We start from the raw sequence: 144,179 nt of genomic DNA on the forward strand, positions 1-144,179 counted from the left end.
GTCGCTAACCAAGGCGGAAGCCAGTTATTCTGCAGAAGAAAAGAGGTGCCTTGCCAACATCTGGGCTACGTTGAAGTTTCTTCCTTACCCTTACAGCAGGCCCTTGAATGTTGTGAGCAACCAGCACACCTTGTGTTGTCAATTCAACTTGAAAGACTTTTCGTGTAGCCTTACGCGATAGAGCCTGATACTTTAGGAATATCCGATTTCCATAATTTACATATATGACAGGCAACACTCTGACACCGATTGTCTGCCTCGTGCCCTAGCCAACCCACCACAGCTTGACGAACAGAATGACGACTTCTTCTTTGGAAAGATAAGTGCTGACGACTTCACTGAATGACAGCGAGCCAACCCGGATTTTGAAGTTCTCAATATTATAAGAACTTAGAAAGTGCTTATAGGGTAAATCGCCCTTCACTAGGGGGTGATGTAATGATATTGATATCAAACAAATTTTGCTACAAAGCGAGTCTGGCTTTTCAGTTTATGCCCTCCGACTATGAAATTTTGGCAATTGATATCGACATGCCAGAATGTTGCCCTTTATCTATTATAAATGCACATCTCCCCTCAGGCGTACACAATACACAACCATTGGACTATGTGTTTAGTAGCTGCAAGAATGAATTAATTTTCAATGGTGGCTTCAACTCCCATTACGTTTCATGGGGCTTTAGAACATACTCTGCTGAAACTCTTCTCCGAGACTGGATTACGCTTAAAAATTTTACCTGCCTAAATATGAAGCAGCCTACGTTTGTTCGTGGTCGCGCACAACTCGTGTTAGATCTGATGTTCTGTAGCGCAAGTGTTCTGCAGAGGTCCTGGAGAATAATCAATTTCGCCTCAAACAGTGATCAGGTTCTAGTATACTTTGAAAGAGGTTGTCCCACTAAATCATTTGAAAAAAAACCCTAAAACTCTGGTGAATTAAAAAAAGTGTAAAGTCTGTTTTCGCGCTAACATTAAGATAGCATCCGGTGATATAAATGTAGACCTCGGTAAGAACGCTTTTTTTCTGTTTTATAATTATAAAAAACACTTCGGAATTAGTGATTAAGTCGGCGTCCATTATGGGTGCTTCACCCAGTCGATTTTGAAACACTGAGTGTAAGCGGGACTGCAGAAGGAGAAAAGTGGCACGGAAACGTCGTATATGAAATCAGAGCCTACAAAATTGAAAGAATTCATTGCGGCAGCATTTACGCGTACAGTATGACAGGCGAAAGGAGATTGTAATAAGAATCACTTTCACTACCTATCTAAAAAAAATATATTTGAGCACTGTCCGATTTCCTCCATTGTGCAAAAAAATTCCAATGGCAGGAAATGTGGACTCAGTGATTTATGCCTCGCCCAAAATACAGGAAGCAATAAATTAATTAGCTCAAGCGTTTAAAAAGAGATTCACAACACACCTCCCACCATCAGTTTATACACCAGCCATTTTGGAATACACAGCAGCATGAATTTCCGAAATAGATCAGGCTATGTTGAGGTTGGCAAACTCAGCACCAGGGCCTGATGTAATTATAAACTTAATACTAAATTGTTATATAAAGAATTCCCCAAGGATCTGTTAAGCCAAATAAACTACTCCCTTAAGAAGGCATGAATACCTGATGAGGGGAAAATTTCTGAAATCATACCACTGCTTAAAAACCAGGAGGCTGGATATATTATCGACATTATATGACCACTAGCATTAACATAAAATGTAGTGATGCTTATTAAAGGCTCCGTCATGGTCGTATAGTAACATTTGTAGATGGCCAGCAGCTGCTCAGCTCCAGCCGAATCGGCTTTAGGTCTGGACATTCAATCTGGAATGCGTACGTAGACCTCCAAAGTCGGGTTCACATTGCCCGGCATAAAAAACAGTACGCTGCGTCAGTTACCTTAGACAACAGTAAAGTATACGATAGCGTTGAACAATTTGTGTTAACAAATCGTTTACGGTCTCATGGAATCCCTTCGTATATCAAAGCATGGTTGCCAAAATATTTAAAAGAAAGCTAGTTTTACTGCGTTAAGGATGGCTTTTCTTCCTACAAGCACAAGCAAATGCGAAGCGTGCCCCAGAGATCAGTACGTTAACCAGCATTAATCAACATCGTGATGTGTACTTTTTCTATTCGATTATGTGTGCAGAATTATGTTTATGCGGACGACATTGCTTTTTTTATATGGCTGTTGACATACACAGCTTTACAAAACTTTGCAGTCGTACTTGAGTGAACTGGAGAAGTGGCTATGTGGATTGCAGTTAGGTCCTGATACCAATAAGTATGCTATTTTAGTTTTTCTGGTTAATGATCCAGTGAGAATTTCTCTGCCTTACAAGCTGAAGCATATCCCGCAAGTGGAATCATTGAAATATTTCGGAGCCACATATAACGAACAACTAAACTGGCAAACTCATATTGAGTATATCACAACAAAAGGAACATGGGCAATGGGTGTATTGCGCAGTCTGAGCAGCCGCAGATCGGGTATGAAAAGAAAAGCACTTTTGATGGTGTGAAAATATACGTACGACCAGTGTTGAATATCGGCTGTGTTCTTTTTTCCGGTGCGCCAGCATATCAGCTTAAGCCACTAGTTCCATTAGAGCGAGAGACCTCACGGCGGTGCTTAGGCCTTCCAAAATTTGCGAATGCAGTATTATACCTAAGTTTGAGTTTGAGTTTGAGTTTATTCAACCACGCGACAAATACACGAAGTACACTGCATACATGGTTTGGTGCAAAAGGAAAAAAAGCTGCATTTCACAGCTTGACTGGCCCCTTCAGCCAGAAAAAATCTGAACTACAAATTTACAAAAATTACATAAGTTACAGGCAGCGGAAAGCGACAATACAAAAACAAACACGCATGTGGCCCATACAGCAAATAATACAATGACAACTCTGGAATACATACAAAAATATTCATAACAAAGCAATGTATGAAAGAATAAAAACTGAATAACCATTACAGAAATCACTCAACATTCATTTACAACACAATCAGCACATCCGATTTAACATTTCAGTTTTAGACAATATACGCAGATTATCAGTTGTTAGTTTCCATTTGTTCATCACACTTGGAAGGCGGTAACGTAGTGTTTCAAATTCATAGTTTGTGCGAAGACAAGGTAAGTGCCAAGTCTCCGTACACTGAGTAACGCGACTGGCAGGTTTTGGTTGCAAGGTGGCCAAGGTGCGCAAAAAGATACTTCCTCTGCGTATTTCTGATTTAAAACTGACAGAAGCTGGTATTCGCAATAACAGGTAATTCTCAAAATTCTATATTTTCCAAATATTGAAGCAGTGTGTACGTTATAGGATACACCTTAAATGCACCGCAAAGCATTTTTTGCCTGGTCTGGTCTACAGGCTTTAGAGCCTGTAGACCAGACCAGATGACAGTAGTGTAAATGTGAAGAAAAAGGAGCATTGTACACTATTATTTTTTGCTTCACAGGTAGTATGTTCTGGCATCGACGCAACACACCTAAAGCTTTACAAAGTTTGTGACTAATGTGTTCGGCATGGTAGTTTCATGCCGTATGTTCGTGAAAATGGACACCGAGAGTTTTAACTGTTTGACAAAGTTTAATTTCAACGTAATTAAGTATTAGTTTGTGAGACGTTTCGAATGACCTGGCTTTCGCACGGAACAGTACAGCCTTGCCTTTAGAGCAATTAATGTTCAGAGAATTCCCCACAGTCCAGGCATATATTTTATTTAGTATTTCATTAGCAGAAACAACGAGGTCATTAGCTTGTACCCCAGAAAAAATATACTTGTATCGTCCGCGTAGATTACATATTCTACAGAGCTGTCAATGTGGTACAATATCGTTGATAAAAATATTAAATAATAGAATTTCAAAATGCTACCTTGAGGTACACCATTCTTAACGTTCATAGATGATGATAGCTCTCAATCGATTGATACACATTGTTTCCTATTAGATGAGTAGCTTCTTAATAAAGCTAAAACGGTACCGCCAACTCCAAAAAAGTCAAGTTTTTCTAGCATAATATCATGGTTTATTCAATCGAAAGCTTTCGAGAAATCTAGAAGTAATCTTAGGGTAAGTTTTTTTGCTTCTATATTTCTTAGAATCAATTCCTTTTGGTATAGTAAGGCCCTTTCGGTTAAAAGGCCTGACTGAAAACCACTGTGCCGGCGTAATGAAGTCGTGTTTATTAAGAAAATTAGATAACCGAATGAAAATAAGTTTTTCACACCCCTTAGTCAAAAATGGTAAAATCGAAATTAGCCTGTTGTTTCCTAAATTGCTTTTGTCCCCACCCTTAGATGTAACCGTTACTTTAGCGTTTTTCATTCTCTGAGGAAACAGCCCAGTGGTGAACACGAGATTATAGATATGTACTAAGCAGGCGCATATGAGATCTAAAATGTATAATATAGGTTATAATTTTAAGCCATTTATGTCCTCGCTTTTACTCAATTTGAAATGCTGAAAACGCTGATAACCTCTTTCGCGTCTGTAGGATTAGCAAACACAGAATTATTCAAAGCAGGAGGCAAATAACTAGATGAATCACAATTATGAATACTGTCAACTAGTGAGGTAAAGTACTCGTTAAATTTGTTTGGTAGGACTGCGCCCTTGTATATTTTATTTTCGATCACCAGCTCACTAATATCATTAGACACTTGTTTGGTAGATATAACAACATTAAGTTGTTCCATAATTGCTTAGAATCGGTGACACCGTCAAATATCTTGAAGTGATAATCACGTTTAGCTTGTTTTTGTAGTTTAGTGAGTTTATTTCTGTATACCTTAAAAGCTTTAAGTTTTTCCGGGTCTCGCTTTATCAGAAACGCTTGATACAACCTATTTTTTTCCTTTTATCATATTGAGTATTGTGGAAAAAATACAAGGTTTTCGCGCCCGTTTTGGTCTCTTTAAAGCTTTGTAAGTAAAATGTTTTTATACACAGAACATAAAGTATCAATAAAACAATCATAAGCAAGATCAGCTGAAGAACTAGATAGAACGTTGTTCCAATTTAGAGTTGTAATTTCCTCTCTAAAAGAAAATAGCGTTCGCGGATTAATTTTTTGAAAGTGAACGGCAGGAAGGATTTGACTCCTTACACTAGTTATGTTTTCTATGACTAGATATATGGGCAAATGATCACTTATCGGGGCACGCAGGACGCCTGCCTGTAACGTACTGTTTGTACTACTTGTCAAAAGCAAGTCTAAAAAAGTAGAAGTGGTATCAGTAATACGTGTTGGAATAGTAATTACGTTTGATAAGAAAAAAGAAGCAAGAAGGTCTGAAAGTCTCATCTGTTTATGTGTGTCGCTCAACATATCTATGTTAAGATCACCTCCCAGCACTACTTTGTAATAAATTGGTTTACAACGGAAAATAGGTTTTCTAAATATTGAATAAACGAATCGAAATTGCCACTTGGTGGCCTGTAGATTGCAACGAAAATGTAGTTGTGATACTGTAAAGTTAACGCCTCAAGGTCATCGGTGCACAGAGACAGATCTTCACGATATTCATACGTTATTTCAGCTTTGACATACAAGCATACAGCACCAATTCTCCGTTTTCTATTTTGGTACACAACATTTTATTCGTCAATACAAAACACGTCTGTTTCACTACGGTACCAAGTTTCAGTCATCATAATAACGGAAAAAAAATTGAACTCATTAAGAAACAAAAGAAAGTTTTCTTCTTTCGAACGAGCTCACTGCATATTAATGTATAGGAATGTCATGGGCTGCTTATGATGGCCACTTACATACGAGTTCAATTCAGAAACGCTGGAATACATTGCCATTGTTCACAGCAGAAGTATGAGTCTACTATTAGGCTAGACTACTTTAGCCAGATACGTCTCAGAAGTTACATTTAAAACAGCTGTCCTGTCTGCTTTCCGCATGAAGATCCTGCCCTGTGATACCCATACATATTTCCATTCTCTTTCACGCCTTGCTTGCCGCGCCTTACTGAGCAGAACCTTCAATTCCATGCACAGGTGTTCATTTATATATACAGGGTTACTGTTGTCAAAACCAAGAGTAGTGCTATCTAGTTTAGACCTTTTTGCTGCAGACAACATCTTGTTTCGCGCCGTTCTGGTGAGGAATCTGACGACCACATTTGATTTCTCTTTAGGGGCGAAGCTCCTTATAGCGGCACCCGTTATACCCCGTAGTATGTAACAAGTATAACATTTTGACCTCCAAGGTGGTGCCGGTGCGAGACTTCTTCTGTGCGTTGTTGAACACTGAAATATAGCGCTCAATGTACATGTCAATGGCTGCTAATGGGTAATGAGAAACAGGAGCATTCGGCTTTTAGTTAATGTGCAGGCTGCGATCATCATTAGCAGCCATTGGCATGTACATTGAGCACTATCTGACAAGAAAGGGTTGCTACATTATACTCCCTGGGTGTAACCTCCTTAGTTTCAGAAAGGTTTAGCGAGCGTTGAGCCGCAGGGCCATGAATACAATGAACTTGTATATACTATGAACTGACTAGAGGTGGTTAAAAATGGGAAGTAGATACGAAGCGCAAGACGTAAGAAAGTAAAAGCCGAATTCTCCATCTCTTATTTCCCATTAGCAGCCATTGGCATGTAGAATGAGCACTATCTGACTGAAAAAGTTTGCTACGTCATATTCGCTGAGCGTAACCTCCTTGCTTTTCGAAAGGTTTAGCAACCGTTCGGTCGCAGTGCCATGAATACAGTGAACTAGTATATACCATGAACTCGAGGTGGTTATAGGTGGGAAGTGGACCCGAAGCGCAAGCCGTAAGAAAGTGTGCGTGTGCCACCTCTCGTTTAGTCCTTGGAATGTCCGCTAGATGGCGGTGCTTCTATATGGGGAATATATGATGAAAAGATGCGAGATGGCGGTACTTGGAATGTTGAATAGATGGACGAACGGACACATAGACAGATGCATGGATGGACGCATGAACGGACTTAGGGGCGGCTGCAAGGACGAACGCAGGGACGGACGCACGAACAGACGCACGCGCAGAAGGGCTGATGCACGCATGGACGGTCACACTGACGGACGCATGGACGGATGGAAGCAAGAACGAATGGACGGACGAATTCTTCGCCCCACTCTCCATCATTCACTCCGTGGATATGCTGCCATTTTTTTCATCTTTTTATAGCACATGGTGCGCGACGTCAATTTCGTTATCTGTGACATCAGCTGCTAAGCACTTGACGATGTTTGCGACAGTTTTCTCCAAGTTTTCTTCTTCTATTAGCGGAAGACCTTGGATTTCAATCTTCATATTTCGGCTGTATTGCTTCAGCTCGCCAATTTCTCGTCTAGCTTCTTTCAGGTCCCTCCGCAGTTCTTCATTTTCCTTACGACACTACGCACTATCAGCCTTTACCACGTCAAGCTCCTTGCGAAAAGCCTCCCCGTCAGTCCTAAAGAGGTCAAAGCTCTCATTCATGAAGCCAATAGCATCTCGAACACTTACAAGATCAGTGACTATTTTAGTGTTCGAGGAAGTGACCTTAGCTATTTCACATTTAACCTCACTCGAGAACACTTCAAGTCTTCCCACCAGATCACCTAGAAATTTAAAGATCTCTATAATGCTATTAGGCTGCCTCTCAGCAAGGGTCGCCGCAATAATGCCCATGTCGCCCGAATTTTCACCCCCATGGTTTCAAGCACTCCAAGTAAAAATTGCACGAAAATGCTCTTGTGAACATAAAGCAAAAGGCAAAGTTTGAAGATTAGAAAGAAAACACTGTTGTGACTACAATGCCCAATAAAACTTTAGCAGCAGCAGCAGCGACGAAACTTGGCGCATATAATAGTCATTATGAAAGTTAACTAACCTGCAAAGAGTGCAGACAGTAGGTTAGCGTGCGTCCCTTCCCCGTCGCCGCTGCTGCCTGAGTGAAGGCAGTTGAAAAGAGACAACGCTCCAGCACAATCTTGATTACAGCTTGAAACTGCTGCAGGCTGAGGTAGATGGCGGTTTCGGTAGCATTGTCCACATCACTTTTCTTCATGATATGCCGGTATCTGCAAAGAATGCAGACAGTAGGTTAGCATGCGTCTTTTCGCCGTCGCCGCTGCTGCCTGAGTAGTGGAAGCGATTGATTGATTTGTGGGGTTTAACGTCCCGAAACCACGATATGATTATGAGAGACGCCGTAGTGGAGGGCTCCCGAAATTTTGACCACCTGGGGTTCTATAACGTGAACCCAAATCTAAGCACACGGGCCTACAACATTTCCGCCTCCATCGGAAATGCAGCCGCCGCAGCCGGGATTCAAACCCGCGCCCTGCGGGTCAGCAGCCGAGTACCTTAGCCACTAGACTACCATAACGGGGCTGAGTAGTGGAAGCGAGAACACCACTACTGTTAAGCCGATTTAATATACTGACAGTGCAGACTTTCTTACGGTTGTATGAAACACTAATCATACTCAAATAATTTTCATCTCCAATCCCGATATATTCTTCTCCGAGCACTAGCCTAGATTCCGCAAGCCACAAATCATATTTGTGCAAACATTACTCAATTTCCTGAATGTACAAATTCATGATGTGCGTGCTTTGTCCATGCAACCTAAACTCACAGACATTGTCTACCACGATGTTTTTCTGAACTACGCGAAATTATTACCTCACGGATTTTTAAATGAACTATCACAAGAGCATATAAATAACCTGCCAACAAAGGTCGGTATTGCAACAGATGCATCACAAGCTTACGAAAAAGCTGGCATAGGAACATTTTGCCCTCAACTTGACTGGTAATTTTCTTTGTGGCGAACGAACTTGAAGCGTTCGTTCGCCTCCGCTGCACGTTCGGGGTACTCTAACGCAGCGCCTCCAGAATACCACTCAGCAATTTTCTTGCGCAGAACATCAAATAAATGTCTTGTTCACTCTTTCCACGCGCGACTATCGTCTTTCGATGGCATTTGCAGAAACATGCAGATAGGGGGCCAATTTTCTATCTCATAGCAGCTTTTGCTATAAAATACTTTTTAGGCGCTCACTTTGCACTTGGATATTTAAGAGGCGTTTTAATATGCACTGTAACTTTGGTGCTCAGGGTCAGTTAATGTGTTAGTACAAGATTGCTGCTATTATGTTTTTGTGCCAAACGCTCCCCACGCAGAATTTCCACTCTATCTAATTTATCTGCTTTACCGATGGGTTCAGTGATTAAAACCAATGAATATTATTGTTTTGTAAAAAAAAGTTTTCTGTTGTTCGCAATTACCTAGACACTTTGACAAAGTCTGCTCCACTAGACGAGGCATTAGCGAACATATACAGCAGTTCAAAACCAACAAAAGCCTTCATTCTCCATTTGATATTTTAGATTTTATCGATTTCCACGTGAGTCTTTTTTTCTCGCTACTGCTACTACTACTACTACACACACACACACACACATATATATATATATATATATATATATATATATATATATATATATATATATATATATATATATATATATATATATATATATATATATATATATATGATATATATATATATGATATATATGATGATATATATATATATATATATATATATATATATATATATATATATATATATATGATGTATATATATATATATATATATATATATATATACTGAGAATAATATATCAATGGACCAGTTTGTCTTCGTGCGTACATAGGGTATAACACAACGGGATCATTGTCAACCAGGATAAATATGTTTATATAAATACAGGATTTAAGTGTCCGCGTGTGGAATTTTGACACTCCACCCCTACGGGGTAGTCGTGGTAAGCTAATAATATGCGTGATCTATGGTTGGTAGATGTCCTTCTTCAGGGTATCAGCGGCTTGATCTCTAGAACCCGCTGGATAGCGCAAACTTCGCTTAAAAAAACACAAGTGAGAAAAACTTTTTAATTGGTATGCTCTTTTGCTCTATAGCCAAAGTCACTACAATTGCCACGAGGAAGTGCTTGCTAAGCAAGTAATAAGACGAATGTACGCAAAAATGAAATGATGGTGCTGACGCCACCAGTCATTGTGAAGCAACAGTGTTTCAGGGCGTCTACTTGCCCTAACGTACTTCTAAATTGGATATGTGAATGCATTGCTATACGTCTGGTCCACAAACGCTGCATAAAACTTTTCAAGGAAACTAAAAATAATACGTTGAGTTTATCGTCTCCAAAACCCCGTATTAATATGATAGACGCCAAAGTGGAGGGCTTCGAAATGTTTGACCACCTTGGATTCTTTACCGTGCACCTGAATTGAAGTATTTGAGACTCAAACATTTTCGCCTCCGTTAAAAATGCATCCACGGCAAGTCGATCTCGCGATTTTCGGGTTACCTGTCGAGTGCCACAACCATTGAACCACCGCAGTGCAGCATTGTTTTCTGAAAAATTCGTTAAAAGTGTCTGAGCGGAAGGCAACCGATGGTTTCTCAAATTTGTATGTCACGAATTAAGATTTTGTCTTAAAGTTTAAAGATAAAAGTTTGACCTTCATTGTCTTTTCTGATAAGGAGCTTATGTTCGTTAAACGACAATATTGTGATCAATAAATTATTGTTAACAATTGAAAGTGATTCAATGTTTCCCTACAGTACCCCTTTAAAGAACTGCACCTCTTGAATTGATAGATCACAGTCATGTACCTGTCGGGCTCGCATCGCAATTTTTGCCACGACGCTATAGGCCACTTCAAAGTCGGTTCGATCGTTGCAGCGCCGTGTCTGCTGAAGAAGGAAACCGTTAGCATTTCTTCATAGGTTTTTCTAATTCGTTGCTATCACAATAACTGCTGCACTTTCAGATGGACCTTTATGTCATTGACTTTCCCACGTGTTTATTGGAACCAGCGCAAAACATTATTAGTATGCATATTATCATGAAAGGCATTTTTTCCAACAATAACAGAGGCAGGATGTGTACGTGCAGACACTTCAGTTGAATAGTGTAGTGCTCGTCCTGAATGGTTATTCATGAGCAACACCGCAGTTCTACTCCACAGCTGGCTCATGACTAAATTTATAGCCCACAAGTATTGTTATGACCGGGAAATGTTCTTAAAATCTGGAAAGCAGTACTTCGACTTCCACCAATGCAGCGGATGCGGCTTCTGCGTTTCCTTTGCTAAAATGAATGAGTGGGATATCATATATTTGCATGAGGAAAAAGGGATGTCGGATGCTTAAAAATTTTGATGTCGTCAAACTGCTATATAATGAACTCGCACGCAATGTCACCGCGATCTTTGAGGTAGCGTCAAAATTTTCGCAGAGAACTCTGTAGTGTGGACGAAGCAGTTGGTGAGTCAAAATTAATTATTTTGCCCTTTAGTCTATTTTTTAGGAAGGAAGTGTACAAAGAAAGAAGTGCATATGGGCGTGACTGCCCACGGGCCAATACCTAAGTGCCTAGGGGCTAATACCATTATTATCATGTAGGAACATGTCCACCACAGTGGAGTAGCGGTCAAGGTGTCCGGCTTCTGACCAGTAGGTCGCTGGTTTCCTCTCAGCTGCGGTAGTCGCCTTTCCACATAGACGGAACTGCAAAATATCGTGTATTATGCAATGTCAGGCCTTGTCAAAAACCGCAAGATGGTCAAACTTATTGCTACCTTTATAACAGCGAATCACATGACTGTATATTGATTTTATTGTTGATGACCGTATGTATGATTTTATTGTATGTTGATATCATTATTTGTCACATTTATTTTATTGTTTTTCATTGATGTTATCGCTTAGGAACGCGTATTGTGCGGAAACGGTGCATTTCAATAGGAAAGGACGTGTTCATGAGCTTAATTACCGAGATTAAGGTGAAACAAGAGACTTGTTTCTCGGCACTGCCAAATGATAGTATAGAAGGGGGAACGTGGGGTTGCTGCCGATATCATTTTTGAGGAAAATATCAAACACCTGGTCAGTTTGTACGTCAAGATAAAGTATAAACCAATCAAGAAGACGAGTGCTAAAGCACTACACAAGTTTCATCAATGCAGAATGAATGTGAGTTCCTGAGATCCTCATGGTAGAATCTCTGAATTTATGTAGGCCACACTTGTGTTTTTGTTGGTTTTTTCAAGACGGCACGTGCATTGACTCTTCTGAGATGGTGATAGCTAACAAAGCTCAGATGCTAGCATAATGAATGTGCTTCTCACTTTTGTTCCTTGTCGTCCAACTTCTTGCATGGTTTATGTTTTTATTCATTTATAATTTATTTCTTTAATTATTTACTTGTACTCTCAGGGTGTACAAGAAGCATTGTAGAGGTCAACGTGTGAAGTAAAAGAATAGAATAGAAGCAATTCACATACAAACAAAAGTAGTGGAAAAACAATGCTCCTTCGAAAGAAAAGATATAGCACCATAAAATAGAGTATAAATGGCTACATACAAGATATGCGTATACATCAGCTAGTAATATAGAACGCAAAATACACCATTATACAGCATTTACAGCAACAGGCAATGTGTACTTGACCAACAAATTTGAATGATGCATTTTCATGCATAAATGGAGATGCGAAAAAAGTATACAGGGAATTGCATAAAAAAGTAAATCTATCGAAGTACAAAAACACATATACGCGTGCTAACAAAGCTAACGTTTATATGTTCACAAAAAGAGACCTGCATAAAAGTAGGTGGTAGACAAACCATAACTTGTAAATGCCATTTCGAGTGTGATGCAGCATTATAGTATGCTTGTTGGTTCGTTGCGGAAACGGTCGGTATCTTTTCTAGTGGTTAGTGACGCAGGCAACTTAATCCACTCATGACATATTCCTGGCAAGAATGAGTATGACTGGGTGACTGTCTGCTCTGAATGTACGTCAACTTTGCAAGGGTGGTCGACTCGTGGGGAGGTTCAAGATGCCGGTGCGATATATCGGGATTTCACGTGTTCGTTTTAATAATACGTTTCACGAAGAAGACAAGGACGAGATAACCTTGTTCGAGAAAAAAACAAGGGCAATGCCAAGTGTTTGTATCACAATAGTGACGCAAGCAGTTCGGTGGTAGTTGTGAAGGGTGAAATGGGCTGTTTCATTTTGTGCGTTTTCTATTGCGTGTATCATACTAGCAGTGCCAGGTTCCCACATCTAGCATGAGTAATCAAGGTTTAGTCTCACACAAGTAATGTCAAGCTGTTCTTTTAGCATCGGGGAAGCTGAAGAGAAGTTTGGTTTCAAATAACCAAGCATGCCGTTAGCTTTCGCTGTAATGTATTTAATCAATTTTTTCAATGAGGGATTGTTACGAATGCGTACACCAAAATATTTATGAGACATCAATCAATAAAGCAAAGTATAATTAGGTAAATAAGTAGGGCATGCAGACTTATTATAGAATATTCTCATTGTGTTGCATTAGACCTGTTAAGGTTTATTAAGCAGAGCTAACACCATGTTTAGATATTCTTATTATCACCATAGTATGTTAAAGTGTGATTAGGGCTTTCAAAACTTTGATATAAAACACAATCCTTGACAAATCTATATAAGCTTTAGAAACACTGTTGAATGCGGTCATTGTTGAGAGGGAACTCGGAAACAAGGACAAAGGGGAAGCTCTCCTTAACGCGAATTTTATTTTGCGGCAAAACGAACGAAAATCTACATCATACTAACCTTGGTCATACAACGAATATATTGCTACGTGCCATTGGCATGGAGCTGAAGAGGGCATAAAGTGTGACTGCTGCTCACTTAACCGGCTGTAAGTGTATCTGTGTCTACTCTTCTGAGTCGGTCCCTTCTCATAATCGGGGAGTTGTGGGGTCTTTTTCTCGTAACAATATCGTGCTTAAACCACTAACATTACGCGGATGATGCAAAGGCCAAAAAATATCTTGATTGAAGATGGTAAACGACAAAACCAGAAAATGACAAGAGTTAAATAAAAAAAATTGAGAGAACCGTCGTACTATAGGAGTCCATGATATGCGAAACACGAATGAGGAAGGTTGATTTGTCTCTTCGTAATAAGCACAGCATTACGAGAGGAAAAGAAATTATGGCTTGTGAGAATTCCATGCCATTATTATTATGTTTGAATGTGCCATTTACCTTCGTCGTCCATTCATGTCACGTGATACAAAATTTCGTGAATATGGAGCAAGCGAAACGTCTGCGACCGCACAATAAACGTAGCATGTAGTCGTGTTTTACATGACACGCATGTCATGATTATCGCGTTCGGACGTGTCAATCACCTTCGCCGTCCAGTCACGTCACGTAATATCCTAATTTAATTTTATGTCAAGCTAGCGAAACGGCTGCGACTGCATCATGAGCGTAGTATGTTGTCCTGTCATTACTTTACAGCTATGTCATGATCATCATGTTTATACCAGTGATATACTTTCGTCATTTATTGCTGTCACGTCACGCCAAATTTGGTATAGCGGAGCTAGCGAAACGGCCGCGAGTGCATCTTGAGCGTGGCATGTAGTCTTTCTCTTACATGACGCTCACTTCATGATTATCATGTTTCCACCAGTCACGTACCTTCGTCATCTATTGACCTCACGTAACACCAAGTATGACATATGTGAAGCTAGTGAAAGGGGAGAAACTTCCCTCGCGCTTTACTCCTGCGTTTAAACCATCGATACTACCTTGGTGTTTTGTTCGACCCACAGTGCATCTTAGTGCATCTGAGCTTTCATCACCAGTGCTGAAACAACTGTCTCGTCTTCTTTTGCACGAGAAATATAAAGACAGTGTACATACATATACCGATGGCTCTACGAACCACCAGTGTTCGTCAGGTGCAGTAGTTGTCACAGCAAGTAGTGTTACCATCAGCTTTAAGACTGACCACTCCATCATCTACAGCACCAGAACTAGCTGCTTTGCGCGCTGCACTTTGTGTGATCAATCGAGAACCACCGTAACAATGGTCAATTTTCAGCGACTCAAGGGCTGCCCTGCACTTTGTGCTCTCAGCACTGTGTCACGGGCCACACGAACAGCTTGTTTTCGAAATTTGATGCCTTCTCCACTTAGAAGTGTGGCAGCTTGGGCTAGTTGGTATGGCATGACGATAGTTATAGCGCGAGAACAAAACGACGACACAGAGTCTTTCGTCTCCTTCTTGTCTCTGTGTCGTCGTTTTGTTCTCGTGCTATAACTATCGTCATGCCTTCTCCACATTTCACACGAGAAAGGGCATCGTGTAACGTTTAAGTGGCTGGCACGTCACTGCGGTGTCATAGGAAACGAACATGCCGATAATGCCGCGCGGACGGCTCTTGAAGGAACACGAGAAGAAGCCATACCACTTTCGCGGATCGATGCTGCCAGTAATCTTCGACGACTTGCGCGTGAAATCACGTTTTCACTATGGCGCCTACCAAGCAACGAGACGAATTGTCAACACCACCTGTCCACTTTGGTGGCTCTCCGCATGCCCACTGGGCTCGACCGAAGAGAAGCCAACCTTCTTCATCGCTTATGGCTAGGAGTGGCAGTTACAAAATCTTATTCATTTGTCATAGGAATAGCTGACAACGCTCTCTGCGATGCCTGGCGTTGCGAAGAGACGCTAAACCACATTCTGTGCGACTACCCGTTGTATGACATCCAGAGACAGTCATTGGCGTCCGTTCTTTCTCGCATCCACAACAGCCAAACGTCTGCAAACACCATTCTTTCGAATGCCACAGAGAAGACATTGCAACAGAAGGCGACAAAAGCTCTGTTAAAATTCCTACGCGACATGGACTTGAACAAGCGCCTGTAACAGCAATGTCATACACGGTGAAAAACACGACAGGACTATGGCACAATTTGCGCCCGTGGGCTGCCGAGAGTGCTGTGTTTATCTCTTTTCCCGCTCTCCTCTCTTTCACCTCCTCCATGCACAGGGTAGCAAACCGGCTGCCTATGGGCTGGTTAACCTCCCTGCCAAACTTTTCCTCCTATTTTCCTTCCCTAGTGAGACAGCCGCGAGCACATAATGAGCGTGGCATGCAGTCATGTTGTTAAGTGACACGCATCTTATGATTATCATGTTTGCACCAGGTACATACCTTCGACATTCATTGACGTCACGTTACACTAAATTTGGCATATACAAAGCTAGCGAAATGGCTGCGACCACATTATGAGCGTGGCGTGTAATCAAGACTAGTCATAACGTTAAAAACATGACATGAATGTCATGATTGGTCATATCATGACAGAATTTGTTAGGGTCTCTCACTTATGTTTGCCAAGCAGCCATGTCATACCAAAACCAGTTTTGCGAATTGTCCTGCGAATAGAACCACCACAACAGCAGCAACACCATCAAATGTAAACATGACATTCACGTCATACTTCTCATAATCATAATGTTATGACTAGTAAGTTATGCTCGTTCACAGTAGACCCACAGTTGGAAGCAACCATCCGCACCACTGCCTCGCGCCGAAAGACACACTCAACTCTCTCGCCTGCCACCAAGGCTTGCCTCCACCAGGGGTCACCACCAGCGCTACCGCTCTACCAACCATGATGATGATAGTGGTGGTCACACAATGGATGGATGGATGGAGGTATCCGGCTGTGCCCCTCAGATCACGTGGTGGCTCACGCCACCTAGCCATAAAATTAAGTACTATCACTGTGTGTTTGAGGATTAAATTTCACTCGCGCCTCAATTGTAGCCACCAATCAGTTGACCTCCTCCTGGTTATTTCTACCTGTTTAAAGCCCATTTTGCCTTAACTGTCTCTAAACACCAATGCTTCAATTAATTTGGCACAACGTTTTTCAACTATAGTGCGAACACCTTTACAGAACATTATCACATGTGGAGCCGTTTCCTCCTCCTCTCCACATGCACTACATACCCTGTCTGTGCCTTCATATTTCGCTCGGTACGTCTTTGTCCGCAATAATCGCATTCTAGCCTCGAAGAGCAGAGAACTACTTTGAGAATTATTGTAGATCTTTTCCCTCGCAATTTCATGCTTAAAAGTTCGGTAAGTCTTCAGTGATGACTTCGTAAGCATTCCCATCTTCCACATGTCCCTTTCTGTTTCATTTTCCTTCTTCTTAACCGGTGCTTCCTTTTGGTTTGGTAGTCTGCTGTTGTCTCATTACTTGTTTGACAGTTTTAAAGTTCGCTTCCTGAATTTAGTATGAACACTCTTCATGTACAAGTAGCTGAAACTTTTCCTAGCCGAATGCTCCTCTACCGTTTTTCTCAAACGCTCTTCAAATTCGATATTGATGCTAGCTTCCCTGCACTCAGACGACGTTCATCCTACAATACTCAGTAGTCTATGATTTGAGGTATTCCCGAGCGCTCTCAAAGCAAGTCTACCTACCCCGCCAGGGTGGTCTAGTGGCTAAGGTACTCGCCTGCTGACTCGCAGGTCATGGGATCAAACCCCGGCTGTGACAGGGGCATTTCTGATTGAGGCGAAGATGTTGCTTGGAGATTTACTCAGATTTGGGTGCACGTGAAATAACCTCAGGTTACAGAAATTTCCGGAGACATCCACTAAGGCGTCTCTAATAAACAAATGGCGGTTTCGGGACATAAAATAGAAAAATCAATAAAAAAATTCTACTTATGCCACGTTGTTTAATGTGCAATCTTGCTTGAACTTCTCGTTTCATTCACAAGACCACGTTGCCGAGCGTCACACCCGGGACCATGACTTTTTTCGAATTCCTCTTACAACGTCCATACACATCAAACACCTATGAAAGGAAGCCTGTGACCTCTATCATCGCATTGTTCTGCAGTGAATACCTGCCCACTGCAGAATAGAAGACAACGTCCGGGCTGATGATGCTACCAAAGCTGGACACGACATTTTAGCAGAAATTGTCAAGATACCTTTCTCGAGGCAAGACGCAGCAAGGCTATTGTCGGCACACGCCTGGCGCTTTCAGCGATCCCTCTGGACACACCCTAGAAAACAGTATGAACCTCTGTACAAGATCAATCTATCATGTGACTTCAAGATGCAACGGATTCTCAACAGGCAAGACGAAACGTGTTTACACCGTATCAAAATAAACGTTGCATATACGAACTACTTCATCAACAACATTGGACTGTTCGACTAAGAATTTTGTGCCCGATGAACGTCGTTGAAGACATCAATCATGTCCTCTGTGAGTGCATGAAATACACATCAGAAAGACAGTCTCTGAAAATGGTCTCATAAATACAACAGGAAACCATAGTGCAGTTGAAAAATATTCTAGGACCATGGAAGAACACATCCAGTATGTTACACTCTACAATAGCGCTAATTGCATTCTTACGGGCACAGGCTTGAACGAAACGTTGTAAATAGTGCAGTGCGTGTAAGTGACTTTATGTGTTAGGAGACTGTTATGCGTGTATGCTAATCATTGTATATATCATTATCATCACCCAGCAACTGGAGTAGCCTGTCAGGCGAAAAACCAGGCAAACTTCTTTAGCTTCCCATTAAAATAATTTCTCTCTCTCTATCACAACGCTATACTTATTGTAGTTCCACAGTGTCTTATTTTTAGTTACATCTGAAATCCTGGTGCCCTTAATCACTACGTATGCTTCGTGCTCCCTTAGATACTCAGCCCCTTTGTTCATCTATACGACCTAATATTTGTATTTGTTCACTATTTTCAGCGTGACTTCCTGTATCTGATGCCCACTGCCTTTGTTATAATTAAAAATTGTGATTGCCGATTTTCGCCGCTGAACTTCATATTTAATGAGGGTGGCGACTTGGGCTTGTTGGTATGGTTGCATGATGATAGATGGTAGCGCAGACAACGAACACGGACAAGAGAAGGCACATAGACACAACACAGCGCTAACTTTCAACAACAGTTTATTACACGCAGATCTCCGTGGTGTATGCGATCCACCACGCCAACGTCGCACGTGCGTAGCTCTAAAAACCATCAAATATAACCAACGCGCGTGTTCCAATACTTTACAATTTTATATTTTTCAATCTTTTTTTTGCTTTTTCTTTCTTCCTTTTATCCCATGTTACCACAAACCCTATCGCGAATACATGTAATCAAGTTCCTTATCTGTCAACACCACTGATGGGCTGCTCACACACGTGTCACCTAGCTCTGCAATTTTGCCGGCCTCCAATACCGTATCAATTGTACTCGTATCAATTGTACGTCAAGTGTCGAAGCGGGTTCCCGAGGATCAAGCCACCAGGATCATCAACGAAGGTGTGGACGCTTTAAAATTGTGTAGGCCTCCATGCCGCAGTTTGCCTCTCAAACGCGTGGAAACTTATTTGACACAGCATGCTCTGAGTGTACTTCCAGTCGATAAAGAAGGAGGGTTTGCGGTTTTCTCGCATGATGAATTTAAAGAAAAGGCTAAAAGTGCTATTACGGCAGTGTTCAGCGAAAAGAAAAGTATTTCGATTGAAAAAGTGAGGGGAAAAGCAATAGAACTTTGTAAGAGGATGAATCTAGAAGGTGTGCTTAGCGGTATCAGAAAAAGTAAAAATGACAGTCTGGATGTGTTCTTTAGTGCTAAAACGCATAAGGAAGGAGTACCGTTCAGAGTGATAGTGTCGGAGAAGGACACGTGGCAAAAAGCTGTAGCTGTGTATCTGCAAAGAACATTAAACTTGCTTGACATAAATGACCCCTTCCTGACAAAAAATTCGGAACAGGTGATAAGTTTCGTCAGGGAACGAAAAAACATAGGGTTAAAAGCGTTTTCGGCTGACATAAAAGATCTGTACTATTCTCTGCCACAATCAGCAGTATTAACATGTGTTGGCGAATGCATCGATGAGTACGGTGCCGTTAGATTTAGCGCACAAGCAGGTACGTCCGTCGACAATTTCTTAGAATTACTTAGGTTTTACTTGTCGTCAACGTTTATTGAAAACAATGGTACCCTGTATCTGCAAAAACAAGGAGTATGCATTGGCTCGTGCTTAGCACCAGTTTTAAGTAATTTGTTTTTGGCTGAAATGGACAGGAGGCTATCAGGACGCCTAAATGAATACAATGTTGTGCACGTATTTAGGTACGTCGATGACTTTTTAGTGTTTATCAATGACAGAACTGCAGATTTTACTACTCAATGTAGTAGCGTGTGTAGCGTTTTTCGTGAGGGTCTTAACCCACTTGAAGTGACTTTTGAAATGCCATGTGACGGAAGGCTCAGATTTCTTGACATTAACTTTCAATTCTCAGATGAAAAGACATGCTGGTGTTACGAGCCCAGAGCAAGTAAGCCTTTACTACAGTTTCACTCAGCGCATACTAAACTGGTAAAACGAGGCATTGCGAAGATGTGCTTGAGTGAGGCACTAAAGAAGTCCTGCCGGTGCCTCATGAATGAAAGCTTCAGACAACAGGTCTCGAGGCTAAGCAATGCCGGGTACCCCAAGAGCCTCGTCGTGTCCGTTGCTGAAGGATTGCACAGAAAAGTGCTGGAGAAAAGATGTGAAGCGATGGATAGGGTGAGCTCAAGAAAGGAAAGTTTTGCCGTAATTCCATACATGCATAAGGTTTCTCACAGGATAAAAAAGATTGCGGAAAAATGTGGCACTAACGTAGTTTTCTCGGCACCCAATAAGTTGGTGAGTCTTTGCAGAAGCACAAGACCAGACAAGGGAAAATCAAATGTATGCCAAAAGAAACATAGAAACCTATTTGTGGAGTGCATCATGTGTGTTGTATACCTCATTCCACTTACTTGTGGAAAGTGTTATATCGGTCAGACCAGTAGATGCATAAACGATCGCTTGCGCGAGCACAATAACAAAGTAAATAGTGTTGTTCCTGATGGTTTTCTTTCCCTGCATTGCCAGAGATGTAATTGCACACCGAAATTCAAGGAAACGGTTATAATCAATAGAAGTAGGCACGAGATGACGCGATTGGTATTGGAGGCCGGCAAAATTGCAGAGCTAGGTGACACGTGTGTGAGCAGCCCATCAGTGGTGTTGACAGATAAGGAACTTGATTACATGTATTCGCGATAGGGTTTGTGGTAACATGGGATAAAAGGAAGAAAGAAAAAGCAAAAAAAGATTGAAAAATATAAAATTGTAAAGTATTGGAACACGCGCGTTGGTTATATTTGATGGTTTTTAGAGCTACGCACGTGCGACGTTGGCGTGGTGGATCGCATACACCACGGAGATCTGCGTGTAATAAACTGTTGTTGAAAGTTAGCGCTGTGTTGTGTCTATGTGCCTTCTCTTGTCCGTGTTCGTTGTCTGCGCTACCATCTATCATCATTCATATTTAAGCTATCTGGCTCATTACCACAGACGCCTATCAATCCCTGCAAACTTACCTTGTTGTCGGCTATTAATGCTATATCAACTGCATGCATCAATGCTGGTAATGACTGTTCATTCTGTTTTTCTTGCTTGGTAGAAGAGAGGCTAAAGTCAAGTTGACTTCTTTCTAATTTGGCTTCTAGTTCCTGGAGATACAGCATAAGCAACAAAGGAGCCAAGGGACATTTCTGTCGAAGCCCACGTTGTATCTTTATTTGTTCAGATACCTCGTCTTCACATTTCATAAAAACCTTGTTACTTTTATAGGTGTCCTTTAGAAGATTAGTTATCCCATCTTTCACATCTAGTGTGTTCAGTAATACCCAAAAGTCTTCCTAAATCACACCATCGCAAGCTTCCTTGATATCTAGAAATGCCAGCCACAGGAGCCTGTGTTCTTTTTCTGCTATTTCAATACACCGCATCAATGAAAACAGACTGTCCTCCAACCTATTTTGTTTACGGAACCCATTTTGTAGTTCTTTCAGAACTCCCTCATTCTTCACCCATGTCTGTAGTCTTTCCTTTACTATCTGCATCACCAGCCTGTAAACTACTCATGTCAATGTTTTAGGGCGGTAGTTGTTTATCGGCTTTGTCCCCCTTTCTTTTATAGATCATGTTCATCCTGCTTAGTTTCTACCCATAGGGAGCTTCAGCATCTATTATTGCTTTGCTCGCTGTCTCTCTTAATGTTTGTTTAGAGTTTGATCCTTGTTTATTTATTAGAATGATTAGGATACCATTAGGGCTTGTTGATGGGCTACTAGGAAGCTTTTTTTCTCTCTTCCCGCTCTCGTTGTCCCAGTGGAGCCACTGAGCTGACGAGTCTCTTTATCTGGTACGGTGCATGCAGCGTTTTCATGGTGTTTGAATTTTTTTGTCATCATTGTTTTTATATATTTCATTGCCTCATCCCCTTCTTGTCTGGCCCCTTGAACTGTAGTTATAAATCTCTGTTTCACGCTCTTCTTAATACTCAGAAAATTGAGATGGTTCCGAAATTTGCAGCAGCCTTTCTATCCTTTCTGATTACTTCCGCCATCAATTGGGCCTCCTTCTAGTCTTGTCACTGAGAAAATTGGACACTTTCCTTCTACCACTCAAAAAAGTTATAACATTTTTTAACATCACCTTCTGGTTTACCCCTATTTTTAGCATACTTGTGTTCCCTGGAGGCTTCCTGACATCTTACTATGGCTCTCTAAGCTTTCTAATCCCACCAGCTCTTGGGTTTGCGTCTGCTTTTCGCGGTTGATTCGACTAGTACCTTAGCAAGCTCTAACTCAAACAATTGAGTTAGAGTTGTGTACTTACACTGTAGAGTAGTATCGTCGGTGATTATTTTCTAAATTTCTTTAGTTTTTCCATTTGTATCTGCCTTTCTGAATAAATATTACATGTTTTTGGTCGTAAGTCTACCTTTTCAATTTCATTTCTCTTACGATCTGAGCTTGAAACGTTTGTGATCATTACCCAAGCTTCTGGACCCATATTCATCTTTGTTCTTTACCCTTAGCCGATCATACATTGTGTGTGACATTATTGCGTAATCTATCATCGACTGAAGCCTTCCCACCACCCATCTTGGCTGCCCTTCGAATTTCTCAGTGTTGTTGCAAATAATTGAACCTTACCTTTCACGCATAGCCAATAGCATACTGCCTGTTGGGTCAGTATATCCATTCATATCTTCTATGTGCGCATTCATATCTCCAAGTATAGTTACCTCACTGTCTTCTCCTTGTTCTTGATGCCATTTTCTATGCACTGCACCATTTGTTGGCTTTCCTCTCTCGCTTTTGCCCCTCTCTACAAGTTTACAAAACCCAGGAGCGTCATTTGCCCTGCCGTTTTCTCTTTTAGCCATACAATTTCCTTGCACTCCTGCTTGACCCTTCGCCAGTCTGTACTTATATGAATGAATGCCCCTATACCACTCCCATTCCATCTGCCTTCTGTTCTATTGCAATATTTCCACGCGTACTCCGAATTGTTAGGTGGTTGTTCCATGTTCCGAAGAACCTCAGGTGGTCTAAATTTCCGGAGGCCTCCACTACGGCGTCTCTCATGGTCATATAGTCGTTTTGGGACATTAAAACCCACACATCAATCGTATCGAACCTTGAAGTACGACTTTGCTGCGAGACAAAAACGCCACGTGGTGCAAACAACTTCTCAAAGAGGGTCAGCGCCCTCACTTTTTTTTTTCAACACAGCTGTCGCATTACTACGTTACAGAACTTTATAAAAGTTCACCTGCTCGTGATCGCGCGCAGGCAGGTTTATCTATGGCTGTGTGAATGAATGCGCTCCGCAACAAAAGAAAAAAAAAAATGTCCCAAACTTTCCGAAGAAAGTCGTGAGAAAAAGGGAATGCATTGCGTAGCGTCTATGACGGCGTTTCACACGGGCGAACCCAGCGTTAGAAGAAAAATGCTTTCCTTCTTACATTGTGCAGAGCCATGAGAACCCAGCGTTAGAAGAATATGGCCTTTCATACCATACATCCAATTGCGTCATTCGCCGCAGGTGGCGTTTTTTTGTCGTGGTAAACGCGGTACGTGTTTCGAGCTCTAGTAGATAGCGCGCGCGGTTAAATATGGCAGCATATCGTCGGAGTGAAAGATGGAGAGTGGGGCGAAGCATCCGTCCGCCCATTCGTTCTTGCTTCCGTCCGTCCAAGCGTGCCTCTGTGTGGTCGCCCATGCGTCCATCCGCCCGTCCGTGCATGCATCTGTTCGTGCGTCTGCACGTCCATCTGTGCGTCCGTTTTTGCGTTTGTTCATGCATGCGCTCCTGCGTCCGTCCATGCGTCCATCCGTCCATGCAGCCATCCGTGCGTCCGTCTATGCATACGTCTGTGTGTCCGTTCATCCACCTATTCAACACTCCAAGTACTATCGTCTCACATCTTTTCATCATATATTCCTCACATACAAGCACCGTCATCCAGTGGACATTCCAAGGACTGAATGGGAGGAGGCACACGCACACTTTCTTACGGCTTGCGCTTCGTGTCTACTTGCCACCTTTAACACTTGTGGGCACTTGTGGCGTTGCAAGAAGACCTTTCATACGTGTTAACCTAATACGGCCTATGTAGGTTCTGCCGCAATGACATTCTGTAAAATATAGAAACGTGTTAACTACGTTTGTAAATACAAGCTGGAGACAAGTCTGCTGAAGAAAAAACATTAGTCGTTGTTTATTCTGTATATCATGGTCAATTTTTATTGAATGGAAACAACTTTATTGTAATTGGGTGAACGTTTGCTTTGCCTCAAAAGCCATTCCGTGTGACACGGCCCCATCCGCCTGAAAAGGTTTCCGAAGTTGGAATAATTCAATTATTTGCGTACTTTATTGAGCTAGGCGAAAACTATATATATATATATATATATATATATATATATATATATATATATATATATATATATATATATATATATATATCATCAGCCTGACTACATCCGCTACAGGACAAAAAAGGCGTCTCCACTGTACCGCACCTGGTCCTGTGATTGCTGCTGCCAATTTGCACCCGCAAACTTCTTAATCTCGCCTGGTGATCTAACATTATGTCTCCCCCTAACCAGCTTGCCTTCTCTGGGAATACAGTTATATTCCTTAATGGCCAGCGGTTATCCGTCTACGCCCTACATGCCCTGCTCATGTCCATTTCCTCTTCTTGATTTCAGCTATGATATCCTTAACCCCCAATCATTCCCTAATCCACTCTGCTCTCTTGTTGTCTTTTAAGGTTGCACCTACCTTTTTTTTTCCATTGCTCACTGCGTTGTCGTCAATCTAAGCTCAAACACTTGTGGTAAGTCTCCAGCTTTCTGTTCCATAGCTAGGGTACCGGCAAGTTGAAGCTGTTATATACCTTCCACTTGAAAGATAGTGACAATCTACCTGTCATGACTTGCAAGATGTGCTCCACCCCATTCATATTCTTCTCGTTATTTCAATCTCGTGGTTCGGTTCCACGGTTATTACCTGCCCTAAGAAGACATACTCTTTTACAACTCGAAGTGCGCGACTACCTATCTCGAAGCGCTGCTCTCTTCCGAGGTTGTTGTATATTACTTTCGTTTTCGGCAGAATAATTTTAACACCCACCTTTCTGTTCACCTTATCTAACTCCGTAATGATGAGTTGCAATTCGTCCCCTGAGTTACTCAGCAATTCCATGTCATCGGCAAAGCACAAGTTACTAAGGTATACTTGAATAACCCTTATCCCTAACTGTTCCCATTATAGGCATTGGAAATCTCCTGTAAGCACGCGGTAAATAGCATTGGGCAGATTGTGTCCCCCTGCCTTACACCCTACTTGATTGGTATTCCGTTGCTTTTTGATTAAGCACTATGGTAGCACTCGATCCTTTGTAGATTTCTTCCAGGATGTTTATATATATGTTTATATATACTTCATTGACGCCCTGATTACGCAGTGTCTGCATGACGGCTGGTATTTCTACTGAATCAAACGCCTTCTTGTAATCTTTGAAGGCTATGTATAGTGGTTGGTTATATTCTGAGCATTTCTCTATTACCTGCTTGATTGTATAAATGTGGTCGATTGCTGAGTAGCCTGTTCGAAATCCTGCTTGTTCCTTTGGTTGATTGAATTCTTATGTTTTTTTCACTCTGTTAGCAATTACCTTTGTCAATAGTTTGTATACTACAGAGAGGAAGCTGATAAGCCTGTATTTCTGAGAGTGCTTGTTATCTCCTTTCTAACGTATTAAGATGATGTTAGCATTCTTCCAAAACTCTCGTACTCTTCCTGTTAGAGACGCCTCGTAAACAGGGTGGCTAGTTTTTCTAGCACAATCTGTACTCCATCTTTCAGCAGATCTGATGTTACCTGATTCTACCAGCAGTTTTGCTTCTGCATGCTTTCCAAAGATATTATTACGATGCAGTGGGCATGACTCCGCCCCGTCGTAGACGCATCAATGAAGAAGTAAATTTGGCGCGCGAGATCCTAGCAACCCTGAGGTGTCACACTTATCTGTAACTAATGCAAATACATTCCTTTCTATCTCCCGTGCATTTGTAATCCCCGTAACAAATTGGTGGACGTGCTGGGTAACGAAGCGCACTACAACGGAGCTCCGCAGTGGTCATCAAATCGGAGTTTCCGTGATGGAACACGGAACTGATCTCACGGCCACCTCTCCATCGGCCTCGGCAACGCCTGCATCATCTACGACAACGCCTCCATCGGCCCCACCCCCACCCACGTGTGTGCTGACGTATCCGAAATATCGAGGAACGTTCTGCGGCACGGACGAAGTTGATGCTGACGACTGGATAGCCGACTACCAACGTACCAGTGCGTTCAACCGGTATGACCCGACTCTCAAGCTGGCCAACGTGCTGTTTTATCTGAAAGGCACGGCCAAAGTCTGGTACGAGAACCATGAGGAGGAGATCGGCAATTGAGAAAAGTTCAAGGAAAAGCTTCGCGATTTATTTGGGAAGCACATCGGTCGAAAGGCGGCTGCAAAAAAGGAGTTGTCTATATGTGCTGAGACGTCCACAGAGCCGTATATCTCATTTATACAGGGCGTGCTGGCTCTATGTCATAAAGTTGACGACGACATGTTGGAGTCGGATAAGGTTGGCCGCGTCCTTAAGGGAATAGCGGATGATGCGTTCAACCTGTTAATGTACCGGAACTGCGCGACCGTCGAGGACATTATTCAGGAATGCCGGCGTTTTGAACAGGCCAAATGCAGGCGTATTTCAAGATCTTTCACTCCACTGCCGAACACCGCTGCGACGTCCTCCTGCTGTAGCGAAACGTCGGGGTTGTTCAAGTTAGGCACATCGGACGACCAGGGAGACGAATAAGTGTGGTTGAAACTCCGCGGAGGCAATCGATGAGAAGACAACACGATGAATTCGGGGAGCACTCATTGGGGGTTTATTTAGCTAACACAACTTCAAGTTACAAAATGCACTGGGTTACAAAGACAAAACATAGAAAATGGTGGCATACCCCTCGGCCCGCATAGCTGGTCTCCGGTGGTGAGATCCGCCGTTGACCCCGACTCCGCTCCGCTCACTTTTCGAGTTCAAACATCCTCTTTTTAACCCTTGGTCGAACAAAGAGTCTTCACAAAGACCAATCACATGTTCGGACTCGCAGCATCTCAACCAATCACAGAAACACTTTCATAAAAGGCACTACATTTGTAAAAACCTCCTTACCAAAATGAAACACGCAAAAGGGAAAGGTCCTCCGCACGTGACACTCTCTCCCATACCAGGCCGTGCTGCTTCCTTCGGCCTACTACCGTCGGCGGCCGTTCCCACGCTCGGGCCCCGTAAGTTCTTTCATTAACTGTTGCTTTCTAGAAGCGTCCTTAAGAGCGATGGGTACACCATTGCTTACCAGGTGTACACGCGACAGCGAGGCGCCCCGACATCCTAACAACAGCGCGAGAGAATATGGTCGTTTACCTGCCGCCACTATGTCTCGGTCAGGCTAAGTGGTCGCGTCCCCATGTCATTCTCAATGACACGCATGCCTGTTAACAATGGCTTAGACTCGGACGGTGGCGCCGGACCTGCCTCTTGCTAGACGCTTTTCCTAGTAAGCTTTCCCCTTCTAATCCTGAACGGGGGCGACCTTGACTGCTCCGTTTTTAAGCCGTAAATGCAGCGTGTAGGCGCCTGTCCCAGGCTGGAAAACACGATTTATCCCACATTCCATTAAAGTCAAAAGCCGAAGCTCTGTAATGGCCAGAGAAACAAACCCAAAGGTAGAAGAGTACAAAGAAAGACTTAAAAAAGAAGCAGGAGTTGGTTTTGCACAAATTTCCTGAGAAGATACTGGAGCTGGAAACCTTGCTCTCGCGACACCTCCCCCCTACGAAAAAGAGTGCCCCACTCGTTTTATCTGCAAAACACGACAATAAATAGACTAATTATACAAAAAGGTTTTGCATTCAACAAGTGTGTGAGATGTTTTAAAAAATTACATAAAACAACAGATGAAAAACAAAACAAAATCATTGGACACAGAAATATATGGGTTCACTCATCGGTACTGCAATACAATTCAGTGTCCGTTTCGTAAGCACTGACATTCTGTTGTGTGTTGTTGTTACTTGAAAATGTCTTCCAGTCCGAGTAAAGTTCAGTGTCCGTGTCGTAGCTTTCGCACTGCTGTACTGGAACACTGGTCTGTGTCCCGCGCACACAATGTTGCAAACGGAGTTCCTGACCCACTCGCGAACCGCACTCGCGCACATCACCATTGGAGCCGCACTCGCGCACAACACTTTGATGCAATCCGTGGTCATCTCTCCTTGCACTGCACTCGCGCACAACACTTCGATGCAATCCGTGGTCATCTCTCCTGGCACTTCCCTCGCGCACATCACCACCGAGATCGCGCACCTCATGATTATCATCAGACTCATCGTCCGCGTCGTCGGCATCGGAGCCCAATCGAACGTGGCAGGGCTTTAAACGCGCCACATTCACAACGTCACGTTTTTTTCCAGTTTGGTCTACCACCTCCCAGTTGTTCTCGGCTACCTGGCGCACAAGACGGAAAGGTCCGTGATATTTGTGAAGAAGCTTTGTCGTCTTCCCTTTCGCCCGGGAAGGAGTCCACAAGTACACCAAGTCGCCCTGATGATAAACAACACTTCGTCGCCTAGCATCATAGCTGCGCTTGTTCTTCTCCTGCTGACGCTTCTCCCGTTCATTTACTATTTTTCGAGCCTGCCGCAGCCTGCGGGCCACTTTCATTGCATCCAGGGTGTAGTCGAATCCGCGTTGCGCGCCCGACCCTACATCCACCGGTAGTGTCGGTTCATGTCCGTGAAGAAGAAAGAAGGGAGTGAATCCAGTCGTCTCGTGGGTGGAAGAATTGTATGCAAATAGAACGTACGGTAGGAATTCATCCCAGTCGCGGTGGTGTGAGGAAACGTACATGCTGAGCATGTCAGCCAACGTGCGGTTAAAACGCTCGCACAAGCCGTTGGCCTGTGGGTGGTATGCTGTTGTGGTGGCATGCTCGCTACCCACGAGCCGGAATACTTCTTCGGTCAAGTTGGCGACAAAGTGCTGCCCACGATCACTTATTACTTTCTCCGGGGCACCATGACGTAGGACGATTTGTTCGACGAAAGCTCTGGCTGCTTCTGCGGCAGTGGCCGCTGGACACGCGACAGCCTCGACCCATTTCGTATGGTAGTCGGTAATCACGACGATGTAGCGGTTCCCTGCTTTGGATTTAGTGAAAGGCCCAATGAAGTCCATGCCCACCTGCTGAAAAGGTCGACCTGCAGGTGGGATCGGTTGGAGGAAACCGACCGGCCTCCCCGGTGGTTGCTTTCGTGTCTGGCAGTCGGGGCAGGAGAGAACGTACTTGCTTACGTACGAGAACATCTTCGGCCAGAAATATCGGCAACGAACTTTCTCCCATGTGCGCTTGACACCTAAGTGGCCTGCCGTGGTGGCGTCATGGCAGTACCTTAAAATCTCAGATCTCAAGCACTTGGGGACAACGAGCGCAGCACGATCCTCCTGAAACCCTTTCGCCCTTCGATACAGTACACCGTCGATCAACCGAAAGCTCCGTGCCGTTCTTTTAGTTTTCCTGACAACGGGCGCATCCGGGTGCTCGAGGTGCTGCATAATTTCTTTCATCCATGGGTCTGCCCTCTGCTTTTTTCCAACATCCACCTGATCCAGAACCAGCAACGGTAAGGGGTTTTCTTCGCTTACAGGCGCGGGATCATGAGGAAGGCGGGAAAGCGTGTCGGCATTTCCATTCTTGAGGCCAGGGCGGTGTCGCAACGTTATGTCGAATTCCTGAAGCAACAGGGACCATCGCATAAGACGACCGTTCGGATTCCTTACTTTCATTAGCCAAGCCAGGCTGGCTTGGTCAGTCACGACCGTGAACTTAGAACCAAAGACGTATGGCCGAAACTGTCCGCAGGCGTACACAACGGCGAGGCATTCTTTCTCAGTGGTGCTGTAGTTCATCTCAGCCTTGTTAAGGTGGCGGCTGGCATAGGCGACGACTCTCTCTTGAGTTCCAATTTTCTGTACAAGCACGGCGCCAATGCCGTAATCACAGGCATCAGTGTGCACCTCTATCGGCTTTCCCGGCTCAAACTGACGCAGAATTGGGGCTGTGATCAGCTTCTCTTTGAGGGTTTGCATGGCCACTTCGCATGCCGCATCCCAGACGAAAGGAACATCCTTTTTGGTTAAGTTGGTCAGAGGTCGAGAAATGCGAGAGAAATCTTTGATGAATCGCCGATAGTAGTTACAGATTCCGAGAAAGCTCTGTACACCTTTCTTGTTTCGTGGCTTTGAGAATTTTTTGATCGCTGCTACTTTGTCTGGGTCCGGCCGGATGCTTTCACCTGTGAGAATGTGTCCAAGATATTTGATCTCCTGGCGAGCGAAGCTGCATTTCTCGGACTTCAGTCGTAAGTTTGCCATGTCCAAAGCCGAAAACACACTTTCCAAATCTTGCAAATGAGTTGCCATAGTCTCCGAAAAAATAACGATGTCGTCCAAGTAGGCCAAACAAACTCTCCAGAGAAGACCACTGAGGACTTTGTTAATCATTCTCTGGAATGTGGCAGGGGCGTTGCACAGGCCGAAAGGGACAACATTGAATTCGTACAGGCCGGGTCCACAGGCAAATGCGGTCTTTTGCTTATCTTCCTCCTTGATGCCTACTTGCCAGTAGCCTGATGTTAGATCAAGTGTGGTGAAGTATTTTGACCCCTGTAGCACGTCGAGAATGTCATCAATTCGTGGCAGTGGGTGCACATCTTTTTTAGTGACCTCATTGACTCTGCGGAAATCGACGCAGAAACGCCAAGTCCCATTTGGCTTCTTCACGAGGACGACAGGTGATGACCAAGGACTGTGAGACTCTCTAATTATCCCATCGCGCAGCATTTCTTCTACTTGTTGCTCAATCTGTTGTCTTTCAAAAGGGGAATGACGATATGGGTGCTGATGAATTGGTCGAGAGTCACCTGTGTCGATCACATGTTCAGCGACATGAGTCTGCCGGATGGGGTTGTCACTGCTCGTAAATAGATGGCGGTATTTCTCAATGAGCGACAGCAGTTCATCCCGCTCAGATGGCTGTAGGTGATCCCCAGTCTCTATGTCAAACTCTTGAGGCACTTGATCGTTCTCGGGGACCGTGATTGCCAGCTGTGCGTCATGAATAGATGAAGCCCATCCAAGCTTTGTTCCGCTGAGCAGGTTTACTGGCGACATGGTAGGATTAGCTATGCGAATGAGGCCTCTCCCATGCACGATCCTCGTTATTGTGCGTGCAACCTGAAGTCCGTTTTTGAGCGTGCTGTTCGGTTCGACGAGGTGAATTCCGTCCCTTGCGACCTTTACTTCAATAGCGACTTCTGTGCGAGGTTCAATGCGAATTTGCTCGTGGCACCGCACTGCAAGTACATCATTATGTTCGGGGGCACTTGAGTCTATACGTAGCCGGAAAATTTCATCGTTTAGTTGCAGCTCTTTTTTGGAGAAGTCAATGAGAAGCCGGGCTGCTCGACAAAAAGGAAGACCACCGAGTAGCTCGTACGGGCAATCCTTGACCACTAAAAACGTCTCGTGAACTTTGGTGGTGCCAAATTCAAGTTTTATTTCAGCTTCGCCAATGGGGGTGAGCAAGCCTCCGCCAATTCCTCGGATGAATAGGTCTTTTCTCGATTTGAATGAAGCACCTATTTTGTTAGCTAATTCTTCTGAGATGACATTTGCGGCCGAGCCGGTGTCAATTACAAGTTTTGTTTCTGTACCGTTGGCTCGTGTGGGGACTGTGAGAAGCTGACCTTCCGACAATGTGCCGATGGGGCGGCCGGGCTGGCCCCCTAGGCCCGGCCGTTCTCGTTTCCCGAAGGATTAGGCTGTACATTCTGATTGCCTTGGAGCTCCGCCTGATCGTTCCTGCCATCTCGGAATCGCTGCCAGCACTGTTGTGCTATGTGACCTATGCGGCGGCAAATCTGGCATCGGGGACGCCCGTCGTTGGCACGGGAAGTTCTCTGAGGCCAAGGCATTGGGGGGCGACGCACCTCGTCTTCGATGCTTTTTAGCCGGTCAGACAGCAGGGCAACCGAGTCCGCAATCGTTTTCAGGTGTCTCTCGCGGTCGGCAGCCTCCCGCGGGCAGCGCGATTCAGCCGCGGCGCAGGTGGCGACACACGTAGGAGGAGGGTGCCCTGTCGCTGCGGCGGGTGCGAACCCTACGGGATGTGCGATGTTTTGCATCCACGACTGCGATTCGGTGGAATACTGGATGCCAATCGGTTGTAGCCCCGACACACGGCTCATCAAAGCTGCCAGATTTATTCGTTGCAAAATTTGGAGGAATGCAGTGCAGCTCTCCGGGTTTGCGATTATCATCTTCTCCAGAATATCCGGACGTAACCCGCGTATAAGGTGCCGCAACCGATCATCTTCCGTCATAGACGGGTTCACTCTTGCACACAGCTGTACGACGTCATAGTAGTACTGCTCGGGGGTTTCGGACGGCAATTGAGTGCGGTTTTGTAGCCGCAAATAGGCAATCTCGACTGAGTGGCGACTCGTAAAGGACGTTTTTAGTAGCGTCGCCCATTCTTCCCATGTATTAGGGGCACCGGTTAGAATTTGAGTATTGTGCCACTTTTTCGCATCTCCGTCTAAGGCCAGATATAGAAATTTCACCTTCGTGGCTTGATCCCAATTATTAAGCGATGCTACATGTTCGTAGCAAAGTAGCCACTCGGAAATAGATTCCTCCGGCGCACCTCTAAAGACTGGTGGTCCGATGAATGGTTTAGCTTGGGGGGTAGACATAGCAGAGAAGAAGGTATGGGGTTCCGTCATAGTGGAGCTGTCAGAGGTAGGTTCCTTATATTTGTTGTTGACTCGGGGCATAATTTCAGAGCGGGACTATCGTTACCCCGCACCTCCACCACTTTGTAGCGAAACGTCGGGGTTGTTCAAGTTAGGCACATCGGACGACCAGGGAGACGAATAAGTGTGGTTGAAACTCCGCGGAGGCAATCGATGAGAAGACAACACGATGAATTCGGGGAGCACTCATTGGGGGTTTATTTAGCTAACACAACTTCAAGTTACAAAATGCACTGGGTTACAAAGACAAAACATAGAAAATGGTGGCATACCCCTCGGCCCGCATAGCTGGTCTCCGGTGGTGAGATCCGCCGTTGACCCCGACTCCGCTCCGCTCACTTTTCGAGTTCAAACATCCTCTTTTTAACCCTTGGTCGAACAAAGAGTCTTCACAAAGACCAATCACATGTTCGGACTCGCAGCATCTCAACCAATCACAGAAACACTTTCATAAAAGGCACTACATTTGTAAAAACCTCCTTACCAAAATGAAACACGCAAAAGGGAAAGGTCCTCCGCACGTGACACTCTCTCCCATACCAGGCCGTGCTGCTTCCTTCGGCCTACTACCGTCGGCGGCCGTTCCCACGCTCGGGCCCCGTAAGTTCTTTCATTAACTGTTGCTTTCTAGAAGCGTCCTTAAGAGCGATGGGTACACCATTGCTTACCAGGTGTACACGCGACAGCGAGGCGCCCCGACATCCTAACAACAGCGCGAGAGAATATGGTCGTTTACCTGCCGCCACTATGTCTCGGTCAGGCTAAGTGGTCGCGTCCCCATGTCATTCTCAATGACACGCATGCCTGTTAACAATGGCTTAGACTCGGACGGTGGCGCCGGACCTGCCTCTTGCTAGACGCTTTTCCTAGTAAGCTTTCCCCTTCTAATCCCGAACGGGGGCGACCTTGACTGCTCCGTTTTTAAGCCGTAAATGCAGCGTGTAGGCGCCTGTCCCAGGCTGGAAAACACGATTTATCCCACATTCCATTAAAGTCAAAAGCCGAAGCTCTGTAATGGCCAGAGAAACAAACCCAAAGGTAGAAGAGTACAAAGAAAGACTTAAAAAAGAAGCAGGAGTTGGTTTTGCACAAATTTCCTGAGAAGATACTGGAGCTGGAAACCTTGCTCTCGCGACACTGCGAAGATGGACTGACCTCTCATCGGCAGTATTCACCGGCGTCTGAAATTACGCGAATCGTCCAGCGTAAAATCGAAGCAATTACACCTGCTCTCTCCTGCAACGGCCACGTCGATTCGCAAGTACCTCAGGTTTGCTTGGTACAGTCGATTGTGCGGGAAGATCTCAGCAATTTGGGCTTCGATGTCTGCGCCGTTGCTCAGTCTCGACCATTTGGCTTCCGTTCAAGGTCGCCACCTCGCCCCAGGTCACCGCCCCAGGAACGGTCTTTTCCACGCTCTCGCAATCCGGCCGAATGGCGAACGGCGGATGATCGGCCGATCTGCTTTAACTGCCGTCGCATAGGGTACGTCGCACAGTACTGCCGCAACTCTTGGTCTTCGTCCCCAACACAGTATAACACTGCTGGCTGGGCCGACAGCTACCACCTTTTCCAGACTCCTGCGCCAATCCCCGACAGCTATCACCGCCTTCCACCCTTCGATGCCCCTAATACGCAGCACAGCCGCTCACCGTCGCCTCGACGTCATCAGTCTCGTTCGCCGCCTGCATATCGCCCGTCGTCCCCTTCTCCTCTACGATCACGCCCGACCTCCCCGCTCAATTCTCATCAGAGAAACTAAGCGGTGCAGCTCTTAGAGGTGAAGCTGCATCCTCGGTAGTGACCCCAAATCCTCTCCGTGTACTGCCGACACGATGAAATTTGATCGACGTAGACGTTGACGGCCTGCCAGTTTCTGCACTTATTGACACCGGGGTGCATATTTCTGTGATGAGTGCCCGATTTCGTCGCCGCCTGAAGAAAGTTTTCACACCGGCTGCTTCTGGCATTATTCGTGTCGCCGACGGAAGAAGTCGAGCCATTTTAGGAATGTGCACAGCGCACATCACAATCGCCGATCACCCCGCATCTGTTCTCTGTGCAGTTATTGAGCAGTGCCCCAATGACCTTCGACCACATTCGACCGCATTCGGTCGAATGCGGTCGAACCTACGACGGCATTCGAAGCCGCTTTTATTGGCCTGGGATTTCCACCAGCGTAGCAAAGTAGGTGGGTCCCTGCTCTCCGTGGTAACTTCGCAAACTTCCGGCATCTCCCCCGGCTGGTCAGTTACAGCCAATGACGTGCCCTACAACACCTTTCGAGGTCGTCGGTGTCGATCTTTATGGGCCCCGTCTTGTTACTGGTGCTGGAAATGGATGGATAGTCACCGCCGTAGACCATATGACACGCTACGCCGAGACAACTTCAGTAGCTACTGGTTCAGCATTGGAAGTTGCTGATTTCGTCCGTCAGGCCATAATACTACGTCATGGTGCTCCTCGTGTACTTCTAAGTGACCGTGGAAAAGTATTCTTATCACAGCTTTTAGGTGAAGTTCTTCGTGTTTCTGGTACTACACACAAGATGGCGTCTACCTACCATGCTCAAACAAACGGCCTGACCAAGAGATTTCATCGAACTCTTGCCGACATGATAGCCGTATACATTCAACCGAATCACAGAAACTGGGATAAACTTCTACCGTTCCTCACTTTCGCCTACAACACCGCTGTTCAGCGCACAACTGGCTACTCACCGTTTTATCTCGTTGACGGACGTTCACCTACTTTCTTTATCGATGTTTCCTTCTTCACCAGCAATGGCCCTCCATCACCATCTTCTTGCGAAGAATATATTTCTCGCCTTGCCCAGTGCCGCCAGTGCGCTCGTATGAACACGGAAGCTACGCAACAAGCAAGGAAGGCCGTCTACGACATCTCTCATCGTGATGTATCATTCCGACCGGGTGACGAGGTGCTGCTATTGACACCAATTCGCACACCTGGTCTCTGCGACAAATTCCAGCCTCGATTCATCGGCCCATATGTAGTTTTCGAGCTGACTTCACCTGTCAACTATTGTGTGACGCCTCTTGTCGTGCCAACTGACCGCCGTTACCACAGCACCGAAATTGTACACGTTTCCCGCATGAAGCTTTTCACACGACGTTCCTCGTCACCTTGACTACACGCCCGCAGCGGCCAGGCTGGCCGCTTCCACGGGGGGGGGGGAGGGGGGGGATCAGTGTAGGCATCTATTATGCGCTTCATACTCATCTGAACAGCAGTCAATCATCATCATATGTTCTGGCTGACAATCATCATCTTCTTTGAACGTGCGCTTCATTATCGGGTCCGTTGCGCTTGTTCGTTCCCGAGTTCACGGCCAATAAACCTCTTCACAACCAAGTCGCCATACGATATATATATATATATATATATATATATATATATATATATATATATATATATATATATATATATATATATATATATATATATATATATATATATATATATATATATATATATATATATATATATATATATATATATATATATATATATATATATATATATATATACGACATTTAGTCAGCTGCCAGCTCGTAATACTTTCATGTGCTACGTGACGCCAAACAGGTGCATAAAGAGTGTACCACGCTCGCCTCCATGGCTTCAGGGGTAGCGCTGACTGACACTTCCACGTTTTAATTCACAGATAAACCCAATAAAGAGGCTGGGTGGATAGCCGTCGTGGTATCTCAGTGGTAGAGCATCGAACGCGTTATTCCAAGGTCGCAGGTTCGGTTACTGCTCACGGTAAGTTAGCTTTTCACCCACCTTTCTTTCTTCACATATACATTACAATTGGCCTTATAACTACCCCTATACATTCCTTGCCATTATTGTCTGTTAAATCGCATTATAATGTGTCTAACACGGAAAACTAGCCTTTAGGTGCACACGTCTCTCATTCATTAACGAGGGTCTCGTACTGGCAGACTTGGTGCCGTTAGGTTGTATACGAGGGACGATTGGTCAGTGGCCATCTCGTAATAAGTTCACGTGCTACGTGACGTCAAACAGGCTCATGAAGAGTGTGCCACACTCGCCTCCGTGTTTGCCAGTTGCAATTATTGGCTCTTCTACGTTTAAATTCACATATTAATACAATAAAGTGGCTGAGGTATTGCAACCGTGGTAGCTCTCGCGTAAAGCATAGGACGCGTTATTCGAAGGTCGCAGGTTTGAGTCCTGCTACCGGCAAAATATCCGTTCACCCACGTTGCTTCTTTTTTACATTACAATGGGTCTAATAACTTCCCATCTACATTCCTTCGCAACATTGTCTGTTAGATCTGAACAATGTGTCTGAACACGAAAAAACGAGCCCTTAAGTATACAGTCTTTTCCCATATATATATATATATATATATATATATATATATATATATATATATATATTCGTCATGTGCGTTACTATGACACTTGTAAATACAAATTTCTCGCAAAAGTTTGTTATCAATACCGTTTCATTTCCAGAGAGCTTTGGACATGCGGGCACGCGTAGAGGAAGGCATCGTGTATTCACCATATACCTTCACTCCACGAGCGGGAAATCAAACCTTCGGAGGCTTTCTCTCGGAAACGCTGAAAGCATGCGAGTCGAAGACAGCTTTGGTAACACACCTTCGTTATTTGTAAAACTAAACTATCATGCCATTACAAGTGCCCTGAAGTCGTCAAGTAGTATTACAGAATAACACAATCTGAGGCTAATATTATATGGCTTAGAAGCATTATATTCAAAAAGCCTAATGAACTACGGAGTAGTGTGCTGAGAACACAATGAAGCTTGCGTTATCTTTTACTGTGGTCGCAACAACGTGCTGTTTTTCCTACTTCCAATGAAAGTGCTTGGGATTGCAGCGATCACACCCTTGCATATGCCTCCTACCCCCTCCCGCAATACTACGCCCCTGAATGTTTACACGCGATGGGAACACATGGTGTTTCTTTTTGTTTTGAGTATGTCGCAATACCGAATATACCTGGGGCAGTAAAAAGTGTAGGAAAATGATTAGAAGCAAGTAAGAGGCCAAATCGCCTCGTGGCCTGTATAAGTATTATTCTGCAGTGGTAGGTATTTTGACTTGATTGAATCTATCAATTTATAATTTCGATAAATGTACAAGTTAGTAGTAAAAAGGAGGAGGGCGAGCTGGAAGAAATCGCAGCATATCCACAGAGTGCATGATAATGAGTGGGGTAAAGCGTCCGTCTGTCCGGTCGTTCTTGCTTCCGTTCATTCGTGCTTCGGTCTGCGCAACCATCTGTGCGTCCATTCGTGCATCCATCCCTCCATGCATTCATCAGTGCGCCATCCGTTTGTGCGTCGATCCGTGCGTCCCTTTCTGTGTTCGGCCGTCTATCCATCCATTCATCCGTGTGTGCGTCCGTCCATTCGTCCGTCCATTTAGTGAACACTCCAAATACCACCATCTCATATTTTTTCATCCTATAATCAGAATATAGAAGGACCACCATCGAGTGGGTATTCCAAGAACTAAGCAAGCGGTGGCCCTCGAGCACCTTCTTTGGGCCTGCGCTTTGTGTATACTTCCCACCTGTTAACTCCTCTAGTTCATGACACTGTGGCCCAAACCTCGCTAAACGTTGCTAAAATCAAAGATATTATAACCGGCGAGTTTAATCTGGCAACCCTTTCTGGTCAGATATTGCTCGAGGTGTGTTCTTCTAATACTAATTATCTGAGGGCGAACCTCTCTATAGCGTTGATCGTGCGTCCACGATGTATGTAGCAGTCGTCGTAGTGGTAGGTAGCCACCTCCACGCCCGGACTAAAGAAGCGGCACGCGCGAATCATTTTTGAAATGAGGAGGAAACCCACTCAAGCTAATCATGATTAAAGTGATAGTTGTTTCTTATCAAATAAACTAAAGCGACAAGGATTGCTAACATAGTATTCAATAAAATGTGCCTTGAACTTGATGCTTACTCTAAAAAACTAATAACAGAAGGCCGCAGTTGCATGAATAAAGAGAAGTAGTATATAGCCTTGAAATAGAAGCAGTGAAAGGCAGGAAGTAGACACGGCGCTCAGGCCGTAAAAAAGTGTGCGAGTGCCACCTTTCGTTAGTCTTTTGAATGTCACTGGAAGGCGGTACTTCTATATGCTGAATATACGATGAAAAAATGTTCGAACATTAACTAGATGGATGGACGGATGGACGGATGGACAGGCAGACAGAGGGATAGACAGATGCATGAATAGTTAGAGGGGCGAACACCGGGGTGGACGGACAGACGGACGAATGCACAGACGGATGAACGCACAGACGGACGGATGCCTGAGCAGACGCACAGACGGACGAACGGATGGGCGCACAGATAGTCGCACATACGGATGTACGAACGAACGGACGAAGCAAACGCTTCGCCCCACTCATCATGATGCACTCCGTAGATATGATGTAATATTTTAGTAAGCATCAATTTCAATGCAAGTTTAATTTGAGAATAAGTCACCAATACTAAACTCTGTAAAATATTTTATCAGAAACGATCATCTTTTATATATACCTAACGTGCGCTGATTTCCTCCTCAATTGAAAAAGCTACTCGCGTGCCGCTTCTCTACTCCGTCCGTGGAGGTGGCTACCTACTAATACTACTACTACTACGATGACGACTCCTACTACTACATACATCGCAGACGCATGACCCACGGCTTTTGAAGCTTCGCCTTAAAAACTGCCTAAACGCGGCTTGCGGGAAAACTCGCTCCAGTAATTTTAGTACCGCTACATAAGGCAAAATACTATATATAGGTTGTTCATTACAATAATAAAACTACCACAAAATGGTACAGTTTTTCAAATAACAAAACAGCGTTGCACAAGAAATTACAATACTCAGATAAAGAAAGAACATAATAGATGTGTACGTCATAACATGCTCTTAGAAAACAAAACACTCGTCCTAATAATAACCTTGAAGTCTAGCAATGTGAAGTGTTATAAATGCTCTAATGCACGAGTAAGAATATTGGATGACGGCTGATAAAGAGATAAATATATGACACCTAGAATCTTGTATGGGCAAAAGTTATAATATTTAAGTGAAACGCTTGAGTTGGACAATATTTTAGCGCAATGCTTGAAGTGCAAATTTTCCGGACGGAAGATCCAGGCATCAATCACGGTGGTACCGAGCAGTTGATTGGCTGTTATCCGGGGTCTCACTCTCAAATGCACGCATGTTACCTCGTAATTTCAAACAAACATTTCTGTCCCGTATTGTCATAGATGAACGATGCGTGGCAGGTTCGCACTGAAAGTGGTAGCGTCAGCACATTTTTTCTCACGTGAAGCGGCAATGCGTTCACCGCCAGCAAAGCTCGAATTCTGCAATTTTCATTGTCCGCTCATCTCTCCTGAAAAAAAAAGAAGGAAAAGACAATTATGCTTTGTTTTGTTTATTACCAGAGTAAGTAACGTCGAATGATGTGAAGATTCCTTTGTATATGTAGGAAATATAATAAATATACTTTAATTTTGAGGACTTTTTCTTCACTGTTTCTGAAAAACCTTGCATATATAGCGCTGATATTTACTTAAACTACTGAAAAGAGTTTCACCATCAACCAAAACCCGAGCTTGTGGAGCCACCGATACTTTTCCGGCTAGTCCCGGATGCTGCTGTCTGTTCAGGCGCTCGATGCCTGCTATTTCCTAGCTGTCATTTATTGTCCTTTTTTTGTTTTTTAAATATTAGTCACTCGTCATTGCTAGAGCAAAACGAAAGAAAACAAATCAGTAACGGATGTTGACCCATTTAAGATTACTACACCTTAAAGACGAAAAATCACACACACACATTATTTCGTGTGTTTTCGTTTTCACAAGGCTACATTCAAACCTATCCTCTCTTCTTATCGTTTCCTTTCTGGAGGTATATTTCACATCATCGCCGTCAAATCAGTGTATACTTGTTACTAACGAGTGTAAATAGGACGTATGGCACATTAATGCAGAAAATAAGGATCATTTTTTTGCAATTTTGTGCAGTATCGACAATTAGCCGAATTGTCTCTTCCACGTAACCTGCCTGACTGCTATTTCCAAGTAAATTGATCGAAACAAATATAAATAATGCAGAGTACTCTCACCGACTCCACTGCCTTTTCTGTCAGGCTCGTGTAGTTATAGGTTAAACAGGTGGGCCGCATACCTGCGCGCTGCTTCACTGTAAATTTTCTCGGAAAACAAAAGTATTCAGTGTGAGATACGGACGCTATCTGGCAATTATGTCAGGACGCACGAACTTGCAGAATGCAGAGCCACTGGCAGGTCACTGATTGATAACATAAGCTGACCACATTTTCGTGCATCGCGTGGCTTTATCAGCACAGCTTACGGAAAACTGGGGTTTTTATACGACATATCTATGCATTCTTATTAGAGCAACACAACATATAATACTTAAGTATGAATATGGCGTTTTCAATATGCGTGTATTTATATCTTTCATTCACAGTGTTCACAAGTATGAATGCAGCCACCAGATCAATAAGACTGGGGATTGAGAAAATACCTAAACTTTTAGGGCAACTGAAGATTTCGCAGACGCCTTTTTAAAAGCTGAGCTTGTTTGTCCACGCTTCCAACACAGCGGAGTTTCTAAATCTGTTGTTAAAGGGAAAGCTCTCAAAAGAAAAAACTTGTGAGATTCCACGTACAGTGGGAATTGATGATATGCGAAGCACGAATGAGAAAGGATGATATGTCACTTTAAAATTAGCACAACTTTACGAGATGGAGGCAAGTGATGCCGTACATGACTTCCGTGAACTGATTATCATGTTTGGATGTGTTGTTTACGTTTGTCATCAGTTTACGTCACGTGATACCGAATTATGTACAAGTGGAGCTAGCGAGACAACTGCGAGCACGCTATGAGCGTGGTACGTTTTCATGTTCTTACAAGACACGCATGCCGGATTATCCTGTTTGCACCACTCATACCCTTTCGTCATCTGTTCACGTCACGTAACATAAAATTGGCATATGTGGAGCTAGCAAAACGGCCACGAGCGCTTAAGGAAGAGGCCCATTTATTCCTATGTAGTGTTGATGCGCGTACGCTGAACACAGAGGCGCTATGTTAAAAAAACGCGAGCACTCTTTAGTCTGACGCCAGGTGCGACCAGCGTCCTTCGGTGCGGCCCAACGGAAACCGGCGGGAAATGCGACATGCTGCATTTCGGCATTTTGCACCGATGCGTTATTCAGATAGCACTGAGTCTCCCTCTTTTCGGGAGCGAGAGACGCTGGACGTGTTAAAACGCACATGCGTCAAAGCAGCGCAGCGCGGCGTGCACCTGCGAGTATATTTCATTTCATTTCATTTCATTTCATTTTATTATACCCCTCAGGGCCAGAGGCATTACAGAGGGGGAGTGGTAAAAGCACAAAAAGGTAACAAAATAAAAGGAACAAAATATGGAAGTACAATAGAGACGCACTATAAGTTAGAAAGAGCCTGAGTATACAATATTAGCTACAGAATTGCGAAAATGTTTACAGTTATTAATGTTTACAATGTCAGCGGGAAGGCCATTCCAATCGCGAGAGGTTCGTGGTAGAAATGATTGATAAAAGTACTCAGTATTACATGAAGCGAATCCAACTTTGTGACGATGATCAGTGCGATGGGATACATAAAATGGTTGAGGGATGAGTCGATCGCGCAGATCAGGATGATGATACATTTTATGAAACAAGGCAATGCGTGACACTTTTCTGCGCAGTGATAATGATGGGAGGGAAAGGTCTGATTTCATAGAAGTTATGCTGGCTTGACTAGCGTCTGGCTTGGCGACGCCAGCATGACGCGACGCAACGAACACTGGTGAGCACGCACACCACGAACGGTCGAAATGTAATGTCGCATTGACAGTGGCATATATTCATGTTCACACATGACACGCATCTCATGATTATCAAGGTTGCACTAGTCACATACCTTCGTCATCCAATCGCGTCACGTAATATCGAATGTAGTACATGTGAAGCAAGCGAAATGGCTGCTAGGGCATTATGAACGTAGCTTGTAGCGTCGTTGTTACATGACACGCATCTCATGTTTATCATGTTTTTTCCTGTCGCATACCATCATCATTCATTCTCGTACCTTGATACCGAATTTTTCATAGGGATGCTAGCGAAACAGCCGCCAGTGCATCATGAGCGTGACATGTAATCTTGTTGTTATATGACATGCACCTCATGATTATCATGATTGCACCAGTCACATATTTTCGTCATTCATTCACGTACATTCATTCCAAATTCGGTATGTTTGACGCTAGCAAAACGGCCGCCAGCGCATCATGAGCGTGGCATGTTATCATGTTGTTGCATGGCACGCATGTTTTGATTTTTATGCTATGGTCTGTCGCTTGTGTTCACCATGCAATCATGTCATACCGTACCAGTTTTGCAACATACTGTGCCAATAGAACCACCGTAAGAGCTGCAGTACCATGAAATGTAAATCATGACATTCATGACATACATGTCATGATTCTCATGTTATGACTAGTTAAATATGTTCTTCATACAGTCATGGTATGCTCTACCCAGTTTGGTGTTAATACCAAAGTCCAAACGGCCAGGAGAGCTAAAAGCAGTAGGCAGCTAATTAGATAGATAGATAGATAGATAGATAGATAGATAGATAGATAGATAGATAGATAGATAGATAGATAGATAGATAGATGCAAAGTCGCCGAAGTTCTTTGAGAAATTCTTAGCATTGAACACTAAGCCGCTGGCAGCAACTCTGCTGCATCTGGATGGAACTAGCTTCCAGCGCAAGGCTGCTGTCTTCCGGTGGCTTAACGCCTGCACGCTCAAAGCGGCATCTACCATCTTTTTGTTAGAGTGAGAGCTGTATGATGCATTATATGTGTCTCGCATTTCCACAGATGTGCGGAGAAGACAGAGTAAGTTACAGCAACCTGCGAGAAAAAGTGCGGCATTGCACAGCAGGATTTCGCCGCCAGGGCGTTGGCAAAGATGATCGGGTCTATGTTCACTTCACCAACTCCATAGAAACCTTCGTCGCTGTGTGCAGCCTCCCACTCACGGGGGCTTCACTTGTATCATCGGACATCATGTGGCGAGAAGGTGAGTGAATGCACGCGCTTTTAAGCTGCCAGACTGCGAATTTCAACAGAATGTATAGATCCAAGAATCACGCACCTACTACTCGAACAAAATGAGACTGCTGCCAGTTGCGGTGACTTTTCTGAAGGCATACGTGTAGCTTGTGTGATGTTATAAGGGCAGGACCACTTCGGGAAAGAGTTGACAGCACACCAGTGCATAAATACACGTTCACACTTATAATAACTTTTCATACCACACATAGACAGAAATAAATTATTTGGTACACGAGCTATCAAAACAAATGTCTTTAAATGAAATGTTTTCACGCTGGATAGCAGTACACGCAGACACTGGTTGTTTGAAGACAGTGCGCAACATCGCTCGCTCACTGTGTTTAAGGTTTTGAAGGTCGTCTTTGTTTTTGACGGCCCTCTGCCACAGCAGCAGCAGCACTCAGCCACCTCGTATCGTCCCGGAAGCAACCTGAAGTTGTGCCAGCCCCTCACCGGTTCTCTGGGCTAGTCGCCCAGCCAAAACATTGGTTCATCGGTTGGCCAAGTTCATGGCTCATAGCAAAGACCCATTTCACCGCTGTCGATGACGGCGTGAACAGCAAACCTAGCCGACTTCCTAGGCCAGTTACCCAGCCGGACTGCTGCTCTACCACGAATGCTGGTTGACCTCGAACACGACCGTCGGGCACCTCTGAATGCACGGGTCTCCCGCTTGCGAGGCAACGCTTCATGAACTGTCGATGTCTTCCTCCTCACCATCTCACGGAACATACGAGCGCTCAGAAATCTACTGTGCCACCGCACCACACTTTCGGTTTCAATGTCTCTACTGCGAACCACACATCACAATCTTATCGTTCTTTTTTTGAACTTCTTCATTTTTAATTCGTTTCATTATGCCATAGACCTAAATATTGAAATACAACGGTGCAGCTGACGCTTTATTGAAGCAACAGCAAGATGGCGTCGATCATGAAGAGGAACGGGCCGAAGACTGATGATGGTTATTGATAGATGAGGAAGATGACGTACAATGAATTCTCACACTAATTTCCCCCGTCGACGGAAGCGGCCAGCCTGGCCGCGAATTACGCTGTGGAACGCATACAATAGGGCTTGAGACGCGAAACGTGCACAATCTCTGTCCCGCGGCAGCGTTGGTCAGTGGGGACATGAACAGGTGTGACACGGTAGTTCACCGGTGAGGTCTGTTAGATAACTTTGTAAGGGCCAAGATAGCGTGACTCAAACTTTTCGCATAAGCCAGGCGTTCGCGCAGGAGTCCACAGAAGTACATTGTCGCCAGGGCGGTAGAGAACGACGCGGTGAGTGGCATCGTAACGATGTTTGCGATCTTCTTGGCTAGCTTCGGTGTTTACGCGGGCAAGACGACGGCATCGAGCAACGCGGGACAGAAACTGGTCGCAAACGAATGGTGAAGAATTGACGGGGCCAGAAAAGAATGAAACGTCGAGTGGTGATGTCGGTTGGCGTCCGTATACTAGGAAAAATGGAGAATAGCCTGTGGTTCGTTGAACTGACGTATTATATGCATACGTGACAAAGGGTAGTATGGCATCCCAATTGCGATGGTCCGGTCGAATATACATGGACAGCATGTCACAAAGCGTGCGATGAAATCTTTCCGTTAAGCCATTGGTTTGCGGGTGATAGCTAGATGTTGTTTTATGAACTGTTTTTGATGCTTGAAGAACTTCACTGAGCGTGCTTGAAAGAAATGCCTTTCCCCGGTCGCTCAAAAGGACACGAGGGGCTCCATGACGTAGATAAATAGCATTCAAGAAGAAAGTTGCTACTTCCGAAGCACTTCCTGAAGCGATTAAGGCCGTCTCAGCGTACCGGGTCAAGTGATCAACCGCGGTGACGATCCACCTCTTGCCGTCTGATGTAGTTGGGAGGGGCCCGAAGAGGTCAATTCCGACGACAGAGAACGGCTCTGATGGACAAGGAAGTGGTTGTAGGGTCCCGACTGGAGCAGTAGTGGGCCGCTTGTGGTGTTGGCAAAGTACGCACGAGGCAATATATTTAGCTACTGTCGTGGAAAGACCTGGCCAGAAAAATCGACTGCGGATGCGCTCGTATGTTTTGTAGTAACCCAAGTGTCCTGACGTCGGGTCGTCGTGGGAAGCGCGCAGAACTTCAGTGCGTAGTGCGCGTGGTACGACGGGAACCCATCGGTGGCCTTCCGGGTGCAAAATGTATCGATATAGCACATCGTCCTCCAACTTGAATAGTCGGAGTTGTTTCCGGAGCCTGGCATTAGGGGAAGACGAAGCACCGGTAAGCCGACCAATGATGTCAGTGCAATAAGAATCGGCTCGCTGGTGAGTAGCAAGTGCTGACGAACGGGTGGATGAAGGTAGGGAAGAAATGGATGATATCGACGAGGCGTCCTTCGTATAGCCAATTTGACAAGGGGATGTGACGTGCACCGAAAACTGCGGCAAAGGGCATCGTGACAAAGCGTCGGAATCTTGATGTTGTCTTCCAGTCTTGTAGATGACGTCAAAGTCATAAGATTGTAATCGGAGAATTCAGCGGCCAAGTCGTCCCGACAAGTTTTTGATTGTGAACAACCAGCAAAGAGCATGGTGGTCTGTCACAACAGTAAAATGTCGACCATGTAGGTACGGACGAAATTTTTGGATGGACCAGACAACAGCCAAGCACTCTTGTTCGGTTATCGAGTACCTCTTCTCTGCAGTGGTCAGAGTGCGGCTTGCATACGCGACAACTTTCTCGCGAAAGGCATGGTCGCGCTGGAGCAGTACGGCGCCGATTCCTTGTCCACTCGCGTCAGTGTGTAATATCGTAGGTGCCTTGTCATCAAAATAACAAAGCACCGGTGGGGATGTCAGTGCCTGCTTGAGTTCTTGAAATGAGGCTTCGCATTGATCATTCCAATCGAAGGAACCGGTACTAGCAAGGAGCTTGTGAGAGGAGCGGCAATAGTGGCAAAGTTGCGAATGAAGCGGCGAAAGTACGATGCGAGTCCAAGGAAACTGCGTAGTTCTTTGGAACGAAAGGGTCGCGGAAAGTTGAGGACTGCGGAAATTTTGTCCGGATCGGGCTGGATGCCATCTTTAGTAACGAGATGTCCTAGAACTTTTATAGCTGTGTTGCCAAAATGGCACTTCCTTGTGTTTAGTTGAAGTCCAGCGTTGGAGAGACATGTGAGCACTTGATCTAGGCGTTGCACATGATCATCAAAAGTGGAAGAAAACACGACGATATCATCGAGGTAGCATAGACAAGTTTTCCACTTGAGGCCACGAAGAACAGTGTCGATCATCCTTTCAAATGTGGCGGGGGCATTACATAGACCGAATGGCATTACGTTAAACTCGTAAAGACCGTCCGGCGTAGAAAAGGCGGTCTTTTCTTTGTCTGCTTGGTCCATTGGTATTTGCCAATACCCGGACCGAAGGTCAAGGGTGGAGAAGTATTGGGCGCCTTGCAATGAGTCAAGTGCATCATCTATACGGGGCATCGGATATATATCCTTTCGGGTAATCTTGTTGAGCGCGCGGTAATCAACACAAAATCGTACCGATCCATCCTTCTTTTGTACCAACACAACGGGTGATGACCAAGAACTGGTAGAGGGTCGTATGATGTTTCTGTTTAGCATATCGGTCACGTTCTCCTCGATGATTTTGCGCTCGGCCAAGGAGACTCGGTAGGGACGACGGCGTACAACAGTCTGACCTTCAGTGTCGATGCGATGATGCGCAACTGTGGTCTGTCCTAGTGCCGAAGCAATGGCGTCGAAGGAGGCCTGGTGTTTCCTGAGCAAATTCAGCAACGCCTCACGCTGAGAAGGAGAAAGGTCAGGATTTATCCCGGGAGCAAAGGAGGGGGAAGTAACAGACTGAGCCTGTTGTGGCTGAGCTGTCAAGGCGTCAAGAGAGACCAAAGAAACCGGTTGGGTATCCACATAACATGACACTGCAGAACCTTGGGGTAGGCTGGAGGGGACTACAACGCCGCGTACTAGACAGCTGCTGGAAGGGGTGATAAGGACGTCACCATTGGCAATATTCGGAGAAGTAATGGTGATGAGTTGCTCTTGACCCGGGAGCAGTATGGATTCGGAAGCTGTGAAGAAACGCAATGGTTTTTCGTCGACGCGTTCGCTGCAGTGATCGGTCTCAGTCATTTCGACTACACGTTGACGGCAAGAAATTAATGCAGATGCTGATGAGAGAAAGTCCCAACCTAAAATTAGTTCATGAGCACATGAAATTAAGACAGCGAAGGTGATGTGATGAAGAATACCATCAATGAAGACACGCGCTGTACATTGGGCCGATGGTCTAATTATTGCTCCATTGGCCCCAATCAAAGATGATCCAAGGTAGGGTGTCTTCACTTTCCGCAATCGAGAACACAAGTCGGCACGCATAACTGAAATAGTTGCTCCCGTGTCCACCAAAGCCAACACCCGCACACCTTCCACAGTTACCAATAACATGTTTGACGGTCGTTCAGGAGGACTTGGGTCATTTCGCCGCGATGCAGTTTTCCCTCCAAAAACTGCACTGTTTAGTTTTCCGATCGCTGGGCAGCCAGTTGAGAGACAGGCCGAAGTGGTGAAACAGAGCGTCGGAGTGGCGAAGGGGAGTGTGGTCGGGATGCACGTGTATTGTTGTTCGTGTTGGAAATGTGCACAGGAGACGGTGATCGGTGGTTGGAAGGACTGTCGGCATAACGGTAGTAGCCTCGAGCACATGTGTCGTCTCGTTCAAAAGCGGCATAACCACGACGTTCATCTTGCTGCCGACGTCGACAGACCCGGGAAATGTGTCCTCGAATTCCACAGTAGTAGCGAATAGGACGTGGGGCCCGCCAGGAAGAATGGTAGGTAGGGTTCGGTGGACGGGCGACTAGAGGTGCGAGATGTTCGTGATCAGGTGCAGGTGGTGGTACTTGAGACGGCGAGGGTTGCATTGCAGCAATCTGTGCATACGAAGGGGGTTGGGCGCATGGTGGAGCACGGTGAATGCTTTGGAACGCTGACATTTCTTCCCTAATAATTCCGCGCAGATCACTAGAGGCGGATTGAGCGGGAACGTTGTTAGATGGAGGTAAAGTGTAGGCTTGCAATTCCTCACGAATTATGGCTCGAATTATGAATCGGAGCTCCATACTGTTTGCCAGGGGGTTCTCAGAGAAGTCGGGTCGTAGGCGGATTGACTGTAAGGTATCAAGCCGCTGGCATACCGAGACGACGTCGGAAACCGTCGAAGGGTTGTGTGCGACGAGGGCGTTGAAAGCGGTAGGTCCGATACCCTTCAGAAGGTGCCGGACACGATCACCTTCTGGCATGGTGTCGATACGGCGGCAAAGTGCAAGCACATCCTCAATATAGGAAGTGTAGGACTCACCACAATGTTGAACGCGTTCTGCCAGTTTCTTGCGAGCAACTTCTGAACGGACGGTCGGTGTACCGAAAATGCGTCGGAGCTGGTCTTTGAAGGAAGACCAATCGCGGAAGTCGCTCTCATGGTTCAGAAACCACGTCTTGGCAACCTGAGAGACGTAAAACTGGACGCGTACTAATTTCGATGCCTCGTTCCAGTTGTTGTAGACACCTACGCGGTCATAGTTGTCGAGCCAGTCTTCGACATCTTCGCCAGGCAGACCGGAGAAGATTGGAGGCTCCCGAGGGGGGTTGTTGACCGGGCTAGGGTTGGCGGCTGGTGGTTGCGCCGGCGGGTGGTTCGGTTGGGCTTGCTCTTGGGCCATGGTGCTCTGCTGGCGCAAGCGACGTCCCGAACGGAGCTCCAGGAGCTGGTTTTGGATGGAGAGAGGTCGAAGAGATCGGGAAGCACCTACACCACTTGAAATACAACGGTGCAGCTGACGCTTTATTGAAGCAACAGCAAGATGGCGTCGATCATGAAGAGGAACGGGCCGAAGACTGATCATGGTTATTGATAGATGAGGAAGATGACGTACAATGAATTCTCACAATATTTTAGTTGCCAGTAATTTCTTTCCTGACAACTTTATTGATGTGCCTACTGGCCGCAGTAGTTATTGCAAGCAATCATAAGTACAGTCTTCATGGTGTAAAACGAAGTGCTTTGCAATGTGCAAGCAATATCATTTTTCTTCATGAGACATGACCTGAAATAGCCGAGTATCTAGAAGCAGCAAACAAGGAGGCTTAACACGGTTAATAAATTATGATTTCTGTTACGGCTAAGTTTTTGTGAGGACATATCACTACCACCTGAGGTAGGCCAGGTTTCCGTGGCTGCGGTTGACTTGGCTCAAGTATTTAAGATATGCAAGACGTGTGGTCCATTTCACAGGGCTTTGCAGTGAACATCTCTACTTTCCACTAGCTGGGTGAAATAGAGACCGGGTTCGCACTTCGCTACGACAATATGACGTAAAATGGTTTGAGCATAGGCTAATGTTCTTATTTGTCACAAGTTGACTTATAAAAGCTAAATCTAGTATAGCGCATTATGCTAAAGAAGAATCGGCCAATGATTCTGGCTGTGACGAGAATCTTTAGGATAAATAAGAGACACAAAAGCAAGGTGCGTGGGTCACAACAACGCTTCTATTGAAAATGGTGATGATGTTTTTTTCCCTCATTTTATCGAAACAACACACGAACAAGAGACACACGACACGTACTTATGTTAAAATAACACCTCACAGTTGATGTAACGAGCTCTGAGCAGACACAAAAACAAGCATAGTCCAAACAAAACTGAAACAGTCTCACCGGTGAGTGCTACTATATTGAGGGATTCGGGATATCTACGGCGATTGGAAACGAGCACGGAGAAGCCATTGTCAAAGAGACACGTTGAAGAGCAACGCGACACTCAAATGTAAACAAAACAGAGCAAGTAGGTGCCGAAGACAGGTTCGACGAACGCAGGCAGTCTTCTTTTCGATTTCATCATACCAGAGACCACAGCCAATCACTCGAGCCAAACCACAACCATGACCTGGTGGCTGCGGTTATCTTCCTGCTGGCTCGCTGCGCAGTCAAAGCTTGAGGTCAAGCGAAGCAGGCCGCTCCGTCTCTTGACCTCTGCCAGAAACTCGGAGCAAACCACGAACGTACCACTGGCGAACTATCTTCACCCTGCTTCTCTACGAACGAAAACGCTGTTCTGAACTCCGCGACACTTTTCTGGTAGATTAGTGGACTTCTTAATGGGATGTTTGGGTTGCCGCGTATATGAGTTATTAGTCCCTGAAATCTTCATGTTAAGTGCTGATTGGGCAACTCCCCTCTCTTGTTGTTGACGTAGCACCCTCGTACCGATGTTACTCGTCGTCGTCTTCCCCGGCTTCTGTTTGGGCATGCACTGCTTGTCTTCTGACTTTTAATGTCACGCACCATTCCAGAGCACTCACCTAACGCACGCACTGCACTCATCACACCAACCCATGAGGACACAGTGCTCCGTTTTCTTGTGGCTGTCTGCTCGGCCGTTTCTTATATCTTTAATGCGCTATACTTTTCAAGTACGACGAGCTAAGTCAACCATGGTGATCTTTTAAGAAGTAATATACTTAGATTTAAAAAACCCATCCGGTAATAAATATATAAATCCAAAACATCTCACAAGAAAAAATATAGTGGTTTGGGTTTTATTTTAGATGACATTGTGGACAAGATAGAGAGGGCTGGCGCCACTGCCGTGCTCACCGATGGGGATCACGTCGAAATGTTTGCTCGAATTCTTAGGCGCTGCAACGTCAAGGTAAGTGTGACAATCTTTTTGGCAGAATCATTTCCTTTTACGCAACTGAGGCACCGCCTTCACAATCGATGGAGAATGGAGAGGAACAAGGGTTAATACCCTTTTTTCAATTTCAACTGGTAAAACTGCCGGACTTTATATAACGTTCATTCATTCATTCATTCATTCATTGGCTCAATAATTCAATCAATCATTCATTCATGCATTCTCTCATTTATTCATTCAACTATTTTTTGTTTGTTAGACGTGTTTTATGGTTTGAAATTCATAGACATTCGTTAGAACTTCCACCTTTATAACGTTCTTTTCGTACCTCTATCTGGTCACCTATAATAAGTGCATACAATTTGAGGATTTACATGCTTCTAATAAGCTGGTTTTCCATTATCAGACTGCGCTGTTTTGGTTAGGGTAATGTTCAAAGTCAACGACGAGTATTTATTGGTGGACTCAACATGGACACTCAGAGGGTGTACCGTTTGGCGAAGGTGTATATGTGATAGTATTCTGACGTTTTATAGACATGCGACAACATTCTCAAGCGATAGCGTTAAAGAGCCTATTTAGCAGAAATGGGTTTGAGCGAAAAATCAAAATCCACGCCATAATCGAGATATCAAGAGAGATGTGAAAAGAATAAATAGAATACAAACTTCAATCTTAGTGAAAATTGAACTTGCTCACTCTGTGTGGAAAGTAGTTGCTATAAGAAAGAGCCACACTATTGCTTTAAAGATATTTGAAAAAGAAAAAAATGAGAATTCTATGTACTGAATAGAGTCTTCTCAACACTTGTATTACTATGTGACGGAAGTGCAGAATCTCTCGAGGCGTCAAAACAGGTGAAGCGCACAACAAGCAGGTATTTTAGAAGTTCACTCATTCTAAAGCTACCCACACACGTTGACGTTTTGCCTCATGAACGTGTAACGGCCCTTCCCACATTCCAAAAATGAACAATTTTAGAATGGTCTGCACCTAACATTCATACTAACTGTAGATACTCCAGCATAGTTTAAAACACCCAATGTTACTCACACAGATAATCTTTTTTTTGCGGCACGGTTGAGCCATGCACTGATAACTAAACCCAGCGATCAGTTCAATGGACAATGCTCATGGTGCCCCTTACACAATGGCGTTCTACTCTTGAAGGCGAAGATCAAGTGGCCTCCTAGTTTTTGCATAAATTAAGAAGTTTCAAGCTTTAAAGGGACACTACAGAGTAAAGTAATTTTCTCGTAATGAAGTACAATTTCGCAATCATTAAAACACCACTTAAATCATGAGTAGACCCTAGGTAAACGAGCAAACACGCTAAAAGAAAACATGCGAGAGACACCATGCACCTAGAGATCCCTGCACAAAAAACCATGACGTTATGAATTTTGAACACACATAGAAGCTCCTACGTGATTTGTAATCATCTAATTTCATTTAAATTGTGACCTCTGGAGTCATGAGGTGAGCATGCGAAGATTTGAAAAATATAACTGAGTTTATTCGCCAAATTGCGAAACAGCTGTTTTGAAATTTTTGACGTCCTGTGTAGAGATTTTATTACAAAATATAAAAACTAAGCTTCAACATAGAGTTTTTTCGCGAATAGTGAACCTATGATAGTGAAACTTCTGCCACTTGAGTTCTCAGACAGCAGTTCATCAAGCTAAACTAAGTCTTTGTTTTTATTTAGCGTCAATGTGACGTCACACGCCTTCTGTAAAAATCTTACAGATCATCAAAAAGTTCATATGAGAAATTCATACGTTGTTTGTTCGTAACATATTTGTGGAGCGCTTTATTTTATTTCGTAGCATAAAATATATATTGAGCGCACGAAATGGACAGAATGACTAAAGTTTTTTCTACTTTCTGTTAAACATGTATATGAGTATGTATATCATAAACGTATGAAAGTGTAAGCGTTAACGATTTTCTAATGCATAGTTGTTACTAGAAGTACAATGAATTGGACAGAATAAGTGAGGCAAACCGGAGAGGTGAAGATTTGCTAAGCGGACCCTTTTCAAATTTTTGTGGTTTTGTACAAACACCACGTGCCGGTAGACAAAGCCATAAGCGTTCTAAGATAGCTATTTGAGCTTTTTGTGTAAACAGTGCTGTTTATTACACTGCTTTAAATCTGCGAATCATTGCAGATGGGTGCAGATTGAAGCGACTCCACCAATTAACGGAGCAACATGCTCTGGCCACTTGGCGTCATAGTGGCAGCTGATCTGATTGGCTGGCATGGGCTGTAGTATGCTCGCAAGCAACATCGGCTGGCAGGGTGGCATAGCTGTATGAGCAGATATGAATGTCTCTACGATCTTCTTTTGTGTTGCCAGACAGTGTGCGTGCTGCAGGGCGCGTTGTGAGATGTCCCTTGAAAGTGCGCGCAACATGTCAGCGTGCCATCTCGGTGGTTTAAACTAGTAAAAGCTCAAATAGCCGATCACGCTCCTGAGAACTCTTTAATTGCCATTAACACCAGCATGTCTCATCAGCTGGGGAAACAACGCAGAGGTCATAAGGGAGGCATGTCATAATTTTCTCTAGCGGCCTAGTTACATGGTGTCTAACTAAAATCATGGCGCGCATGTTTTGATGATACTCTAGCCTAAACGATTACAAAACTGCGAAAAACAGTTTCAGAGCACCTTTCAAGCAGTCGTAATCTTTGTATTCTACTTCACCACGGAGCACATAACGGAGGCTAAGAAGGTACCCCTTTCTCCATGTACTTCAAAATTCTGATTGGTGCGCGGCTAATGCATCTTCTTTCAAGTTTGGCCTTGTAGCTTGAAGTGTTGGTTTCTTGTTTTCGGCAGCAAATGCCAGAAGTTTTTTTATCAGTCAACAAGTGATTTGCTCTCGGTATTTCCATTCCTTCTGGTTACGAGGAGTATTCGAGAGGCTCAGAATTTATCCTGGCATCTACGTTAAACAAGACTGTAATCAACTCTTCAAGCGTGAGTTTTTCTTGACCAAAAACTTTCCATGTGTTGGGCTTCACTGTTATTATAATTCTTCCCTAAAAGCACGCCGATGCAAAATATTCTGGTCTAAACTTTCATTGAAGCTTTCATTAGGAAAATTTTCATGCAATTGGCCACTAAGTAACGCAAAACTTGAAGAAGCGAATTCTTTTGAAGTCGTCATGAAGGTTTGTGCATTGTACGTATAAATAACACCAGATAGTTCAAGACCTGTTTGCGATTCTCCGAAAAGCTATAGCATGACGCTGTTGGCTGATACACGGGATATCAGTTCTATTTTATGTCTCTCGTGACAGCGCAAGTGCACAGAGGTTGGTACTCCGACGAAAATGAATTTGTCATTTTCACATGCAGAGAATCGGCGGAATGTACTCCCGCAATTTAAAAAAATTCGAGCCACACGCTCTTTCTTTTGTAAGCTAAAATGGTTGCTTGGGCACATTGCTAAGGCATATTGGAGGAAACAGTAATGTTTATTCAATAAACTTTTGTTGCTAGTCAGCGCTGCTGTATGCGTCCTTCTTTGCCTGGACTCTGGTCTTTCGTGCTGTGTCCCTCCAATATTCTCTTGTAGGGGGCCACATGGGCGCTCGCTGGTTTAGTTTTGTACATCGCACATGTTCTGCATTCAGCAACAACTTTCTTCACGGCCTCTCTGCGGTGAGGTACCCAAAAGTTCTTACTTCTATGAGAGGGTTTTGCACATCTCAATAAAGAACTCGCCAATGACAGAGACGTACATTATTCATAGTAAAGTCATGTATTGAGGTAAGAGAGCACAATGGTTCACGACGTACGCTTCTTGGGTTAACTGTAAACGGCCTCTAACTCACATGCGCTATTCCGCATTCTGGAAAAAAAGTTGCATCTTGGCACTGGACAACAGATTTCACAATTTCTTTTTCTTGAGTTCGTAAATCTTCTCCTAGTATACTTCTTGCACTACTTGAATACAATAGCATTCAGCTTTGTTTATATGCTTCTCTGTTATTCTGAATGCTTTTTCACGCGGGCATGTTTTTCTTTAACAATTCTGAATAAATACTGAGACCTATGCTGTCATTCGCTGCCCTCTTGTATGATTCGAGTATTTTGTCAAGTCTTAAATTGGTCCAAATCATTGCACATGTAAGACTACCCGAACTCTGGGCTCGCTCAAATCTGTGTCACCACTTAGTCCATTCAGCATGTTCGTCGGCTATCATGCCACCTCCTCTCATTACTAGGTTAAACCTTGCCAACGTAGTTTGCCGCAGCCCAGGTATTTCAACAACGTGCTCTGTGTAAGGTATTCTGCGAGATTATTAGTGCCCGGATAACGTCGTCGTCGCTGCATTTAATTTCTAATACTATTGCTCAAAAGCTATTGCCGTCGGACGCTCCTCGCATCAATCGTACCATGTTGGTGGAGTAAGTTCTGAATATCACAGCCATACCTTGTTCAAGTGTATTGACGAACCTAAGACGGAACACTGCCAACCTAGTTGCAAGTACCATTCCCAAAAGCTTAAGTAATAGGAACGTCACCTCCTGCTAAATGATACTTTGGATTTAGTGATTACGATGGTCCCAGAGACCACCATCTCCTTCGCTCCAGCATTTCTCAAGAACGCGCCGGCTCCAAAACCATTCTGACTGACGTCGCAAAACAGCTGCATTCCCGTCTCCTGGTAAAGCATCCACCTTTGAATTTCTTGCAGTATCTCAAATTAGGTGATATTCTCAGCAACGTTTACTACATAGCACACAAAGATGTCCTAGTAGCTCATCGTATCAGTTCAATCTTCATTTTCTACAGCACTTGAAACAGCAACCCGACTTGTGTGATGAAAGGTTTCATCCACTTCACTGATTCAAAGTTTTTGACGCCATCTGCTGCACAAGCCTGACGTAAAAAATAAAAAAAAATGAAAAAAGTCTCCGGCATACAGAATTGTGCATGGGACCTTTGCGTCGTAAATGCGAGGCGTTAGCCACTGAGCCATAGAGGAGTGCATCCTTCAACAATCCACTAGCTAGCTGTTTATATCTACCACATAAGTTTGCTGACGGGAATCGGAGGGACTGATCGTGTAAAGAATTACCAGCAAGATGGCGCAATGAGCACGTGTCCACACATCGCGTGGCTGCACGCACTCTAATTTCCCACGCGTATTTTGCTCCACATAGAGAGTGGTATGACGCTCTCTCGCACGCCCTGATCTCTCGGAGAGAGTCGCACACCCTGGCTGGCCTCAAACTTTACCTGGAACGATTCTGTTGTAGTTAGCAGGCGCACAAAGGTCACTGCAGTCATAGCAGTTTCCGTTTGCGAAAAGCGCGTGCTTTTCAGACACAGTGAAGGAGCACCTTAGACGCCTATTTGTGTGCATGTGTACCTGAGTACGTTTTAGGCGTGATTTGCGTATGAGAAACGCGGGGCACGTCGCAATATGCTTTCTATTCTGCGCGTCACCTTCAAACTTGTGTCCCAATTATTGCTTTGCCTTTGCGGCAAAGTTTTGACTTTTTGTGCGCTATCACAGAAATATACATTACCTGCACTGACATTGTATATACAGTCCCTGCAGTATTGTCACTGCAGCGTTTCCGGAACTATTTAAATAAAATAAATTGTTGGCACGAGTCTCGTCACAAAGCTGAACAATGGGCGTTACTGCCACTGGTGGAGTGACGAACAGAGGCTTGTGAATCACCTGTCTAGTCTTTTCTTTTCCGAGCTTTCCTCTAGTAGCATTCTTGGTATTTTATGACCGCTCTAAATTCCACAGTGAACTTTTCGTCGGCAATATGCTCCTCTGTCATTTCGTTCAGCTTGTGTAAATTCGTATTGTTGGCTTTGAGTTTTTCGGTAAGTCACGCTATAGTGCCGAACTTGACACTTGTTAAAATGCGATTATCTTCAACAAGGGGAAAAGTGCTCGTTTGTTGACGTGACGTGCACCTTTGTTTAGAACGGTTCAGCGTCTCTCTGAAGGAATGCTTAGTGAACATTAGTGAAGTGGCGCTGGCTGTCACTTTTTTTACACGCCTATTTAAATCACACTCCTAGCCTGGTTTTTTGTTGCACTGTTCTAATCTCTATCACCGGGAGAGGTTGGCAGTGTTCTCGGATGGCTTTCTAGGAGGCTGTCTTCCGGTAGGGAGGTTCCTGGATTGTAGAACTCCTGATGGGTATTCGATACCACTTGTACATTAAACCATTATAGTTTAGAGAGGTTATTACTATAGTTACCTCAGAGAAGACAGTTACAGTGGCATAGTGTTTATTCCTAACGCTCGTTCATTTATCTGTTTGGGGCTTGTCGATTCTGCCACATACTTACTCGGGTGGATTAGCCAAGAAAACTTGGTGTAGTCTACTTAGTGTAGACTACTTGGTGTACACTACTTGGTGTAGTCTATGGACTATAACTACAATAACGATTGTGTGCTTGCTTGAATCAACGATTTGACAGGTACCCCCTATGAAGCATTGCCTGTTAAACCGGTGGGTAATATGATGTCGAAAAGGAAACTTCAAATATATTGAAGCAAAAAGACCTATTCAATCACTTGGGAAATATACAATTGGACAGTCCTAGGGTTACGTAATAATAAATTCAGTACAAAACAAAAGTTTGAAAAGAATGAAGAAATGAAACTTTCAAAAAACTGTAATTTAATTAAGAATACACTAGCAAGTAAACCTTCTTTTTTCTCTAAGAAATTTTCAAAGTGCTATGCAGACGCTTGTGCTCCTGTTGCATATTAAACAAGCCTCAAGGGAAACAATATTTTCCCGGGGTTATAACGTGAAAGAAGGGGACAGTTGCAAGCCGACTACTAAGATGTTTATTTAGGCCGAAATTGTGGCCACTTAAAAGGGAAATCCGATTATAGTAAGACACTAGCACTGATAGCAGCGAGCAGAGCATCGGCCGCCGAACAATTAGCAAGCGGTGAAGCGAGTCACCCTTTGTCATCGAATATCTGAGTGTTATTGCTAGCGGTGACGTAGGTTCCCAAGTAATCTGTGATGTTCCCGAATTGGTAGTAATTTTAACAAAACGATCTACTAAAGCCTGGAAGCGTCTTGAACCTCATAGGCACGGTTTTCGCTGAAGGTAGTGTAACGGGGTGATAACAGAACTTGAGGAAAAGAACATGGTATTGTCCTCTTCTGAAAAAAACATTGTCCTGACGCTTCACCAAAAGGCGAAGGTACAGTAATAAAGTTAATAAACAATAGGTACAAGGTATATAGCACATCAACAAAGTACAGGCTTCAGGTTCGCGCACGGAATGGCTTGAGGCGCACGACATGGACGACTTCAGGTCGAACACGGCACGTTGAAAGTTCATAACTCCGTCGGAAACAACCTTGTAGTCAGTCGTGTGGGCTGAGACGTCAAGCTACTTGTACGGTCCGAAGTACCGTGGCAGAGGTTCTTCACTGAGCCCGCGCCGCCGTACTAAGACATGGTTCCCGGGCTGGTACTCAACGAAGCTTCGTTGAAGATCTGTAACGGCGGCTGTAAGTCGCCAGCTGATTCTTGAAGCGCCGGCGGGCGAGTTGACGAGCTTCTTTCGCGCGCTGAAGGTAGGCGGTGACGTCGATGTTTTGTCAGAAACGATTGGAAGTATAGCGTCGAGCGTCGTTGCAAGGCTTTTTCTGTAGACCAACTTGTACGGCATCGTCTGTGTCGTTTCTTGGACTGCCATATTGTACGCGAAGGTCACGTACGCATCGATTTCATCCCACGTCTTGTGCTCGACGTTGACGTATATAGCCATCATATCAGCGACAATCCTTATACGAAGTTCGGTACGGCCGTTGGTCTGTGGATGGTAGGCGGTGGTGTGGTGGTGACTTGTATGGCTGTACCTAAGGATCGCATGAGTTAGGTCCACCATTGAGGCTGTGCCCCTATCAGTAATGAGAACCTGTAGAGCTCCGTGACGCAGAACAATGTTCTCGACGAAGAACCTTTCTACTTCAGAGGCACTGCCTCTGGGAAGGGCCTTTGTTTCGGTGTAGCGTGTGAGGTGGTCACTAGCTACGAGAATACATATGTTGCTAGAATTCAACGCCGGAAACGACCCCAGTAAGTTCATTTTATTTTGCTGGAATGGCCAGCGAGGTGGCTCGACGGCTCGGAAAAGTCCGGCTGGCCTAGTCGGTGGTGTTTTTTGTCGCTGGCAGTCGCGGCAGGTCTTGACGTAGCGAGTCACCTCGGCACAAAATCATGGCAACTAGTAATTTTATTGTATTCATGCGAGCATACTGGGAACACCGAGGTGTCAAGCCTGGGTGGTCATGTAGCGCTTCGAGTACTTCTGGTCTCACTGCTGAAGGGACCATCAGAAGATGGTCGGCTCGAAGAGACAAGAAGTTCTTTAAAAGAATTTTGTTTCGCAAGAAGAATGACTCCAGTCTTCTCTTGCAAACATTTGAAAGAGTCATTCTGCTACACTCGAGGTATTCCAGAAGGCTTCTGAGTTCAGGGTCAGCTCACTGTTGCTCGGCAAAGTCGTCGGCAGGTATTGTTCCTAAAAAGCTGTCCTCATCCAGGCTGTCGGGAAGTGCTGGTTTGACAGGGGCACTAGACAAGCAGTCGGCGTCAGAGTGTGTTGTTCCAGACCTGTAAACGACGGTCACGTCAAATTCTTGAAGTCTGAGGCTCCGTCGTGTGAGGCAACCCGAAGGGTCTTTCAAGTAAGCTAGCGAACAATAGGCGTGGTGGTCGCTTACTACTTTGAAAGGCCTGCCGTTGAGGTAAAGGCAAACTTTGACGCTGACCGAATGACGGCAAGACACTCCTTTTTTGTTGTGGAATAGTTGGCCTTGGCCTTGGATAGCCACCAGCTAGCATAACTGCTGACCCTGCCCACGCTGCCAGTCCTTTCCACAAGGACGGCGCAAAGCCTTACGCTGCTTGCGTCGGTGTGTTTTTCTGTTTCGACGTATTTGTAAAAATGTGCAAAGATCGGCGGTGTTTAGAGGTGTCCTGTAAGTACCTTGAATGCTTCCTCTTGTGCTTCTTCGGACCTGAACTTGACGTCGTTTTTTGTGAGTTGAATTAGCGGCTCGGCGTTCTGTTAAAAACGTTTGAAAAAACACCTGTAATAGGCGCACAATTTGAGGAACAAGCGTACAACCTTCTTGTCAGTGGGCTGCGAGAAATCGGCGATGGCGGCTGTCTTTCGCGGGACGGGACGGACTTCAGACTTGCTAATGACGTGTTCCAGGAATAACAGCTCTTGGTACGCGAAGCGGCACTTTTCTGGCTTCAGGATTAGTTTAGAGGCGTTGACAGCTTGAAGTGCCGATTCAAGGAGCCGGAAATGCTCGTACAAGCTACAAGAAAACACGACGACGTCTTCCAAGTACACAAGACAAGTTTGCCATTTAAATCAAGCCACCACAGTGCCCCTAGTGTCCCTAATAGTCGTGAACTTTGCAGGCGCCGAGCAAAGACCAAATTGCATGACCTTAAACTCGAAGAGGCTGTCTTCTCTCAATCTCTCTCGTCAACCTCTATTTGCGAATAGCCCATTTCGAGGTTCATCGAGGAAAAGTACTTCGCGTTGTGAAGTCAATCCAGGGAGTCGCATATATGTGGAAGAGAGTACACGTCCTTTTTGAAATTTGTTCAGCTGGTGGTAATTGATGCAAAAACGCAGGGTCCCGTCCTTCTTCTTCACTAATATTACGGGTGATGTCCACGGACTTTTGAATGGCTAAACGATGTCACGATGCATTTCGTTGACTTGTTTCCTCAAGGCGTGGCAGTCATGCGTCGAGACTCGGTACAGGCTCTGTTGAATTGGAGGGCACTTTCTTCTGTTATGATGCAATGTTTCGCGACTTGAGTTTGTCGAATTCATGGTGATGACGAGAAGCAGTCTTTGAATTGCAAGAGCAGGGACTTGAGCTGGGCTTGCTAGCATTTCGAATGGCTGGGGTTGACAATAAAATATGGTTCAGCACCTCGATTCGTTGAAGCATCATCGGCAGCATGGAAGAAGGCGAGTTAATTGCTGGCCCCCACAAACTTGTGGATGTGGGCGACCGCTTTACCATGGTTGACGTGCCTATAATCACGATGGAAGCTTGTCAGCACTACCTTTGCTTCACCGTCACGCAGTTCAGCTATGCCCCTAGCGACGCAAATCTGACAGTTCAGAAGAAGGTGCTGATCGCTATTGACGACGCCTTCAAGGTTTTCGGTTGTTTCGGTGCCAATGAAATTGACGACGCTTAAGAAAAACGGCTCAGTGACCTGCTCTTCAGCACATGCAATGTGTGATTCCTTGGCATTGTAGGGGTAGGTAGCGCGTTTTTTGAGGTTAGTGTGATTAACCCAGACCTTATGTCGATGACAGCGCCATGTTGACTTAGAAAGTCAATTCCAAGTATCCCATCCCCGGAGCAATTTTGTAAGATTACAAAGATCGCAGGATAAGCCCGGTTTTTTACGGTGATTATTGCTGTGTGAACTCCAGCTGGCGTTCTTCAGGAGGACTGGAGTTGGAGACCTCCAGCGGTTATAATTTAGGGGCCTCGCCATGCAGTCACTCTTTTCAACCTCGTCACGCAAAACCCACTGACGATGGAATGATCGGCTCCGGTATCGATGAGAGCAGTGACGACGTGGCCATCGACTATTACGTCGAGGTCGCTGGTTCACCGTCTTGCGTACCAATTGGATCGTGGCGTCAGGTCATGGCGACGTCTATTTGCTCCGCTGTTTCTACGTTGCGTCTCGACGTCTTCTGCAGGCTGCGAACTTTCGACGTCAGGACCCTTTTTGTCTTGCGGCGGGTGCTTTCGATTTTGGGGGGGCGTCGTCGTCGGTGGTGACAGAGGATCTTCGGTAGGTCGTCGTACAGAACCGCATATCCATTGGTTGCTGCCCTTAGTTTTCCGAGTAAGGGCTCAATGGTCACCCCCGAACAGGGTTGGTGTACTGCCCTTGCTGCGGTCAGGCGTAGTGGCTTGGGGACGGCGAACGGTAAGGTTGTAAGGGTACCGACTGCGCTCCCGCGAGGTAGTCGGCAATGTCATGCAGTTGTTCACCCCGTTGTGGGCACGGCACGTTGGTGTCGAAGCCTCGTAGACCCATCTGTCGGTACTGGTGACGGTGGTAGGTGTTCTCGGCCTCGCTGCGATGGTAGCAGAGCGGGCGGCTGTCAGGTGCTCACCAAACGTCGGTTTTGCTCAGATCGCTGCGCTGGCCTTCTGGTAGGACGTTGATGGAGGTGGTGACAGCAGTAACGCCTGGCGACGAAAGTGCGACGGGGCGGCGTTTCGGCGTCCGTAAGGAGGAGGGGCACGATGGCGGGCTGCTGTGCCATAGCTCATGACTTGCAGCGGCGGCTCTGGAGGCTGAGCAACGCACAGTGATTGCTGGATCTCCTGGCTTACGACGTCCGCGATGAAGTCCACGTCCGCCTGCGCTGAAGGAAGCAATTTTAGCTGCTCTCCTTTCGTGATCACCCAGATAGTCTCACGCAAGTCGGTGGTTCCTAGCGCTTGTATCTCGGCGTGGCTTGTAGACGAGAAGTTACGGTTATAATGCCGCGTCCGCATTCTAATTCTCGAACCACTTCCGAGCAGCATCTTCTAATGCGAAATACACATGCTGAAGCTTGTCACCGTCGGTCCATCGATTTAAGATAGCGGCGCGGTGAAACCCTTCAATTCAGCTTTTTGGGTCTTCCAGAGGCGAACCACGGAAAGTTGGCGGCTCTTTGGCTTGCCGGAGAACGGCTAGGGTAGGCTGCATTAGGGTGGTCATTGTTGCTGCTGTCGATATCACAATCCGGGTCTGCCTGGTTCTTTCGAGTAGGAGCCCGTATTCTGGCTGCAGTCCCCTCTGCCTGCGGCTTGCTCGCTCTTTGGCATTGACGTTGGCATCTTCCTCGCGATGGGGGCTGGGTTCAAGGCTCGATGGGGGAGTCCGGTACATGGAAGAAGCAGCACTTCCACCAGAAGTCACGGGGTCGTGACGTGAAGATTGTAGCAGTTGCAGGTCGAATAATAAATTGTTTAGTTGAGCCAAACTTGTGGCAATGTAAAAAAAAACTCATATTACAGCAAAACGCTGGCACTGCCCCTCCGCAGTGGTCTAGTGGCAAAGGCCCTCGGCTGCTGACCCGCTCGTCGTGGGATCGAATCCCGGCTGCGGCGGCTACAATTCTGATGGAGGCGGAAATGTTGTAGGCTCATGTGCTCAGATTTGGATGAATGTTGTAGAACCCCAGGTGGTAGACATTTTCGGAGCACTCCCCTACGGCATCTCTCATCATCTTAGGGTAGTTTGAGGACGCCAATCTCCACATATCAATCAATCAATCAATCAATCAATCAATCAAAACACTGGCACTGAAAGCAGCAAGCAGAGCGTTGGTCGTCAATCAACTGACAAGCGGCAAAGCATGTCGGCATTCATACCCTTTGCTATCAAATATTCTAGCGTTATCGCTAACGGCGACGTAGGTTCCCGAATTATCTCTGATGTTTCTGAAGTGTGCGTCATCTTAACCAAATGATCTGCTTAAGCACTAAAGCTTTTCGAATCTCGTAGCTGCGGTTTTCGCTGAATGTAGTGCAACGGGGTGATAACAGAACTTGGATAAAGAAACGTGGTAATATTTTCAGAATTTAAAGTGCTCCTTAATTTCTTCATATATCCTCTAGAAGGATTTTTTTACCAGTGACATGTCAAACGTCGGCAAGTAAGTTACGATTAATGTTTTCCGGCTGTTCGCAGTGAAAGTAAAGCGGAGAAGGTTCCTTGTCACTTTCGTATCAATAAAAATTAAGAGGTGGTGTCCAATATCGAAATTTTGTCAAACCTTCCAGTCCGGAGGGGCAGGCACCATTGAGTATCCAAAACACTAGTAACATAGCCGTATTCTTGAAATAGTAGCCTAATTTTTATGCAATTCAGAGGTAAAGAATATTTATCAAATCAATATTCAATAACAAAAAATGTATCAGGGACAATGAACATTACAGGAAGTTCTAGAGAACCCCGGCGTGAGAGCATCGGACACCTGGTTTGTAAATATGCTTTGGTAACCTGGCGCCGATATCAACCACACTGTACTGAAGCTTTTAGGAGTTAAAGAATAGAAAGCATTCAAAACAAAAAAAACTCGGGAGAAGCACCTGAATTTTTTTGAATCCACATATGAAAAGCGTATCAGTAACTATAACAACTGCTGAATTATCTATGGAAAGTTTCCTCAGGGGTAAAATAATTGCTAAAATTTGTGCTAAAATACAGGAGTGTATTCGAGGAGACGTAACGACAATGGCCAAGACAATATCTCTGAAGAGGTGCATTTTATATTTTTTCTTCATACAAAGATCCATCTGTCGCAATTACAAAAACAATACCCAACGTTTTCAGAAAACGTTGACGATTCCTGACTGAAGTAAATAGCCTTCAAATAGGACTTTTATATGTCTTTTTGGTAGGAGTCTGGCATTAGGAGAAAACATAATATAAAATTCATTTTTTGTTTTCACCAATGACTCAATTTAAACGATGCTGCATATTTTTACGTTTCAAGGTACTTGTGGCTCTTCAACAAAACTTGAGGCCTATGTACTCTAGAGCGCAGCTCATAACAGGATGTTCTGGGTTTAGAAATGAATATGAACTGTAAAAGTCTATGTGCAGAAGCGTAACTTTTTAATTATGGTAAATGGTAAGCATTCAGTATTCATAAGCTAGGGCGGGAGTTCCAAATTCTAGATATGCCACAATGTTTGCAGTATATTTCGAAACACCTAAAAAACCTAGTCGAGCTTTTCATTCTAATATAACGAGAAGATTAGTAGAGTAGGCTGCCATTGAGATTTTAAAACGCAACACACTTCGAGAATCGCTTGAAGATAAAAGGGAAAAATCAAAACTAGATTGTTTCTAGGTAGGTCAGTAAGGAGTCGAACAACTTTGCGAATAGTTTCAATGGCGCGATCTGCTTGAGATTTATTATGTATGATTTTGTTTCCACAACTCGGTTTTTTTTCATAATAAAGCACCCCTAAATATTTAACACAGTCTTTAAGTTAAATCGCATCTTGGCGATACTGAAGGGAAATAAAAATTCTAGAATGCGAAGGAAAAACCGTCACTGAGGTTTTGCTATGATTCAGTGTGATTTGAATAGGTTGAAACTATAATTCTTATATTCCTGAAGATGCTTGTAATATAGTGTGCAAAAATGAATGTCTCATGCACCAGTGAATAACGCAACGTCATCTGCATATATGTGAAGTTTAACGTTATTGCGAAGCAGAACTGAGCCTAATAACAAAAAGAATAAAACAAGATAAGGACGAAACCTTGGTATTCCCGTCTGTATTGACTATATTTTGGAGAATATAACTGTCGCTGGTAATAATAAAACGTTCTATCCTTTAGAAACAAACACATACACACATTAATAAATAAGACAGAACATTGACCCTTTCTATGAATTGAGCAAGGTTGCATATTTTACAGTGTCACATGCCTTAGCCAAATCTGAAGGTTCTAAGCCTGAAAGGGACGTCTGTGAAGAGCAAGCTTAGAGTGTTACTTTATATCTGTGGGCGCATCATATATTGAAGATGCACGTCTAGATCTGCTCTGACAAGAGTTATATCTGAGAAATATGCTATAAGTTCATTGATTTGAAGCTGTAATAACCCTTCAGTTATTTTTATTACAACAAAACTCAAGGTGATAGGTCCTATGGTATGAAGATGTGCACCTGTACCTTTCTTTTTAAGGCACGAGAGTTCTCAGAATTTTTCATTCTGGAGGAATCAAGCCAATCATTCTGGAGGATCCTATCAAAGTGAATGGCTGAATAGATTCAAAACTAACTGAGAAGGCGCTTCAATTAGCTTATTTACCATATATGTTTACATATATTTTGCAATGCCGTCTGGATCTGGAGCTGAATGAGGCAGAGACTGGACAGCGTGTTCAAATTCTCGTATAGATGGGCTCAAAAAATTGCCCACAAAAAGAGGTTTCGAAAATATTAATTCTAATTGCGTTGTGAAACAATTTTCCAAAACCAATGCTATACTGTCGTAAAATTAGCCATTTATTTATGAGTCAGCACAACAGACTCTGCTTTTTTAATTTAAGGAATAACTTTGAGACCTAAGAAATATAAAGAGAGATTCTTTGTTGCTAGATTTAGAAACACATAACAGTTTGTTGAGAATTCACTGCGAAAACAGTTCTTTCAAGCATAGGTTTGGTGTCTTTATTATGAATTTTTTAATATGGCACTTGTTAGTAAGACGATGTTCAATGAGGTCTTTGTGCGCCTGTACATTTGTTCACAATTTAAATTATATCGGACACTTACCGGTTTGCTTTCCGGTGAGGCTACAGTGAATGACCGGTTTTTCTTGTCACGTTTTGCCACCGAACTCATACTCATGGCTTCTACGCTAATTTCAGAAGCATTAAAAGAGACCAACGCTGACGGCACACTTTTTCAAATAGTTTTCCAATGGTCCCAGGGAGTATTTAAAGTCATTCAGTGATAGGCTGTTGATTGATATGTGGGGTTTAACGTCCCAAAACCACTATATGATTATGAGAGACGCCGTAGTGGAGGGCTCCGGAAATTTAGAGCATCTGGGGTTCTTTAACGTGCACCCAAATCTGAGTACACGGGCCTACAACATTTTCGCCTCCATCGGAAATGCAGCCGCCGCAGCCGGGATTTGAACCCGCGCCCTGCGGGTCAGCAGCCGAGTACCTTAGCCACTAGACCACCGCGGCGGGGCCAGTGATAGGCTGTCATCACTTATAGTCGAAGTATCAATCACCACTCAAGAAAAGATTAGAAGACATGAGATAGAGAATGACAAGTCTAACATAGATCTCGCATTACCTCGAATGAATGTAGCTACTTCCGAACTTATAAATATATGGCCATTCTTAATACTACAGTTCTATAAAAGTTTGCCTGATGCGACTGTACGGAATACGCTCGTTCTATGATGTGGACTCAAATCACAGATGTAGCAGGTTTGCACAAACTATGAAAGAAGTCCAAATATTATACTTTTTTTTCGCCAGTCGGAAAGCCGCTGTTCACAAAAATAAAGGTCGCACAGCCTCAAAGTACAAGTTGCACTACTAAAACTACGTAATCACATGGTATTGTACAGAAAACAATGTTCGATGTATGAAAAAAATTGGGTGACATGCAAAATGCTAGTCCAGCCTCTCAAGTATCACTACAAAAATATTTTTAATTTTGTAAATGTATTATTGCATTTGATGATAATCAAGCTTAATCTAATGCAGTGGCGTCCGGAAACTGTCACGTAATAACGTGTAACACTTTTGCGATAGCAAAAAGCATGAAACGGCAATTCCATTGAAGAACTCTAGGGTACTCTAATTAGGTTATACGCAAACAGCAGCAGCTGCTTTGTCTAAATTGGAAGAAATTCTGCGTATGTGAAGGTACCGCACTGGTTTAGTAAATTTCCGAGAAGGAACTGCGGAGGTTATCGCAGGTGCAAAGTTGATGGGGATCAAATGTTTAGACGTGCCAAGACATCGTGATGAGGTACAACCTGGTTGTTCCGTTTGTAAGGAACCCAGCGGGTGCTGTGGTTGGCACTGATAAAACGTTACCTTGGTGTGACCAGGAAGAGGAGGAAAGAAGGAGGAAGTAAAGAGAGGTTAGAAAGTTCTCAGACCGGCTGGATGCCCTGTACATGCCTGCATCTTTAGTCGGACTGACCAATAATGCATGGGATCTATGAGGCCCACCAGGTGCCCTTAAAATGAATTTTCGGTGATCTCGCCCATTTTGAGCGAATACATGTTTTCAATAGTTTTAACAATCCTGCTAATGCTACAGTGGCTTGTTTTACTGTGAGTCTCATCAATTATGTTAAATGAGGGATAAAACATGAGGCAAAACAGAAACCAAGACAACGATTGCCCCACCACCGTGGTCTAGTGGCTAAGGTTTTCGGCTGCTGACCAGGGCGTCGCGAGACCGAATCTCGTCCTCGGAAGCAGCAGTTTTGATAAAGGCGGAAATGTTGTAGGCCCATGTGCTCAGGTTTGGGTGCATGTTAAAGAACCCAAGGTGGTCGAAATTTTCGAAGCTCTTCACTACGACGTCTCTGATACTCATACGGTGCTTTTGTGAGGTTGAACCATACACATATGTCATCAAATTACACAGGAAGGTACACCGTTCTGGTTAGGCGCTCAACTCTCTGAATACGCTACGCGCCACCATGATTGGCCAATGTGTAAACGTAGCACACGTGCTTCTTTTATTGCGCGAAAAGCCCCGCCGCGGTGGTCTAGTGGCTAAGGTACTCGGCTGCTGACCCGCAGGGCGCGGGTTCGAATCCCGGCTGCGGCGGCTGCATTTCCGATGGAGGCGGAAATGTTGTAGGCCCGTGTGCTCAGATTTGGGTGCACATTAAAGAACCCCAGGTGGTCTAAATTTCCGGAGCCCTCCACTACGGCGTCTCTCATAATCATATAGTGGTTTTGGGACGTTAAACCCCACATATCAATCAATATTGCGCGAAAAGAAAACAGGCGACGTATTTTGACTTGAAATCAAGCTGTGCGAACATATTTGAACTTGTGACTAAGACCTTCAGCGATGATTGCAGCCTTTATCTGAGGGCAAGATTACCTTTTGATAGCAACCTACCAGTGCGTAAAGTGCGCCGCATCGATATCCTTTTTGCGAAATAATATGTGTGCTTTCTGCATGACCTAATGTCAACGAAGACTAACGTGGAGTGCTGTGTCTAAGTTAGACTAGCTTCGTATATTTTTGACATATGAAGAAATTATCACACGGTATGAAACTGACTGACAAAGCTGTGCTACGTTGCGTCATTGTTACCTCGTACAAGAAACCACGTGCTGCACCCGTATGCAGAGTGACGCTGCGTCACATTGATAGGGGGACCTCTATTCACAGGTATGATAAGAGAATTGGCTAATAATTGATTGTGGTTGCATGATTTCAATTTGATAAGTACGGTACCGAACGCAACACATGTTTAAAATTTATTGAATTCAATGACGTTCGAAGAATTGTTGAAGGTTGCCATTTGCCACATTTTACTTGTTCTAATATTACCAACCACTATACATAGCCTTCACAGATTACAAGAAGGCGTTTGATTCAGTAGAAATATCAGCCGTCGTGCAGACACTGCGGAATCAGGGCGTCGATAAAGTATATATAAACATCCTGGAAGAAATCTACAGGGTATCAACTGCTACCATAGTGCTTCATAAAGAAAGCAACAAACTACCAATCAAGAAGGGTGTAAGGCAGGGGGACACTCCCCAATGCTATTTACCGCGTGCTTACAGGAAGTTTTCAGAAGCCTAGAATGGGAACAGTTAAAGATGAAAGTTAATGAAGAGTACCTTAGTATTTTGCGCTTCGCCGATGACATTGCAATGCTGAGTAACTCAGGGGACGAATTGCAACTCATTATTACGGAGTTAGACAAGGAGAGCAGAAGAGTGGGTCTTAATATAATCTGCAGAAAACGAAAGTATTGTACAACAACCTCGTAAAAGAGCAGCGCTTCGAGATAGCTGACAGTGCACTTCAAGTTGTAAAAGACTGTCTACTTGGGGCATGTAATAAACGCGGAGCCAAACCACGAGATTGAAGTAACTAGAAAAATAGGAATGGGGTGGAGCACATTTGGCAAGCACTCTCAAATTATGACAGGTAGATTGCCACTATCCCCCAAAGAGAACGTATATAACAACTGTCTCTTGCCGGTACTTAGCTACGGAGCAGAAATCTGGAGACTTACAAAGAGGGTTCAGCTTAAACTGAGGACAACGCAGCAAACAATGGAAAGAAAAATGGTAGGTTTAACCTTAAGAGACAACAAGAGAGCAGAGTGGATTGGGAAAGACACAGGATTTTAAGATATCATAGCTGAAATCAAGAAGAGGAAATTGACATGGGCTGGGCATGTAGTGAGTAGACAGGATAACCACTGGTCATTAAGCGTAACTGACTGGATTCCCAGAGAAGGCAAGTGGGTTAAGGAAAGACAGAAGGTTAGGTGGGCAGATGAGATTAGGAAGTTTGCGGGTATAAATTGGCAGCAGCAAGCACAGGACCAGGTTAACTGGCGAAACATGGGAGAGGACTTTGTCCTGCAGTGGACGTAGTCAGGCTGTTGATGATGATGATGACTTGTTCCAAAGCAAAGGTGTTTATATATACTTTCTGTTACTTTCCTCTTCACCCAGATTTACGTCCTGTAATATTAATTTCCTGCCAGAAGGCATTTGTTGTAGGTGAGAAAAGATCTGACTTCAAGGACGTTCCTGAATTCAGCCAAAAGAATGAGTTACTGGATGATGACGAAACGTTTGACTCGGGAAACTGCACATTCGTGAAGTGGACTACGGGCACAACGGGTGCCCCTAAAGGTGTCGAATATAGTGAAGAACGCTTCGTCAGGATGATTTCTTGTGTTGCGTGAGTAGGAACGTGTTTCTCACAATATTATTATTATTATTATTATTAATAATATTATTATAGTTTACAAAACCAGTTCTCGTAATGTACATATTCTTCTCTTTTGTCTCTGTGAAGCCTCCCACACAATTTTGTATATTGCCATATATTTTTCACTGGTGGTCTATCTTTCTCTGTTTGTCTTTTATTCTTCCCATTTTCCGCTAATTTTTTCTAGTCTATGCGTTTTCACACCATGCATAATTTTTTGCAGACTGAATTGTATTGTTTCTTTTTATTGGTTTACATCTGTGTGCCCTAGCATAAAGACATTACGCTTGTTGTGGGCACGTTAAATAAATAAATTATGGAAAATAATTTTAAAATTATTTATATCATCATCATTATTACTATAATGGAAGTAAGCTGTTTAAGCCAGCCGCAAGATTTTTGTTTATCGTCCAAGAAATAGAAGAAGAAGAAGAAATTTATAACAAGAAAAAAATGGCAGCATATCCACGGATTGAATGATGGAGAGTGGGGCGAAGCATTCGCCCGTCCATTTGTCTTTGCTTCCATCCGTCCATGAGTCCGTCTGAGTGATTGTCTATGCGTCCATCCGCCCGTCCGTACATGCGTCTGTTCGCGCGTCCGTCCCTTCGTTCATTCATTCATCCACCCCTGCGTCTGTTCATGCATCCATCAATGCATGTGTCTGTTTGTCCATTTGTCCATCTATTCAACACTCTAAGTACCACCATCTTGCATCTTTTCATTATATATATATTCGATGGATGGATGGATGAATATGGCTGTACCCTTTAGATCGGGTGGTGGCTAGCGCCACCAAGCCGTAATACTTAATGAACCAAAAACTAATTTATTTTTTTCTTTAAAAAGTGAGTTTGAGGATTCGTACTTTGCAGTGAAGGGTTTAATTTTCACTCGTGCCCTGACTTTAGCCACCAATCAGATAACCTCCTTTAAATTAAGTCTACCCACTTAAAGTCTATTTTACCCTCCCGGTCCCTGAACCACAGTGCTTTGAAAAACTCTGCGCCATCATCCTGAACTATAGGGTGAAGCCTTTTACAGGACATTGTGAAGCGTTCGGCAGTTTTTTGTTCCTCTCAACACGCACTGCATACTGTGTCTACCCCTTCGTATTTGACCTGATATGACTTGGTTCGCAGTACTCCGTCCTGGCCTCAATCAATAGAGAACTACCCCGAGTATTATCATAGATTCTTTCCTTGGCAATTTCCTGCTTAAAAGTTTGATAGATCTCTAGTGCGGACTTTTTAATCATGCCCATTCTCCACATGTCAGTCTCCGTTTCCTTCACTTTTTTCTTAACCGATAGTTCTTTTTGGTTTGGCCACCTGTTGTTTCCTAAGTATTTACCAGTCAATTTTCTGGTTTGCTTCCTCCATTTTGTATCGACATTCTTCATGTACAAGTAGCCTAAAACCTTCCTAGCCCATTGCTCCTCCCCCATTTCTCTCAAACGCTTTTAAAATTTTATCTTGCTGCTAGCTTCCCTGCCCTCAAATGATTTCCATTCCATATCACCTCATACAGAAGCCCTGCCTATATAGAAGCATTGCCATCCAATGGACATTCCAAAAACTAAACGAGAGGTGGCACACGCACACTTTCTTACGGCTTGCGCTTCGTATCCACTTCCCACCTTTAACCACCTCGAGTTTATGGTATATACTAGTTCATTGTGTTCATGGCACTGCGGCTCAACGCTCGCTAAACCTTTCTAAAACTAAGGAGGTTACAGTATAACGTAGCAAACCCAGCGAGTATAACGTAGCAAACCTTTCTTGTCAGATTGCCAATGTAGATGCCAATGGCTGCTAATGGGGAATGAGAGACAGGAGCATTCGTCTTTTATTTAACGCGCACGCCGTGAACTTTTTATTTTTCAACAAAGGACAGGATGAATCACCCACCGGCACCACTTTGCAGGTCAAAAAGTAACACTGGTTACACACTACGACTGCGACTACTACTACGAGGGACGAACGGGTGCCACTTTAAGAAGCTCCGCCCCTAGAAAGAGAAGTAGGCCTAGAAAGTGGATTTCTAGACTGCTACTCCTCACGGGGGTAAAGAGAAAAGAAAGAAAAATGGGAGAGCATGATGAGGGGTGGTTGTGATATAGCGCAATGAACCACGCACACACTGTTCCGTTCGGTGTTGGACACGCACAAAACTCTCTACATTAGCTACATTATCAGGTTCACTAAAGACGGGAATCTAAACGTGTCTTGCCTTGAAAAGCGAGCAAATCCTTTAGAGGGCCCTGCGACAAATTTACAACATGTATTTTTGTTCAGTTCTTCTGGTGCTGTAGAACGCGCTAATACCGTTGCGCACATGGCAAAGCCGAAACTGATGGCGTTATATATTTAATTATATGTACAAACTACTTCGATTTCAGAAAATGACGACACACATCAGCTATTTTTGTTATAGGAAGTGCTTCATGTCAAGTGACGTGACAACAAACATCGTTCGCTTTTGAATGGCTGGACGCGAGAAATGGCATGCAATATTCATTGGTGGTAGCTGAGCCATACGAGCGGATGCTGAAAACAGCATAACGTTTTTATACTATCTCAGAAAGAAATCATTTTTGTTAGCAAGGAATGCAAGCCGAGAAGTGACGCCGCCCAAAGCGTATGCGCGTATCTAACCCAGTGTCACCGTGCGAGCGTCTGCTACCCGACGAACGTGGTTCGTAGTAACCTTGCTAAACAAGCCGTGAAAAAGAGCAGTAGGGAGATTCGTGTGAGGGCCACAATGAGGGGACATTTCTGTAATGCATTTATGAAGCGCACTTTGTGATCGGAAATGGTTTTTGACGTCAGCATGCAAGCGATCAAAATGCGAACGAGAACGTTTCTTGTCATCGTCTGCTCGAGTTTTGAACTTTGACGACTGACAACTTCACTTTCCGTTAACCAATTTTCATGATTCTTGTTGCATTCGTCTTAGTAATCATTGCTGCACGCGTTCCTGTGCCCCGCCGCGGTGGTCTAGTGGCTGAAGTACTCGGCTGCTGACCCGCAGGTCACGGGTTCGATTCCCGGCTGCGGCGGCTGCATTTCCGATGGAGGCGGAAATGTTGTAGGCCCGTGTACTCAGATTTGGGTGCACGTTAAGAAACCCCAGTTGGTCAAAATTTCCGGAGCCGTCCACTACGGCGTCTCTCATAATCAAATGGTGGTTTTGGGACGTTACACCCCACAAATCAATCAATGCACGCGTTCCTGTGAAAAATAAAGCTGCCCAAAAAGTGTCGCAGGTTCTTTCAAGCTACGTTGGGCGTGATCTAGACGTTATCTAACACCTAAAAGCTTCTCTACCAAAGTGGGTGGGCAGTCTAGGTCATCTGTGAGGCACTTCAGAGATTGTCTTTCGACTGCGTGCTCAGGATGTCTTACACGAGTCAGGGTGTCTTACGCGATGAAAACGCTGTAAACATTTTCATTGAATACTTTTACAATGTAGCCAACTTTTAGGGGCAAAGCTCCTTAGGCTGTGAGTCGCGCGTCTGCGATGTAGTGCGTCGTAGTAGGTAGCCACCTTCACAGCCGGAGTAGAGGAGCGGCACGTGCGCACTCATTTATATGGAGGAAAAAAACCCAAGCGCATTATATATGAAGAAAAAGATAGTTCTTTCTGATGAAATAACTTACACAAACGAGTATCTATGACTTGTTCTCCAATAAAACTTGGTCTATATTGGTTGCCAACTAAACACAACTTTTATCAGAAAGACGAACTTTGAGCACAATCTGACCAGAAAGGGTTGCCACATTAGACTCGCTTGGCGTAACTTCCTTGGTTTTAGCAAGGCTTAGCGAGTGTTGGACCGCAGTTCCATGAACTAGAGGCGGCACAAGGTAGGAACTAGACACGAAGCGCAAGCCATAGGAAAGCGCAAATGACGCTCTTCTAGCCCGAACGTGCCACTTCTCGTTTAGTCCTTGGAATGGCTGCTGGATAGCTGTACTTCTATATGATAAATATATGATGAAAAGATACAAGCTGGCGGTACTTGGAGTGTTCACTAGAAGGACGGACGGAATGACAGATGCATGGACAGAGAGACACACAGGTGCATAAATGAATAGACGGACAGACGCGTAAACGGTTGGATGGACGGAAGGACGAGCATACGGACGGATGCACAGATGGACGAACGGATGGATGGACGCATGGATGGACGCACGAACACGTGAACGCAGGGACGGACGAACAGAACGACGGATGGACGGATGGAAGCAAAGATGAACGGACGCACGAATGGTCGCATAGACGGAGCACGAACCAACGGAAGCGTGCACGAACTGAAGAATGGTTCGTCAAATGTATCACATACCTTCGGTGAATATGGTATGATTTTTTTTCGGACATTTCCCAGTCCACTTTCCTACAGGACTTCGTATCTAACTCAATATAGGTGGCACATATTTCTCCTGGCGGTTGCCCGCGTTGCGTGAGCACCTGTTTGATCTCTCTTTTTGTTGTAAAGACGATGAACAGATAACAGGGCAAAACTTTTATCTGGTACAATACTTGCCGATTGTATGTAAAAATACTTCGATTCATTCGCAAATTGGTATCGACACCCATGATGTAGGAGCGAATGACTATGCACAAGCTCCCCCACCCCTATCCCCTCTGTAGGTTAGCATACCAGTCTTCCTGGTTGACATCCCAGCCTTTCGTTTCCTTGATTTTTCTTCTTTCCTTACTTTTTATGACCAAAATGGTCTGCTTGAAAGTTCCTTAGATAAGGCAAATTCATTTTACTGAAATGTTTCTTTGTATCTTGTATGTATTGTCCTTCCCAGCGAATTAAATAAGCGTACTTCCAGAAAGCTTATTATGGTTTGTTTTAGCCACTTAGTAATGCTCTGTAGACATTTCACCGGTAGTGGTTCCTGCTTGTCCTTCCTGTCAATGCTGAAAGCCGCAGCTGAGCTTGCGGGTCGCCATCTTTCAACGAGCTTCGATACACACCTTTACTACACGCCTCCGCGCGATAGCGTAGACGCCGTTGTGAAGTTTTACCTTGTATAATACGAACTCATATCCACAATATCGATCAAATTGCTGATGTGCTAAAAACACGAGATACAAAGTGACCCCATGCTTCAGGTTTTGTGACGAAGTACCTCGCAGAACAGCAGGTTCAGATCCTGCGCGATCATATCCGTACTCATTGTGGTACACGTGGCTGGTAAGGAGCTTAGGATTAGGGCCTTGATACTGAGAAGGGCAGAAATGAACAAATATACAAAGAGTTAACACCACTTCCCAAAATGAACCCTGACGAGATGCTAAGGAGCAGCTTTGCTCAAGGGTGGCGTCAGGGTTGAACGGCGCTAACGCGGGTGCTGCGGTGAGTGTTTGAAGATTCGTTTGAAGCAACGGCTGACATAGGTTTTGAAGGTGACACGTCTTGGCATGTTTCAATGCATGCGTTAAGCATGCGTCTGGTTTATTGCGCGTAAACTGACGAGTCGTGTGGTGTAGCGAGGTGCGGTCGCGGCAGGTGTGGCGGGTGCCACAGCGGGCGTGGGGTAGGCTAAGGAGAGGTTGACGTCAGCGCCCACTACTAGGGCAGCGTGACCTCAACGTGCAGCTGCGGCGTGACCCAGTTGGCACCGTGCAAACAACTGCGGCGCATTTATACGGAGTAACAGCGTTACCCAGGTGTGATGGTTACGGACGTTCGTCACTATGTTTGTTGACAGCGGACGAAAAAGGATTCACATCAACAATGGATGCGAACAAAAGAAGCGTTATATTATACACTAGAGAACGAAGTGGCAGGTGAAAATAAAACTATATGTCCAACCCTACACGCCAAGCGTCACGCAACATGTATGAGAGTCAGACCTCTAGCATGCGGAGAGCTCGCGGCTACGCTTACTCCGAGTCCAGCGCGTAGAGTTCTCAGTTCGCAAAAGGAAAACGCTGCCTCACAGTTTGGGTCCCCGTCGTCCCGACATGATGCGATTGTCGACGTGCGCGAGGGCAAAGGTGGCACGGCTGGAGCGGCTGGAACGGCTTACGGCACACGGATGCGCTACCGTGTGCAGCGCCGTTTAGTCAGACGTCGCGGCCAGCAGTCAGGGTCGCAACTCCTGAGGTTCAGGGTCAGGCCCCGGCTCACGAGGACCACGCCAGGTAGGCCTCGTCCACGAACCTGCTCCCGGCCACTGCACCCAGGCAGGAGCCGTTCAGCAGGCCCCGTCCTTGCACCCTGTACCGGCCGGCGGACTCGACCCCGAGCGAACACGCCGGAGCTCGACCTAGCCGACACGTACGGGTCCGACGTCCGGCTCAGGAACGCTCCCAGGAACTCGTCCTCTCGAGCGGCGCACTGCTTCGTCTGCCTTCGTGGCCTCCACCCTCGAGCTCTCTTTTCCGCACGTGCCTTCTTGGCCAGGGCACCGCCAGGTACCCTCGGGTGCACCCTGCAGCTCATGAGCTCGTGGCCCACGTCCGAGTCTGGCCCGTTGCTCGGCACCGCTCGGCGATCCTAGATTCAGCCAGTCTCTCCCCTGGCATCTGAATCCTCGGCCACCCTTAACCTCGCCCGGCTCCGTGGTTCTCCGAACACACGCCCGCGTCTCGCCCGGCAGAACGTCTCGCTCGTCCCTTGCCGAAGTGCGACGCTCTGGTGACACTGGCGCTTGATGGCGTAGGTGCGACTACGGAGCAGTCAACCCGCATAGGAGACGCGATGCTCCATGCGGGGCATGGCCAGCCCGTCCAGCGAAGAGCGTGCGCCGAGACGCGATGCTCGACGCAACCGTGACCATTAGCCAGGCCACGTTCATCGCTGTGTTGAACGGCTGACCGTGGAGACGCCTCGCCGAGATCCGCGATGCCCTCGGCAAGGAAGAGAACAGCAGGCCAGGCCGCGCCCCGAGATGCAGTACTCGTGCCGGCAACGCCGCCCCAGCTGGTAGTTGGACGGCAGTAGCGTGGACGGCCGCGTTCCCTGGCCGGAACCTGGATCGCCTGCGTCCGACGCTTCGGCCCGCTGTCTCCCGTCTGCCGCTGCTTCGGCTCGTCCCCAGCCACAAAGCCCACTGCCACGTGATGGTCCCCCGTGGCCCAATCGTGGCACGCCACCTCTATGGGCCACCACAGGTCATCAGCTGATTCGCTGACACTCACGCGCACATTACACGCGCCTTGCCCCGCACTTCCGTCGTTGTCGTTTTCTTCGCTCATCACAATAACCCCCTGCACAAGAAAGTTGTTTCAGTCAAACAACTTTTCTCACAATACGCAGTGATGAGGAAGAACAGTCCCGTGGACTCGCGACTCTCGAGCAGTGGTGGCGGAGAAGCCTGGACCAGCGCGACCTCGGACCTCGTTTCCAAGCTCTTGATCACCGCCCGGGCGTAGCGGTTACAAGTGCGGGTTCTGCCAGCACATAACCGTCTGTGCCGTGCTGATATGCTGCTCGCCACAGCTGCGGTGCGGCAGCTCACTCACCGGCGTTCCTCGCCTTTCTGCCGTGCGGTGGCGCCGGAAAAGAATGTCGCGTACCAGCACAAACTCAGTGACTGCTGGCTTCTTAGATATGACCTTCCCCAATGCGGCGAAGCAGGTTTCCAGCGTGGGATCTGCGTGCTGTAAATTCTTTAGCGCTTCCCGGCTGATATCCAGGGGTTGGATCCGAGGAACAATCAGTTCACTGGGCTTTTTCCTTTCTTTTCCTGCAGCCGCCGACATGTCATCTTGTCGTCTTCTATCTGCTGAGGTTGCATCTTCAGGTTCTTCTTCAGTGCATACTGGATCATGGTGAATCTGTGCTAGTTTTGGACGTCTTGCTGGCTGCTTCGGGGCTGGTCGGGCAGCTGATAGTACACCCGCAATGTTGCCAAGCACGACTTCATACAATGGATTCTCCATACAAACAGCAAGCACCTGACCTCTGAAAAACGGAGAATCTATGTACACCTCTGCTTCTGGTAAGACTTTTGCAGATCGGTCCAATAAGCGAACGGTACGGGTGTTGCCAGTCAAGTTGCAGTCAGGAACTAGCGATCGTTTCACCACTACTGTATTGCAACCGGTATCCCGCAATACGGTAACCCGTTTCCCTTCGAGATAGCCCTTTACAGTTGGCATTTGTTTTGACCCGTTGTCGCAAGTTGCGTTGCTTTGGGTCCCATCACACGTGTCATGACAATGTTTCTCATCCTGATTGTCAGGCGCATCTTCCATTGATTTCTCCTGCTGCGCTTTCTGGTATCCCAAGACGGAACATGATGCCTCTCTACGTTTTCCCGAGTTTAAGGGACAACTATCGGATCTGTGCCCCGACTTCTTACAGATCCAGCACGACGTCGACTTGGGCGCTCGAGATTTTGTCCAGCAATCGGAAGCTCGATGACCCGGCTTGTTGCACAGAAAACAAAGCGGTTTTCCTTTGCTTTCGCTGACAGTGTCAACTTTAGCTGTAGCCATCGGTTTCCCTTTTTCGTCTTTTCCTCTAGCGAGATTCACAATTCCCTGAGCTTCCAAATATTGATCAGCCGTCGTTGCCAACGTGTCCAGGTTTTGACATCCTCGCTCCTTCAAGAAGACAGCCAACTTCTCGTCGCACCGCCTGAGGAATTGCTCGGACACCATCTTGTCTCGCAGTGCATCATATGTTTTGGGAGTCTTCGCCAGCTCCTGCCAATGGTCGAAGTATCCACAGAGACGTCCCGCGAACTGTCGACCTGTCTCAGTATTCTCGGGCCGGGCATCCCTAAACTTCGTGCGGTATCCCTCCTCTGTATAACGGAACCGCTGGAGGAGCGTCTGCTTGAGCTTTGCGTAGTCCGTAGAGTCTTCTGCAGACATCCGTCCTACCACGGTCAAGGCTTCTCCCGTTAGACACAAGCTCAGTGACAGGGCCCACTTGTCCGTTGGCCAGCCTTGGCTCATGGCAACCCTCTCAAATCTCTGGATGTACGCATCCAGTTCGTCCCTACTCTCATTGTAGGGCGGAATCATTTTGTGTGGGCTGCGAAAACTCTGACCACCACCCATGCTATCATCCGCAGAACTCGTGCTCGGCCGCTGCGCTTCTGCGACACGACGTCGCTCCTCGAGCAGGAGCCTTTCAGCCTCCATGCGAGCCATTTCACGCTCATGCTCCACCTGTGCTGCTAGCCGTGCCTCCTCTCGATCTTTCGCTCTCTGGTCCCTCATTTCTTTTTCCTCAGCGCTCACCCATGCCAGCAAAGCCTCACCACTCAGCCCCATCTCCTTCCCTAGCTCAACTAGCTTCCTCTTGTCGTCCATTCTCGTCCGCCACACACAAACAACGTGAGGCTCTCAGATGTAAGGCGAGAGCTTAGTCCTGTCTCGCGGACGCCAGAAATTGTGATGGTTACGGACGTTCGTCACTATGTTTGTTGACAGCGGACGAAAAAGGATTCACATCAACAATGGATGCGAACAAAAGAAGCGTTATATTATACACTAGAGAACGAAGTGGCAGGTGAAAATAAAACTATATGTCCAACCCTACACGCCAAGCGTCACGCAACATGTATGAGAGTCAGACCTCTAGCATGCGGAGAGCTCGCGGCTACGCTTACTCCGAGTCCAGCGCGTAGAGTTCTCAGTTCGCAAAAGGAAAACGCTGCCTCACAGTTTGGGTCCCCGTCGTCCCGACATGATGCGATTGTCGACGTGCGCGAGGGCAAAGGTGGCACGGCTGGAGCGGCTGGAACGGCTTACGGCACACGGATGCGCTACCGTGTGCAGCGCCGTTTAGTCAGACGTCGCGGCCAGCAGTCAGGGTCGCAACTCCTGAGGTTCAGGGTCAGGCCCCGGCTCACGAGGACCACGCCAGGTAGGCCTCGTCCACGAACCTGCTCCCGGCCACTGCACCCAGGCAGGAGCCGTTCAGCAGGCCCCGTCCTTGCACCCTGTACCGGCCGGCGGACTCGACCCCGAGCGAACACGCCGGAGCTCGACCTAGCCGACACGTACGGGTCCGACGTCCGGCTCAGGAACGCTCCCAGGAACTCGTCCTCTCGAGCGGCGCACTGCTTCGTCTGCCTTCGTGGCCTCCACCCTCGAGCTCTCTTTTCCGCACGTGCCTTCTTGGCCAGGGCACCGCCAGGTACCCTCGGGTGCACCCTGCAGCTCATGAGCTCGTGGCCCACGTCCGAGTCTGGCCCGTTGCTCGGCACCGCTCGGCGATCCTAGATTCAGCCAGTCTCTCCCCTGGCATCTGAATCCTCGGCCACCCTTAACCTCGCCCGGCTCCGTGGTTCTCCGAACACACGCCCGCGTCTCGCCCGGCAGAACGTCTCGCTCGTCCCTTGCCGAAGTGCGACGCTCTGGTGACACTGGCGCTTGATGGCGTAGGTGCGACTACGGAGCAGTCAACCCGCATAGGAGACGCGATGCTCCATGCGGGGCATGGCCAGCCCGTCCAGCGAAGAGCGTGCGCCGAGACGCGATGCTCGACGCAACCGTGACCATTAGCCAGGCCACGTTCATCGCTGTGTTGAACGGCTGACCGTGGAGACGCCTCGCCGAGATCCGCGATGCCCTCGGCAAGGAAGAGAACAGCAGGCCAGGCCGCGCCCCGAGATGCAGTACTCGTGCCGGCAACGCCGCCCCAGCTGGTAGTTGGACGGCAGTAGCGTGGACGGCCGCGTTCCCTGGCCGGAACCTGGATCGCCTGCGTCCGACGCTTCGGCCCGCTGTCTCCCGTCTGCCGCTGCTTCGGCTCGTCCCCAGCCACAAAGCCCACTGCCACGTGATGGTCCCCCGTGGCCCAATCGTGGCACGCCACCTCTATGGGCCACCACAGGTCATCAGCTGATTCGCTGACACTCACGCGCACATTACACGCGCCTTGCCCCGCACTTCCGTCGTTGTCGTTTTCTTCGCTCATCACACCAGGCTTGTCAAACAGTTGCTTGGTCTAAGAAGCACGTAAAAAAGCGACGGTTTCTTTCGAGACTGCGTGAGCTCTGTCATGCTATACTCCGCTGCACCTAAAAGGACGCGGGCACCTTACCACCTGCCCTCACTGGTGAAGCATGGCGGGGAGAATAGCAATTGGCGGCTCTTGGTTTCATTCAGTTGGCTTACTGACATTATTACTAGCTTCAAATTTGGACTTGAGTCATCAAATGATGTTTGAAATGCAAGCGTGGCGATCGTAGTACCGCGTATCTTCAGCTACATGATATATTATTGATTGTGACGAAAATACGGATACTCGTCTTGCGCGATGTATTGCGATACTGAAAGAAGATACCCAAAGAGTATCTAAGAAAGTATCTAAGATATGTATCTTCGATACTGCTCAGCTCAATTCTTTCTCCGTGGCCTACAGCAGCGTGTACCCTTACAACGATCGACAACATCACACCGCTAGAAAATCACACCGCTAGAAAACTGTGCCAAGTTTTGTGAGGGCTGGCACTGGCAGGACGCGAAAATCATGAGAACACTAACGCAAAGGAAATGGAGGAAGCTGTTTGGCACTTGCTCCATCCAAAGGAAATAAATATATAAATAAACACGCGCACAGATTCCGTTTGTATATTCAACGTTTCTATCAACTTTCATTCTTCTATTAAGTAACGTATAGCACGAATAAACATGCCACCTGGAGAAATTCTCTAATTTCCGGTACTACTGCGGCGTACGCAGAATGATTTATTAGAGAGTTTTATTTCTGCGCGTGCAACAGCCTAGCGTAAGCAACGCGCGAGAGCGAGCAAGAGTGCGCATGCGCTGAACCTAAGAGAGTTGCGTGTGTTCGCGAACGCAAGGAATGCGCACGCTAGATCTAGGCACTTACGTTGCAGCCGCTACGGCCGTTACGTACCTTACCAGCGGCTCTCATGAGATCTGGAGCTTCCGAGGCCAAAACAGACAATATGTATGTGACCAACAAACCACGGTGATCGTGCCAGTGACCAAAGTCCATGTGAATTTTTGTGGAGCTGCACCTCAGTTAAGTAACCGAAAGCCAATCGTTGAACATATTCAGGGGATTGGGATCACTGCTAAGCAAGAGCACAATGTTGGGTGACCGGAGAACGTCGTTTACGAAGCAAAACCACATAGTTTTATAACGTCGCTGATTGCGCGAATTCATGCCGTAGATTCTTGACGGGGTGTCGTGTGTGTGATCCCTTTTAACTGTTGTGTTTGCTACGTGTGTCTAAGGGAAAGATGTCAGAATGATTGCCTTCAAAAGCATTCCGATTTTTAGAAAGTGAAGGTTAGTTCTAGTTGTGCAGTTAGCCTGCATGTGGGTACACGTCCGTTTTCTGCGAAACTCGAGCGTCTGGTCTCGCACAAGGTGCCCTCAGCAGTGTGAAAGCAGCATTCACAGCACGTAAACAATGACACGTGAAAGCGCCACCACCAACAGGGCATTTTTGTATTTAGCAGTTAGGAACCCTCCTTTGTTTTTTTGTTGTTTCATGATCTTAGAAAATATCTGTAGCAAATTATAAATGTTAAATTTGAAGTAAGCCATCGTTTTCGCCGTCTCTGTCCCTAATGCTGCTAGTTAACCTATTCTCAACCCCCCAAACCACTACTCGTTCATGGCGAAGATCGGCTTGCCTCTCGTTTTGACTTGTGTATATTGTCGCAAAATATCGGTTATTACAGCTTCTTGTTTTTCCACGAGATGACGTGAAGCAACGCTCAAAGGCAAGCCTGTTGACGCTGAGGTGAAGTACACGTTTCAGTTGTTGCGCACGGTGAGCTAATGCTGTAGAAGGCAGCCTTAAATATAGCGTATGCTGCGCGCAGCACGTTGCCGACGTAGAGCCTTTAGTACAAGCAACTAAAGTTTTCTAATATTGTACGTCACCTCCTCTGTGTTAAGGCATGCACTCGTGAAAGACAAGCGTAGTGCACCTCGGTAGACGGGATCGTAGGCGCGAAGTGAATGGATGACACATGTCAACTCGATATGCTCTAATCAGTTAAGGGGCCCTCTAGGATGTTGACAAACAAGGAGCAAATAAACATGTGCTAATATGCCCAGTAAAAACAAAGCGTAAATTTCCTTCTTGCATCTTAGTGGTTTGCCTATTCGCTCCTTTGCTGCCCTTCTCAGTTATGACGCAAATAATCAGATCCATTGGTCTTTTCTTGTTCCACGATGGACACTCAACTCACGAGGCTGAACAGTAGATGGAGAGACCATGTTCCGCCAACCCGACCACAAAAGAGACCATTGCCTGGCTGTGAACACTATTGGCGCCTTTGCATCGTCTTAAACTGAATTTTGTCTGCTTTTCGTTCATCCACATTGGTTGCGCACGTTCTTATTCAAGGTGGCTTGTTTCAAGAGTTTAGAAGGTCTAACAATACGATTTGGAGGGCCTAATCTTTGTTGTGCCCGCACTTTATTGGCGCCTAAAACCTGGTTTTCTAGTAGCTAAACATGTGACCTTTATATTGTCACGTGCGTCCCGCGAAAAAGACGAAGGCGACAGCGCATACACGCATCTGCACGCTTTTATGCAGAACGCAACAACGAGAAAGATGAGGAACTCTCTCTCACGCGGTTAACAAAAAGACCGACCCGCTGCTGTTTTCTCAGCGTCTTCGAGTACGACCTCTCTCTTGACGTTGCGAAACTGGTGGAAGTGCTGGGGCCTTCAACCTGATGCAAGAAAGCGTTGTTCGGGACCGTACACCCAGTCCGGAGCCTCAACGTCTTGTTGCGACTCCAGTGCACCGATTCAGCCGGCGCCTATTAGGCCTAAGCCTAGAACTCTTGACGGCATCTCCTGTTACCAACACGGCGGCCCCTTCAGCGTCTGCGAATCTTCCTTCGGCCCAGACGACTCACCCTTACCAGGTAACTTTTGAGACTCCTCGTGTTCCCGAAGTCTTCCGTGGAGAATCGTATGAAGACGGCGAGGACTGGCTCGACCAGTTCGAGCGGTCCGCTGTGGTGAATCGTTGGAGCGTGCAAGAAAAACTTGGCCGTGCCTACTTCACAATGGAAAATAGCGCTCGCACATGGTACGACAACAGGGAGCCTACTTTCCAAACCTGGGACAATTTCCGCCAAAAGCTTCTCGAGACGTTCCTGAGTGCGGACCGACGGGATCTCGCACAACAGATGATCGAAGCCCGCATGCAAAAGCCGAACGAAAGCGTGGCCATGTTCGCTGAGGATATGGCCCGCCTATTTCGCCGCGCTGACCCTGACATGCCCGAAGCAAGGAAAGTTCGTCATCAGATGCGGGGAGTTAAGGAACCGCTTTTTGCCGGCCTTGTACGAAATCCACCAACAACAGTGGATGAATTCATCAAAGAGGCGACTGTCATTGAGCGGGCGCTCCGGCAACGATGCCGCCACTTTGACCGCCTGCCCGACCAAACGCCTGCTGGTGCCGCCGCTCAAAACGCTACCGTTTCCGAAAACTTTTTACGGCAAATGATTCGACAAATTCTGGGGGAAGAGCTGCGGGCCCTCGGCCTTCCGTCTACCGATCCCCCAGTTGCTTCTGTTGCAGAAATCGTGCGCCAGGAACTACGGCAAGCCTTTCCATCACCGGCGCCACCACCCGAACCACGTCCACTGACCTATGCTGATGCCATCCACCGTCATCCGCCTGCCCCAGAAGAAGCACCCTTTCAGCCGCGGCCCATTACCTTGCCGTGGTGGCAGCGTGAACCTGTGCGGCGACCACCAGTACGTCGGACCGACTTGTGGCGCACTGCCGACCGTCGACCCCTTTGTTTCCACTGCGGCGAACCAGGCCACATCTCGCGCTACTGCCGTCATCCAGAAACGCGGTTTGGAAACTTTTCTCGGCCCGCTTCTTTTTATTCTGAAGGCCCTCGTGACCATGGTGCTGATCACCTACCGACCAACCAAGCGTCTTCACCAAGTCGTCGCTGGCGGTCTCCCTCACCTGCACGAGGTCAGAATTCCCCGAATCGCCAAAGATACGCGGACGCCATCAGAAACCGCTCCCCAAGCCCGTGCCAGGGAAACTAACTGCCGCGACCTCCGGGGGCAAGGTTGCCAATTGCCGAGACGCCAAAAAGACCCCCTTGCCTCTACACAAAGACGACGTGACGACGGTGATGACGAAGACGACAACAACCACGAGTACTACTGCCAATGAATTTGCGTGTGCCGACCTCAGCGTTATTATAGACGGGCACCACGTAACAGCACTGGTTGACACTGGTGCTGACTTCTCTATTATGCGACAAGAGCTCGCCGACTGCCTTAAGAAGGTTAAGACGCCGTGGAGTGGGCCGAGCATAAGGAGTGCTGGTGGGCAGCTAATGACGCCAACCGGTAAATGCACCGCTCGGCTCGTAATCGATGATTCGAACTTCGTCGTCACTTTTGTCATTTTACCGGACTGTTGTAAAGAGTTGATTTTGGGTATGGATTTTCTGCGAGAGTACGGTGCTATCATCAACATCCCAGAACGTATCGTCACCTTTTCGCCCATCCTTACGTCGACGCCACCACTGAAGAACAACTGCAACGTTTACGTGTAGCCGATGATGTGATGCTCCTGCCGAGATCTTGCTGCCTTGTGTCGGTGTTGTGTGAACGGCCGTGCCGTAATGAGGTGATAGCGGAGCGAATAGACACGCTATTGCTTACGCAAGGTGTTTCAATAGCGAGAGGCATTCTGGCACTAATTGAAGGGCAGGCAGAAGTCCTCATCACCAACTTCAGCAACGAGCGTCGTCACATCCAGAAGTGCACCGCGATTGCCTACTACGACGACGTGGACCAAGCCAGAGATTGCTTCGCTTTGCAACCGGACGAGGCGACCATCCCAGCTTCGACAGCTTTGTCTGTCAACATTTGCTCAACCCTGTCAGCCTCGGAAAAACAGCGCCTACTAGAGCTGATACACCAGTTCAAAAATTGTTTTTCGTGCACGTCAAAAGTCAAGCAAACACCACTGACCCGGCACCGAATCATCATTGAAGAAAATGCGAGACCGATCCGTCAAAACTTATACCGTGTGGCTCCGAAAGAACGTGAGGAGATCCAAAAGCAAGTTCAGAAGATGCTCCAAGATGACGTAATACAGCCTTCCAAGAGTCCCTGGGCATCCCCCGTGGTATTGGTTAAAAAGAAAGACGGCAGCTTGCGTTTCTGTATGGATTACCCCAAGTTAAATCAAGTAACGAAGAAAGACGTCTACCCACTGCCACGTATAGATGACTCTCTTGATCGGCTGCGGCATGCACGCTATTTCTCATCGATGGACCTGCGAAGTGGCTATTGGCAAATAGAGGTCGACGAGAGAGACCGTGAGAAAACTGCCTTCGTGACGCCCGACGGTCTTTATGAATTTAAAGTGCTTCCATTCAGGTTATGCTCAGCGCCAGCCACTTTTCAGCGTTTAATGGACACTGTGCGATCAGGACTTAAGTGGCAGACATGCTTGGTTTATCTAGACGACGTTGTCGTCTTCTCAGCTACATTCGAGGAACACCTAAGTCGATTATTCGCAGTTCTACAAGCTATACGTTCGGCTGGCCTGACTTTAAAGCCAGAGAAGTGCCATTTCGGTTTCAACGAACTTTGCTTCTTAGGCCACGTGGTCAGCCACGAAGGTGTTCGACCTGACCCGGGCAAAATTGACGCTGTCGCAAAGTTTCCCGCACCGCATGACAAAAGAGCAGTGAGACGCTTCTTAGGCCTCTGCGCTTATTACCGACGATTCATCGCCAACTTTTCGTCTATTGCGGTGCCTCTGACGCGGCTCACACGAGAGGATGTCCCCTTTCTTTGGAGCGAAAAGGAACAAACAGCGTTCAACGAATTACGCCAACGCCTCCAAACACCTCCGGTTCTGGCGCACTTTGACCAGGAAGCGCCAACAACACTTCACACCGACGCAAGCAATGTAGGCCTGGGCGCCGTAGTGATACAATGGCAAGATAACTCCGAGAAAGTTATAGCCTATGCCAGCAGAGCTCTCTCTCGCACGGAAGAAAACTACTCGACTACCGAGAAAGAGTGCCTCGCCGTGGTTTGAGCGGTTCTCAAATTTCGACCGTATTTGTACGGCCGCTCATTCAAGGTCGTCAGTGATCACCACTCGCTTTGCTGGCTCACTAACTTGAAAGACCCATCCGGCCGTTTAGCACGCTGGAGCTTTCGGCTTCAGAAGTTTGATATGACCATTATTTATAAATCAGGGAAGAAGCACACCGACGCAGACTGTCTCTCGCGGTCACCCGTTGAGCCTACCGCTATTGATGACGAGTCTATGGATGCCGCATTCTTGGAAGTCATCAACGCGGCCACTATCTCACAACAGCAGTGCAGTGACCCTGACCTGCTTTCGCTTATCGATTTCTTAGAAGGACGACGGGAAGACGTTCCGCGAACTTTTGCAAGAGGAGTGCCATCTTTTTGTTTAAGGAACGACGTCTTATACAAGAAAAACTTTTCTCCCCCCGGCAGCCCATACTTGCTCGTCGTCCCTGCATCACTGCGAAAAGAAATTCTGGAAGCCTGCCATGATGAAGTCACCTCTGGTAATCTCGGTTACACTCGAACATTGTCCCGTCTGCAAAACAGTTACTACTGGCCTAACCTACCTGCTGCTGTGAAACATCACGTTCAAACATGTGCCGACTGTCAAAGACGCAAAGCACCACCCGGCAGGCCGGCAGGCTTATTACATTCCGTTCAAGTACCAGCAAAGCCATTCGCCCAAATCGGAATGGATTTCCTGGGCCCATTCCCAACTTCTACCACAGGGAACAGATGGATCATTGTCGCCACTGATTACTTGACTCGCTACGCAGAAACTAAAACCATGCCGAGGGCCACAGCAGCAGAAGCAGCTCATTTCTTCATAGAAAACGTCGTCCTTCGGCATGGTCCTCCAACAGTTCTCATCACGGATAGAGGAACTGCGTTCGTGGCAGAACTTTTGGAGTCGGTTCTCAGGCTCAGTGGTACAGCTCACCGGAGAACAACGGCGTACCACCCACAAACAAACGGACTAACAGAGCGGCTTAGTAAGACCCTCGCAGACATGCTCTGCATGTATGTCGACACAGAACACAAGAACTGGGACGAAATCTTGCCTTATGTGACCTTCGCCTATAATACTGCCCGGCAGGAAACTACCGGAATGACGCCATTTAGCTTAATACACGGGCGCGAGGTCACTACAACGTTGGACGCTATGCTGCCGCACGAGTGTGACGACACTCATGCTGACGCCGAAGAATTTGGTCAGCGTGCCGAAGAAGCCCGACAGCTAGCCCGCGTGCGTATTTGTCACCAGCAACACAAAGATGCAAAACGGTACGACCTACGACATAAATTAGTAACCTACAAACCAGGCGACAAGGTATGGGTCTGGATCCCAATACGTCGACGCGGACTTTCAAAAAAGCTATTACGGCGATACTTTGGCCCATATCGAGTCACCCGACGATTGAACGACATCAACTACGAAGTTATTCCCGACGGCAATTGCAGTTATAGTCACCGAAACTGCTCACCCGAAATCGTGCATGTCATCCAGATGAAACCCTACTTGTCCAGCTAACTCTCGTTTGTCCTGTGCGTGCCGGTGCATATGTGCGTTTTTATAAGTAGAGTGCCTTGGCTGCGCATCGGGACGATGCCACTTTTGGAGGGAGGCGAATGTCACGTGCGTCCCGCGAAAAAGACGAAGGCGACAGCGCATACGCGCATCTGCACGCTTTTATGCAGAACGCGACAACGAGAAAGATGAGGAACTCTCTCTCGCGCGGTTAACAAAAAGACCGACCCGCTGCTGTTTTCTCATCGTCTTCGAGTACGACCTCTCTCTTGAGGTCGCGACAATATATACCTGTTTGTTCTCATAACCAACGCCTACAAGCACAACGTTTTACAGGTTTCCACAGCAGAGTTACCAGTTTTACTTTTTTGGATCTATAAATACGTAACAGTGTGTGATTTTCTGTGCTTGTCTTATGTGCGTTCTCAGCCGTGCTCGCACTGATTTTTCAGGTATGCATCGCGTCTTCTTGCATTGTTTTAAGTATGTTTTATGTTCACAGAAGTGCCACCCTTCGTGGTTTCTTTTTCAGCCTTCATAATTAGGGGTTGAGAGTTATTCATGTCATCTGCCTTAAATGTGTGGTTACGGCGAATCAGTTACTTTTGTTCCTGTCATTTTCACTTCAAGGTTGCAACATCTGACTACGTATTCTGTATATTTATTTATTCATTTAAAATACTGTGAGCCCTCCCAGGTTGTTACAGGGGTGGAAAAGCGCACTATACAGCAATAAAATACAATACATAGCACAACTCTGTACCAAATGACGCTGAAAAACTTCAGCAGACTCACACTGGCATCGAGCTTGTTTCAGTCAATCATTCTACGACACAGAAACGAGGACTTGAGACATCAGTTCTCGTGGCTTAGAGAAAATAGAAGGAGGAATAAATGAGGAAGGACAGGGAGGTTAGCCTAAGAGAAAATAGCACATCATGATTCATACGCGCTGACACTCGGGCTAGGGTGTGCAATCACAAAGTTTGATCTACGTATTTGTTATAGTCTTTATATCGAAGTTTTTGGCATGCGATTCACCTGCGTGTAGACAGCCTTTGGAAGTAAGGCCTGTGAGCTAGCATGGTTAATAATTGCGTCGTCAGGTAGCGCGAATAATTAAATCTGGCTGCCATTCGCTGATCCTTTCTAGCTCATCAACAAGCTTTGACGGTGTGTGACCAATAGGATACCGACATACTATAGAAATGGGCGTGTCACTGTTTTGTGAGTCATTATCATTATCTGAGGGAAAGTACTCTTAGATTTTGCTTTATGAGATCAGGCTTATGTACAGACGAACTACAAATATGTTGAATATGCTTCGAAGATTTCTTGTGATTGTGACGGCGAGATAATTTACTGGATTTGATCGCTTTACTTTTTATTTTATGTGTAACAGTCAAGGGTGCTTCTTCATTTGATGTCGTTATACAAGTAGTCTTGTCGAAATAAATTTGTACCCCATATTTTACACCACTCGTTCACAGCACACAAAGAATCGTTGAGACAAACCTGGTCAGCAATGTTTTGTACACAGGTATACAACACTAAGTCATCCGTGAGAAGTCTCACGTCAACAAAAAAGTGAACAGCTTTCGCAATAGTATTAAAGTACACAAAAAAATTGGACCCCACACTGATGTCTGTGGTATCCTGGACGAAACAGGCAATATATGAGACTTGAGCTTGGTTTGGTAACTTCTTGCTAATTTGCTAAGCAAATAAGCAGTGAGACGTTTCATACTCTCAAAAGCAACACCAAGCTCATGAAAGTTTTCGATTATTTTGGCATGAAAACATTATCAAACGATTTTGACTAAAGTATTAAGGTCTTATGTATTTCCTCTCTAGGATTACGTGACGATGCAAATTTGCGTGTTGTTTAGAAAATCTGGGTGACCGTTGATGGGTGTTTTTGGAAACCACGTAAAAGAATATATTGCAGTGAAAGCTGTTATGAGATCACAACTCGGGTCACATGCAGCGCCGTAGTTGTCTGCTGCTGCCACCGCTGGTTTCCATAAACACTATACACGAAATACCAAAAAAAAACCTCAGTACGAAGGACACAGTGGAACTCGTGACCAGATCCACTGTGTGCCAGCCAAGCATTCGAACACTCAGCTAACCCTGTTCCTGAGAAGCAAACTTGTTTTAGGCAGGCTTGATGTCGGCAAATAATCACGTTAATAAGAGTAAAACTTGACAAATTCCACTTTCAGCGGGAATCGATTTTATGCGAAGCCCATATGGGAAAGGTTGTGTGTCACTTTAAAATTGGAAAAACATTACGAGGCGGAAGTAAATTATGTCGTACATGACTTGCATGTGATGACTATCGTGTTTGGACGTGTTATTCACCGTCGTCATGTATTCACGTTGCCTGATACTAAACTTGGTTTATGTGAAGCTACCGAAACGGCCGCCGTGCTATGAACGTAGCGTGCACTTCAGTATAACCTGACACCCATGCCATAATTATCATGTTTCAATGTGTCAGTTATCTTGCTGATAACTATGTTGTGCTTGCAAAACGGCTGCGAGTGCGCTATGAACATAGCAGGTAGTCACGTTTTACATAACACGCATATCGTGATTACCATGCTTGGACGTGTAACTTACATTCGTCGTCCATTGGTATTTGGAATATGTGGAGCTAGCGAAACGGCCACAAGCGCATCATTAGCATGGCGTAGTCATTCTGTTACACGACACGCATCCCATGATTATCATGTTTGCACCAGTTACATACCTTCGTCGTCTTCACGTCCCGTAACACCAAATTTACTATGTGTGAAGCTAGTGAAACGGCAGCGGTCGCATCATGAAGGGCCCGAATACTCTGACATAACGCTGACGCGCGCGCATGCTGGGCACAGCGACGCTACGCTAGCAACACACGAGCACTCTGTAGTCTGACGCCAAGCGCGACCGGTGAGACTAGCGTCCTGAGACTAGCGCCGGACGCTAGTCTCATTATTCAGAGAGCACCGCGTCTGTCTCACTTCGAGACCAAGGAACGCCAGGTGCGATCAAACGCGCATGCGTCAAAGGAACGCAGCGCGGCGCGAGCCTGCAGGCAGATCGGCGCCTGCAGCGTGGCATCGCTGGCGTGACGCGACAAAACAAACGCGGGCGTGCACGCGCCGGGTAACGTCAAAGCGTATTGGCGCCTTGAGTGTAGCGGGAAATCAGTTTCTTGCAGGACAGGCCTCTCATGATTATCATGTTTGCTCTAGTCACATACCTTCACCATTCAATCACGTGACGTAATATCTAATATGGCAAGGTGAAGCTCGTGAAACGCCAGTGAGCGCATCATGAGCGTGGCCTGTATTCATGTTGTTACATGACACACATATCATGATTATCATGTTTGCACCTGTCGCAAAGCTTTGTCGACCATTCACGTCCCGTAATACAAAATTTAGTATATTTAAAGCTTGCGAAACGGCCGCCAGCGCATCACGAGTGTATCATGTAGTCATGTTGTTACATCACAAGCATGTCATGATTTTCAAGTTGGGGTCTGTAGCTTGTTTTCACCACGAAGTCATGTCATACCATACCAGTTTTGCTACATGTCATGTTAATGAAACCACCACAAGAGCAGCAAGACCATGGGATATAAATTATGACTTTCATGGCATACATGTCATAAATTTTATGTTATGACTATAGTCAATTTGGCTCATCATACAGTCACGTTATGCATGCCAACTTTATTATTGATACCATTACTGAAACGGCCTACAGAGCTAAAAGTTTTAAGCGGCTACATAGATAGATGTATATATAGATAGATAGATAGATAGATAGATAGATAGATAGATACCCTAAGTCACTAAAATTCACTAAAAAATGCTTCGCACTTAAAAACCTCTTAAAACAGCAAAAGAACAACCAGGCGTCCCGCAATGCGAATAACGTAAGGAGTGGTTCGTCTAATGCTCCAACACTGCAAAAGTTTGTTCTTGATCACCTATTAACTTTGGCGCATACCCACTTCATGCACAATTTGTGATCGTCGTCAGCCACTGAAAGAACAGTTGGCACAAAATTCCTTGCAAGTGTTTACTGGATACGACGCTTCTCAGAAGAATGATGAAAAATTGCAAAGAGAATGTCAGCCTGCTACCCAGAAAAAATATTTTTATTACCATAGTGAGTACCCAGAAAGTGTGCTTGCAGCAGTTACCCAATAAGTGTTAAGGAAAGGCTCTGTAAGGTGGGTCTTGTAGCTTTCATTGCGACTCTGCGGCACCTTTCGCTCAAGTGTTTAGTTTTTATCTTCAATATTTATACTTCAGTGGTTGCTTAAAAACATTAAAGCATATCATTTTTAGCAATCATGGTCTAGCTGTTGATGATGATGATGACTGCTTTGAAGTTTTATGCTGTAATTTTTGCACGAGCTGCATGTAATAGAGATCGCGCGGTAATTACGTACAATGAGTTCGTCTACATATACTCTCTGCCCTTCCTCCATCCCTTTTTCTCCGTATTTCAATACAAGCGCTGCTCTTACCAACAGCCACTTTCTTTATTCACACCTTTCCGTAGTGGAGCGATACACTAAATTTTTCGAATAAAATTCGCGAAACACAGTCTTAGGAACTCATTCGGCTAAGAAGTAATCCGGACCTGCTGACTTCCTAGTGTCGAACTTTACAAACAAAGGCGATTACTCTTTGGCGAAATATTTGCACAGTCGTCATATAATTTAATGTTTGAGTCCTAATAACGTTTTTATATACTTTACAAGATTCTCGACCTTACACCAATATATACGACCAAAGTAGTTCCTAGAGTATGTGTTTGCCTGCTGCGTGTATAAAACTTTAGGAAAAGAATGACGCGTTAAACAACTCAATATTTTAAGCATTATCTCAGGGTATGGTGTGAAGTAAATGAGTGGAGTTGCGGTAGTCAGCGAACCAAATATGTGAGGCAGCTTCTATTATCTACAAATTTTCTACCCACTCTGATCTCTACTTTCACGTTCTGTCTCAAATGTTTCTGTATTGCCGTCCTTAATATTTTGCACTGTTCTAGCCTTTTTCTTATGGCTTCCGGCTATTCGCAGGCTTCCTTATGATGAAGCCTCTGATAATTATTGTCGGCAAGGCCAGGCTCCGATGAGTGCGGCGTTAAGTATTCCGTGGGTATTCCTTGTAGAACAGAAAAGAATCATTACAATGCGAGTCTAATGAGAGGTATATGAACGCGATAGTGGTTAAAAGCTTGTTTCGCAAAAATTGCGGTGTCAGCGTAGTTGGTAAGTAAAACCAACCAACCAAAAGATTATTCTCTTGTGCGTGACAAATCATCGACAAAGACACAAAGAAAAAAAATAAAAAAAACTTACTAATTCGAGTGAACAACGAACCGACGCTGTTTGCGTGGCGAGGAAGGGTTCCATCACAAAGCCACGCGACTGCTTGGAAATAGAGTTAACAGAACTTCTTCTGATTTTAGGTGCAGCGAAAATGGCATTCATGCTTTGCAAACACATGTACAAAACAATACAACATTATATCTCAGTAATGTTGCATAGTGCTATCGTGGATTATCATCGCGCATGACAACATGTAATGGTCATAACGACTTCCTAGTTCAAACCAAGGCACCCATTACAAAAGGCACACACATTACAGCATGGCTTCTCTTTGAACCACTAGGGCGTGTATAGAGAGCTCAAAAGAATTTCATGCATATACGTGCTCGTTGTTCGAAGTATGCTACCTAATAAACAGAATGCATTCATATGCGAAAGCTAACCTTTTCCGGCAGAAGGCCCTTTCAACCTATTCAATAACATTGTAGTAATACACAATTTAAACATCTCGAGTAATGTCATACAATAAAACGTATGGACAAAATGGTTAAAGTACGGACTAGGGAAAGGATATCGCTACCACGTTCAACTCCTAAATGTGAAGCTTAATAATTCCACAATTTTGGCTTGGATATCACGACCATTCACCAAACGTCTTGTACTCATCTTTTTACTGACAATACTCTCCAAGAAGAGACCTCGCATTCAAACGACGTACTAATATTCTCGAAACCGTTTCTCTCACAGCGCTAGCGGAGTGCTCTCTCCAGCTGATGTCTTGCTCGGTGACATGGCTATTTGCTGTCTCCCGGTGTTCAGCATGTGGCTTCTTGCCCTCCATATTGGATGTACCGTTGCGATCAGCAAGACGTGTCACGCCGTACCTCTAGACGTTTTTGGCATAATAATGGACTGCAAGGTAATGATTATATATAAATTCGGGAGGGGGTAACTCTAACCAATTATTTCTTCACATCATTATTTTTAACTATGCAATGAAAACGTTGATTGAGAAATTGAGTATCTTGGTAACGAAGAAGCTCTAGCGTAGTTTGCAGGAAACACACTTAAGGGGTTAAACACCTTATGGTCGAGGTTCCCCAGCCCCCGTCCATGTTCATCACTAGGAGATGCGTGGATCTGATACACAATAAAGATGAAACAATAAAATAATATTGATCTAAATTGTGACAAAATTGTATATAATATATACAAGGACAAGCCCTTCATAAGATTCAGCGACTTGAACGCACACATCGTGGACATGAGGACCTAGCATTGCCGTCGACCCTCAATGTCCTCTGTGTTGGTGGTTAGATAAGCGTTGCTATATTCGAAACAGATGTGTGTATGCGAATAAAAAGGTTTTCTAAAGACTAAAAACAGTCATAGTAGTAGGGAAACAATAAGAAACACCTACAAGGACAACGCTTTTACACAAATCGGTACTTTCAACGCATATTCTACTTTAAAACTAAGCTTTGTCATCAACTCTTTATGCCGCCTTTTGTCATTCAGTTTACACATAATGGGTCAACACGGGGGAATCATATGTAAGAGGCAAAGATACCTTTACAATTATAGTATTATCAATCATACCTTTGATGGAACTTTCTAAACCACCAACGAGCACAAACTCTTCCTAATTTTTTGCAACCTAAACGTAGACAATATGAATTTTAAGAACTATCTTCCCCGAATCGTCATTCTTCGTTCATTGAAATGCGTCGAATGTTTCGTTTGAATTTTTTCAGACTGTGGCAATGCTTGAAGTTCCTTCGAGACTAAAACGAATACTAGAATTTATGAAAACATCTCAAGACTGGGACGCTCTCCTTAGAAAGAAAGTCAAAAGGATTACCATGATTGCCTCCCTGCCACCACCATGCTTGGCAGAAGAGCTGACAACCACCTTCCAGTTGGAGGAGCTTCGCAACAGCTACGGAATGAGTGAAGCAGGAGGATGTATGACCTTGCCCCCGAGAGGAGAAATCTCTTGCAATAGCGTTGGTTTTCCAATAGCTGGCGCCAGAATGAAGGTATTGTGGCTAGTCAACAATGACGTCTCGTCATGTTCTGTTTTTTTTGTATTACATTCAAGTTTCTGGCTTAATAATACTGAGTACTAACAGACAATCATTCCAAGAATTAAATAGGGGATTATACGAGTAATTTAATCGTAAATGTGAAGAATGAAATGTGGGCGAAAAGATAAATTGCCGTGGGCAGGGACCGAACCTGCGACCTTTGAACAACTGGCCATGGCATGTTACTTTTTGTCCACTCTTTATTTGTCGCGTTTACATTACAATTACTTGTAACGACATCCACTACACTTCTATTGGCATGATACCTGATTGATAAAGCGTCTTGCAAAAAAAAAACAAGCCCCTAAATGTATATTTATTTCTACTTTCAGGAAGGTACTACATAACAACTTTATAATTCCTGTTGTGAATTTCAAACAAAGAAAGACTATGTTTTTGTGTGGCTTCGTGAATGCGGCTCGTGAATCGACTCAATGAACAGGAAAGTTTCTCAAGCCAAGTAGCCATGTGCAACCGCTCGTCGCACAATAAAGCTAAATGATGAAGTTGTTGACTCAGTTTACGATAATAATAATAATAATAATAATAATAATAATAATAATAATAATAATAATAATAATAATAATAATAATAATAATAATAATAATAATAATAATAATATTAATAATAATAATAATAATAATAATAATAATAATAATAATAATAATAATAATAATAATAATAATAATAATAATAATATGTTATTATTATTATTATTATTATTATTATTATTATTATTATTATTATTATTATTATTATTATTATTATTATTATTATTATTATTATTATTATTATTATTATTATTATTATTGAAATAATAGTTGTACACGGAATTTTAGATCTGAAAAAAAAACAAGCATATGATTATGAGAGATGCTGCAGTCTAGGGAACCGAAGTGAACGGGCCACAAACATTTCCTCCGTCATGGAAAATTGCTTTTACATACAAGCACGTCACACTTCTGATGTAACTACGCATCCACGACAAGCGTCGAAGGTCAATGTGTAAAAGTGCACACCCCGCAATGGAAGGGATGTTCAAACCATATTTGTCAACATTACACCAAACACACATTGCTCCTCAGATATTACGTTATAAAGATATTGCTTCAAAATATTAACACAAAAGTTACAGGAAAGATACAGTCGTATAGGTTACAAGAAACGCTATGAATGCAAATGCCGCATCGCACTCCGAGGGAAGAATCGGGAATAGGTTGAATTAAAACAGATAACGTGAACATCGGTAAGTAGTAAGAACAGAAAACGCAGTGTCTCTACTACACCACGTCGTATAGAAAAGGTACGACACAAACGATTGCTATGAAGTGTTTTATTCTTTCATTTGTCATTGCATACAGAGTTCCAAGGAAGTCATTACCGCGCAGGCGCACACAACAAGTTTATCACAGAGAGGGATGACATGGGCGTACCAGATAGGCGAACACAGCGAATTGTAATCAAATAATGGCTGTACGTCAACTGGAATAACAGTTACTTCATGTGTGCCGCAAGGGTCTGTTTTGAAACCCTCGTTATTATTGGTTTATATCAATGATATTGTGCAGGGTCTTCCTTGCTATGTCAGATTATAAGCAGATGACTGCGTCAGTTATAGGAACATAATAAACGTACACGATGTCATTACCCGACAAACCAATATAAACAAAACTCAAACTTGGTGTTCCACGTGGTGTATGCGTTGAATAGTACTAAATGTCATTTTTTATCTTTTACGCGCAAACATTTGCCTCTGAGATCGGATTATCATTTGGACGATACATCACTTGAACGGGTACAGCATTACAAATATTTTGGCGTTTATTTTTCAGAAAATCTGTCATGGACTAGGTATATTGAACATGTTACTTTAAAATCTTCCCGAATGCTTAACCTCATTGGACGCAATTTTCACAAAGCCGCCAGGAGCGTTAAAGAATACCTTTATAATACGAGCGTTCATCCATTACACGAATACGCTTGCGCAGCATGGGACCCAGACCCCATCTGTCTGGTAAATAATTTTGAGCGTATCCAGAACAGCGCAGCCAGATTTGTCTCTGGTAATCAGAACTATAAAATCAGCATCTCATTAATTAAAGACAATCTTTGCAGGAAAACCCTAGCCCAACGCCGCTTAGCAACAAAATTGGAACATTTTTTTGTAGTTACTCAGATCTCACAGGTATTGACAAAAACTTGTACATTCCCCCCCCCCTCACTTGACCTCCATGTGTTGTGATCATGTCTGTAAGGTAATTGAAACGCGATGCCGCACAATTGTGTTTCATTATTCATCCTTTCCTCACACCTCACCTCCACGCTTTGGAACAGACTTCCTAAAGGTATAGCAGATTGTAAAACATTTTCCCAGTTCCAGCTGTTTTTACATTCAAATTTTCCATATGTCGCCTCTTTATTGCCCACACCCCTTTCTTATCATCTCATTCTTTCATCTTTGTCTTTGTGTAAACATATGTTCTTTTACGTGATTAATCGTGTTACCCCAATGCAATAATGCCCTCGTTGTGCTACAGGTAATTCTATAAATAAATAAATAAATAAATGAATAAATAAATAAATATAAATAAATAAATAAATAAAAAGCACTTGAGGGACGAGCCAGTGCAGCTGATTCATGATCTCTTTTCACAATGTGAGCATAGCCTGAAGCCCGCCCCACATGCTCATTTTGGTTTCTGCCTGAGATCAATGTCGATTCGATTCGCATTACACAACTGCTAAAAGAGCCATTATGAGCCCTAAAATGGGCTCATTTATCAGCAGTCTTGTTAAACTTTTCTACGGGTTACCTGAGTGAGTTTCTTGCAATTTATGTCATACAATTATTTTTCAGGAAACCGTGCTCTCACACGACAGAAGGAAACTTTGATAATCAGATAATATAGTATGCAGGCTCCTTAATTCATTGCTGACTTAAGCGGCTTGGCCAAAGAAAATTCACTAAGAGTGTGGAGGTCGCAAGCGACATGGTCAGATCACTGGCGATTTCTTATCAACACAGCAAGAAACGTGCCGACAGGCAAGGTGTTCCGTGACGTTTTCTGCGCCGAACAAGCTGCCACACCTAAGGTGTGAGCTAAGCAGGTTTCCATATCCGACACGGAACGCAGTCTCCTATATCCCGTGTGTCATCCACGAGTTTTATGTCACATCACTTTCGTTTGTTAAGACCCACGTTGGTCAAACGGGGAGAAGCGTCAATGAGTGACTCAGGCAACACGAACAAATATAAACGAGAATGCCGATAAGTGACCCTACTTCGTGGCTCATTTTAACGTTTGCAGCAGTTTGGGGCAGCCTCACTGCGGTGGCCCAGTGATTACGGCCTCGACTGCTAACAGGAAAGTCGCGAGAAGGTATCGAAGCTTGGGTGGCTAACTTTTTGATGGAGATGAAAATGTTTGAGGCCCTTGTACTTGATTTTAGGTTTAGGGTAAACAAACCCAAGTGCTTGAAATTTCTGGAGCCCTCCAGTACGATGCCTCTCGTTATCATATCGCCTTCTTGGGACAATAAACCCTGGCTTATATTACTATATTTTTATTATTACATGCTTCTTTGATCTGAAATGACAGCCCTACTACGGTGGTCTGGTGGCTAAGGTACTCGGCTGTTGACCCGCAGGAGGTTGCGGGATCGAATCCCGGCTGCGGTGGCTGCATTCTCGATGGAGGCGGTAATGTTGTAGGCCAATGTGCTCCGATTCGGGTGCACGTTAAAGAATTCCAGGTGGTCGAAATTTTCGGAGTTCTCCACCATGACGTCTCTCATAATCATATGGTGGTCCTCGCACGTTAAACCCCACAAATCAACCTGGAAGGACATCGCTAAATCTGGCAGTGACGCCATTGAGCCCGTCCAGAATAATATATAAGCGTTTACAACCGTAGTTTTGCTATAAATTACTCGGGGTCTCGTTCTAACACTACCAGATTATTATCATCGCCATCCCTTCACTGAAATCGACATCCTTCTAAACCCTTATTTATTTACGAACAAGTTCACGGCATGATATCCTGCCCTTCGCTTCTGGGATTTGTATATTTTCGCGTTCCGCATAAGTAAACCAGTGTGAATAGATCTTTCATGTACCTGCCAACTTCTTTCGGCGCTCTACCATGGACAAAATGCAAATGCTATACAATGTTAACTTTTATGATCTTGATGTTTTTCCACAGTCCGCTACGATTGTTTTATCTTAGCTTTGCACTTATGTTAGCTCCCAGATGCTGGACGCTTTCGTAGCCATTCACTACGACATCTCTCCTGATCATACCCTGCTTTTGGAAAGTTAAAAGTGATATGTTTTAATTATTTTTCGCACAATGTACAGATTTTTCCCTTTCCGTTTGTCAGGAAGTCTTCCCATACTTGCGTATATTCCCCTTATTTTTCACTATCCTTTTATGATTCACGTCCTGTTTTTTATTCTTCCCATTTAGAGCTGACTTCTTTTTGTCATTGCGTTTTGAATGTTTTTGTTTGATTTATTTCAATTTTGTTGGTTTTTGTAGTTGTTTATTGTATTGTGTATTTTCATTTTTCATTTCAAGTGCGCCTCCACTAACACCGCATGGTTGTTCCAGAGCACGTTAAATAAATGATTGGTTATTATAATATTAATATTATTATTATTATTATTATTATTATTATTATTATTATTATTATTATTATTATATTATTATTATTATTATTATTATTATTATTATTATTATTATTATTATTATTATTATTATTATTATTATTATTATTATTATTATTATTATTATTATTAATATATTATTAGTAATGGTATTATTACTATATTTCTTGTGAAGCGCGATTTGAACAGACGTTCATCTTAGGAAAAAACCAGATTGAGCATGCGCTGCTGTCTTCGGAAGCTTTCAACATTGCGAAAAAAGATCTCTGTATCAGTGATGCTTCCACGACCCTGTTTTGGACTGATCACCACTTTTTGTCTTTGCGAATAATCATCATCATATTCATCATCAGCCTGAGTACGTTCACTGAAACATTTAGCTCTCTCCTATGTTCCGCCAATCAACTCGGTTTTGTGCTTGTTGCTGCCGCTTTACGCCCACCAACTTCCTAATCTCATTTGCCCACCTAAATTCGCGTCACCCTCTAACCCACTTGCCTTTTCTGGGAATAAAGTCCGTTACCGTTAATGACCAGCATATACCGTGTCTACGCGCTACATATCCAGTGAATGTACATTTATTTCTTCTTGATTTTCATCTACGATACCTTTTATCGCGGTTTCTTTCCTGGTCTACTCTGCTGCCTTTTGTCTCCCAAGGTTATACCTATAATTTTCCTTTGTATCACTCACAGTATCGTCCTCTGTTTAAACTGAGCCCTGCCCCACCGCGGTGGTCTAGTGGCTAAGGTACTCGGCTGCAGACCCGCAGGTCGCGGGATCGAATTCCGGCTGCGGCGGCTGCATTTTAGATGGAGGCGGAAATGTTGTAGGCCCGTGTGCTCAGATTTGGGTGCACGTTAAAGATCCCCAGGAGGTCGAAATTTCCGGAGCCCTCCACTACGGCGTCTCTCATAATCATATGGTGGTTTTGGGACGTTCAACCCCACAAATCAATCAATTAAACTTAGCCCTTATTGTAAGCCTCCATGTTTCTGCTCTGTAGGTAAGAACCGGCAACATGGAGCTGGTACATACGTTTCTATTGACGGATAGTGGCAATCTACAAGTCAAGATTTGAGAGTGCTAGCCGGATGTGCACTTTCGAGTTCTTATTCTTCTAGTTACTTCAATCTCGTGGTTTGGCTTCGCGGTTATTGCCTGTCACTATCTCTATCTCGAAGCGCTGTTCTTTTCTTAAATTGTTGTACGTCACTTTACTTTCTACAGAATAATTTGAAGACCAAACTTTCTGCCCTGCTTGTCTAATTCAGTAAACATGAGTGAATATTTGTCCCCTGAGTTACACAGCAATGCAGTGTCATCGGCGAAGCGCAAGCTACGAAGATGCGCTCCATTTATTCTTATCCTTAACTTCTCCCATTCTAAGCCTCTGAAAACCTCTGTAAGCTCGCGGTTATTAGTATAGGAAAGATGGTATCTTCTTGGCCTACACCCTTCTGTATTTGTATACCCTCACTTTTTTTATGAAACACTCTTTTGTCAGTTAATGCTAAGAATATTTCATCCAGGATGCTTACTTATGCTTTGTCGACGCCCTGATCACGCAATGTTCTGGCCTGCTGATATTTCAACTGAACCAAATGCTTTGTAGAAATCTATGAAGGCTATGTATAGTGGGTGGCTGTATTCTGAGCATTTCTATATTACCTGACTGATAGTATAATTGTGATCGATTGTTGAGTAGCCTGTTCGAAATCCCGCTTATTTATTTGGTTGATAAAAATCTAAAGTTGTCCTAGTTCTGTTGCTATTACCTTTGTAAATTGCTTGTATACGACGTAGAGCAAGGTGAACGGCCTGTAATTCTGCGAGCCCTTGTCGTCTTCTTTCTTATGTATTAAGATGATGTTAGCATTCTTCCGAGATTCTGGTAACCTTTTCTTCAGCAGACACTTTGTAAACAGGGTTGCTATATTTTCTCACACAATATGTCCTCCGTCTTTCAGCAGATATGAACCTCACCAACAGTTTTGCCTCTTTGTAACCCATCCAAGGCTTTTCTGACTTGCCACAACCACCATGTGTTTTTTGACTTCGTCTGCCATTACTGGTGGAATGTCATCTGCGTTACTTCTAGTTCTTAACTTAAGGTCATAGTTGTCCCGGCTACAGTACAGATCTCCGCAGAACTCTTCCACTATTTTGGTAGTCACTTTGTCTTCCTTATCCCTAAGTGCGCACGTATGGTTTTTGCCTATACCAAGTTTCCTCTTCGCTACTTTGACGCTTCCTCCGTTCTTTAGAGCTTTTTAGTTCTCTTCGTGTTAGACATTCTTACATAAGGTAAGTTACGCTTAATAACCAACTTTGAAAGTTCTGCTGGTTCTATTTTTTGTTGTTTTTGAGGTTCTCTTGCTTTGACATTTTTTAGTTGGGTTCTTTGTCTCCTGAAACAGCGTGCTAGTGTCCTGTCTGTATACCGTACCTCCAACCTCCACTGCACACTCCGTAATAATAGGTGTCAGATTATCGTTCATTGCGTCAACACGAAGGCTGTTTTTTTCGATAAGAGCCATGTATCTGTTCTGAAGTGAGACTCTCAATTTCTGTACTTCCCCTTTTAGCGCTAGCTCATTGATTGGCTTCTTGATTATCAGTTTCTGTCACTCCTTCTTCAAGTCTAGGTGATTTTGAGACCACTTCTTTCTGTGGTCACTGCATCGTACCCTGACTGACACTTCTACATCCTGCACAATGCCTGCGAGTGAACTCAAGAGAAAGTCTATTTCGTTCTTACTTTCGCTGTTTAGGCTCTTCATATCTAGTTACACGTATCAGGTACATCCGTATCCTCCCTGCCTCACTCTTTTTAATATTTTTTGTGCACAGGTAAGAGAAGGCTGCCCTAAATCTAAATATTCATTGCCATTTGAAAGAACAATTATAGCGCTCGTGTGTCGTGTCTTTTCCATGTGGGGTACCTCGAGTGTTTTCACTGCTATTTTTTGTTCGGCTACCATATCTCAATTTCTAAGCGTTGAACATATTGGTTATGCAGAATCAAGCCTTATTCATTAGCTTCCGGAACACTATGAAAATTTGTGCAGGCGCCCTTGCTTTGTGTTAACACTATCCATTTCATTACGCAACAGATAATCGACCCAGACAAGAACAAGCTACTCGGACCCATGCAGTGCGGAGAATTGCTCTTTGATACACCATGCGCTGCACTTGGGTACTGTGGGCATCTTGACCCTACGGCTGCCATCACCGATGAAGAAGGGTGGATACACACGGGTAAATGCGAGCGAGACTTTTCTTTTGTGTGCAGGCGCTAGCAATATAATTGTTATGTTTTGCTTCCCAACCGATCGACACTGTCAGCTTGTCAGTGTCTTGCATTCTATGGCTTTTGTGAGGATCGAAGCTTACGAACTAGTTAAGCAATAATATTATAACAATAAATTATTATTCAAACTTGCCCTAAACACATAAGGTCACAATGCAGACACACACAAACACCAAGCAATAAAAATAAACAATACAATACAGAGAGCCTTAAGAATAAAAAATTGAAAATGAAAGATCGAAAACGCACAGGCAAATGGGAATCAGCACAAAATAGAAATAATAAGAAACAAGACGAAAATTTTTGAATGGAAGACAAAAGTCATGTGAATTTTACACTACTATGCTGAAAGGCTTCCTGAAAGACAAAGAGCGAGGAACCTGTACATCATGAAAATCTATGCTGAGACACTGCAAAGCTGCAATAAAAACAATACACATGAATAATGAAAAAGATCAAGCAAAAGAAAGTTCATGTTGTAGGCATTTCGTATTTTGTGAGTGGTAGTGTGTTGGAATGAGGTGACAGGTACAATGAAGGGTCCTTTCGATCTGGTTAACTTATGCTAAAAAATCGAAACTTGCACGACCGAGGAGTTAACGGCCAGGTATTACACCACTAACTAGCTTGTAAATTTCTAGCTAAACCCCAAACGTAAATGTTTACGAACTTTCGCTGTACTCGCTCAATAGCGTTACTGCCAATTTATAAATGTCATCTCAATTTACAGATGCATACTTAAGTTGAGGAAGGATTATGGTGGTGCACAATTTGTGGAAGGCTGTTGCAGAACTGAATTCTTGAGACATTCTGGAAACACAGCCGAGAGAAGGAAGGCCTCGCATGCATTTTGTCATTATCTGAGCTTAGTAGCCCACAGGACTCCCCACGTTTGCCAGACTGTGTCTGTACAGATACCAGCATTGAGCGTGCTTATCGAAGGTTTTTGTTAAAGACTAAAGTCCTTCTTGGGGACCTTCGACGCAAAAACTTCGGTCTGTCTGTCTGTACATTTCTCTGTTTGTCCACCATTACCGCGAACCGGGTATACTAAACAGCACCAGCCAATACTCTGAATGGGCAACCCCATACACAGCGCCCACCAATGCTGCTCAAGGATCAGCGTTCATACATGTGCGATTGTCAAACCAAAAGCAATTATTGCGCATATCTGAGGCACCATAACAACACATTTATATTCTGCATGTTCGCCTTTTACTAGAAAAGGCATAGATAAGAAATTCTTAAGACAGTAGCGCTCATCACGCTGCGCTTACCATGCGAAGCTTCCACAGAAAGGCGAGTGTTTCCAACGCTTTGTTAAGACGACATGGTGGGGACACCTACCCGTCGCCTTGTGTTCTACACCTTATCTCCTCTAAGACGGGTGCGCACAACCGTCTCAGGGCCAGGCGCTTTGTTTTCAAAAAAAAAAAAAACTGCCAGATCGTGCTCAAGCCTCACGTGTGACGTAACGTGATGCACTTGTTCGCCCCCACTGCACGCTCGAGGCAATCTAACGCAGCGCCTCCAGAATACCATTCACCGACTTTCTTGCGCAGAACATCAAATAAATATTTTGTTCACTCTCTCCAAACGCAACACTATCGTCTTTCGACGACATTTGCAGATTACATGCAGATATTGGGCCATTTTTATAATAAATATATCACAACTATGGTCCCATTTACATAGGCGTTTAGAAAGAGTTCAGACAATGCTGAACGCTTTCTTTTATTTTTAAATTGAGAACCCGTAACCTTCTTGTCCGAGTGATTTTTACGCTTCGGTGCACTTCAAGCCTCAGGGGAGGATCATTGGGTATACTTACAATGTTTAGGTTATGTTGCCAGATAAACTTGCTCAAGACGCTTCACATAAGCTCTGTAAATTGCCATTTTTTACTCACCTGCTTTACACGAGCAGAATTCACTCTATCAGAACAGGCACTACCCTCTAGCATTCAGGTTGAGAAGGGCATGTATACGGCTTTCATTGCATGTCGTACATTTCACGACAACATAGATAATTTAGTTCTCTCGTGCGGCAGGAGCACGGTTTTTGTAAAGAAATACTGAGCGCTGTGTCAGCTGTTTCGTGAATACGAGAAAAAAATTATTGAGTCCGCGTCATCTTCAAGTGATGACCTTTTGAATACAGATATATATTTTGTGTCCGGAAGCGAAGATAGTGACGACGGTGAGGTGAGCAGCACCTCCGCTGAGGATGAAGACAGTTCGGAAGTGAACATTGCGAGTGCCCGCCTGTGAAGACGCTTCACGTTATTCCGCATTATGAAACTTTTTCCTCGCAGTTCTGAAGCTTAACGAGTGAGATATCTCAAATGTGCTTTGTCTACAAAACAGATGTGGCACCTGCAACTGTTCTTTTATATGCAGTAGGCAACCTATTCCCATACATATTGTTCATACTTATTGTTCATAAATGAACTTCATTGTGGTAATGTAAATATGTATGTGGTACAAATATTTTTCAATATTGACTTGCTATCTGTTGTACTGTCGAAGTCAAAATAAGCAATAAATTAGGCATTTTTGGTCGAAAACTCACAAAAATCAGCAGTTAAAGGCTTAGGTGCTTGAAAAATTTGTCAGGATTAACTAGGGAGATGATGAGGCGTGAAAAAATCAATGCGTTGATTGTTTGACAGACGAAGGTCTAAGACGCTTCTGCAACACATGACCGCATTTTTTTGCAGTATAGAACTAAAAGCCAAAATGTATAAGAACAGGTTGCACTTTTCCTCAGTGAAATAATTAGACGAGAAAAGTTAAGCCAGCTGACGTCAGTTCCTTCAACACTGCAATTACAAGGAACACTAATTCTGTGTCCTCTATGATACGATATCACAAGTTCAATACAAGACACGGAATCGTGTAAGAGAACAGGCACGATGCTGGGCGCCAAGTAGAAACAAAAATCAACAACTTTTTTGGCACTCAAAGCTGATTTCTAATCAAATTGAGTCAGCAAAAGAATCCAGATCTTTCCATCTAACAGATTTCAGTGAACTGTCAATGGCCATCGGTATGCCACCACTTTTCTGTTTGGTTGCACTGAAGTCTAGGTTTAGGCGAGAGGTGGTGAAAATTAGGGGAAAAAGTTAGTCGAGCGAATTTCATGGCTGAGATAAGCTTCAGAATTAGCAACAATTGAAAAAGAAGAAAAAAATGGCTGGTGACAAACACGCTTCTATCTTTAGGTAGACCATGGTCGCTCTTGTAGAATACGTCTTTATTACACGGCAGTTTCGACACTAGGCGATAGCTCAAACGGATAAAGCATGTCAGCGCACAATACCCAACGAATGGTCTTGAAGAGGCATCGGAGAGGCCACGTCAAAATATTCCGGGGCTGCAGTGCTTCCTATTCAACCTCAATGTAGAAGGAACAATGTGTTTCATATTTAGATTTAAGCTCCGCAGGTCGTGGGATCAAATCCCGGCTGCAAAGTCTGCATTTTTGATGGAGGTGAAAATGCTGTATATGTTCAGATTTGGATGTACGTAAAAAACCCTATTTGATCAAAATTTCCGGAGCCTTCCACTATGGCGTTTTGCATAATCATATGGTGGTTTGGGGACGTTAAATCCAGATATCAATGAAATTTATCTTCAGTGCCCCAGCAAAAGATGGGAGACAAATTCATCGAATTAATACGTTAATGATGAAGTAATATTGCCCCACAGACTTTTAATGAGGTTTATAACAAGAAAATGAGCGAGCCACTTTGTAAGCGTCTACATTATCGCGCACTCCGAAGCATTTCTTAATATCGTCGATTAACTTCTGTCAAGTTGTCAAACTTTAGTAGTTTTTATACCATAACGACGCGGTTACTTCATGTAAGAGGCTGATATTGGTGAGCTGACCGGTGGCATTCCTACAATTGAAATGACTTCCGCGTTGATAGAAGCTCAGCCATGCGTCCACATTCTCACCAACTTTTCTTTTATAGGCTAACGCTTCCATATGGGGTTGCCATGGGTGACCAAAAACACCCGGTGTCGGAAAAATAGAATCAGGTGTCAGAAGCTTGTTGCCCGTTTCAGAATCGCTCTCTAGCGGCAGACCAGCATTTCGTGTACTTCGAAGAATCGCCATAAATTGCGTCTCTGCAGTCGGTTCGTCTCCGTTTGTAGGGAGCGCCGTTATCGTACCCAATACCACCACCAAACATGTACGATGAAGAATGTTTATTTAAAGATGGGCTGATGAAAAAAGTGATTGACTGGCGGGGTCCTGGCACTGATACACTCGCAAGACAAGCGCTCTCCGTCCCCGTCTTCTTTTCATCTTGCCTCTCGCGTCAGCGTAGCAATATTTAACCTGAAGCATAGCTATCCACCGGAACCAGTTGCGTTCACCGAATGTACGACTATGAGGGCTTTTAGAAGCACTTTCAAGCTAAACATTTCACATGGACTAAACCTTATGTACGTGTGTGGTGCCGAGAGTCACCAGGGTCTATCATTTCAGCTGACGCTTCGGTGAGCGATGCAAACGCGTCATTACTTCCGTGCGAAGCCTTTCACCACTTTCTAGGACTATAAATAGTTCGCTCCTTTCCTTATATTCCACTATTATACGTTATTAAGGGAGCTGTATACGGAAAGACTAGTACGTATATCTGACTCCCGACTGTGGACGAACACTATATTAAAGACGATGTGTTTCTTGGGGACCTTCAACGGAAAAATTTCGGTCTGTCTGTCTGTCTCTCTGTACATTTGTCTGTCCGCCCTGACGATACCTCAAACGGCATCGAACGGCCAATCCCATCCGCGGCCCCCACCATGATTGCTCAAGGTTTAGCGTTCATAGTTGTGCGATTGTCAACTAAAAAAGCAAATATTGTGCATATCTGAAACGCCATAACAACACGTCTGTGTTTTGTATGTCTGCCTTTATACTAGAAGAGACACACAAGAGTGACTCTAAGGACTGTAGTGTTTATCGCGCTGCGCTAACAGTGCAACGCGATGCTCAGGAAGGTGTTTCCAACACTTTGCTACGATGGCATGGTGGTGGCACCTGCCCGTCGCTTTGCATTCTACACCTTATCACCTCCGAGACTGGCGCGCATCTTTCTCCGCGGTTGCGCACGCCTTCGTTTTCGAAGATAACTGCCAGATGACGCTCGTGTCTAACGTGCCTAGATGCGCTTGTTCGCCTTTGCTACACGCTCGAGGCACTCTAACGCAGCGCCTTCAAAATACCATTCACCAATTTTCTTGCACAGAACATCAAACAAAAATTTTTTTCGCTTTCTTCAGGCGCAAGATTTTCATCTCTCGATGACATTTACAGTGTGACATGTAAATTAGGGCAATTTTTTATTTACCGGAGTTTTATTTACAACTCAAGAACGTCAAGAAAGTAGGATATAGCCTTGAAGGCAGCGCAAGTATATTCTTCAGCAGTTAGAAACTTTTCGCGTTAACTTTTCATGCACTCCAACCACCCACGATGTGTACGCTAAAAGGAACAATCGCTTAGGAGTTTAGCTTGAAAACAGGAGCTTGAAAAACAGGAGCAGACAAATCTTGAGGTCGAGAAGTGTTTGATGGCACGCTAATTTGTGAGACATTTAGAAGAATTATAACTGCACTGAAAACGACGCACTAAAAAGAAGTGGGCAGGACGATCGCAGCGTGTTAAAAAATGAGACACGAAAACAAAGTGGACAGGACTGCGATAGTCGGTCCATTTCGTTCTCGTGTATTGTTTTTAGCGAAGTTTTATTTTCCTTAATGGTTAGCTGATAGTAAACGTCAAAGTAGGAGTGCGATCTCTTGAAATCAGCGACACTCTGACATAGCGGACACTTCTAAGCCGACGATGTCAAAATTGAGCTAGACAGGTTGAACTTAGGAATAAATAAACACGTTAGAAGACGGGTCATCCAGGGCACCAAACCAGCCTACCTCACAACGTCAGAAATTTGAAACTACGCCAGTTTTTTTTTAAAATGAAAATCTAGGCTTTCAAAAAGTCAACTAAAGCCAGGCGACCTACGATTCATGTGAAGTGTAGAGCTGCCAGGCTGTCAGATGGTATTCTATGGTGCTGAGAAAGTGAAACATAACTCCCTACATAAAGATAGCGCAGCAGCCTAGCATAAATGACAAAATTCGGTTCGAATGCAGATACAGGTAAATACAAACTTTATGTTTGCTTAAAAGACGTGATAAAGGAATCATTTAAAAGAAGAGATCTGGGATGCGGTCTCACTGGCGACCACCTGTCAGTAGTTAACTTCTCACACCAGGGCAGGACTGGCTACTCTGGTGAACTACGTGGCCACTACTTCCCTTAACGAAGTACCAATCAACGTTTGGCCATTAGTCCCCAGCGGCTTCGAAGCAACGATCCAAGGCAGCGATCAGACTTGCGACGTAGCAAAAAGTCATAAGAATCTCTGGTTCTGGACAAGCTGGCCTTTGAGACTGAATGTAGCTACGTTCACCCAAGAGCGTCTCTAGTGAAGCTAGTGTAGCTGTGATAATCGAAGAATTAGAGAGTTATATATTGGGTCTAATGGGGCTCAGGGAAGTTAGTAGTACAATGGATACTTTTACAAAGCAAAAGAATGGACATGTTCTATGCTACCGTGGAGTAGATACAGAAAAAATCATGTTTGGGGTTCGTTATACACAAGAACATTGCTGGCCACATACAGGAATACTATAGCGTCAGTGAAAGGGTGGCATTATCATAATTTAGCTTAACTAGGGGTACTAGATGAAGGTGGTAGAGGCCTACGCGCCTACATCCTGTCATAATGACCATTTGTTTTCATGCTTTTATGAAGTCTTCAAGTCAGCTATGAATGAAGTAAAGCCGCATTATACTATTTTCTTAAGCGAATTTAATGCCCAAGTAGACAAGAAACAGACGGAAACCAGGCATTGGAGAAATACGGCATCAGCTCTAGAAATGCCACCGGGCAGTAATCAGAAGATTTTGCAGAATATAATTTTTACGGATCTAGAATACCTTCTTTAAAAAACAGCCGAACCATAACTGGACGTGAGGAAGTACAAATAGCGATTTGAAAATGAAACCAGCTTCATTATTTGTGCGCACCCAAGCATTTGCACGATTGAGAAGTAGCAGACAAATTACGATGCACTGGCCACATATTGATAAGAGCTCGTATTCCCCTAGATTTTTTAAAAAGGGCAAAAACTGACACGTAGGAAGTAAATAATGGGCCAGTGGTGAGAGGCAAAGTACACGAATTCACAATTTCGCTTCAGAACAGGTTTGAGGCTCTAAAGAAAATAACCGAGAATAGCGTTTAGGCAGTGAACGATAACCCTAATGTTATTACCTAAGAGTGCGCACTGGCAGTCAGAGGTACAGTCACTAGAGTGAACACTGGAAAACCATCTCAAGGGACAAAAAATCTTCTTAAGAGGCGAAAAACCACGGAAGTCTCAAATGCAACGGGCAATATAAAGCTAGTGTAACTTTCGGAGATATTTAATAGGCGCAATATAGCAGACATTGAAGACATAGAATGGAAAGAATTAAGCTGGCTGCAAAATGTGGCAGAAACCTAAAAGCTGCGAAGGCAAACCTTTAAATAGGCGAAAATCTCATTCACGCACTGAGGGACAAAGAACGCCACGTCAAAACCAATTGGGATAGCATAGTTGAAGTGGCGGTGGAGTTTTACAGAAAGCTGTTCAGAAGCCAAAACAACCAGGATGATATCATAGGGAGCAATAATTGTCCACACATATTCGCCATCCTACTAGTATATATAGGAAACTAGGAAAAGCCCAAGAAGGAATGTGAAAATGGAAAGCTGCTGCTGAGGATAAGGTAACAACAGAGCTGCTAACGGGAATGAAGTGTCTCTTGACAAGAGAGGTACCAGATTCTTGGAAGAAAGCGCACGTTATTTAGGCTAGTAAGAAAGAAGACATCATGAACTAGAGCCTATAAACTGTTTACAAAACGAGTAGCTAATACAATCAGGGTAATAATAGAGTTCATTGAACCAAAGAACCAAGCAGGATTGCGTACAGGCTACTCCACAACAGACCATATACATATTATCAATCAGGTAACAGAATAATACGCGCGATACAATCACTCCTATAGATAGCATTCATAGATTACAAGAAGGCGTTTGGCTCAGTCGAGACAGGAGCAGTAATGCAGGCACTGTGAAATCAGGGCATGGCGAACCCTATGTAAACTTACTGAAAAAAATAGAGTGAGGATACACAGTCACCCTAGTTCTTCAGGAAGAAAGTGATAGAATTCCAACAAAGAAGGATATAAGGCAAGGAAAGCAGATGTTTCCAATGCTATTCACGGCGTGTTTAGAGATGGTTACCAGGGCCAACGATAAACATATATAGGAATAACAGTTATTGAAGAGTGTCATAGGCCCATATTCACAAACCAACCTTGGCCTTTCCTCCCGTTTTCCTCAAGTTCCTGTGCTCTCTACGTGCGTTATAAGGACACAGAAAGAGCAACAGGGTAAAATATAATAATGAGATTGGTTCATGTATACTAGCCTACTTGGTTCAGCAAGCGCAATGACAGCTTGACACCGATAAGGAAAACTCGAGGTAAGGTGGAGTGTGGCAGCTGGGGCTAGTTGGCATGGCATGACGATAGTTAAAGCGCGAGAACAAAACGACGACACAGAGTCAAGAAGGACACGAGCGACACGAGCGCTCGTGTCGCTCGTGCGCTCGTGTCGCTCGTGTCCTTCTTGTCTCTGTGTCATCGTTTTGTTCTCGCGCTATAACTATCGTAAGGTGGAGGTTGGTTTGTGAATATGGGCCTTATTGGTTTGTCATGCGCTGTTAATATTGCCTTGATGATTAAATCAGGCGACGATTGACTTCTCATGATTTCTGAACTGGTTGCTGAAAGCAGAACAGTAGGTCTGAAAAATAAAGTTTTTTCACAAAACTAAGTAACGTGCGATCTTCTCGGTGTAAAACAACACTTTGCGGTAGGTGGAGAAACGACGGTAGTTGTAAAGGAATATGTCTACTTAGGACAGGTAGTAACCAGAGGGCTGACAATAAGAGTGAACTAACTACAACAATAAAGATGGGATGAATACCATTCGGCAAGCATTCTGAAATCATGATTGGCAATCAGTCACTAAGCCCCAAGAGGAAGGTATACAATAGCTGAATCTTGCCGGTACTTAATTACGGAGCAGAAATCAGGAGGTTTACTGAAAAGGCACAGCTTGAATTGAGGACGACGCAGTGAGGGATGGAAATTTAGAGGTGTAGCAGAATGTGTAATAGAGCAGATTCTGTCAGGGAAGAAGCTGGTATAGTGATATCATAGTTGAAATCAAGAAGAACAAATGGACATGGGCTGGTAACATAGCGCGTAGGCAGGATAACCGGGGTCATTAGGGTAATGAACTGGACTCCAAAATTTAGGTTTCTCGTGAAATTAACAAGTTTGAAGGTATAACAAGTCAGCAGAAAGCACGAAACCGAGTTGATCTTTTGCCCTGCAGTGCGCGTAGTCAGGCTGTTGATGATGAAGAGGATGATGAGTGGCTGTCACTTAATTATCCAACTTTCATCGCAGGAGATATGGCTTACTACGACCACAATGGCAGACTGTTTTTATGTGGCCGCCTCAAGACAATGATGGTGTGCCAGAGAAGAAAAGTATTTCCATGTAACATAGAACACTGCCTAATGGAACATGCTGCCGTGAAAGAGGTAGTCGTAATCGGCGTCCCCACTCCGCATGGCGACGAGTTGCCGGCGGCTGTGATTGTCACAAGGCCGGGATGTTTGCAAGGCCGTCACCTCGCCGACGACCTGAAGCGTCATGTGGCTGGTAAGAATAAATATAATTACATATTTTCTCAGCTCATGCTCAATGGACACTTGTGCCTCACTGAATATGGGGCCTGTTTAACGTTGCAGGATTATTCCTACTTTTCTTGTGTTTGCTTATCCCGTGCTGCGGCTATACTACTCATTAGTAATTCTGGCGTCACACTTTCTCCCTTACTCAGAAAGAAAGCCCTCCTGTATGCACCTCCATGGTGGAGTGTACTTCGTCGACGCCCTACCGAAGAACTCCCTCGGAAAAGACAAATCAGCCTCACTTCAACAGCTTCTTGGAACGCTGCTCAGAATGGACTATGCTGACGAGCATGCTTCTGGCAATTTAGTGTACTAGACGTGGGCTGCAAGCGGAACCCACTCGTTGGCCTCATCAATGGTGTCGTCTTGAACTTCGTTGGTCAACCTGACTACTCTGTATGCTCACATATTTCGGTAATCACATGGTATGAGAGTGAGAAAAAAGATTGGGCTATTGTGTTTACAACGCAGCACTTGTGAATGGTTGCTTTGTAAACATTAAAAGATGTCTACCCTAACTATCTCGTATTTTAACAAAACTAGTCAATTGAGGTTTCTGAAGTGAAGCCGCGAACAATGTGTTATCAATAAAATGGGTTTTTGTGTTAATGTCACTTGCAAGGCAATATTTTCGAAAACACCAGGCAAAAAACTATGTCATCAAAAAATGTACCAAGAAAATACCAATAAACTTGAGGAAAAAGAACTCAAGTTTGTTGGTTCACTGAGACGCCCTAAATTACCAACTGTGAATTGTGTTTTCTTGCATGCGGGTGAGCGAAGTACCGCTAGCGAGTGCGGTAAGCAGCTTTCTGTAACAGCTTGCGTTGCATAAAGCTGGACACATCACTGGTCATCGCTTCTTGTGCAGGCAGCACTTACAAGAACAAAATAGTTTATTTGGACTGAAAGATGTCTAAACTATACTTTACGGTCATTCCTACACTTGGGAATTGCTTGTACTTAAAGCAACATTTTTAGGTAACTTATACACCAATGTGGTGGGCACGATAGGCCTAATGCTCGCTAAAACGGTGGAGTGGGTAAGACCACTCTCTACACCGCTGCGTTGCGATGTTTGACGTTTCGGCATTTCAACTTCCGAACATTTATAAGCAGTACCTGAACAGTACCTGACGGCCAAGCATTGCCAGATATCTATTTATGGTATGGCGATATTAAACGACATCCGTTTTTCTTGTCTTCACTGGGAAAGCTTCTGAAGCTATTGAGAGAGATAATTTACGTCTCATCTGTTTGCAGTGATGAACCAATTAGCTGTTTCTGTTAAAAAGGTGCCTCGAGGCTTATAAACACTGCAGCATAAAATCATCACAACAATACATTGATGCGAATCACTTATGCGAACGGACGTGCACAGCAATAGATAACTCTCTCAGTAATAGTGTGTAAACAATAAAACAGTGCCACAAAGCAAAATATTGAGCGTTGGCTGCTTTGCGTTATTAACACATGATTGTCCACATTTCAAATGACAATAAAAACGGCAGTGATTTCAATCATGAAAGTCTTGCAAATATTCTCTTTCTCTGCCAATCTATAAATCTTGAGGCATGTTCGGGACCTGCTGGGGTTGCATCTTTCCGTACCATCGGCTCAAGAGCTTTATTTCCAACAATACTAAAACACAGTGCTGCACACGCTACGTCTACATATTCATACAGTAGCTTCCACGGTGAATTAGTGGCTACAGCCCTCGGCAATATTGCGGGTTCAATCCCGGCCGTATTGGTCACATTTTTGTGGAGATGAAATAGTTCAGGCCCGCATACTATCCCTACTGAAACGTTCCGTATGCGAGTCCAATAATTCCATATGTTTCCACTAAGAATACATATGTTTCCCATATACTTTTTTTATATTTCCGTAAGATTCCTGCGGAAACATATGGAATTATTGGACATGGTATATGAAACGTTTCAGTAGTAATGCGATGTCAGTGCACGCCAAAGAACACCAAGATGGTTTAAATTGCCTCAGCCATCCACGATGGCGTATCAATGATATCCTGGTTCTCGGACGTAAAACTCCACATATTGTTCTTAGTAGTTCAGCCTACGTGCCGGACTGTTATTGTTACACACTGCGCACCCTATAAATTTACACGTGAGAGTATATACTGATGATTTTACCCTTTTGTGAAGTTCATAATGAAGAAATAGCCTTGTCTATTAACATATCCCAGCTGCTGTAGTGGTTTGTACTGAGAAAGAATAAATACGCTTTGCATGTCAACTGCGCCCAAGATATTCGCGTTGAAATGTATCAGCTAATTGCCGGTCACTTCAATATTTGCTCTCTTGATTACACACAATGGCTATCAGAATCAGGGGCCGTATTCACAAAGCTTTGTCTTCGCCCCACATTTTCTTAGTGAAGAATTCTCCTATCTCGAGAGATTTTGATAGCGTGGGTACCAATTCAACCTATTCGGCACTTAAGAGGGCGAGGAGGACAAACATTATCCAGTGAATCAAGGAAAGAAAGAAGCTTGTGCCGATAATAGCAAGGTAGCACGCAAAGGGTTTAGCATTGAGAGTATACGCTGACAGCTGCTTGATTGATATGTGGAGTTTAACGGCCCAAAACCACCATATGATTATGAGAGACGCCGTAGCGAAGGGCTCCGGAAATTTCGACCACCTGGGGTTCTTTAACGTGCACCCAAATCTGAGCACACGGGCCTACAACATTTCCGCCTCGATCGGAAATGCAGCCGCCGTAGCCGGGATTCGATCCCGCGACTTGCGGGTCAGCAGCAGAGTACCTTAGCCACTAGACCACCGCGGCGGGGCATATATGATGATAGCCGATGCTCAGTGTCTGTTCTGCGAGCGTCTGCTACAGTGCTTACGCGATGCCGCGTTGTAATAGACTTCTGGGTGTGCTGTGCAAAGCCAAGCGGACTCGTTTCAGCAATGACCATAGTTAAAAAATAAATTGCTCCATGGTCTCGAGCAACGATCCATGAACTATCTTGCCAAGTACAAGTGAACACCACTTCAGGTGTACCACATCAATCAAACCATGAAAAAATCAATGCATGCAATGTTTGAAAATGAGCCCCTAATCTCTTGCCCTGTTGAACTCGACCAGTTACCACAAATGGTAATGAAGCTGCGCTGCTACTCAACCTATTAGGTGTAATCAAGCATGGTATAGTGGTGAACGTAAGGGTGTTATGTAGCTAGACGTAAAAGGTTGCCTTTTTTGCAATCATCTTATTACAATACACAGGAGCGAATGTTGTGCCTGCGGATGAATTCTGCAGAAATATAGAACAGTAGTAATTAAATGAAATTGTAAGCGCAATCTCGCAAATTCAATGCAACGCAGCTTTTTGATCAAGCCGGATTACGAGAGTAAGCATACGCTTATGCTTAGATATGTGTCTTCGTACAAAACGGGGGAGACTCGTCGGGAGGTGTTTCAGTGCTAATGCTTTTTGCAAACACGGTGCGGTTATTTCCTCCAGCGTAGTTCGAGTGAGCAAACAGAGCAAGCGACGTCTATACGAGTCTTGAAGTTAGGAGACGCTACCACACGCACGAGAAGGACGAAAAAAGAGAGACTCTCGTTTTGTCTTTGCGAACGCCTGAAATCGAAGTGATAGATAATAAAGCCAATTTTCTGGCCCAGCAGACGTCAGGGAAAGTTTTCGCAAAGCAGGATCGGATTATTGGAGACCATACAAAAGTAGAGTTTGCTTTTTATGGGAGTGAAAGCCACACAGAAAGCGAGATGAAGTGTGGCTGTTTTAGATGTGAGAATCAATAAGAATTAGAAGAGTTGTGAGTTAGTAAGCAAAATCTTCCTTAAAGAACAATAATGAAAACTTACTGAGTATTCATTTATTGAAAGTGACACTGTATATAGTGACAGTGAACTCAGAAAAGTTGATTAGCGTTGCCATACGCCGATATATTTTTGCTTTTGATTTATATTTGACAAAATATGGGAAGATAGCCTACGTTTAAGCCGGCTATTCCATTGTCATGACAGTAAAGTACAAAATTTGTAGTTCTCAGTTATACAGCCACACTCGGTGGTTTCTGCCTTCTCGTAACCTCTGACAGACGCTTTCTAATATTTTTTTAAAATTTGACCAAGTTTTGCTGGACATTTTGCATTTGGCATCATTCGAAGGACTGACGATATTTTATCAATAAGGTAAATGCTACAGTGGCAAGCTCTCATCTCAAGCACTATAGCAGTGGGTGAGGGATTACAGCGTTCAACAACAATTCAGGAGGTACTGGGTTGAATTCGCAGTGTCACCGAGTATTCTTTTTTTCAGAGGTTGCCTGGCCTGAGAATATGCGCGGAGGCGGGTGCTCACTTTTTGAGATGGTGGTTATCACCCTTTTTTCTTTCAATCTCCCTTTGACCAAAAAACACTACGCTGTGCTCTTTCAAGAATTACATGATTCAGGTTTCACATTTTCTCCCTCCGTTTTTTGTTATCTGAGAGCGTACAGGGCCGACATACCAATAACATACGAGGTATATTACGTTTCATATGTTTAGATATTCAACGAAGGGCCATTCATCACGATGTTTTGAAGAAAATGTAGACGTGCAGCGAGCTTGCGGCTCAAGTTGACTGCCTTTGTCGGGATAGCTTTTTGAACTAATTTGGTGGAAATAATGACATGCAGCAAGGCAAATGAGCACGCACAGATAGAAAAGACACGCAGTGATTAGTTCGCCTTCTCTCTCGCTCCCTGTCATGCTGCGCGCTTCAATGTATTGCCGCTCTGAATGGGTAAAAAGAACTATAGCAGCTAATCCAATTCTGCAGAGAGGGTTCAGATTGTCCGAAGTGGAACAGAACAAAGGCAAATTGATTTGCCTCATAGAGAGATAGTCTGCTTTTCGTTTCTACAATAAATTTTGAAGCCGAAGTTTATTTTTTTTATTAACAACAGTTTCAGCACAGATGAACGGTGCATGGACAACAAAATCCGTGTATTCAGCTTGACTAGGTTGGTGCCCCAGTAGTAATTTCCAACAGGTATTACAATAGGCATAAATATCATACACATTTACAACCACGGGTGATAGCTTCTTTATCCTGATTAAAATTGATATGGTGAAATGAATATATTTGACCATTGCTGTATGTACAAGATATGACATGTAGAGGAGCTAGGCTCTAAACTAATTTTCGCTGGGTGGTTCTATTTTACCCGATTTCTTGCTCATGACTGTACGTTGGAAAATGAAACAACTCCTTTAAATGAACACATTTTGTTTAAGGTTACACTTATTTTAATGCAGCAAAAAAAAATTGAAAATTTTATTCGCACAGAAGACAAAGAACTAGAAATTCAGCCCAATCATTGCCAAACTTACTCATCAGTGAGAACTGCTTCTCATTTAAAAGTTGCATACATACATACATACATACATACATACATACATACCTACATACATACATACATACATACATACATACATACATACATAAAGGTTGGCCACGTCCAAGTAGCCCGCCGCAATCATCATGGCAAGAGCACCAGCAAGACCCGGCTGGCATGTGCCACGCGTTCGTGCGCTCCAACAACGAGGAAGAAGAAGATAAATGAATCTGTGCCTCTTGGCTACTCGGACTCGACGACCATAGTCATTAGACTTGTGGGCACAAGTTCGCCCCAGTAAAGTTGCTTGTTTTTTAGCCTGTCTGCCTCAGCATCGCTACATTTCTGGTGGAGTTGCTGGGTTATGAATCGAAGCCCCGCGAGCTCAAGACAGCGTAGCCCCGACGACCAGCGTATCAACCCCGTGGAAGTGACTCCTGTACACCAGAGGGCAAGTCGCCTTCTTCGAGGTGACTCACCTGAGTTCGGTCCTCCTCACTTCACACCAAGGGGAATTCAAACTATGGATGCCACACCACCACTATGACTACCCAGGTAACACCGGCACAAGTGTTCATTAGCCAACCGCATCAGCCGCCAGTATTCCACGGCGACTCGTATGAAGATGTTGAAGATTGGCTGGACCTGTTCGAGAGAGTGGCGAGCTTGAATGGATGGGACGAAAGAGAGAAGCTCTGTCGCGTATACTTCGCCCTGGAAGACTTCGCAAAGACATGGTTTGAGATCCATGAAACCTCGTTGTCTACCTGGGAGGTATTTCGACGACAAGCGGTGGCTACGTTCGCGAACATGGACCAAAAAGAAAAAGCGGAAGCTGCTCTTCAATCCAGGAACCAGCTGACAAACGAGAGTGCTGCCATGTACATTGAGAACATGGTCCGTCTGTTCAAGCGTGCGGATTATAACATGGCTGAGGATAAGAAGGTGCGCCATCTAATGCGCGGAGCGAAGCAAGAGCTGTTCGCCGTTCTCGTCCGCAACCCTCCAAGCACTGTTGCTGAGTTTTATTCGGAAGCGACGGCCATCGAAAAAACACTAGAACAACGCGCTCGGCAGTACAACCGGAATCTTAACTGCGAATCTGCACAGGTATTCTCTGGAGGCATGCGAAACGACGTTGAAGCCCTGCGAGAGCTCATTATATAATTCATTAGGGAAGAACTGAGCAGACTGCAAATGCCCCAGACTCCAACTGCACTATCTGTTACAGACGTTGTTCGTGACGAACTGAGGCAGGTCATACGAGAACCAGAGCGTGAACTGCAGCCAGTTCGACCTATCCGAACGTACTCTGAAGTTCTCCAACAACCCACAGTACACAACAATGCAGCAGTTTCAATGGCGGCGACACCTCTCCTATCTACAGCACGCAGCGCACCTCGTCCACGGGAACCAACGGCTACCTATCTGCCCCCAGGAGCACGTAGCACGCATCGCTATGTGGAGCCTAGGCCCAGGAAAAGTGACGTCTGGCGTGATCACGAGCGCAGGCCTCTTTGTTTCCATTGTGGCGAAGCGGGTCATTTGTACAGATTCTGCCCTTACCAACAGGCCGGATTAAGAGGCTTCCCGTCGTATGCACCGTGCCCCCAAAACGGCGAACGACCAGCAGAGATTGAGGAGTACTTGTCCACGCACCAGAACTCACCACCTCTACACCAACGTCGGTCACGGTCACCATCGCCTATGCGCTACCGGTCATCCAGCCCACCTGCACCTTCAAGGCAGCCTGGTCATCGCTCTCCAAGTCCACTCCCGGAAAACTGAAGCAAGTGACCTGTGGAGGTGAGGCCGCTGATAACATCAATTACGAAGATCCTCTAATATGGCTTGAGGGGGACGACGGTGTATTTCCGGTAAATGGGTGCAGCCACGAAAGCGTTACTTCAAATTTTCGGTTGAGAATGGAAGGATGGGAGCTGAATGCCTTAGTCGACACCGGTGCTGATTATTCAGTGATAAGTCACAAGATGGTGAGAACTTAAACAAGGTTGTGACACAGTGGAAGGGATCGCAGATACGCACGGCAGGTGGTCACATTATTACGCCCCTTGGCAGATGCACCGCAAGACTTGAAATACGGGGCTTATTTACGTTGCCGATTTCATTGGGCTACCAGAATGTTCGAGAGACCTCATTATAGGAATGAATTTTTTGCGAGCTAATGACGCCGTAATTAACCTGGGTAGGTCCAGCGTGTCGTTTTTGACTGAACGAGCTATACCTGTAGAGGAATCTCAGGAGCGACGCCTAACTGCTCTGCGCGTTATTCATGATGACGTAACTGTGCCGCCACGCTGCAGTATAATGGTGCTCGTAGAGAATGACGCATTTTAAAACCGCGAAGGCATAACGGATACAAATGTAGGCCTGTTTTTGAAAAAAGGTGTCTGCGTAGCTAGGGGTCTTGTTCACTTGACAAAAGGCCATGTAGATGTCCTACTCACAAATTTCTCCAATCAACTTCAACACATCGCTCAAGGCACGGCTATTGCCTACTTACACGACTTCTGTATGGCGACTGAACTACGCAGCTTAACGACATCAACCACTCGACCAGTGGCCTGCAACATCAACACATCCGTGACCGTCTATCAGAGCCTTCCGGACAGTCAAAAGAAGCAGATTTACACCTTGGTAAAAGAATTCTCTGATTGCTTTTCAAGTACCTCGAAGGTCCAGCGCACGTCAATCACGAAACACAGAATTATAACGCAAGACGACACGAGGCCTATATGCGAGCATCCATATCGGGTGTCAAAGAAAGAACGGGAAATTATCAAGAAGCATGTGGAGGAGATGCTTTCCGATGATGTCATCCAGCCTTCGAATAGTCCATGGGTGTCCCCCGTAGTGCTTGTTAAGAAGAAAGACAATACGCTTAGATTCTGTGTCGACTACCGAAAACTCAACAGTGTAACTAAACGAGATGTCTACCCCTTACCACGTATTGACGGTACACTAGATCGGCTGTGATCCGCAAAGTTTTTCTCCGCCTTGGATCTGAAAAGCGGATATTGGCGAATAGAGGTAGACGAGCGGGACCGTGAAAAAACGGCATTCGTAACACCAGATGACCTCTACGAATTCAAAGCGCTTTCATTCGGCCTCTGTATCGCGCCAGCGACGTTCCAGCGAATGATGGACACTGTCCTCGCGGGATTGAAATGGCAGTCATGCTAGTGTATTTGGATGACGTGGTGGTATTCTCTGCAACGTTCGACAAACACCTAGAGCGACTGCGCACTGTATTACAAGCCATCCGGTCAGCAAACTTGACAATCCAATCCGAAAAATGCCACTTCTGCTTCGAAGAGTTGAGATACCTTGGACATGTCATTAGTTCTGACGGTGTTCGTCCTGATCCCGAAAAGACAGCCGCTGTTCAGAGGTTACCTACACCCAAAGACAAAAAGTCAGTGCGTCGATTTTTGGGTTTATGTGCCTACTATAGGCGATTTGTGGAAAACTTCTCAAAGATTTCGGAACCGCTTACAAAACTGACGAAAGACGACGTGCCCTTCACATGGGAAAGCGAACAACAGAAAGCTTTTGATGAATTAAGAAAACGGCTACAGGGTTCACCAATACTTGCCCATTTTGATGAGACAGCTGACAAATAAGTCCATACCGATGCCAGCAATGTCAGCCTCGGCGCCATCTTGGTCCAGTGGTAAAATGGTCAAGAAAAAGTGTTAGCCTATGCCAGCCGCAAACTATCAAAAGCTGAGGCAAGCTACTCTGCTACTGAAAAAGAGTGCCTCGCAGTCTTCTGGGCAATAAATAAGTTTCGACCCTACCTTTATGGTAGACCGTTCAGAGCTGTCAGTGACCACCATGCTCTATGCTGGCTAGCAAAAATCAAGGATCCGTCAGGTCGACTAGCCAGATGGAGCCTTAAGCTGCAGGAGTATGACATTACGGTCGTATACAAATCTGGAAGAAAACACAGTGATGCCGACTGCCTGTCACGCTCCCCCGTCTATCCAAGTGTACCTGAAGAGAAAGACTTCCCGTTTCTAGGCGTTGTCGACGCATCCGAAATCGCTCAACAACAACGAGATGACCGGATTTGCTGGCGCTTATACAACACCTGCAGGGTCTCGACGTTCAAGTTCCTCGCATATTCCCCAGAGGGCTCTCCACGTTCTGCCTTCAAGGAAGTGTCCTTTAAAGGAGGAACTTTGAACCTAATGGCGAAACGTTTTTACTAGTCGTGCACACAGCCATGCGACAGGAAATTCTGCATGCATGCCATGACGAGCCAACATCTGGCCACATGGTTGTGAGCCGAACAATCGCCAGGATTCGCCTGAAGTACTGTTGGCCTAAGTTGCTCGCATGAGTGCAGTGCTACGTGAAAACTTGTCGTCAATGTCAACGGCGCAAAACTCCAGCCGTAAAACCAGCCGGCCTTCTCCATTCAATAGAGCCTCCGGATGCCCCATTCCAACAAGTCGGCATGGACTTCCTAGGACCTTTCCCGACATCATGTGCAGGCAAGAAATGGATTGCCGTAGCTACAGACTATCTGACCCGTTATGCTGAGACTGACTCTCTGTACAGTGCGACAGCTGCCGAAGTCGCCAAGTTCTTTGTGAACAAGATAGTGCTCAAACATGGTGCGCCCATCGTCGTTATTACGGATCGGGGCACCGCATTTACTGCAGACCTTATACAATGTCTGATGCGCATGACAAATACCAATCACAGAAGAACAACGGCGTATCACCCTCAGTCAAATGGCTTAACCGAACGCCTCAACCGAACTCTGACCGACATGCTATCAATGTATGTCGATGTTGAGCATAAACAGTGGGATGAAATATTACCCTACGTAATATTCGCATATAATACGGCCGTTCAAGAAACAACCCACGTTGCCCCTTTCGAAATAGTATTCGGCCGAAGAGTGACCACCCCACTGGATGCCATGTTACGACTACAGGACGAAAACAGCTATCCACCTGACTTAGAAGACTTCTTGCAAAGAGCCGAAGAAGCACGACAAATGGCAAGGTACCGAATACGCCGTCAACAGCGCATCGACTCTAGTCGGTACAACAAGCGACGCAGTGACGCACTCTATCATCCCGGTGACAAATTGTAACTATGGACCCCAGTGCGCCACCGCGGACTCACTGAAAAGCTTCTTTGTCGATACATCGGCCCTTATGAAGTACTCAATCATATCAGCGACGTCACTTATGAAGTCAGATCCGCTGGACACGTGAGCTCAAGACGCCGCAATACCACGGAAGTGGTACACGTAGTCCGCATGAAGCCCTATCATGACAGATCGTCGGAAAACTAGTGAGAAGGCGCATGTATCCTTTCACTCTCTCAAGCATCGGGACGATGCATCTGAGGAGGGGGATAATGCCACGACAGGTTGGCCATGTCCAAGTAGCCCGCCGCAATCATCATGGCAAGAGCACCAGCAAGACCCGGCTGACATGCGCCACGCGTTCGTGCACTCCAACAACGAGGAAGAAGAAGATAGTTGAATCTGTGCCTCTCGGCTACTCGGACTCGACGACCATAGTCATTAGACTTGTGGGCACAAGTTCGCCCTAATAAAGTTGCTTGTTTTTTAGCCTGTCTGCCTCAGCATCGCTACAATACATGCATACATACATCGAAGTGTAAATATTAGAATGAATGACTATAAAACAATTCTATACACACATTCTGAATATACAGAAAGTAACTTACGAGAGAAATCCCCCAGCACTGTTACATCTGAACGCAGTGTTTCTCGAACCATCTTCGGAAAGCTTGGTGCATAGTTTCTGCTGCTGCCCAGTGAGAAGCAGTTTTTATAAGAATCACAAGAAGAAAGCTCTAGACAATGTCGTGCTAATGAAAAGGGCTGTGCATCAAAATTGTGTACATGTCTGCATTATTACTCTGTTTATTTACAAAGCTTCGCTCATTCACAACGCACTAACAAATCATGTGAGGACCATTGGGTGGAAAAGTTACCACAGCACAGAGAAATTCTAGACAATACATGAATAATACATTTCAAAGCTACTAAGCTCCTCGGTGCAAACAGTTTTTATATTGACAGCTATAGACCATATTTCGTTTCCCAAAAGCACTCCTCAAAAAGGCTTCAAAGTTTGCAGATCAGCACAGTTTCTATACAGCTGTCTAGCTATTAGTCTGTTTCGGGAAATTCAGTTCACTGGTAAGCAAAGACTGCAAACTAAGTATGAGAGGTGGTGCTTCAGTGCGCTGCATGTATGTCTTGCTGCTGGCCCCCTCGTCAATGCTGCTCAGTACATATGCGTGAAACCACACCTTATACTATGCCACTATAAAGTAGTTATGTGTCAATCGCACGAAACAGGCACCACCATACTAGAACATAAGTACATTTACTTTCACAGAGTTCAAGAAATGTTATTACATTTCCATACAGTTTCGGCAGCTCATCTGAGAATAGTAATTATGGATTTAAATACAGTGTCACTTTCACTAAGGAGGAGGATCGAAAGAGGAAGGACAGGGAGGTTAAGACTTCCACGAACCTAGATGGTGTTTGAAAAAATACTTCCACTAACCTATTAGTTTTTAGTCACGAGCTTCAATATTAGAGCATACCAGTACCCTTGTATGGCTAAATACTGGTGAAGACGCAAAGAAAAAGATAAATAAATGCATGCTATAGCTACATAAAAATTAAAATTATTACTTGTAATTCTTGTAGGAGGAAAGCTGCATAGAGGATGAGTGATATACATGGTTCACGAATACATTAGGAACAACCCTGTCTGAGCGAGACTCTATTAAGAAGTTGGAATTGCACAGTAGAAACAGAGAAGTAAACTGTTGAAGGACGGACAAGCAGTGGGACAACAGTGGGAAACCTAGTGTTAGATATACTAGGAGTAGAGATGATACTCTTACTTCCAAGTAAAATAATTCACATAGAAGCACTTTCCACCGTTCATACACTCATGACATTATTGATGCTATAAACATTAGTGTATATTGAAGGACTACTTCGACTAAGTACAAAATCAGAGCATCAATGGCTTTACTTCTTGTACTACAAATAATGCAAATTTGCATCGCACTGCTACTCAAGTAAGCTAGCTACTGACAGGAAGGTAAAAAGCCATGGCTTTGAGGCACACGGAGCGTCAGATTTTAGAGATCAAAATTGCATACTTATGTCAGGTACACTTAGTAGAAAAATTATATCACTACGCAATTGTGCTGAACACGTTTGGCTTAAACACAACATGCCACAGCACTGAGAGAGAAAAAGCTACATCAAGTAAAAGATGCAGTTACCGATCTTATGTCGTTTGCGGCTTGTACAATAGTTCTTTCCCATTCCAAGGTGTGAACAGGGAGGCGATTTTCACCCACTTGCTATTTCATTCCAGAGCACTTGATACACACAGTGAGTCACCAGCTCAAGAGCTCAATAAATAATCAAAGTATTTGTGCTCGTTCAAAAGCACGAGCTTCGAAGCCTAATAATATTGGAGTTTTATTCATAAGCTTCAGGCTTTCTCATTTCAACATATCGCTTATCTTGCAATTTACTTCTATTATAGCTGAAGAAGCATTATATGTGAGAATATTACAGGTACCCGTTGCAAGCAACCATGCTTGGGTTTTCAGTTTGTGCACAGTAAGTGGTGTTTACTTATTCGTATGTATTAGGAAAAACTAACCTTGCAACCAGCCATTAGGCAGTTTTGCACCCTCAAAGCTCCCAGGCAGATCACAGTCCTTCAAGAGGAGGCTGCCATGCATCCTTCCAGGCCACGCTCAGGTCCACTGAATGATGAGGGTCCCAGCAGTGACATAGACTTGCACATTTAGGGAGCAGGTGTCCTTCCTATTTTCGTACAGGTGCTTCAAGTCATGAGGAGGCTTCATGTGCCACTGCGTGTGACCAATTCTTAACAGAACCTTAACCAACTCTGTGATCTGTGAAGGAGCAAAAATGATTTATTCAAAACAATCAATGAAAGCACTCACTTCTAATTTTTATTTGATGAAGCTGTCACATCGTCAAAGTGATCAAATCCGCTATAATCACTTGGAAACAACTGAAGTCTAACGAAGGATTTACATAGCGCAATATATATATACCCAATTGAAATATAGTGCTACCACAGCAGTAAACGTCGATACAACAATTTTTTCAAAAGAAAATGCATTCCTCAAGTGCAACCTGTCTTCTGGAAAATAAATCAACACTAAAGGGACACTAAAGTCAACTATTATGTCGACGTTGATTGTCGAAGTGGTGGTCAGGAAACCTCGTAGTGTTACTTTTGAGCCAAGCGAAACCTCTTTATAAATAAAATTCCGTTTAGTGCCCCGCATGGGATTAGCGCATTTCAAATTACCCGTCTCATGAAGCGGACCGACTTGATCATCTAATATCACTGTTGCCATGCACAACGTTGCCCGCCTTTACTATGCTAATAGCAGCAGACTGAAAGAAGGGGAGCCAAAGCAGCAATAACGGCATTGATCAATTTTCCGCCATTAGATTCGACGTCGTAGAAGCTTTTGTTTCAACAACGCCCCGCTAGACCACACCACCTGTCCCGTGTAACCACGCGAAACTTGAATTTCGAAAGCTCTCGTGACATTACCCTTGTTACCGTCCGGTTATTCTTTTATCCATGAATCAAGCAGAAAAGAAGCCTTCTATTGTGTCTTTCAATGCACGGAACGTTCTCTACTCAGTACAGTTAGATCAAATACTACTGATGAATTGTAGGTGGTCCGTCTGATGTCATCAGGATAACTTTGAAATTATCCTACTGTGGCGCTTGTGTTCTTGTGCATTTACTTTAATTTCTTGGTAAGTAGGACACTGATGTTGGTAGTAGTGTTGACTTATATGATGTCACACATTGCTCTTTCACTCTGACTTAAATTGTTGTTTGACTTGAGTGCTCTTTAATTTTCGAACCATCAAACGTGGTAAATATACAGGCCCATCTCAAATCACTAAAAAAACTGATGATATATTTGTCCCAGTATCCGGAATATATGTATGTATATAACAGTAGTAAATTGTTCACGTTCAAACTTAACATGGGGAAATATAAATCTGCTGGGCTAAAAAACATGTACACGTTATAGTACTACGTGAATAGCAAAAATTTAGTTCCGCTAGGTTAACTAACTTATGGCAGCATTTAGGAGCCATCAGTGTATTCAGTGCTCTGGGGACAGCAAGCAAAAAACATTTGCAGACAGGAAGCTGCTGATCACATAACAATAAAAGGTTGGCCAGGCGTGCACGTCCATTGATATAGTGTAAGAACGGGCCATGGGCCGTCGTTGTCAAGGCTCTAGTGCCGTGCAAAATGATGGTCAGATGAACTCGAAAACCTGTAGTTAGCCGGTACTGGCCTACAACTTATCTCAAGCAAGGCACCGGTGAAATCTTTGCTTTTTCTGAGAGCTGGCGGCAAGCTTGACGCCCACGGGCTCTGGCTGGCACACAGAACATTTAAGCTCTAGGAATGCTGCCAAACCAACACGATCCACAAAAGAATGTAACGTCTGGCAGCTTTGGTTCATTGCATCATGGAACTCGGACTATGGTTATCAGAAAGAGAAGTCACGAGTTACTAAACAAAAATGCCAAGCCCCACCACCGCAACTTTTCAGGGCAAAACCCCGTCTTTCAATTTTCGGTCACACAAGCACAGCCTCTTTACAAGTCTTGGAAACACGAACACATCACCACTGTTCACAACGAACATCCTTTCACTTCCGAACACTAGACTGCTCACAAGAAAATAGAAGCGTACGGGCTAACCAGTGGCTAAGCAAGAACCGAACACAGTGTGTAGTTCATACGTTACTGTACCTACTTGCGGTCACTCAATAACGTGCCAAAACGCTATCAATCTGAAATGTCGCACAGTACCCAACTGAGAGACTGGAGTTTGAAGCGAACGAACTGTTACTAGGGCACAAACACGCTTTGCATCCTTCTAGAGTGCTAGTTGTTGTTGATGCACAGGCATCGATGTCGCTTGATAAACATTTCGAGGCACAGGATTCGCTACACGTCACCGCAAACCGATAGACTGCCGCTACTTTTCTTATCACCTAATAGCACCGACAAAGCAGTCGTAATCACAACACATCCAGTCGAACACTGAAGGAACTCAAGTGAGAGGTGTTTGTTAAATTTACCACCAACCGATACGCTGTTTACGACACCATGTTGTTTTTGACAACTGCGCAGCGAAGAAAGTACTTGCGGATTTTTCACGGTTTGACAAAATTTGCTCTTTGTGTGAGGGGGATTATATGACGAACACGACAGGGATGCCAGGTGAAAGAATTATTTTGGCAACGTCACGGAGTGAGCTCATGTTGAGATAAATGCTTCACAACCAGTTACAAGCTGTGCCAGTCGGGCAAGCCGTCGTCTGCCCGCGTTTGTCGCCTGCTTCGATCAGAGCGTGCGAAACAGTTTCGCAACGCAATTATTCCTAAGTCAAGCGGTTGCTGTGCTCTATAAACTACATGTCAGTGGCTTGTTCTACCTTTGAATGGTATTCGTGCGTCAAGTCAGATAGATATGTGGAGTTTAACGCCCCAAAACCACCATATGATTATGAGACACGCCGTAGTGGAGGACTCCGGAAATTTGGACCACCTGGTGTTCTTTAACGTGCACCAATATCTGAGTACACGGGCCTACACCATTTCCGCCTCAATCAGAAATGCAGCTGCCGCAGCCGGGATTCAATCCCGTGACCTGCGGGTCAGCAGCCGACTACTTTGGCCACTACACCACCGCGGCGGGGCAAATCGTGCGCCAAGTTAAACGACAGGTAATTGTCGCAGAAATGAATTTAGCTAAGGTTTGTTCCAGAATCATGAGGGTTTGAACATTCGCGGTGTCATATAAAATTAATAGGGTCATTTTATCCCGACTACATGTCATATTATCATGGCCCCTATCGGTTTCTGAACAGTGAAGGCGGAAACGCTTGAATTGTTTGTAGTTCTATGCGTAATCACGCACCCTTGAATACGCTTCAGTTTACAATGTACGCGCCCGTTCCATATCGTCCCAAATTGTATTGACAGCTGTGTTCTAAAGATCATGCCAATTGGGCAGTTAAAGCCAATCGATGTACACTGGACCACAACCACAGAATAGGCTTTATTAACCGCTAACTGAAAAGTTCCACTCATTTTTATTTCCAAATAGCGTGCACGGAGTGTGCTCTCATTAACCTCTTTAGTGGTAATAACCACCAATAAGGCAAAAATCCCGAATTGTACATTTATTCGGTTGAGCTAGGATGCAACACAATAACATAACAAATAAGGTGGATTATATGCCGTACCGCGTTCAAATTCACCGACCATTCACGTAGCAAATCGGTTTTCATCCAACCACAAGTGCTTGCATGCATAATTTCAAGCTATTGACGTCCAATAGGATGCTTTAAATACTGTGATTTCAAACTTTTTGTACGAGGTGGTTGTCTAAACCATTCACTGCGTAAAATGCGAACAACACACAAAACTGAAAGCACCGCAATGAATAAAAACGCACCAGCAGCCAGCACCTCTTCATGGGCGTGAATTGACTCAAAACCAGCAGAGCTCCAAAGTATACCACCGCGGCGGCAGGTTGTGTTAGGTGTAATGGTGCATCAAATATTAGGAGCCTTACAATAAGGGATAATGCATTTCGAAGTTTCCTAATGTTATATCTTCTTTACTTTTATACCACAAAACCAGAGATGCCATGACAGGCGACTACACAAGTCCTTGCAAAGTTCCTTTGTTTTACTATACATTATAACACAATGCTTCAGACCCGTATGCCCTTTGTTCGATGTCATTGCGATTCACCCAGAAAATTTGTTAGCACCATTCAGGACAGGCTCTGCAGAAATATGGTAAAGGCTGCACGATTGTTTCACATTCAGTGGCTGAGAGCGTGCGCAGCGTGCATCGAATTCCCCTGACTGAATAGCTTACATGAGCAAGAACGATGAAGCTAGAAACTTTCTTCACCTAGTATAAAACAGGCCGCGTTTACCTGAAGACCACATAACCGTACCCAATTACCATCTGTAGTCAGCGTCTTTGCAGTTTGAAAAGTCTCGAAAGTTGTCAGTGTCACCTTTACGAGTCATATTCAAGAATTAAGCCTGCTCGAAAATCTAATAAGGTCATGGAAAGCTCCACATTGACAAAGTTTAAATTCTGATTTTTTGTTCCTGTTTGGATATTAAAAACACCTCAGCGTACACAATCATAAAATAAACATCTTATTCTGTAAAGAAGTAATCAAGTCTCAAGTAAGTTGAACGGAGTATATCTCACATACTCACAACAAGGTAACTTTGTGGAGCTCATCTACAAATCGGAATAACGATTTTAAAGTCCTACACGAAACAAAATAAAAGGATGGCTATTTTTGAACTTGACGTAACTCATAGCAAGCGTAAACACTGTCTGGTGTGCACCATGTAAGATTGTTAAACACTTACGCTTATCTTGAATGGTTCTGAAAACTTTTAAAGCCAAGCACGAATAGTACAAGTTATTCTGAAACTAAAAGAAACGCTGTATAAAAGTCGTAAATGTCAACCCTCACACTTTAGCACAGATCAGAATATTCAACGACCAATGGCAACCTGTGCGGATGTGTTCTCACTTCTAAGGTCGTCCTTTTTCTGAGAACAAGGTTGTCTGATGAACTGTTTCAACTTTACCCGGTGCGAGACCTTTTTCCACTGTCATATAACGTGACAGTAACTTTTACAGAATTTTTACCTTGCTGTTCAGCATATTGTTATTAGAAAATATCTGAATAGCTTCGTAATGTCATTGTTAATGTATATTCCCCTCGCCTCTGACAGAGTCATCCGAGACAACTATATATATATATATATATATATATATATATATATATATATATATATATATATATATATATATATATATATATATATATATATATATAGTTGCTCCACACGCCGTGTTACAGCGATAGCTGTTCTGTAATCACAAGGATCTTTTTTGGCATCCCAGTTGCCCGCAGCCACCACCACCAGTGTCCATTACCACTACCGTGCAAACTACGAAACCTGAAGAAAAATAAATATTCAATGCCTTGCAAACTGACGCTAGGGAGGCTTAATGTCGGGTACGGAATTGCGTTTATGTGTAATAAAGCGTTTTCGACCAGCGAAAAACAAGACAGTTGTAAAAATGCAAATTGTGTAACGAATGAGTGTTCGAATGCTCCGAACCATCACAAAAAACTTAAGCATCATTTTTCAGCGTCGTCAGCCAGAGCATCAACAAAATGCGCATAAATTCATGCTAGTGTGTGGCAGGCACCACGTTTTTCCGATAAAGGCCAAAGAACTGAATATGAATACCTGATATATATATATATATATATATATATATATATATATATATATATATATATATATATATGTATATACATATATATATATATATATATATATATATAAAATAAGGGAATGAAATGTATACCTAAGGGCTCGTTTTTCCGTGTTTTAATAAAATATAATGTGATCTAACAGACAGTAATGCCAAGGAATGTACAGGCGAAGTTATTAGAATCAATGGAATGTTAATAAGAAGAAAGAAAAGTGGACGAAGAAATAACAAGCCGTGAGCAGGAATCGAACCTACGACCTTCGAATAACGCGTTCGATGCTCTAACTACTGAGCTACCACAGCGGCCTTTCCTCCATCCACTTTTTTAGGTTTATATGTGAATTTAGAAGTAGGTGTGAGAGTCAGCGCCATCTATAAGCCAAGCGACGAGTGTGAAAACACTCTTTTTTGCGCATGTTTGGCGTCGCGTAGCACGTGAACTTATTATGGCCGGGTAGCTGATTAATTGTCCCTCTTATACAACCTAAACACACCAAGTCTGCCAGTACGAGACCCTCTTTTAATGAAATAAGGGAAAGAAGTGTATACCTAAAGGCTGGTTTTTCGGTGTTTTAACACAATAATATTGAGATCTAACAGACTAATGCCAAGGATTGTACAAGGGAAGTTATTACAACCAATGGAATTTAAATAAGAAGACAGAAAAGAGGAAGAAAAAATAACTAGCCGAGAGCAGGAACTGAACCTACAACCTTCGAATAACGCGCTCGAGGCTCTAACCCCTGAGCTACCACAGCGGCCTTCCCTCCATCCACTTTTTTAGGTTTGTATGTGATTTTAAATATAGGAGTGACAGTCAGCGCCATCTATAAGCCAAGGGACGAGTGTGAAAAAACTCTTATGCGCATGTTTGGCGTCACGTAGCACGTGAACTTATTATGAGCGGGCAGCTGAATAATTGTCCCTCTTATACAACCTAAACACACCAAGTCTGCCAGTACGCGACCCTGTTTCAATGAAATAAGGGAAAGAAGTGTATACCTAAGGGCTCGTTTTTCGGTGTTTTAACACAATATTAATGATATCTAAGAGACAGTTATGCCAAGGAATGTACAGGGGAAGATATTAGAACCAATGGAATGTAAATAAGAAGAAAGAAAACTGGATGAAGAAATAACCAACCATGAGCAGGAATCGAACCTACGACCTTCGAATAACGCGTTTGATGCTCTAACCACTGAGCTACCACAGTTTTTTTATTACCTGTTTTTCTTTACAGGTGCTCACACAGAAACATGAATGATAAAATACACTTAGACCAATATTTGATCCAAAGCGCTCACGTTAAAATTTTTTCAGGGTGCACAATTCCTCTAACATTGTTAGCCAGCTTGGAGCTTCTTCTTGTTGCTTATACACCTCAGTGATATACAGCATATTTGCAATGAAGTTGCATCAAGATGTGTATTTGCATCAAGATGTCTGTAAGCCATTGTGGTCTGCCAGATGCTGTGAAGGCTAATTAACATAAGCATGTCGTATGGTATGCCATCGTCATCAACCACACAGAAAAAACGAATGCCATGTCTTGTAATGGGGAGATCTTTTTCCAATGTTCTTTGAAGGATGTCCGAATCAAAGACAGCGTCCCAGCAATGAATAAACACATGGTCTATTGTCTCAGGTGTTTTACAAAGTAAACAATTGGTTGTCCATGGTACATCGATTCCCTTGTCCGCTAGCCACTGCTTTACGGGGAGAGTCCCGGAATGCAATTTAAAAAAGAAAGTTTTTGCCCCTGCTTTTACTTTCATGCTGTTGACCCTTTTCAAAATGTCCTGTCTGGGTCCTCCATTGAACATAGATCTGTACAAAGGTGTGGGAAACAAGACATCACGGAGATCCCTGTACAGATTTTTTCGCTTAACGGTGGCAAGATATTCCAGCGAAAAGCGCACTTTCAAAAACTCAAAAGACTGTATAACTTCTCTAAAAAAACCAGTCACATATCGGCACATACCACTGTTTGTAGACACAACAAAATCTGGGATGCGTGATGACAGCCTCACTGAGCTACCACAGTGGCCTTCCCTCCATCCACTTTTTTGGGTTTATATGTAAATTTAGAAGTAGGAGTGACAGTCAGTGCCATCTATAAGCCAAGCAACGAGTGTGAAAACACTCTTATGCGCATGTTTGGCATCACGTAGCACGTGAACTTATTATGAGCGGGCAGCTGATTAATTGTCCTTCTTATACAACCTAAACACACCAAGTCTGCCAGTACGAGACCCTTGTTGAATGAAATAAGGGAAATATTATGTATATTAGATTTTATTAAGCCACATAATTCTTGGCCCCCAATGCGTATGAGCCACGACAAAACGTGAACAAGAACGATAAGAACATGACTGCCTCCATATTACACAAATACTGACACTAGACCAAAACTACCATGATAATTTTCTTTGTGGGCACCCTGCAAATGCATTTGTAGCAGCTACTCAAAACACTCCGAGGCTCTGGAATGGCCCTTATATCAACTTTGGTTATGACAATGCTAAGCGTTCCGCGCAGGCCAAACGATTTTTTAGCAACCGAAGTTTTTTATCAGCCGGAAAGGGCTGAAAACGGATGATGTGCAGTGGAGCACTGCATGGCCTAAGGCCTACCCGGAAAACCCTTCCTCGAACCAGCCCTTGGGCTTGGCTCCAGCCTGCATTTGTGGGCTTAAGGCCAGGTCCTGGATTGAGGTTATGGGCTTTGGTCACGCTGTGCTTAGACTTTGAACAGTCCTTGAGATTGTTACAAATACATTGTGCGAACCTCCTAAATGTTTGACATCCTGTATATTGAAAAAAAAAACGCCTCTCCTATGTGGGGTACGCTATTTAGAGAAGAGGTAAGTTCTGAATTTTTTATGGTTCTAGCAAGTGCGATTACTGATAGACTGGGGGCGTATATAGTTTACATAATTGCATAGTTAGCTTTATTATTTGCAATACTTGTAGTAGTACTAATTACGGCTAGACGCGCCTGCAAATGCCATGTGAGTGCCTCACATGATATAATTTCAGTCACTTGACTAGCTGTTACATCTCAGATGCATATCGGGAATATGTATTCTTGATATCACTTGTTACGTTTGTAATTCTTTGCCTTTGTTTTTTATTTCTGGCTTTTAGGTTTCTCAAAGTAGTAGAATTTAGTCCAAAAAGTAGTGGGGACGAACGGAGAAAAACACCAACTAAGCGCGCACTATCAACTGAGTTTTACTGAAAAAAATTTACGTAAAAAGTAGGGCTAAGTGTCACATGCTCAAAATTCAAACAAAGACCAACAAAGTTTCATTTATTTGCTGGCGCTCAAGAAATCTACTTCTATGGGATGCAGTGTGAAAAAAACAATTTCGCTACGCATGTCTCGCGATATAGGCTGATAAGAAATACTTAATCAATTTCTTGGGCCATTTTTACCTTTTAACTTTGAATGCACCCGAGAACTTGGCAACAAGGCTGCGCAGCCATACTTTCTACAGTGTACCCACAGGTTCGAATAAGGTCACCCAATGAAGCCTCAAACAAGCCTTGTGATTTGATAGTTTATTATTCAAAGAACGGCCCGTGTCTTTCAGCTCATTTCCTTTGCTCACTTCCGTACTGGACTTCTGCAAAACTATCTCATCTACACCATCTAGTTGACGCTGAGTAAACTATGACTGTTGGATCCACTCTTTGACAGTAAAACTTTCTTCGATGCGATGCAGGCAAGACTTCTTAAGCAAAACTTTCAGGCAAGACATTGCGGTGCCACCCTGCTCCGTTTCGGAAAGTCTCGAATGGAAATCACTAACAGGCTTGACGTTGCGGTGGTGTACGTACTGCAAGCACTGCGCCGTGCTCTCGACCGGGTTGCAGAAATTAGGTGCCTATTCTCATCTTCTAACCACCACCACGTACCGCGAAGATGCACTCTAGTGAATATGACACAATGATTTGAGGAACCACTTTTGACCCCTCACAGGTAAACTTCAGCCCAAATGCCGTTTCCCGGAACATTATAACATACCGACCCTAGCGATCACACAATGGCAATTTTGAAATAAGCATGCCATTCGCGGAGGCGATAAGGTGTAGAACGCAAAGCGATGCACAGGTGTTACCACCGTGTCGTTTTAGCAAAGCGTTGGTAATACTTGCCTTCTTAAGTATCGAGTTGCACTGTCAGCGCAGTGTTTAACGCTTAGGTCCTTAAAATTACATATGTGTGCCTTCTCTAGTATGAAGGCACACATACAAAACATCGACGTGTTGTTATGCTACATTAAATATGCGCAATGGTTGATTTTTATTTGACAATCGCACAAGTATGAACGCTGATCCATGAGCAATAATGGGGGGCGCCTCGGATGGGATCGGCCGTTTCAGGTATAGTTAAAGGCGGACAAATGTACAGACAGACAGACAGACAGACAGACAGACAAACAGGCACATTAAAATATTTTCGTCGAAGGTCCCTGAGAAAAACTATCGTCTTTAAAAGCCACGGCCGCCTGGATCGGGCGCACACGGTGGTCGTTCTCCGACGTTTTTATTTGGCGTGCGCCCTAATGATAAAATTGTAACAGTAGAAATTCTGCGTGTGCCACGACGCGGCGCTCTTCTCCTATCTCCCCCGCCCCCCCCTCCCTAGAGTTACTTTATATGCTACGTTTACCTAAAGGTAGCATATACAAAAACTCTCCTGCACATAATGCCGAAGGTGCCACGCCGTAGACGTGCTTGAATAAATGCACATTGGACGCGTTTAACGTAGTGACTGGAATAAAGGAACGCTAACATGTATTTCTAATCAGGCTTGACATAGTGAGTGTTGTTCTCTGTAGCATGCTATGATCGAGACAGAGCCAAGCAGCGCGTGGCGACTGCGTGCTGCGCAGCTTGTTTGCAAATTTCGCCTCCTTGACTCATGTAAGCTGGCTGACTACGTGATCTGCCACGCTTCTCATTCTTTGTTTTAGCGATCATTTCTCCCACTACCGCCTAAATCGGTGCGTGTCCATTCAGGCAGCCTTGTTTGGCAAGGAATGAATTTTGTGGACCATGCATATATTACGCAGTCCAGTTCTGTCGTCACGGCATCACAATGCTGGAAAACTGAAACACAGTGCTGGTAATGCTACAATCGTTTTCCCTGCACAATGATCGGCGAAATTTTGTTGTGGTTACGACACTTACAATTTCCAAGCTCACAAAATGATGGACGATGCTAGTCGCATGCAAATTACAGGGCGCCAGATCGGTCGCCCAATTACCATAGTACTTTCTTTCGCTTCGGTGATTATTGTTGTTTCAAAGCATGACATCGGTAAAGACCTTGTTTAGCAGAAATTATGTCATCGGCGTCTGTGTGTCAGCGGAAAAGCTGCGTTGGCTGTTAGCAAAAATTTGAGGTAGATGTGTGAAGATGTTCTTTGCACTTCGGCCTTCCATACGGTAAAGCATAGGTCTCCGCTGAGAAGAGAGGGCTTTGTGATTGCGTTTGGGGAGGTGATTGTGTGAGTTCTCCCGTGCGTGAGTGCGTATGCGTATGCGTGTGTGTTTGTGTGCACGCGCGCTTTTGAGTGGAATCCAGTGCACGCGTGCCGTGTGTTTGTTCTTCTGTGCGTGAGCGTGTGTGACTGTGTATGTGAGAGCACGCGCTCGTCATCCTGGTCGAGGGGTGTGTGCGTTCTTTTGTGCGTGAGTGTGTGCGGATGTGTGTGTGTTCGCTCCGGTGCGTGTGTGCGTGCATGTGCGTGCGAGCTCGTCGGTTTGTGTGTGCGCGCTCGCGCATGTGTGTTCTTTTGTGCGTGCGAATGTGTGTCTGTGTGCGCTCTTTCGGGTGTGAGTGTGTGCGAATGTGTATACGTGAGCACGCTCGTCTGTCTGTGTGCGTGTGTGTTCGTTTGCGAGAGTACTTGTGCGTATTTTTGTACGTGTTCTTGTGTCACTGCGTTTTCCCACGCGTGAAAAAAAGCCTGCCTTCTACGTGTACCTCACACGCTAAGCGTCATCTTTGTCTCTATGCAAACTAACGCTGGTCGCACACAGCTATCACTTTCTAGAGAGTTAACGTGCCAAAGCGGACTGCTTGGTGTGGGAGCACATTTCCAGGAGGCTCCATTCCCGTAGCTTTCCCTACATTGCCGAAAAATGCTGTGTGCGAGTAAAGCAGGTAAGCTTGCGAATTGAAGGCTTCAGTACCTCAAGGTATCTCTGCAAACAGCCACGACAGCTCAGCAATCCTTCAGATCGTTTTCCTCTTTAAAAAGCAGTCAACAAAAAACTTTTCATAAATCAGCCGGGTGAGTTCACCCCCCTGTGTACTTTCTACTCATGATGTGCACAGAAGGGCACCAAATTTGGTTGAAAACAGGCTCACGGATGTGTTCGCTTCCGTCACTATCATCACGGCAGCAGCTGGGGCACGAAGGAAAAGAAAGGATATAGCGCCAGCTACTATCACTTCTTCAATTTGTTTTATCTGAGGTGGTTAGAGGGCAAGGAAAGATAGTGTGTACAGCTAACCAGCGGTCTTCTGTTTTTATAAAGCGACATCTTCAAGCAACGCAAGCCATCCCACATAGACAGCAAAAGAAAGGAGGGGTAGGCGCACGCCGCCATGCGGCGACCCTAGCGGTCACGCCCTTTTTTGCAATACGCCTCCTCCGTCTGAATAAGAGCCGGAGGAACACCACCGCGCACGCGCGATGCAGGCGGCCGTGTAAAACCCATCCAAGCATGCACGTACCTGAAAGTGTTCACCACACCAATTTTTAACGCACTCGCTAAGCCAAGGTCAATCGCACTCACAAACTGTCGCTTAACATTGGTTCAGCACTCGATCTTATGCAAACTTCAGCCACTGAGTATAAGCTCATCCCTTCCACCTAATAAATGTTTACGTTAAGTATAGAGACAAGAATTCGAGGAAAGCACATGCCAAAACACAACACCTTTGTAATAGTTTTAGGGGTGAAGCTTTTTATGGCGTGGCTTATGCGTCCCTCGGTGTATTGACTATTTATTGGTGGCTCGTACCCGAAGATGAAGTCCTTAGAATGTCCGCTGGATGATGGCACTTGTATATGGTCAATACATGATGAAAAGATGCGTGATGACTGTACTTGGATTGTTCACTAGATAAACGGACGGATGGACGGACCTACAGATGGACGGATTGACTGTCGAATGGATAGCCAGACTGACAGACAGACAGACAGACAGACAGACAGACAGACAGACAGACAGACAGACAGACAGACAGACAGACAGAGGGGTGGATGCACGGACGGACAGATAGATGGACAGACAGATAGATGGCTGCACCAACAGACGAACGGACGGACAGACAAACATACGAACGAAGGAACGGACAGACAGAAAAGCAGATGTCCGAATGAACATATGGAGGGACACATGCATGAGCGCGGGCACGAACGACTGAACAGACGGAATCACGGAAAGACTGAAGAGCGCTTCGACCCGCCAATCTTCATTTGCTGCGTGGATATGCTGTGATTTTTCTGTCATTGTATTCCAGAACGTAGTTGCCCACAAAAGCACTAGTTCCTCACAAGAACTGTTCTTCAGCATCCACATCGCTGACAATCATTTCTGACAAACATTTCTTGCATTAATAATTATGCTATCTCCAAACAATTCTTGACTCGGACCGGTCAGACTATCACCGAGATGAGAAGTTACAACGTGGAATTCAGTGGCGTACCCAGCGGTGATGCCGATGCACAAAATACTTTTGTAGTGATAAGAGAAATTTATAGACGCCCAAAACAACACAGTAATAATGAAAAAATCACAATGGAAGAGCGTCACTCGCAAATGAATCATTTATGTCAAGTCCTACTTTATTTGCAACATGCATGGAGTACAATGTTAAAGGCCAACCACGCAAAAATACTTTAAGGATACAGCTTGACGAGGCTAGTAGCCATTACCCGGCAACAGCAGTGGAGCACACACGTGCAGCACAAACAGAGTTTCGTCTTTCTATCATTACTATACAACGTGTCCTCCTTTGATGGTAACTACATGTAAATACATGTACGCGCATGGTGCATAGTTAAAAACAACGTAAATATTAAGATCACCAAGAGAATTAGATTTGTGACACTGTCAAAATGTATTTAGGAAAAGCAGTAGAAAATTAAAAAAAGTAGCGCGCATGTGATGAACACATGATGAAAATCATATATACAAAGTAAATTTTGCAAACTTCAGGCAGAACATTGAAATCTATCAAAGTAAAAGTCATCAACCAAGAGCGCGTATGAGAAAAGCATATCGGAATTAACGCACTTCTGCAATAAATTTGAAAGCTTTAGTACAAGGTAGCTAAGGTTTTTAGTATTGTGCTTAGCTCTATGGCGCATTAAGACCCATCCGTCGGGTTCCCATTTTATGCGTGTGCTGGGCCTTCAACAAGGACTGACTACTTCTTTTAAAGCATGGAGTTTTTCATGACGTTTTTTTTCATCAGCGAAAATTCAGGTGGCGTAGGAGGAACTATGCGTAAATATCTTCGATATTAACTGCGAAGCATTTCTTAGCGACCTTCAACGACTTTGAGAGTATCTATCTATCTATCTATCTATCTATCTATCTATCTATCTATCTATCTATCTATCTATCTATCTTTCTATCTATCTATCTATCTATCTATCTATCCATTTAGGCGCCTCCAATTTTTAGCTATCTTTGGCCATTTCGATTAGGGTATTGATACCAAAATTTGTATGACCTAACCTGACTGTATGACGAGCATAAGCGACTAGTCATAATATGAAATTCCTTAAAAGTATGTGAAACATGTCATATTTTAAATTTCATATTCTGGCTGCTCTTGCGCTAGTCTGATTCACATTACATATTGACTGGCCTGGTGGTCTAGTGCCTAAGGTACTCGGCTGCTTGTCCTGCAAGTTGCTGCATTGAATCCCGGCTGCGGTGGCTGCGTTTTCGGTAGATTCGAAATTCTGCAGGCTGGAGTGCTCAGATTGGGGTGCAACTTATAACCTGCACCAAAATCTGAGCACTCCGGCCTGCAGAGTTGAAAACACTACGGCGTCTCTTATATTCATATCGTGATTTTGGGACGTTACACCCCACATATCATGCAATCCATTCACAAGACATATTGCAAAACTGGTATGGTATAACGTCACTGTACAGAAAACTTAAGTGACAGACGTTAATATGAAAATTATGAAACGCATGTAATTTAAGTCATGACTACACGCCACGCTCATGGTGCGATCACGGTCACTTCGCTAGTTTCAACTAATCTAAATTCGATTATACAGGACGTCTATGGACGAGCAAAGTATATGACTGGTGCAAACGTGATTATCATGATAATCATGAAACACATATCATGTAAGAACATAAGTAGCTGCCACGCTCATGACGCGCGCGCGGCCGTTTCAGTAGCTTCACATATAGAAAATTTGGTATTACGTGATGCAAACGGACGACGAACGGACGACGTGACGCGAATGGATCACGCTGACAGATCCAAACGTGATAACCTTCACATGCGTCTCAATAAAACACATGGCTACATGCCACGATCAATATGCGCTCACTGCTGTTTCGCTAGCTTCATATAGACCGAATTTCGCATTGCGTCACGTTAATGAATGATGATGGTGAACAACACGTGCAGTCTTGATAATCATGACATGTGCACGTCACTGAAAACATGAGTACGTGCTGT

General features: G+C 44.6%; 1 protein-coding gene across 1 annotated transcript; it reads left to right on the plus strand.

Annotated features, from left to right (window-relative positions):
* Positions 1 to 11,294: 11,294 nt before the first annotated feature.
* Positions 11,295 to 116,299, plus strand: LOC119167641 (luciferin 4-monooxygenase). Its single transcript, XM_075865981.1, has 11 exons — positions 11,295 to 11,345; positions 36,939 to 37,039; positions 37,763 to 37,900; positions 44,232 to 44,433; positions 52,086 to 52,189; positions 71,507 to 71,706; positions 96,376 to 96,547; positions 97,383 to 97,667; positions 105,498 to 105,642; positions 115,304 to 115,561; positions 115,743 to 116,299. The coding sequence occupies exons 3-11, from the start codon at positions 37,775 to 37,777 to the stop codon at positions 115,907 to 115,909; spliced, it is 1,659 nt and encodes a 552-aa protein (XP_075722096.1). The 5' UTR covers positions 11,295 to 11,345; positions 36,939 to 37,039; positions 37,763 to 37,774; the 3' UTR covers positions 115,910 to 116,299.
* Positions 116,300 to 144,179: the final 27,880 nt, after the last annotated feature.

This window comes from Rhipicephalus microplus, chromosome 6 (assembly GCF_043290135.1).
Source record: "Rhipicephalus microplus isolate Deutch F79 chromosome 6, USDA_Rmic, whole genome shotgun sequence".
Taxonomy (NCBI): Eukaryota; Metazoa; Arthropoda; class Arachnida; order Ixodida; family Ixodidae; genus Rhipicephalus; species Rhipicephalus microplus.

Coding starts and splice junctions, on each gene's coding strand:
- LOC119167641 (XM_075865981.1), top strand. CDS start 37,775: ATGCGGGCACGCGTAGAGGAAGGCATCGTGTATTCACCATATACCTTC. Junction 37,901..44,231: donor GCGAGTCGAAGACAGCTTTG/GTAACACACCTT, acceptor GCATTTCCACAG/ATGTGCGGAGAAGACAGAGT. Junction 97,668..105,497: donor TAGCTGGCGCCAGAATGAAG/GTATTGTGGCTA, acceptor ATTACGCAACAG/ATAATCGACCCAGACAAGAA.